This window comes from Drosophila subpulchrella, unplaced genomic scaffold (assembly GCF_014743375.2).
Source record: "Drosophila subpulchrella strain 33 F10 #4 breed RU33 unplaced genomic scaffold, RU_Dsub_v1.1 Primary Assembly Seq365, whole genome shotgun sequence".
Classification (NCBI taxonomy): Eukaryota; Metazoa; Arthropoda; class Insecta; order Diptera; family Drosophilidae; genus Drosophila; species Drosophila subpulchrella.
The window spans coordinates 242,498-386,676 of NW_023665585.1; positions in this window are offsets into that span (position 1 = coordinate 242,498).

Consider the following 144,179-nt stretch of genomic DNA (forward strand, 5'->3'; position numbering starts at 1 on the left):
ACCAGCTACTTGGCAGCTGGTGATGGAGCGGAGATAGAGGATGCGCCGGCTTCTATAGGGAGGAGGAAATAAGGTCGCCCGCTAAGGGACAACTGGAGGAGCTATCACCAGCCATTATTGGCCAGCTCGGAGTTGGACTACAGATGGCGCGGGAAAGATGGCGGAGCATCCGTGGGACGAGAAGGAAGCCTTTAACTTCTAATTTACATACATAAAAACATTTAATTTAATAATTTAATTTATTTTTATTTTAATTTATTTATGCACCAGCAGACTCTTCTTTTTTAAATTGCTCCAATTGATTTGTTTTCCGTTCGACAACAAGCCCAGCTGCTTGATAGTAAGACCATGCCACATGCATGGCGGGTGAACTTTGAAAACTTCGGTCACACTACAAAGAATAAGATTTTTTGACTAGTGAAACTCTTAGCCGATCTGAGTACTAGGCTTATATGTTAAAAAACACCAAAGCCATAATTTGTTTCATATTATTTTCCCACCAATTTTCCGATCGTTCCATGGCAGCTATATGATATAGTCGTCCGATTTTGATAAAATTAAATTAAATTAAATTGATGCTAATAAAAGAATAAAATTGATTGATATAAGAAATTCTTTGCTTGAAAAAAGTTTTCTGATAAATGGACCCAGATATCCAAGATATAACAAAACTAAACAACAACAAGAACAACAATGACGTCAAAAAGGAAAAACAAATTATAATCAAAAGAAAAGTTTCGATGAAATCACCGTTTTTGCACAATATTAAGCTTTTAAAAAGCCAAAAACAATTGGACATGTTGTATGATCTGAATATAAAAGAAAATGGCGAATGGTATTTTGCAAATAGTACATTGAAATATAATAATAATTCAATTATTATTGATAAGGAAAAATGGAAATTGACGCCTGGTATATTTCAACTGCTATTTCACACGAGGCCCACGCATTATTCAAATGTGGACTTGAAAAATTATCGAGAATTTTTACTAAGAACGAACGCTCATAAACGAAAATATCTGAATAGTTCTCAAGTTAAGGGGTCTAAGTCCTTTAAATATCAACATATTTAAAAAAATGTATTCAAACCGAAAACACATCTTATCGGCAAAGGTTTGCTTACAACAAAATCTTGCTCAAAGGAGGATAGAGGATACAAGTATTGGGATGATCCGAATGAATTAATCGAGATATTTCGTTTACGATTAGCATCTGAAAGTGCTGGAAATAGCAATCATAAAAACGAAATTGTATCCATTTAGAAGAGCTTAGAGAAACATATATAATAAAATGGTTCAGATTAATAAATTTGGTGAAAGCTCTTCGCGCTCGAATTCCGGATCCGGAATCGTTGCAAGTCTGAAATATATATCTTAAGTCGAGAAGAAAAAACGAATATTGACTTAAAAAGCTTGAGACAGAGCATAAATATTATAAATAGCAAAATAATTCAATTGGGAACAAGTCTTAAAACAGATGTCGCTGACATGGCAAATTTTATAAAATTAACCTTTGGGGAATACTCTCAAATTATTTATACTAAGTATATAGAGGCATTGCAATCAAATATTCAACGTCTTGAGGAGGTTCTCTTTGAATTAACCACTTCACATAAAATTACGGAGAAGGATGTACAAAAAATTAAAGTAAAGTTTTCAATTATTAAATATTAAACAAGAAAGGAAGTTAACTTCGGCAAGCAGTAGTTTGTATACCCTTGCATTTATAATTATTAAACTTAATTCCAAATTCTGAAAAATTCAAAAACAGATATTTCCAATAGTATAAGATAGTATGTCAAAAAACACCGAAGCTATAATTTGTTTCATATTATTTTCCCACCAATTTTTCGATCGATCCTATGGCAGCTATATGATATAGCTATATCGAAATTCAGAACTAATTAAAAAAATTTATTTCCAAGCGTAGGAGGTTATATGTTAAAAAACATCAAAGATATAATTTATTAAAATGTTGTTTTCCGAATATTCCTATGGGAGCTCTTAGATATAGTTGTCCGATCCGGCTGGTTCCGACTTATATACTACCTGCAAAAAAAAGAAGACTTTTGTTGGGGTCGGAAACGTCTCCTTCACTGCGTCGCAAACTTCTGACTGAAATCATTATACCCTCTGCAAGGGTATAAAAATAACAAATGAGCGACAACATCAACAACTTGAATGAGGATATAAGACAACTCACCGAAGAACTGCATAGACAGGGACGAAAAAATTTTCTCAGACGGCGTGTGATAATGAAAGGGATAGATGATTTATGGCAAGCCGATTTAGTTGAAATGATAAACTATTAATCATATAATGAGGGCTATATATATATTGTAACTGTTATTGACACGTTTTCGTAGCAAGCATGGGCTGTTGCTATTAAAAACAAAACAGGAGACAGCGTTACAAAAAGTATGAAAAGCGTTTTCGATGACACACAAAGAAAGCCGAAAAACTTGCAAACAGATGATGGCAAAGAATTTTATAACAAGACATTTTCAAATCTGATTAAATTAAATCATATTAATCATTATTCAATGTATAGCTATTTAAAAGCTTGTATCGTTGAACGATGTAATAGGACCATCAAAACTATGATGTGGAAAGAGTTCAGCTATCAAGGTACCTACAAATGGATTAATATTTACAAGGCATTGATTGCTAAATATAATAACACATACCATAAAACAATACGTATGGCACCAAAGGATGTAAATTTCATAAATGAAACATTACTCCTCGATCCCGTTTACAATCATTTGAAAATCACACATAAACCAAAATTCAAAGTTGATGACTATGTGCGAATAAGTAAATATAAACATGTATTTGAAAAAGGCTATACTTCAAACTGGACAACCGAGATATTCAAAATCAAACTGATAAAAAATACACCCAAAAAAAAGTCGTCATCAATATGCCATTATTTAGGTGTCAATGTGATACTATTGAGTGTCAAAAAATCTCTGATACGAAGCACATCTAATTGACACTATTTTGGTGTCATTTTGATATTTTCGAAAATATCAATTTTACACTTTTTGGTGTCAAAAGGACACTACGCATTGGCATTTCTTTGTAAGAATATGTGGTCACATTGACAATACTTTGCAGTAATTTGATACTCATTCGGGGTAAAAAAGGGTCATTTTTAGGGTCAACTTGATACGATTTTAGTATCAATATTAAACGAATAAATTGTTGATTTCAAACCCAAAAAAAAGACCAATAATTTATTTATCATTTTTTTTAATACAAATTTGGCTTTTTTATTGAAGGTATATGTATATTTTTAATTTTATAAATTTGCTGCCGTCGACCAGGTGTACATACGTGGATAGGCGGGCCATCTGCATAGAAACGTTGTCCTCCGTAGTGAACTTAAATGAGAAAAAAAAATATTGCATTCAAAAATTGCAAGCGATGTCACCGTCAGTGCTTACTTGCTTAAATATATATATATGTGCAGTGTGTATCTATGAATTCGAAGATCGGTGTAACGAATAGATACACATTCCTGCGTAAATATGTATGTATGTAACCGCAAAGTACATTACATATTACATATTATATTATTAGCACCTTGCACTGAAATATTTGTCTCTTTTACGCAATGTCGAGCTCACAATGATTTATCGATAACTGCGCTTGCTTGCACGATAGGCGCAGTTCGAATTTCGAAAATAAAAATACAATTATTGGTATCGACGAGACCCTGGATTTGGTCAAAATGACACTAATTAGGATCAAAAAGATTTTTCATACAATGTAGTATACTTTTGACACTCACTTAGGATCAAATTGATCCCAAAAATTTGATCCTAGGTGTAGTGTCATTTTCACCCACACTTATCAAATTGACACTCGAAGATTTTTTTTTGGGTGTACCAATCCTATTACGAATATACTGAAAGATTACCAAGGAAATGATATTAAAGGAGGATTTTTTGAATATGAGTTCATAAAAACTAAATTTCCAGACACATATCTAGTGGAGAAGGTTATTAGACGCCGAAATGGTAGAGCATTCGTTAAATGGTTAGGATTCTCATCAGAGCATAATTCCTGGATTGATTTGTAAACATATATATGTAAGACGGTCGAGCAGAATGTACACACAAAATAAAATCGTCATCAATATGCCATTATTTAGGTGTCAATGTAATACTATTGAGTGTCAAAAAATCTCTGATACGAAGAACATCTAATTGACACTATTTTGGTGTCATTTTGATATTTTCGAAAATATCAATTTAACACTTTTTGGTGTCAAAAGGACACTACGCTTTGGCATTTTTTAGTAAGAATATGTGGTCACATTGACACTATTTCGCAGTATTTTGATACTCATTCGAGGTATAAAAAGACCAACTTGATACGATTTTATTATGAATATGACCCGAATAAATTGTTGATTTCACACCCAAAAAAAGACCAATAATTTCTTTTTCATTTTTTTTAATACAAATTTTGTATTTTTAATCTTAAAAATTTGCTGCCGTCGACCAGGTGTAAATACGTGAACAGGCGGGCCATTTGCATAGAAACGTTGTCCTCCTTAGTGAACTTAAATGAAAAAAAAAATATTACATTCAAAAATTGCAAGCGATGTCACCGTCAGTGCTTACATGCTTACATACATATATATGTGCAGTGTGTATCTATGAATTGAATATCGCATTAACGAAGAGATACACATTCCTGCGTAAATAAGTATGTATGTAACCGCAAACTACATTACATTACCTGATTCAAAAAACACTAGCACCTTGCACTGAAGTATTTGTCGTCTTTTACGCAATGACGAGCTCACAATGATTTATCGATAACAACGCTTGCTTGCACGATAGGCGCAGTTCGAATTTCGAAAATAGAAATACAATTATTGGTATCGACGAGACCCTGGATTTGGTCAAAATGACACTAATTAGGATCAAAAAAGATTTTTCATACAATGTAGTATACTTTTGACAATCACACTTATCAAATTGACACTCGAAGATTTTTTTTGGGTGTAGAACAGAAGGAGAAAACGTAGTTAACCAGCAGAATTAAAGCAGAGATCAGCAGTAGAAGCGACAAGAGAGAAGAGAGGCAGAGCAACAGCAAAAAAAAAGTCAGAGGAGCTCAAGAGCATTCGGGAAGTGACAGTCAGCCAAGAGAGAAGATTTTCAGCAGCAGAGTGACAAGAAAACCGAACGATACATTAAGAAAAGCCGAAACGCGGAAAATATCCAGCAATTATCATTGTTAACCATAATACTTAATATATATTATAATAATAAACGTCAAGTGAGAGTATTTCTCATCTTACAGTTGGGGGCTCGTCCTAACGCAAAAATTGCAAGTGACGCCGTTCCGAGAAGTCTCATCGCCTTCCCGGAAAGTCGCAAAAGAGGAATGAGTGTAAGCGAAAAGGAATTAAAGAAATAACCTTCGAGGATATCAATTTCAAAAGGAAAACAGCCGTATTACACAAGATCAATGGCTGCAGCAGACAAAATGAATAACATGAGTGCGCCGGCAGGTGGAAGTCCAAAAGAAATTAAAGGAGTGAAAGAACCTTCCGAAATCAGCGGAGAGGAAAGTGGCGCAGCCGGTTTAATTGAAAGCAGCTCGATCGACGAAAATACAAGAACGCTGAAAGACCTGGTTCAGCTGCTTGCTATTAAAATTGGAGCGGATGAGCGAAACAACGGTTGCTAGATTACGGCAGAAAGTTTTGCGAAGATCATTCCAGAGTTTGACGGAGAGTCTATACCGGTAAAAAATTGGTTTGATAATCTTGAGCTGAATGCTGCGGCCTACGGTCTAAACATAAAACAGATGTATGTGCTGGCTCGTGCCAAAGTGACGAACACAGCAAAGTTGTTTTTGGATTCTACATACGTACACGAATACCCAGAGATGCGTATGCTGCTGGAGACTGAGTTCAGCCGACCATATGTGTGCATCGCGGATGTGCAAGTTAACTGTGGTCAGCAAGACCAGAGTCGTTGACCATAGTTACGTAAACATTGTCGCGCCGCTCAAACTGCCGACCAAGCAATGGGCCGGACGCTCGTGCACAGACGGCAAACACTGCATATTTGCGAGGCCGCTGTGAGCCTTTGTTAGCCATAAGAATAATCCATTGTGTCAGTCTAATTTGAAGTCTTGAATAAAGAGCACAAGCTCTGACAATATTAAACTCCGGCTACCGCCGTTAAGAACTTATTATTTTCACACTGTCTGAGTCTCTAGGCCAGCAGGTAAAGAAGGGCAGTCACCCTTCCAACGTAAACTTCCTAATCTTCAGTGGATAGGAATAGCCAGCCGGCTCATCAAGAATCCGGCTTAACCCGGATAATACCCCAACATCCAGTACTCGCGATCCCCCTGGATCCAGCACCCGTGGCCCATAGGAATTGGGACTGTTGACTTTTGGATACTAGTGACTGCTGGGTGGGACCTGCCCGCCAGCTGACCCGAACTAAATAATTAATTGGCGCTCAACTAGTGGTATTTATTTACCCTACCGGAACACACAACAATTCACATAAAATGTAAGTGGGCCCTTCGGCCGAACCTTTTACGTCTTTAAAACAAAAAATTATTTCGAATTAGTGCAAAAGGAAAAAAAGCATAGGCATTAAATTTTGCCCTTATAACGATAAAGGTGACCAAAATTAGAAATACAAATAAACAAGTGTGAAGTGAATTTTCGAAAGATCTCAACATTTACATTGATGGCCACCAACCAGAAATACACGATACCATACAATGCAACGAGCCTTTAGATGCCGTTTAATGTCTGCCAGAATTTGCGGGGACGCACGAGTCTTACGTGTCTTGGCTACAAGCAGCTGCACCCGCCTACCACATTTTCAGGCGATTTGATGGCAGCTCCCGACATTATCAAGCGGTCATAATCATTAGGAGTAAGGTTAGGGGTCCCGCTGATGCCGTGCTATCTTCGTTTGGGACTGTGCTGAGTTTCGACGCGATTATAAGTCGCTTGGACTTCACATACAGTGACAAGCGACCGATGCATGTCATCGAGCAAGAGTTGGGCACCCTAAGACAGGGCGGCCTAACCTTGTTACAATATTATGATGAGGTCGAGAAGAAACTCACCTTATTAACAAACAAGGTCAACATGTCTTACGAAGCAGCTATGGCCAAAGTATTGTGCGACAAATTCCGCGAAGATGATTTGCGAGTGTTCATCTCCGGGCTCAAACGCAGCCTTACAGATGTGCTCGGTTTCGACCTGTTAAAACAGGCCGGAGCTTCGCTTTGCTTAGAAACCGGGATTCTTAAATGGGGCACGGAGGTCGAAAAACTTTCCTCCCACACCTGCGCTGATGTCAACTTTACTAACATAGATTGCTCTAGTGCACCCCCTTTCATTAGAGACGCCTTCATGAAAATGCTAAACAGCAGAAAAAGGCTTTTGCGGACCCTAACGAGGCTCTGCCATATAACACGTCAGTAGTGGCCACCATAAGAACAGAGAATGAAGAAAAAGTCTTTACGAAGCTAACATGAGGGTGTCAGTACAAAAATCGCGCTTCTTTAAAAAAAGCGTAAGTTTTCTGGGATTCATAGTCACCAGTAGCGGTGCAACAACCGACCCAGAGAAGGTCAAAGCCATTCAAGACTTCCCGGAACCAAAATCCGTATTTGAAGTCAGATCATTCCTCGGCTTGGCAAGCTACTATAGATGTTTCATAAAGGACTTCGCAGCAATAGCAAGACCCATTTCTGACATCTTAAAAGGCGAAAACGGAAGTGTTAGTAGGCATAGGTCACGAAACATTCCGGTAAAATTCTCTGAAACGCAGCAACAAGCCTTTCAGAAATTACGAAACATCTTGGCATCTGAAGACGTGATGCTGAGATACCCAGATTACAAAAAGGCGTTCGATCTAACGACGGACGCCTCGGCCTATGGCATTGGTGCAGTCCTATCTCAAGAAGGACGCCCCATAACAATGATTTCGAGAACATTAAAAGACAGAGAGATCAATAATGCCACCAATGAGAGGGAATTATTGGCCATTGTATGGGCTTTGGCCAAGTTACGGCACTACTTATATGCCGTAAAAGATATAAATATCTTTACCGACCACCAGCCATTAACCTTTGCAGTATCGGAATCCAATCCGAATGCAAAAGTCAAAAGGTGGAAAGCTCGCATTGACGAGTCTGGTGCGCGTATTCATTACAAACCCGGTAAAGAAAATCTTGTTGCCGATGCACTTTCTCGACAGCAACTAAATGTGATAAGGGAACAAGAGGCTGAATCGTGCGCTGCCACTATACACAGTGAACTCTCCCTGACCCATACAAAAGAAACAACGGATAAGCCCTTGAACTGTTTTCAGAATCAAATAACTCTAGAAGAGGCACGCTTTCCGTTAAAATGCAGCTTCGTACTCTTTGGAAACAAGAGGCGACACGCGGTCAACTTTTCCTGCAAAGAGTCATTACTGGATGAGCTCGCGGATATTATCTGCACACGCTAGCGATGATACAGGATGATTTGGTTCGGCAATTCCCAGCTACCAAATTCTGGCACTGCAAAAACCGTGTAACGGATATTTTCGCTGCCACGGAGAGATGCGAAATCATGACTGCCGAGCATAATAGGGAGGGCCAAATATGACAGGCATCCAAAGAAACAGGAAATCGGCGAGTCACCGATCCCTTCCTGTGCAGGGGAGATGTTACACATTGATATCTTCTCAACGGACAGGAAATGCTTCCTAACATGCATCGATAAGTTCTCAAAGATCGCAGTCGTGCAGCCTATCCCCTCTAGAACGATTGAGGACCTCAAACCTGCACTGTTACAGTTAATGAACTATTTCCCAAGGGCCAAGACGATCTATTGTGACAATGAACCGTCAATGAATTCACTTACAATTTCAGCCATGTTGACTAACCACTTTGGGGTTAATATCGCAAATGCACCACCCTTACACAGTGTATCGAACGGCCTGGTGGAACGCTTTCACAGCACTCTGGCAGAACTCGCCAGATGCCTTAAAATCGACAAAGGCATCAGCGACACTGTTGAGCTTATTTTACTGGCCACTGCCAGGTACAATAGGTCTATCCATTCGGTCATCGACAAGAGGCCGGCTGATGTGCTTCAGACGCAATCAGACAATCCGCAGTATGAGGTACAAGATAGAATAAAAAACGCACAAGAAAAGCTCAGAAATAGGGAAAATGCGTCTCGGCAGAGTAGGGTCTTCGACGTTGGTGAAAAAGTATTGGTACAATCCAACAGAAGGCTAGGGAATAAACTCACACCCTTATATGAAGAAAGAGCTGTAGAAGCGGACCTGGGGATCACGGTCCTCATTAAGGGGAGGATGGTCCACAAGGACAATCTTAGATGATACAATCAAAGAATGTCCTTTACTTTTTTAATTCATTTTTTATTACACCTTTAAGCCACTTGGCATAATTCATTACTACCATAAATATAAGGTTCATAGCCATAGGCATAGTCTGTTTTAAGTTTATTTCGGTGGTGGTGGAAACCTCTTCATGAGCAAAAAAATTGCTAAAGTTTAACCCCACAGGTTCGGACCCATACTTTGTCTATTCATATCCTTGGCGTCGGCTCACATTACTGATTATTCGCAGGCCAAGTACATTCCCATCGATAATGGTGAAATGCTAGCATGGGAAGAGTTCGCATTCGTCACACACACAGCGAACCTCTCAGAATACGCGCGCGTGATAGAGGAGACGAGCAGCATGATCGACATGTTTCCGATATCCCACATGAAGAAGCTTCTAAGCGTGGATACCGCTCACCTCCAGGATTTGTTAGAGTCGTTGGGCGTTCATCACAGAGTAGCTAGGAGTCTGGATTTCTTAGGATCAATGCTAAAGGTCGTAGCAGGGACACCGGATGCCGGTGACTTAGAAAAAATCAGATTCACTGAAATGAAGTTAGTTGAGTCGAGCAATAGACAAATTCAAATCAATACTAAAATTCAAAACCAAATTAATCAACTAACCTCTACCGTCAATTTAATTTTGAGATCGGCCAAAAACTCACAGATAGATACTGGACATTTATATGAGACACTACATGCTAGAAACAGAATGTTGATGACAGAATTACAAAATTTAATGCTTGCAATAACCCTTGCCAAAATTAATATTGTTAGTCCGAATATTTTAGATCACGAAGACTTAAAATCAGTTTGGCTAGAGGAACCCACCAACACACCCATTAGGGATCTTTTGTCTGTCTCGTCCGTAAAGATTCTGCAGTCCGCTAACATCTTACGTTTTATTATCAAATTTCCTAGAATTAAACTAGCTTGTAAAAAAATAACAATTTTCCCGGTCGCCCATGGTGAGACGATTCTGAAGATAAAAGATAACGTCATCGCGGAATGCAATGGAGAAATTCACGCTATTGAGAACTGCTCCGTATCACCAGGAGCCACGTTCTGCCGCTTGGCAATAGAGAGTTCATGCGCTAAGGAACTGCATGCAGGTGGGGTGGCGCACTGCCGAATACAAGACAGCGATCTTCAACCAATAACCTATGTGGACGAAGGGATCGTAATTATCAACGACCGAGCAGCCAAAGTCCGAGTGGACAGTGGGACAGAAGTCTGGATACATGGCACACACCTCGTCACCTTTGAAAAACAAGCTACGATAATCATTAATCATGCCAACACCCAGAAGAGAGCTCCAGGGGAAGCCAGCTTCCCTCTGCTGAACATCACCGCCAACCAGGATGTCCTCAGCCTCCCGTACCTTCACTGCTTGAGTGAACGAAATTTGGAGTTCATCAAGGAGTTCAGAGAAGAAATCGACGACCACCAGACGCATCTCGCAGTAATTATTGCAGGAGCAATATGCTGCGCACTTATCTGCATCGGCCTCGCGTATCTCCGGCTTACTGGGGCAAAAAGATCTGCGATCCAAATAGGAGAAGTGATCGCCGAACTACGAACGGCCGAGGGCGGCCTTGACTTAGAGGGGGGAGAAGTTAACTGTGGTTAGCAAGACCAGAGTCGTTGACCATAGTTACGTAAACAAGCAATGGGCCGGACGCTCGTGCACAGACGGCAAACACTGCATATTTGCGTGGCCGCTGTGAGCCTTTGTTAGCCATAAGAATATTCCATTGTGTCAGTCTAATTTGAAGTCCTGAATAAAGAGCACAAGCTCTGACAATATTAAACTCCGGCTACCGCCGTTAAGAACTTATTATTTTCACACTGTCTGAGTCTCTAGGCCAGCAGGTAAAGAAGGGCAGTCACCCTTCCAACGTAAACTTCCTAATCTTCAGTGGATAGGAATAGCCAGCCGGCTCATTAAGAATCCGGCTTAACCCGGATAATACCCCAACATCCAGTACTCGCGATCCCCCTGGATCCAGCACCCGTGGCCCATAGAAATTGGGACTGTTGACTTTTGGATACTAATGACTGCTGCGTGGGACCTGCCCGCCAGCTGACCCGTACTAAATAATTAATTTGCACAAGCAGCTCCGCGAACGCAAGAAACGCAAGCAGGAATCTTTTCACGAATACCTATTGCAGATGAAAAAGATTGCTTCACTTGGAAACATTGATGCACGCTCGGTTATCCGCTATGTTGTGGACGACCTAAACATGAGGAGCGATTTCAGATATTCTCTCTACAATTGCAAGTCCTACAAAGAGCTACAGGAGCAGTATGAGGTGTTCGACCGCGTGGTCGACAAGCCGTACAAGCAGAACGATGGAAAGTGGGCGTCGAACCAGAGGAAGCAGCACGATTTCAACGACAGGAAGAATAACTGCTTCAATTGTGGGGCAGTAGATCATCTCCGCAAGGATTGCAAGTCTGCCGTGAAATACTTCAGTTGCAACAAAGAGGGGCACATGTCAAGAGATTGCCCTGGGTCAGTTGCTGGAGTCCAAGTCGTACGCAGTGCAAGTCGTATGAAAAAGGTTAGCATCAATCACGTGGAAGTGGAGTGTCTTTTAGATACGGGAGCCGATGTATCTATTCTGCGCAAGTACATCTTCAACAAAATACCAAATGTTATTTTGGAGAGATGTGGGTCCAAGCTTCGTTGGCTGGGAAAGAAGATTTCGTGCCCAGTTGGCTACTTTTTGGCTGAGGTTGCAGTAGACCAGGAAATGACGCCACACAAGTTCGTCGTAGTTGAGGATGAGGACATCGAGTATGACGCGCTGCTCGGATTCAATTTCGTCTCGAAGTTTGACTTTTCGCTGTCGGCCGACGGATACAAGTCTTCTTCTCCGCTGGGGGAGAAAGCTTGTCAGGAACCAAACCAGATGAGTATTTATAACATAGATAATACAGATGATGAAATAGATGTTCCTTCGCAGTATGCTAAGGAGGTGTCTCAGCTGATCATGAACTACAAGGCGGCGGATTCGGTAGCAGAAGTCCCAGTCAAGCTGCGAATCGTTCCGGATCGGGAAATCGTCCCATTTCGTCAATCCCCAAGTAGATTTGCGATTGCCGAGGAGAAGGATGTCCAAAAGCAGATCGACGAATGGTTAGCTGCTGGAATCATTCGCCCATCTACATCTAACTTTGCCAGCCGTCTTGTACTGGTGAGCAAAAAGGAAGGCACTCGGCGTATTTGCGTCGATTTTCGCAAGCTGAACTCAATGGTGTTGAGAGACTGCTTTCCTGTTCCTGTTATCGACGACGTTCTGCAAAAGCGAGTTTTTTTTACTGCGATGGACTTGGAGAATGGTTTTTTCCACGTGGCTATTGAGGAGGATAGCAAGAAACTTACAGCATTAATCATATATATATATCATATATACGGATTGTACGAATTCAATAGAACCCCGCTTGGATTTCGGAACTCGCCAGCAGTTTTTATTCGCTACGTAAATTATGTATTCCAAGAGCTGATGAACAGGGATGTACTAGACTTGTACATGGATGAATTCACGCCGAAACTGCAGAGCAATGTTTGGAGAAGATGAAAATGGTATTTAACTGTAAATAAATTTAGACATTACCTGCTGGGATCGCCATTTAAGCTGGTAACGGATTGCTCTGCATTTAAGCAAAAAGTCAGAGGAGTTCAAGAGCATTCACATTTAGATTTTATTAACAAATTTCCTAGAATTAAACTAACTTGTAAAAAAATAACAATTTTCCCGGTCGCCCATGGTGAGACGCTTCTGCAGATAAAAGATAACGTCATCGCGGAATGCAATGGAGAAATTCACGCCATTGAGAACTGCTCCGTATCACCAGGAGCCACGTTCTGCCGCTTGGCAATAGAGAGTTCATGCGCTAAGGAACTGCATGCAGGTGGGGTGGCGCACTGCCGAATACAAGACAGCGATCTTCAACCAATAACCTATGTGGACGAAGGGACGTAATTATCAACGACCGAGCAGCCAAAGTCCGAGTGGACAGTGGGACAGAAGTCTGGATACATGGCACACACCTCGTCACCTTTGAAAAACAAGCTACGATAATCATTAATCATGCCAACACCCAGAAGAGAGCTCCAGGGGAAGCCAGCTTCCCTCTGCTGAACATCACCGCCAACCAGGATGTCCAGCCTCCCGTACCTTCACCGCTTGAGTGAACGAAATTTGGAGTTCATCAAGGAGTTCAGAGAAGAAATCGACGACCACCAGACGCATCTCGCAGTAATTATTGCAGGAGCAATATTCTGCGCACTTATCTGCATCGGCCTCGCGTATCTCCGGCTTACTGGGGCAAAAAGATCTGCGATCCAAATAGGAGAAGTGATCGCCGAACTACGAACGGCCGAGGGCGGCCTTGACTTAGAGGGGGGAGAAGTTAACTGTGGTTAGCAAGACCAGAGTCCTTGACCATAGTTACGTAAACAAGCAATGGGCCGGACGCTCGTGCACAGACGGCAAACACTGCATATTTGCGTGGCCGCTGTGAGCCTTTGTTAGCCATAAGAATATTCCATTGTGTCAGTCTAATTTTAAGTCCTGAATAAAGAGCACAAGCTCTGACAATATTAAACTCCGGCTACCGCCGTTAAGAACTTATTATTTTCACACTGTCTGAGTCTCTAGGCCAGCAGGTAAAGAAGGGCAGTCACCCTTCCAACGTAAACTTCCTAATCTTCAGTGGATAGGAATAGCCAGCCGGCTCATCAAGAATCCGGCTTAACCCGGATAATACCCCAACATCCAGTACTCGCGATCCCCCTGGATCCAGCACCCGTGGCCCATAGGAATTGGGACTGTTGACTTTTGGATACTAGTGACTGCTGCGTGGGACCTGCCCGCCAGCTGACCCGTACTAAATAATTAATTTGCATAAGCAGCTCCGCGAACGCAAGAAACGCAAGCAGGAATCTTTTCACGAATACCTATTGCAGATGAAAAAGATTGCTTCACTTGGAAACATTGATGCACGCTCGGTTATCCGCTATGTTGTGGACGACCTAAACATGAGGAGCGATTTCAGATATTCTCTCTACAATTGCAAGTCCTACAAAGAGCTACAGGAGCAGTATGAGGTGTTCGACCGCGTGGTCGACAAGCCGTACAAGCAGAACGATGGAAAGTGGGCGTCGAACCAGAGGAAGCAGCACGATTTCAACGACAGGAAGAATCACTGCTTCAATTGTGGTGCAGTAGATCATCTCCGCAAGGATTGCAAGTCTGCCGTGAAATACTTCAGTTGCAACAAAGAGGGGCACATGTCAAGAGATTGCCCTGGGTCAGTTGCTGGAGTCCAAGTCGTACGCAGTGCAAGTCGTATGAAAAAGGTTAGCATCAATTACGTGGAAGTGGAGTGTCTTTTAGATACGGGAGCCGATGTATCTATTCTGCGCAAGTACATCTTCAACAAAATACCAAATGTTATTTTGGAGAGATGTGGGTCCAAGCTTCGTTGGCTGGGAAAGAAGATTTCGTGCCCAGTTGGCTACTTTTTGGCTGAGGTTGCAGTAGACCAGGAAATGACGCCACACAAGTTCGTCGTAGTTGAGGATGAGGACATCGAGTATGACGCGCTGCTCGGATTCAATTTCGTCTCGAAGTTTGACTTTTCGCTGTCGGCCGACGGATACAAGTGTTCTTCTCCGCTGGGGGAGAAAGCTTGTCAGGAACCAAACCAGATGACCAGAAACCAGATAGATAATACAGATGATGAAATAGATGTTCCTTCGCAGTATGCTAAGGAGGTGTCTCAGCTGATCATGAACTACAAGGCGGCGGATTCGGTAGCAGAAGTCCCAGTCAAGCTGCGAATCGTTCCGGATCGGGAAATCGTCCCATTTCGTCAATCCCCAAGTAGATTTGCGATTGCCGAGGAGAAGGATGTCCAAAAGCAGATCGACGAATGGTTAGCTGCTGGAATCATTCGCCCATCTACATCTAACTTTGCCAGCCGTCTTGTACTGGTGAGCAAAAAGGAAGGCACTCGGCGTATTTGCGTCGATTTTCGCAAGCTGAACTCAATGGTGTTGAGAGACTGCTTTCCTGTTCCTGCTATCGACGACGTTCTGCAAAAGCGAGTTTTTTTTACTGCGATGGACTTGGAGAATGGTTTCTTCCACGTGGCTATTGAGGAGGATAGCAAGAAACTTACAGCATTAATCATATATATATATCATATATACGGATTGTACGAATTCAATAGAACCCCGCTTGGATTTCGGAACTCGCCAGCAGTTTTTATTCGCTACGTAAATTATGTATTCCAAGAGCTGATGAACAGGGATGTACTAGACTTGTACATGGATGACATAATAATTCACGCCGAAACTGCAGAGCAATGTTTGGAGAAGATGAAAATGGTATTTAACTGTAAATAAATTTAGACATTACCTGCTGGGATCGCCATTTAAGCTGGTAACGGATTGCTCTGCATTTAAGCAAAAAGTCAGAGGAGTTCAAGAGCATTCACATTTACATTTTATTAACAAATTTCCTAGAATTAAACTAGCTTGTATAAAAATAACAATTTTCCCGGTCGCCCATGGTGAGGCGCTTCTGCAGATAAAAGATAACGTCATCGCGGAATGCAATGGAGAAATTCACGCCATTGAGAACTGCTCCGTATCACCAGGAGCCACGTTCTGCCGCTTGGCAATAGAGAGTTCATGCGCTAAGGAACTGCATGCAGGTGGGGTGGCGCACTGCCGAATACAAGACAGCGATCTTCAACCAATAACCTATGTGGACGAAGGGATCGTAATTATCAACGACCGAGCAGCCAAAGTCCGAGTGGACAGTGGGACAGAAGTCTGGATACATGGCACACACCTCGTCACCTTTGAAAAACAAGCTACGATAATCATTAATCATGCCAACACCCAGAAGAGAGCTCCAGGGGCAGCCAGCTTCTCTGCTGAACATCACCGCCAACCAGGATGTCCTCAGCCTCCCGTACCTTCACCGCATGAGTGAACGAAATTTGGAGTTCATCAAGGAGTTCAGAGAAGAAATCGACGACCACCAGACGCATCTCGCAGTAATTATTGCAGGAGCAATATGCTGCACACTTATCTGCATCGGCCTCGCGTATCTCCGGCTTACTGGGGCAAAAAGATCTGCGATCCAAATAGGAGAAGTGATCGCCGAACTACGAACGGCCGAGGGCGGCCTTGACTTAGAGGGGGGAGAAGTTAACTGTGGTCAGCAAGGCCAGAGTCGTTGACCATAGTTACGTAAATAAGCAATGGGCCGGACGCTCGTGCACAGACGGCAAACACTGCATATTTGCGTGGCCGCTGTGAGCCTTTGTTAGCCATAAGAATATTCCATTGTGTCAGTCTAATTTGAAGTCCTGAATAAAGAGCACAAGCTCTGACAATATTAAACTCCGGCTACCGCCGTTAAGAACTTATTATTTTTACACTGTCTGAGTCTCTAGGCCAGCAGGTAAAGAAGGGCAGGGACCTGCCCGCCAGCTGACCCGTACTAAATAATTAATTTGCACAAGCAGCTCCGCGAACGCAAGAAACGCAAGCAGGAATCTTTTCACGAATACCTATTGCAGATGAAAAAGATTGCTTCACTTGGAAACATTGATGCACGCTCGGTTATCCGCTATGTTGTGGACGACCTAAACATGAGGAGCGATTTCAGATATTCTCTCTACAATTGCAAGTCCTACAAAGAGCTACAGGAGCAGTATGAGGTGTTCGACCGCGTGGTCGACAAGCCGTACAAGCAGAACGATGGAAAGTGGGCGTCGAACCAGAGGAAGCAGCACGATTTCAACGACAGGAAGAATAACTGCTTCAATTGTGGGGCAGTAGATCATCTCCGCAAGGATTGCAAGTCTGCCGTGAAATACTTCAGTTGCAACAAAGAGGGGCACATGTCAAGAGATTGCCCTGGGTCAGTTGCTGGAGTCCAAGTCGTACGCAGTGCAAGTCGTATGAAAAAGGTTAGCATCAATCACGTGGAAGTGGAGTGTCTTTTAGATACGGGAGCCGATGTATCTATTCTGCGCAAGTACATCTTCAACAAAATACCAAATGTTATTTTGGAGAGATGTGGGTCCAAGCTTCGTTGGCTGGGAAAGAAGATTTCGTGCCCAGTTGGCTACTTTTTGGCTGAGGTTGCAGTAGACCAGGAAATGACGCCACACAAGTTCGTCGTAGTTGAGGATGAGGACATCGAGTATGACGCGCTGCTCGGATTCAATTTCGTCTCGAAGTTTGACTTTTCGCTGTCGGCCGACGGATACAAGTCTTCTTCTCCGCTGGGGGAGAAAGCTTGTCAGGAACCAAACCAGATGAGTATTTATAACATAGATAATACAGATGATGAAATAGATGTTCCTTCGTAGTATGCTAAGGAGGTGTCTCAGCTGATCATGAACTACAAGGCGGCGGATTCGGTAGCAGAAGTCCCAGTCAAGCTGCGAATCGTTCCGGATCGGGAAATCGTCCCATTTCGTCAATCCCCAAGTAGATTTGCGATTGCCGAGGAGAAGGATGTCCAAAAGCAGATCGACGAATGGTTAGCTGCTGGAATCATTCGCCCATCTACATCTAACTTTGCCAGCCGTCTTGTACTGGTGAGCAAAAAGGAAGGCACTCGGCGTATTTGCGTCGATTTTCGCAAGCTGAACTCAATGGTGTTGAGAGACTGCTTTCCTGTTCCTGTTATCGACGACGTTCTGCAAAAGCGAGTTTTTTTTACTGCGATGGACTTGGAGAATGGTTTCTTCCACGTGGCTATTGAGGAGGATAGCAAGAAACTTACAGCATTAATCATATATATATATCATATATACGGATTGTACGAATTCAATAGAACCCCGCTTGGATTTCGAAACTCGCCAGCAGTTTTTATTCGCTACGTAAATTATGTATTCCAAGAGCTGATGAACAGGGATGTACTAGACTTGTACATGGATGACATAATAATTCACGCCGAAACTGCAGAGCAATGTTTGGAGAAGATGAAAATGGTATTTAACTGTAAAGAAATTTAGACATTACCTGCTGGGATCGCCATTTAATCATTGCTCTGATTGCTCTGCATTTAAGCAAAAAGTCAGAGGACTTCAAGAGCATTAGGGAAGTGACAGTCAGCCGAGAGAGACGGTTTTTTAGCAGCAGAGTGACAAGAAAACTGAACGTTACACTAAGAAAAGCCGAAACGCGGAAAATATCCTGCAATTCTAATTGTTAACCATAATACTTAATACAAGGTGAGTTCCAAAGTAAACAGGACTTTTTGAATCTAGCGCCCTCTAGTGGCGCCATCTATATGTCAACTGGTGCGTTTGAATCTGCTATCGTTTATCGACTTCCAGTAAAATTTTATGACATTTCATCTATTGGAAGTGAGGTTATTGCGTTTTAAGTGTCAGTATGTTTTTGTCATCGGTGCGAAAATGACCAACATTAAATTTTGTTTTAAAATTGGTAAAACTTTTACCGAAACGTTTCAATTGATGAAACAAGTTTATAGCGATGATTGCCTATCCCGTAGCAGAGTGCACGAGTGGTTTCAACGTTTTCAAAGTGGTCGTGAGGACATAAATGACGGACTAGCCGAAACCCAAAAAATCGTTCCTGGAGAAGTCAAAAGTGAAGACAATGCTGATTTGTTTTTATGATTTCAAGGATATTGTCCACAAAGAATTGGTTCCACCCAGCCAAAACGTTAATGCGGTATTCTACCTTGGAGTTTTGAAGCGTTTGGTGCGCCGTATTCGACGAGTTCGGCCCGAATATCGCGAATATGGAAGTTGGCGTTTGTTGCACGATAATGCGCCGTCTCATCGATCGACGCTTGTGTCCGACTATTTGACCAAAAATCACACTTTAACCATCAACCACTCCCCGTATTCACCTGATATGGCACCGTGCGACTTCTACCTCTTCGGAAAAATGCATTTGCCGATGAAAGGAAAGCGTTATGCAGACGTAGACGCCATTCAAAAGGCTTGCACCGGCATACTGGCGGCCATACCGGGCAACGAGCTAAAACACTCGTTCGACATGCTTTTGGACCGTGCAAAACGCTGTATTAAAGCAGAAAGAGACTATTTTGAATAAAATAAATTCATTTTGCCGAAAAAACTATTTGTTCTGTCTTTTTTTTAAAAGTCCTGTTTACTTTGGAACTCACCTTGTATATATTATAATAACAAACGTCAAGTGAGAGTATTTCTCATCTTACATAAATATATGTATATGTGTAAAGTCTATTAACATTTCAATCCCTCCCGAGCCGTTAAGATATCGATAACATTAACACTAACAGGCAATACGTCAGTACTTGTCGCAGATTATTTTCCTCCAATTGGACTTTATCAGAACTATCAGTGCGGCTTAATTAGTCTGGACACTTACAATTCGATTCCAAACGTTGATGTAGAAAATAATCAATTTCAAATTGGTAAACATGAGATAAAAATCCCCGTAGGTTCTTATAAAATCAGTGATATTAGTGAACTTTTGTCGGGAGAATATGCAAATTTTACGCAGCATGAACACGTTGGAAGTCATAAATTTTATCTAGTTCCAAACTACAACTCTTTGGAATCAATATATTTCAATAAGAATCAATCAATCGGATCATTATTGGGCTTCACTTCTAAAATATTAAAACCTAATACAAGACATACTTCCGGTAAGACAATCGATATCACAAAAATCAACAACATTTGTGTGCAATGTAATATTATAAATGGATCGTATATAAACAGTGAAACAGCACACACACTACATCAGTTTGCACTTGTCGTTAGTCATATTTAATGAAATACGATATGAATTGAACGGTATTGAAATTGATCGAAAGCGACATTTGGGAGTAACAAGCGATTTAAAAAAATACTTTTCAATTAAACAAAATCAACAACTTTTGCTAGAAAATTCTGGATGGTCCATCGATGATGCTGATTTAAAAATTGTAAAGGGAAACTTTAATTTTTGTGTGCCGTTGAACCTGTTACTGCCGAAGACTTCAACAAAATATTGCTTACTGGGTGTCCGCGCCAACGAGGTGCTACTGTGAATGTTAGTGGTTAACAGACGAGAGCTCATCTCGCTCTCGGACTGTTAACGGTCTCCACCCCCGCTCTCCTAACATTAGAGTTAAGTAGAAGCTGTTAGTTCTAATTTACCAGTGAAAGAAAGCCCACGCAGTGGCTAATAAAGTGAAGTCCAAAGTGAAACGAAGTCTACGTCTATTTCTGTGCCCTGAAGTATATTTCTTCCAGGAAATTCCCATCAGCTTGAGGAACCCAGGAAATCTGCCACCCTCCAGTTCATGGTCCTTCGAGCCGGATATTTCCAGCAGTTTACGAGTTCCAGCGTTCAGCGGCGGAGTTTTCCGAGTTCTTCAAAAAATCCAAGACAAGTACGAATATTCCATATTTCCATTGCCGACGATACGATCGCCATATTCCGGCTTCTTTTTCGTGTTTGCCTTTTCCATACATATTCGTATTCATATACACATACTTCCATTCGCGTTGCACCCTGCGAACATTTCTACAGCGATATACTACAATACAGTCCACATTATTTCCAATTTTGCAAAATTATTACAAATTACAAATTTAAATTAAAATTTACACACAAATCATACGCCCATACATACACACATATTACCCTGATGCATACTTATCAATGCACGTACATATGCCCGGCCATCTCAACATATGTACATAAGGGAAAAAGTCACGTAGCGTAACGTAAGGCAACGTAAAAACGGTAACCCACGTACCTTCTTTCGCGGTACACCCTACAAACATTTCGAAAGTGACATTTACAATACAGTCCACATTATTTCTAATTTCCAAATATAAAAAGGACACATACAAACACACATATCCATACGTCCATACATACACACATATAATCCTGATGCATGCTTATTAATATACGTACATATGCCTGTCCACTGCAACATATGTTCATAAGGAGAAACGCACATAAGTTCATACGGTACACCCTACATAAATATCAACAACGATATTTATTATATGTATATGTATAATAATATTATCAAAAATCAAAAAACCTGATTCCACCGAACCCATCACCACGATACGCCTTTCCAGAATTTGCATGATATTTATTTCAGCAGCGCTAGTTCGCACGCACCGGCAGCTCACATCCATTAAATAAAACTAAATAAATACATTATTTTTGCAAGCCGTGACGGTGCGAAATATATATTTATTTTCCAATTCCTATCGCCTATTTCCGCAGCACAGCAAACAACTGCAAGTATCTTGCAGAACATTTGTTCCGAATTCTTGTTATTTCTTCGCATATCAAGTAGTTGATGTGCTACTGTTCCGTTTCCACACATTCCAAAAAAAGACCGGAGCTGCAACGCTAATAGCGAACACAAGCGGACCGCTTGCAATAGCCATAACGGGAAAACGGAGTAGCCACTTCGAAATATTAATTGTTTTTGGTTTTTAAAATCAAATTTTTTTAGATCAATTGATAGGTATTGACGAGACCAATACATTTCAGTTAAAATTTTTTATCTAGCATAAAAATTGTGGGCGCCACAGGCTTGGGCGGTTTGTGGGCGTTAGAGTTTACCGACCCAGTTGCTAGTACATCTAGCCAAAATCCGGTATCAGCTTTCACGACCCAGATAACCGAAACGAGTGACAGGGGCTTGGAAAAACTTCTCACTAAGTTTTGGGAGGTGGAGAACATACCAACTAAGAGGTTAAAAGAATCCGATTCCTATTGCGAGAGCCATTTTCTCAAAACCACCACTAGAGACGCAAGCGGTAGATACGTGGTAACTTTACCGTTTCGCCCTTCAGCAAATTGGACAAGCTTAAACGATATTCTTCATGCTGGTCCAGTACTACAATCAGATTTAACCATTCAGATCTTGAAGTGGAAGCTTTTTGACCCAGCCGGATGGCTGTCCCCGTTTATTGTCCGCTCAAAAATCTTTATGCAAGAGATTTGGTTGCAAGAGTTGGGCTAGAATGAAAATATCCCCACAGAAATTAATCAAAGATGGCAAGAATTTTTGCGCAGCTATTCCGAGCTTGAACAGATCCGTATTCCAAGGTGGGTTGGTTTCCAGCCAGAGGTGAAGGTAGAGCATTATGGTTTTTGTGATGCGTCGCAGAAGGCTAATGGGGCCGCAATATACTTTCGGGTTGAAGTAGGCCATAACATTATGACACGTCTGCTTACCGCCAAAACCCGAGTCGCCCCTGTAAAACGGTGTCCCTTCCACGGCTCGAGCTGTGTGGGGCATTGTTGTTGTCAGAAATGATCGCAGCTATCCTTCCGAATATGTCAATTTCCAATTCCGACACTGGACCACGTTTTTAGCCAACAGAGTGACCAAGATTACTCAGGTGACAAGCGCTGAGCATTGGGCGCATGTGCGATCTGAGCACAATTCCGCGGACCTAGCCAGTCGAGGCGTGTCGCTGCGGGAGCTGGTTCATAGCCAACTCTGGTGGGAAGGACCGGATTGGTTACAAAAGCCAAAAGACAAGTGGCCAACACTGGGGCTTGCACCTCCAGTCACAGACTTAGAGCAGCGTGCTGTGAAGGTCAATTTCGCGAAGTTGGACAAGGCTCTGCGGGTCCTTGCGTACCTTTTACGGTTCATTTAACGCTGCCGCAAGATGCCGAGGGGCCCAGCTGATCGGCCTACCAAGGAAGAGGTCATTTAACGCTGCCGCAAGATGCCGAGGGGCCCAGCTGATCGGCCTACCAAGGAAGAGGTCCGAGAAGCTGAAGGAGCCCTTATTCTATATGCTCAGCGGTAGGAATATACCCAAAAGCTTAAATTCCTAAACTATAAGCGTCCAATTCCAGTTTCCAGCCCGATAGCCAACCTGTTTTCATTTCTAGACCAGCGAGGCCTGTTAAGGGCATGTGGTCGCATTACAGCCTCAACGGCCCTTCAGTGTGACGAGCGGCATCCTATTATACTGCCATACAACTGTCGACTAGCTCGTCTGCTCGTCCTTTTCTTACACCAGATTTCCCTGCATGGCGGCAACCAACTAGTGGTACGCCTCATCCGATCGAAGTATTGGATTCCTAAAATTAAGAATCTGGTAAAAGCTGTGCTAAACTCCTGTAAGGTGTGCACTATTTACAAGAAGAGAGTACAGACGCAATTGATGGGCGATCTTCCTACCGATCGAGATTCCTTCTCCAGGCCATTTACATATACTGGCATTGATTATGCAGGCCCGTTTGCGATAAAAAACTATACAGGCAGAGCATGCCTTATTACCAAGGGATATGTTTGCGTGTTTGTGTGTTTCTCCACAAAGGCTATCCATTTAGAGCCTACGTCCGACCTGACAACCGAGAAGTTCCTCGCGGCATTTGCCCGATTAGTAGCGAGAAGAGGTTGTCCTCAGCGGGTCCATTCGGATAATGGCAAAACTTTTGTGGGGGCAGCGACTCTACTTTCTCGGGATTTCATGCAGACGATCAGGAATCTGTGACTGATACCTATAGCCATCAGGGAATTTTGTGGCGGTTTATTCCTCCAGGAGCTCCACATATGGGAGGATTGTGGGAGGCTGGAGTGAAAAGCATCAAGGCACAAGTCGACGTCAAGTCGGAAGTACACGTTTGAAGAGTTCTCAACTCTTCTAGCCAAAGTTGAAGCATGTCTCAATTCCAGGCCGCTGTCTCCCATGTCCGAAAATCCTTCTGAGATGTTGGCATTGACGCCAGGCCACTTTCTGATTGGGGGTACGTTGCTTTCCACAGCTGAACCCGAAATTAAGGGCGAAGCTAAGTCGATTATAAATCGCTGGCAACACTTAGAGGCCCTGCATCAGCAGTTCAGTGCGCGATGGAAAGAGGAGTACTTAAAAGAACTTCACAAGCGCAATAAGTGGCAGAATCATTCCAGAGATATCCAAGTCGATGATATGGTGGTCGTCAAAGAAGACAATATGCCATCAAACGACTGGCGGCTCGGCAGTGTTGTATCTGTCTTTCCAGGGGCCGATAGTAGAGTTCGCGTAGTCGAAATCCTTACCGCTCGAGGGACGCGTCCCATCCACAAGCTAGTACTTCTTCCTATAAAGGCCAAGGCATCCACCTCTCTTCCAAAATAGTGCCTTCTGTCCTCATGCTTCAAAATCCGTTCACAATTGATACTAAATGCGCTTTTCTTTTTTTTTATTAAAGCTCGTCCTCACAGCGCCCAAACTACGGACGACAGACGTTCACGAAGTACTCGATCCTACCGCTGCCGAGTCTGTCGGGGAATCCATCCTCTACGGAAGTGCAACCGTTTCCTGAGGCTCAGCACTGAGAAGCGGCTCCGCGCCGTTATCATAAACAAATATTGTCCGAATTGCCTGGCCCACCAGCATTCGCACCAGTATGTCGCAGCGGAGACACGTGCAAAAAGTGTGGGCAGGACCACCACACGCTGATCCATTTGCGCGAATCTTCCAGTTCGCGCCGCCGATCAATTTCTCCGTTGCGACCCTCGGGGACGTCACCACGACCTTCAGCTTCCGGTTTACGCTCGCCAAATCGAACGCCAAGCTCGCGGAACCATTCCCGGCGTTCGAAGCGCCAACTGCAGTGTGCAAATCATCCCGACGGATATCGTGGTTCTCGACACGGGAACCAACAAGTATGAGACGAGGGCCCTGATCGACCCGTGCACCCAAGTGAGCACCATCGATCGGTCGCTGGCCGCGGCGTTCTGTCTTTCCACTACGAGCGTCGGAGACGAGACGGTCTGTTCGGCGACCATAAGGTCACGGACGGGCACCTTCAAAATCGACGTGGTGTTGAAGGTTAGACCCAACTTCTGCACTCGCACTCCAATCCGTGCCCTAGCCGACGACGTTCGCGCTAGATTCAACGATATCCGCCTCGCTGACAAACAATTTCATCGTCCGGCGACTATATCCCTGGTGTTGGGCTCTGACGTGTATCGTGACGTCATCCACCCCCGCTCTCCTAACATTAGAGTTAAGTAGAAGCTGTTAGTTCTAATTTACCAGTGAAAAAAAGCCCACGCAGTGGCTCCAAAGTGAAACGAAGTCTACGTCTATTTCTGTGCCCTGAAGTATATTTCTTCCAGGAAATTCCCATCAGCTTGAGGAACCCAGGAAAGCCGCCACAATCCAGTTCAATGGGAAATATGAGCTAATTCTATTAAGAGGAAAAGATAACGGTGATGTTTATAACAGCACAAATTACGACTTCTAGCATTATATGGAAAATGCCCCATAAACAATTGTCTGATGCTTATAAATTGTATATGTTTAATGTAGTAAGTAAACAAACCCCATTATTGATCCCATTCAGGAGTTGTGATATCTATTATAATCCAGTAGTTCCACAGAATACTACATTTATATGGAATGTTATATTAGCTGTTGAAACTGAACGCCTTCTATTTATTATTATTGCATTTAAAAGAGACAAGAAGTATGTTCATTGTGATTTAACCGATGTGAAAGTATATCTAAATTCTGAAGTATATCTAAATTCTGAAGTATATCCATATGACGGATTAAATCAAAATTTGAATTTGAATAGATATGCACTATTATACAATATGTATGTCAATTTTCAAAAAATGTATTATGGTTGTGAGTCACAATTATTCGAATTTACACCGCTTTCAAACGAGGTTAGAAAAATATTATATATATATATATATATATATGGTCATATCCGCAAAATGGTCAACCAGGGCTGAAACAATAAAATCTTCATAATCATCGTATTGTTTGCGTATTTTCATAAATAAATGGCCATATTTTCATACTACAGTGACACCATAGCATACTTTATTTGTTTTGTTGAAGAAATTTCCCTGAAAACTGAAAAAATGTACCTTTTTCATTTTTAGCTACTTTTAAAGGCATTTTTATGTTTAATTATTTCGCAAGGAAAACATATGATTTGCTTGCACTTTTTCTACCAAAACTTTTTATTGCAATCTAATAAGAAGATAAAAACCAAAGAGGGTTAAAAAATGTTAAGTTAACTGTTAAAAAAACCACAACGTACGTTCACGACCCGTACGTTCGCGACCGGTACTTAATTCAATAAAAAAAAACAAATGGATATATTTTCTTGGGAACAGACTCGATAGAAAGCTACATGAATCTATTTTAAAAGTAAAGTTATTGCATTAGAATATTCCGTCCCAATTCGGAGATTTTTGCATTTTACTAGATTAAGCCAAAGTCGACTTTCATTTTGCGTACGTTCGCAACCGCATGTTTTTTGCCAATGGTATGAAAATGAGAGAGATATATATAAGCCCCAGCGTTTACACTAAGCAAAGAGCTAACAATATGCTATCAAATAGCAAAAAAAAATTCATAAAATGTTTATTTTCTTTTTATACCCGTTACTCGTAGAGTAAAAGGGTATACTAGATTCGTCGGAAAGTATGTAACAGGCAGAAGGAAGCGTTTCCGACCCCATAAAGTATATATATTCTTGATCAGGATCACTAGCCGAGTCGATCTAGCCATGTCCGTCTGTCCGTCTGTCCGTCTGTCCGTATGAACGCTGAGATCTCGAAAACTATAAGAGCTACAATACTGGGATTTGGTATGCAGATTCCTGAGATTCCTGCGCAGCGCAAGTTTATTTCAAAAGAGTGCCACGCCCACTCTAACGCCCACAAACCGCCCAAAACTGTGGATCCTACAGTTTTGATGCTAGAATAAAAATTTTAACTGAAATGTATTGTTCTCATCAATACCTACCGATTGACCCAAAACAAAGTTTGCCACGCCCACTATAACGCCCACAAACCGCCCACAAACTTCAAAAAATCGTAAATATGAACGCGGATATCTCGGAAAATATCAAAGATAGAGAAACGGGATTTCAGACTTCGATTTCGTAGGCTTAAGCGCAGCGCAAGTTTGTTACGCGAATATGCCACGCCCACTCTAACGCCCACAAACCGCCCAAATCTGTGGCGCCCACAATTTTTATGCTAGATAAAAAATGTTAACTGAAATGTATTGGTCTCGTCAATACCTATCGATTGATCCAAAAAAAGTTTGCCACGCCCACTCTAACGCCCACAAACCGCCCAAGCCTGTGGCGCCCACAATTTTTGTGCTAGATAAAAAATTTAAACTGAAATGTATTGGTCTCGTCAATACCTATCGATTGATTTAAAAAAAAACTTTGCCACGCCCACTCTAACGCCCACAACGCTTAAGTCTGTCTACCGCCGGTAGGTGGCGCATTTGCTGCTTGCATATCTCCATTTTCCTTTGGTCCCTTTAGCTGAGTAAGGGGTATCTGATAGTCGAGGTACTCGACTATAGCGTTCTTCCTTGTTTTTATTTGCACTAAATGCGTACGAACGTTCTTTCGCGACCCCTGGAAATATATATATACAAGGGTGGTCAAAAGTATTTTCACAAAAAAAAAGTTAAATATATTCATAATTTGAACTTACATCTTGTTAACTTTGACATCAATGGAAAGGTAATTTAAATGCCGTTTGAATGATACAATACATTTCTTAACACATTCAGTACTTATTGAAAAGGACGAATTTGTGTGAAAATGTCCTTTTTGAACTTTTTTCCTCGACTTGAAAACTTAAATTTTTTGATGCAAAAAGTTTCTTCAAACAAAAATAATAGTAACTGCAAAAGAATTTTTCAAAAATCATTTTGCTTATATTTTTTATGATTTTTATACCCGTTACTCGTAGAGTAAAAGGGTATACTAGATTCGTCGGAAAGTATGTAACAGGCAGAAGGAAGCGTTTCCGACCCCATAAAGTATATATATTCTTGATCAGGATCACTAGCCGAGTCGATCTAGCCATGTCCGTCTGTCCGTCTGTCCGTCTGTCCGTCTGTCCGTATGAACGCTGAGATCTCGGAAACTATAAGAGCTACAATACTGAGATTAGGCATGCAGATTCCTGAGATTCCTGCGCAGAAGAGTGCCACGCCCACTCTAACGCCCACAAACCGCCCAAAACTGTGGCTCCTACAGTTTTGATGCTAGAACAAAAATTTTAACTGAAATGTATTGTTCTCATCAATACCTACCGATTGACCCAAAAAAAAAGTTTGCCACGCCCACTTTAACGCCCACAAACCGCCCACAAACTTCAAAAAATCGTAAATATGAACGCGGATATCTCGGAAAATATCAAAGATAGAGAAACGGGATTTCAGATTTAGATTCCGTGGGCTTGAGCGCAGCGCAAGTATGTTACGCGAATATGCCACGCCCACTCCAACGCCCACAAACCGCCCAAATCTGTGGCGCCCACAATTTTCATGCTAGATAAAAAATTTTAACTGAAATGTATTGGTCTCGTCAATACCTATCGATTGATTTAAAAAAAACTTTGCCACGCCCACTCTAACGCCCACAACGCTTAAGTCTGTATACCGCCGGTAGGTGGCGCATTTGCTGCTTGCATATCTCCACTTTCCTTTGGTCCCTTAAGCTGAGTAACGGGTATCTGATAGTCGAGGTACTCGACTATAGCGTTCTTCCTTGTTTAAAGGTGACACTGTCGGAAAAAATTTGTATGAAAAAGAGAAAAATATGGCTAAAATGCATGTTTCTAAGCATTTTCAAAAAATCATAAAAAATATAAGCAAAGAATAACCAAAAAATATAAAAAATCTCCTGATTTTTTACTCGCACGAAGAACGACTCATGTAAACATATATATATATATATATATATATATATATATATATATATAAATGAGTGATTCTTTGTGAAACGTATCAAGATTTTCTTTATGGTCTCAAAACGTTATCATATTTTTATCACGATATTATACCATACATATAGGATTTAAAAAAATTTAAAAAAAAATTACCCATTTGACAGAAGCAAAGATATGGCGATGCCTTCTTTTTGTTAAGATTGTGTATAACTTTAAATTACATGGTGTAAAAAAGAAAAAAAATTCTCCTTAATTATTATTTTTGCCAACCTTTCAGATAAAAATAACTCCCTTAACAGTTTCCAAGCAAATTAAAGTCCAAATTAAAAAAAAAAAAATTCAATCGCGGTTTTTTGCAAATCGGTATTTTTAATTTGTATAAAAAATTAGTATAATGTTCTTAACATAATCCTTGTTGAACCCTACGAATTTTGACGTGGGACCTCCATGGGTTTCCCCAGAATTACTTAAAATAGTTTATATTAAATAAAAATCAAAGCAGTCTTTTCTTGTTATTACTATTAAATTATGTTGTAACGAACTGTTTTCGACCGTTTTACGCGCTACTTAAACGACGCGACTAGCCCAGAGTTATTGTACGTTCGTCCCACCAAATTTATGTTGCAAAATGCAAGCTATCCGATTGGGACAAATCGGAAAACTTTATTGTTTGTCTTATATTTGCTATTTAATATAAACTATTTTAAGTAATTCTGGGGAAACCCATGGAGGTCCCACGTCAAAATTTGTAGGGTTCAAAAAGGATTATGTTTAGAACATTATACTAATTTTTTATACAAATAAAAAATTCCGATTTGCAAATAATATACTCTAGAATACTCTAGATTTGATCTCGTTGTAAACGAAACATTGACTATCAGAGTAAATTTAATTTTCGAACTAAATACCGCATTTGAGGAATTGATCCTACAACAACAACACCAAAATCATCATGGAAATAGATTTAAACGAGATGTGGTATTTGAGCGAATGCCATATTCTTTCCCCAAAGTCAATGGTGCAGTTGAAAAATTTCGCCGAGATTTAATTAAAAAAGAACAGGATATTGGTGGAAGTAGTAGAATTATACGGGTCCTGGCTCACTAGGTAATAAATCATGTCAAAAAAGGGGGTGGGGGTGACCCTAATTAGTCACGCATGGTTGCACACAGGTGTTTTAATGACCTAATTAGCATAAATAAGTAATAAATCATGTCAAAAAGTGGGTGGGGGTGACCCTAATTAGTCACGCACGGTTGCACACAGGTGTTATAATGACCTAATTAGCATAATAACGTCACTTAATGAGGTTAGAAAGGGGTGTGAGGAGTGAGGATCACCCCAATGATATGGTGAAAGTGGGGGTGTTATGTCATGTCTTGTCTTGACTTGTCTTTTTCTCACCACAAAGGTGTGTGAGTGTGAGGTGTGTTTTGTCATACGTAAAAATTTGTGGTTGCTTAGAGTGATCTTTACCCGAATAGGGTATGTAGGAGTGTGAGAGAGGGGTGTTTTGTCATGCGTATGAATTTGAAAACGATATTTAGGCGGAGGAGGAGGAGGAGGAGGGGAAAGTTGTTTTATTATGCATGGCCGTTTTGTTGATTCAATTGGGGTTGTAGATGATATCTGTTAATGTAACCTGTCTTCGGTCTTGTGGTCAAAAGCTGTTGGTTTGAGGGATATTAGACCGCATACTTTTGTGGTTTGAAACAAGCGTGAGTTCGAGATCCTCCCCCTCTTTAGCGAGCATTGGTTGGGAAAGTGAGCGTGAATATCTAAAGTATGTGACTTCTAACTTGTATTAAGTTAAGAAGAGGGTAATCTTAAATGTTTCAATTCTATAGTGGAGGTGGAGGTGGTGGTGGTGGTGGTTCCTAACAGAATATACACAAAAACAAATGAGATCGTTTATTTATTGTTAACGTTCTCAACCTAAAGTTTCAACCTAAAACATCTTGCAAACATCGCTTTTATTTAGAGGTTAATGTTAAAATTTATGAAAATGTACTAACCAAATATTACAACTCAGAACATTATAAAACTTTTATTTAACAGAAAAAACATCTTTTTTTATTTAGAGGTTAATGTTAAAATTCAAGAAAATGTACTAACCAAATATTACAATTCCGAACATTATAAAATTTTTATTTAACAGATTAATTACAATATTTTCTTGGAATTACATTCAATTTTCTTACTTTCTTCTATATTTAATTGTATAGTTATATTATAGCTATCTATACCACCTTCTAATCTATACACTTTATTGTCATCATTACTTAAAGGAATTGATTTAATGTATTCATCATTATCTTCATCTATATTAAACGGTATAGTTTGAACTTAGTTATCTATACCAGCCTCAACAACATTAGTTTCATCCTCACTAGATGATCTTGGAATACATGGTTCCGGATAATCATCATCATAAAGGATTACATCGTGGTCATCATCATCATCATCGTCATCATACAAATCAAGAAAATTTGCCAACCTCTTTTTTATTAATGTTTTGGAGTTCTGAAAATATAAATATTATTAGTATATATATAAAAATATTATTTTGTATATATATTAAGCTCACCTTTTTTTAATTTACTCGAACTATTATTTTCATCTTCTTTTTTTATATTCTGCAAAAACAAACATATTTCCCTACTCAATCAGATTATGATATAATATCAATATTAGTTATTTTGAAATCGTTAATATCGTTAATTGGTATTATATCTGTGCTAATCTGACTTTCATTTTTATTTAAATATTCAACCATCACTTGAGCTGCTAAATTTCTCTTTCTTAAATATAACCCATTAATTCTTTCTGCTTCATCGATTTCAATTTCATGGATTTGTGGACCATCACTAAGATAACCTGTTTCTTCTTCTTCTATCTCTTCTCTTTTACTCTCTTGTTTGGAGAGAAGATCAGCATCCTTTGATATTTTTTCATAAACAACCCTATCTTTTCGTCTCTCTGCATTAATTACTGTTTGGGATAAAACTTCTGCAAATTCAAAACAATTTATTCTTAAAATTGCTAAGGGGGTATTAGTATTGCGTTTAGATTTTCGGTGGCGGTGGCGGGTGGATAAATATTTTAAATTTGTACGTTTAGATTTACTCAGACTTCGCCTAGAATGTGATCTTCTATATATATTATTATAATGGCATTTAACTCCTGCCGTAGCACTTTTGTATTGGACGGTGAAGAATCTGTTTAGAGCCCTTCTTCCTAAATCCATATGTCCTCCTATTCTCCTTTCATTCTCAACTAATTTTTCTTTAAAATTCTCTATTATTCCTCTCTTTGTAAATTCGATTTGTGAATTATGCATGTTTTCAGTGCTTTTTAATTTTTGAGTAGTGTATCTTTTTATTGGAACCCGACTTACACTTTCAAACTCTGTATCACTGTCATTGATCCCCAACACTAATTCTTGTGATGTATTACTAATTATAGGTGCTCGACTTACGTTTTCAAATTCTGCCTCACTATCATTTATATCCATATCAACTTTTTCCGATTTTTCATCTCTTATGTTTATATTTTCAATTTGATCAACATCTGTATTTTCGCTATTAAAATCAAAAAGATTGGGTGGGCTTGTAGTTGTTGCAGATGTAGTTATTGAAGATGTTGTTGTTGTTGTTTATTCATCCAGAATTTCTCTTTTTAATGTAGTTGTTGCAGATGTAATTGTTGAAGATGTAGTTGTTTCTTCTTTCTCCTCCAGAATTCCCCTTCTCATTGTAGGTGTACTTGCAGTTGGTGTAGTTGTTGCAGATGTAGTTGTAGTTGAAGTTGTTGTTGTTGTTGCTGTAGTTGTTTATTCTTCAACTGTGCTTGCACTTTTACTTGTTGTTAAGTCTTTTTTATTAATAAACTTTTTAAGTTTATTTTCTAACTTTCATCACTTATCTTGTTTATAAGATCCATAAAAATATGGCTATCCTCTAGGATCTCAAATTTTAAGTCAATTTTAATGATTTTTTTTTAATTTTGGAACATTGACATACAACCCAATCGAATTATTGGAAGTCTATGGGCTTTCAATTAAGGTCATTTCATTGGGGGGTGGTATCATTTTCACCATCGGATTAAAGATGGAAAGTAATAAAAAAAAATATTATAAAAACCGTAAATTTTTTTTCTTGTTTTTTTTTTCACAAGCGAACAAACGAACGAATGAGCAAACGATCCCGAAATTGAGTTGCGTAAACGAATAGAAGAAAAATGAATTCTTTTTGAAATTCTTCCCCCTTCATAGCCTCCAGATTTGTATATATAAATATATATATATACATGAGTTGATTTCTATGCTTCCACTTGTTGTTTTTGTGAATCCCACTATCTTTTGATTTTAAAAAGTCTACGCAGTACACAACTTTACAATCATCTTTTTGTTTTAGAATCTTTTGAGTTCAAGTTCCATCCAAAATTCTTATCTGTACATGCTCTTTTAGTCTAGCCACACGCACAAGATCATAATCAAGTTCTGTTCAAATTCTTATCTGTACATGCTCTTTTAGTATAGCCACACGCACAAGCTTATAGTCAAGTTCCGTTCAAATTCTTATCTGTACATGCTTTTCTTCACACTTCATAAATAGAAATTGTGCGTGTGAAGAAACATAATTTAATTTCACGCATTGACGTCAATGCCTACATTTTAATTGTTCTATGCTTCCACTTGTTCTTAATAGAATTTCGTTTTTATGAATCCAACTATCTTCTGATTTTGAAAAGCCTAGCCAACGCACAAGCACATAATCATCTTTTTGTTTTAGAATCTTTTCAACAAGATAAGTATTAGGGAATTTTGTTTTTTTAATTTCTTGTTCATAGAAACCACCTTGAACTGGATCACCCTTCAAGTCCTCAATTAAATATGTGGTGGGGGATGTATTTTGTACTTTCCGAATTCGAAAAATACCCGTTGTCCAGTTTGGGGTATAGCCCTTTTCAAAGACATGTTTATATTTACTTTTTCGTACATGATCCCCCTCTTTAAAGTCCCCATTTGGAAATATTTTTAGATGATTGTATGATCTCATCAAAATCTGTTTTTCATTTTTAGCATTAACATCAATGGGCTTCACTTTAATCGTTTTATGCTTCCTGTTATTATAATTATTAATCAACTCTTTGTATATTTGAAGCCAAGTATAATTTGCTTTAAAACTATACTCAGGCCACATAAGTTCTTTTAATGTTCTATTAAAACGTTCCACAATAGATGCTTTAAGAGTACTAAATGTAGAGTAATGAATCATTTCATAACTTTTCGTCAATTCAATTTTTTTATTATAGAATTCATTTCTATTATATGTTTGTAAGTTCTTTGGTACTCCACGACCAGATCTTATTATTTTTTCCATTGCTTTTGTAACTACTTCTGCATTTTTTAATTTTATTGCTTCACCCCATCCATATTTAGAAAAGGTATCTATTACTGTTGAAAAATACCTATGGCCTTTATTTGATGATGCATATGCCCCCATTTCAACAAAATCAGCCTGCCATAAATCATTAATACCCTTTACTATAACTCTACGTCTTGAGAAATTCTTGAATGATGGGCGATGTTACTCGTTTACAATATCTCGTTTACTCATAGCTTTATTTTATTTGGTATAAATGGTTTCTTCTCTAAAGATTCAGTTTCACCTTTTAAGACTGAGGTTGGTGCAATTATATAATTGAAAATGTTACTTTCTATTTCATTTATATCCTCCACTATAATATTAATAGTTATCATGAGAAATTCCAATTTTTTAGGAATTTCACTTACTTTTCCCTCAATATTATTGATTCGAGGACTTAATCTAAAGATTTCTTGTTTCTGCGGTTGCTTAGAAATATCATTAGATGTATTCTGTACTAGTTTACTTATTTCATCATCAATATAAAATTTTGTTGCAACATCATTTTCATGAATGGGGGAGGGAATTTTTAAATCGTTTCCTCTGAACATTTAAATGTCCATCATAATCATTAAGTATACTTTAGAATTTTTCTACACCTTTTGTTATATCTCTTGAGTACTCTTTCTCATTTAAAAAACTACCAAACTTATCAACTGACATTTTAATTATAAAATAAATAATGAAAGATTGGTATATTTATGTATGATCCACATTAATTGTTAAAACTTCTTCTTCGTTTTCACGACGTAAAAACGGACTTTTTCGAAGTATTGTTCCATCTTTTTGTATCTGATCAGAACGAATGATTGGTGGAGGGTTTTTAAAATGTTGGTTTATGAATTTGTTAAGATTTTCCAATTTATCAAGAAGCTCTTTTAATGAATTATGTATATACTCCATTTGAGTTATCATTTTTATTATTTTACTTTCCAGCTCTGATATTTTTTTATTTCGTAGTTGAAATGATTAAGTTATGGTTTCCATTTGATGTGATTTCGCTTCATTAATTTTATCATCTACATAAAATTTAATAGCCAAATCATTTCCATTTATTTGTTTTGAAGAGTTTTTAATTCTTTTTTTCTGAACATTTATGTGACCATCAGTGTCTAGATATATACCTGTTAGACTCTCAACTGCCCTTTTGAAAAGCGAGGAAAAATCTCTATCATTTGAAAAGTGACCAAACTTGTCAATAGACATTTTAGTATTAAACAAAATGAGCAAATGTTTTCTATTTTATTAATATATTATTTTTGCTTCCCGCAATTCTTCTATTATTGAAAGAATTTCATTAGTATGGTTATTATTACCAGCAGCTCTTGATGCCATTAAGACCCTTCAGTTCTGCAGTAGGGACGCGGTGACATGGCTCAAGGCAAAAAGCTTTTTTTGATTTTTTTTGTGCCTAAAACGCTGTGCCGCTGCCTGCACTCCGCGCTCGCAGAGACAAATTTCGGCTGATCCGTTTTTTTTTTTGCGTCTCCGTTATGTTCGGCTAGTGACTAATATTTCGGCGAAAAAGTTTTCGTGGAGCAGCGACATGTGAGTGCCCTAATATTTTAGGAGCATTATTGTGTATCGAAAATATACAACTTATATTGTTTTATAAAAGTAAATTATTTGATTGTAGAAAAATTAAGTAATTTGGATTTACTTATAATGTTATGTTTACTTATTATACATTTTTATTACAATATATTTTTTTAGTGTAATTATAGAAAATTAGTCCGTTAAAAATGATTTCAATATTTAAAACATTAGTAGTATTAGTATTAACATTTAAAAAAAATTCATATTGTATGAAAGTGGATAATAAATGTTTTGTGCCAAAAAAAATCCCGCAAAGGGTTTATACACAGCTCTAAAAGGTAAATATACAAATAAACAAATAAAACGGATTTTTTAAAATTTATGTTTTTTCGGGAGCGTTGGCCAAGGATTCAGAGGACCCGGACAAAGGCTTAAGAACGGCGATGACTAACGTTAAAAATAAGCTTACGAAACATAAAAACAGAAACAATAATTGTCCAATTTTTGAAAATTTAAAAAATAACATCTAATTAAAATGAAATTAAATATGTATGTCTTTTAAATTCTATATTTTCATAAATGAAAACTCATAGGAAAAATTCTGATTTTCACAAGTGATTTCACTTGGTACGTGTCACTTGCAAGTGAATTCACAAGTGAAAACTCATGGAAAAATTCTGATTTTCACAAGTGATTCACTTAACTTAATAAGTATAAGGAACAAGTGAAATCCCGTAGGACTTCAAAAAATTTTCATTTGAATTTTCACTTGTGAAAATGCGGGCATCCCATACAATTTTCTATATGGAGCGTCACTTGTTCTTCACTTGTGCAAGAGGACATGCCCACGTCATTCCCAAGGTGATTCACAAGTGAAACTTTTTTTTTGGAACTGAAGGGGAGTTGCAATCTTTCAACAAGTTCATTAACATTATCCCAATACACATAGTTTTGTGGTATTTTTTGTAGTCTCATATACCCAGAACCAGTATATTCTTCATTTACTGAAGATGATATTAATGGTTTAATAATTGAAGAATATTTTTTAGAACGATTTCCTTTTATTTGACCATTTGGTTGATAGTTTCTTTTGTTTCAATTAAAATGTTTTTATATGATTCTAAATCATTCTTAGCATAATCCTTAGGACTATTATGAAAAGTTAAAAAGTATAGACCTGGTGATAGAGTCCATAAATTTCCACTTCCTAATTCCATTACATTTTTTTTAATTTTAAGTGTACTATTACCCATCATTAAAATATTATATTCTTCTCTTGGTCCATAACTATTGATTAAAATCTTTTCTTGCTTTAACTGATTAATGTTGAGATTTTACTTCACCCCGGTTTCTTCATATACACTTTCATTTAAATCATCTGTGTGAGACTGTTGTGAAACATCGGATTCATCTATATGAGAGTTTTGTGAAAAAGCATCAACATAAGCATCACTCTCACTATCACTTTCGATTACTCTCTCGTGTACCCTTTTTTTACTTTTAGGTACTCTTCTTTTCTCGTTCTTGAACTTAATCATAATATCATGTGTATCATTAATATATTCTTTTTTATTAAATTTTTTATTTTCAGTAAGTAATTCATGTATAGGTTCTGTAATAGGTTTAAAAGTTTCCTCCAAATTTGATACGTTCTCATTTTTTATTTGTTTCAATTCATCAAGTTTTCTTTTTAATGAATTTCTACTTTTTGTCAACTGTTCTAAAAGTTTACGCTTCATTGTTGTCGTTTTCTCGATACTCATATTCTACTGGGAAAAATGTAGTATAATGTAAATATTTATAACAAAGGGTTTGAGTTTGAGTTTGATGAAATTTAATATTTGTTTTATTTTTATTTATCAAAATAGATACATTAATAATATTAAAAATGAATACATTTTAAGCTTTATTTATTTTATTTTTAATAATACAAAAAAGATTTTCCTTTATATATTCAATTGTTAAATCTTCTAAAGTTGAGTATCGTTCCGGCAAGTACAGCATATACTCTTCAAGTTCAAGAGTGAGGGCCATTCCAAAGCTGGTTTTCTTACGTTGAGCTCGTCGAATAGGGTAGCGCACGTCCGATTCCATCTTCGTTTTGTTAAAAGATCCTTGAGTACTTTCATCATTTCCGGATTAACCATTTGTAGTTGTTTCTTCTTGTATTTGTTTCTTCTTGTAGTTGCTGTTGTAGTTGTTTCTTCTTGTAGTAGTTGTTGTTGTTGTTGATTTCAGCTGTTTTTAGCAGTTGAAGCTGTTGTTGTTGTTGTTGTGTTCAGCTCTTTTTAGCAGTGGTTGCGGTTTTTGATGTTGCTGTTTTCAGCTGTTTTTTTAACAGTTGTTGCTGTTTTTAGGTTGAGGACGTTTTAGCTTGATACTTTTAGGTTGAGACTGTTTGCAGGTGGTTTTTAAATGTGAGTTAGAACAACTTTTGATCGAGTTTTTATACCTAAATGTAAATTAACCCTCCCTTTTCTATCTTATTCTTGATTTAGAGTCGGATAGCATGTAAATAGGGCGGGTTTCAAGAATCATAGAGAAATTACTTGACTATAAAGAAAAAGTTAGGGTGGGATAGAGAGTAAGAATTGGAGGGACAGGTCCACAGTTTTAATTTAGTTTTTTGGATTTCCTTTAAATGGGTTAAGATATAATTCATAACCTTTTCTATAAGATTTAAGAAACATACCTAACCCCACCTTAAAACTTTCCATTTTTTTATTATGTCGTTTACTCTCTTCTAATTGTTTTTCCCCATATGTGCATTATTGGTAGTTTTAGCAATGGCTGCACTTAGTGCAGTCAAAATGGGTACAATAGGTAAAAAACCACCAATTTCCGGTACGTTAATATAACGAGAAATCTTAATAATTTTTTATTTCTACCAATTGACTTATTGACTGCTTTACGCGCAACCTTAATCGCACTCATAATATCTAGTGGTTTCTGAGCTTTCAATGCGCTCACTTCCCCTCCCGCTTGTCCTCGGACTCTCACTCTCGTTTGCGATAGCGCCCACTCCGCCCTCCCCTCCCACTCCCCCTCCCACTTGATCTCTCACTCTCGTTTAAAAGCTGTGTATATATATATATTATTTTCTTTGGTTTACAAACTCCTGTATTATGTGAATATTAATATAGTACAAACAATTTGTACCCATAGAAAACAATATACTCTTTTTATCTCAATTTACTTTCTCTGATTTTTTTTTTTTTTTTTTTTTTTTAAGCGTTTTATGTATATTATTTTCTATGGAATACAAATCGTCGTATTATGTGAATATTAATATAATACAAAGAGTTTGTGCCCCATAGAAAACAATATACTCTCTTTTTTTATCTCACTTCACATTCTCTGCATTTTGAAGGCTTTAAATATATTTTTAAAGTTATCGTGTTTAAAGATCTGTTAAATATAGTAGATTTTTCCACATGATTTCATCGATTTAGCGTCGCTTGTGAACAGATGTGTTTACTTTTGTGCTCTGAGTTTTTGTCTTTTTCGGTGATTTTTTTTTTTCTTGTGTTTGTTTTTTAACAAAGCTTAGCCTAATAGTTGTGTTAGTGTTTTTGACTTGATCCCCCATTAAACGGGTATGTGCTTATAGATATTTTAACATTTCTATTAGATTTGTTTAATCTCCTAGCTTTGTTAGTGTAATTTTACACTCACTAATCTTGCTAAAACTCTTTTATTCCCACTCTCTCTCCCGCTCTATATTACAACTGTAATTTAAACTCTCTTGGAACCTGCCGATTTTCTGGTAGACTTTTGGAGTGCTTTTCTCTTATTCTCTCTCTCTTGCTTGCTTTACATTGTAACTGTTCGTGCGTAAAGTTGTCAGTGTCCCACAAGCAACGCTCAGTCGATAGAAGATTTATTCTCTCGTGCTCTCTTACATTTAAACTAAAACGCGATCTCGCGCTCTTATTTTTTTTCGTGTTTTGTGCCTTTGTGGTTTTGGAATTTGATCCCAGTGCCAAATTTACTTAAGGTATTTTTCATATTTTATTTTATTTTTATTTCATCTCCTAAAATGGCTCTTGTCTGCTGTAAGAAAAATTGTACTCTTTCGGCTTCGACTAAAGACCCTTTTATTTTCTGCTGGCTCTGCGAATCGATGATGCACGTTAAATGCGCAGGATTTACTGGCAGAGTCAAAGACTTCATTGATCTGAATTCTGGTCTCATGTGGTCATGTGGATCCTGCAAGGAAATGGTAGTTGAGATGAGCGGCTTTATGAAGCAGACTCGAGACAGCCTTTTGAATCTCTCAGGTGCTTTTAAACAGCTCAATGAGGGGTTTAATTCCGTTTGTGCCCAATTTAATAATAAAAAATTACTAACTGAGTCGCCTAAACGCAAAAAAGCCAGCATAGCGGCAGTTAACACGGTCACGGTATCCTCCCCTAATCCGAACTTGGTAGCTGCAGCAGTTTCTGTCGACACTGGGGTAAACGAACCAACTGCGCCTAGGGATACAGCTGATTCAGGTGGAGTCACTGTTTCTCGAAGTCTGGTGGTAAAAAAATCTTCAGTGCCGGCTACGGTGCCGACCGTACCTATAGGTACAGTAGGAACCGATTCTGGCTCTCAGCTTAGTGTGGTTCAATCTGCTGCTGGGGGACGTAAGAAACTGTCAGTTGTTCCTCATAGGAAGCAATTATTTGTTTCTAGATTCACCCCAGATACTACATCTGAGGATGTTTTGGAATTTATACGTGAAAAATTCCCATCCGAGAATATTTCAGTTGAACAATTTCGATTTTCATACGCTCGTAGTATATCCTCTTTTAAAATATTTGCACCGCCTGATGTGTTTAAGGTACTACTTTCTGAAAGCTTTTGGCTTAATGATGATTTAGTAATAAAAGAATTTGTTCCCAATAAACCGAGAACAAATAACAGACCCTCCACAGCGCCAAAAAACTAAAAAGTTTATTTTTGGCTTATCAAAATGTTAGGGGACTAAATATGAAGCTACCCAAGCTTTATGCTGACTTCTCTGCATTTACTGCAGATATTTTGGCTTTTACGGAAACTTGGCTGAAATCAGAGATATCTGACTCTGAAGTTCTGTCAAATAACTTTAATGCCTATAGGACCGATCGCTCCTCACGTAGGGGAGGCGGTGTGCTAATTGCCGTTACCACTAGCCTCACATCTGAAAAAATTTACTTTGATACCCATAACGAAATTGAATTTGTTAGTGTGAAAGTTTCCTTGCAATCCATATCTATTTTTGTAACATGTTCCTATATTCCACCTGGCTCTGATTTAATAATTTATGAGCACCATCTGTCTGCCATAAAATCTGTTCTATCCCTTCTTTCTAACAGAGACCTTTTGATTGTTTTGGGTGACTTTAATCTCCCTGATATCTCTTGGTCTCCTCCTACTGACTCACTTGTCGCTATACCTCTATCCGCCCATGATTTTGTAGATGGTCTTCTAGAATTATCGTTACAGCAAGTAAGCTTTATACGGAATTCATTAAATAGACAACTAGATCTCGTGTTTGTTTCAGACCCGTCTGAAGTCACGGTATTTAGAATTGACGCTCTTGTTGTACCTGAAGACCGATATCATCCAACAATGAAATTGACAATCTGCCTCCCATGCGTCGATACCCTCTCTCCTTTAGTTCCTCAAACTAAAATGAGATGTTTTTTTGATGTCATCGTGGTGCAATATCTATTGAATATATTAGATTTTTCCACACACAATAACATCAAAACAATATACTCTTTCACTTCACTTTCTTTTTTTTGTTTTGTTTTTAACAGTGTATATATACTAGTTCTCACAAACCTCACATAATATTGTTTTTTTTTTTTTTTTGGGGGGATGTAAGCTGAAATGAGAACGTTGCATATTAAGAGATTCTATTTTTTCAGGAGTAAATAAGTTTTTTATTAATTTTGATAATATATATATATATATATGTATATAGGTTATTATTATATATGTGTGTATATAATTAATATCGCTTTTCAATTCTATCAGCCAAATCCTGGTAGCGTTGCATTATAATATAAACTCCTACTTTGAAGCGTTTTCTAATGTTACGCGAAATCTTTATATCGGTGTCTGATATGTGTGCCCCTATCGTCATCAATTTCCTCATATTTCGTAAGGTCCGTAGTTCAAAATCGGGAAGTATATCTTCATACTCAATACAAAATTCGTCTATTTCCTTTTTTAGATCATCCACTTCGTCTGTATTATCGAATGTTTCAAACTCATAACTGCTTAATTCTTTCCTATTTCTATATCCCATACCGAAAACGTCATCATCATCTTCAACAATAATTTTAGAATTTTTTTTTTTTTGATAAGTTTTCACGCATAAAGCGATAGCGTTGCATTAGATTGAAGGCCTCCCACATGAATTGCCCCCTGATTGGGCGTAAGGCTCTGTAGTCCCCAGGCGTAATTACTGTTCCTACAGACACAATTTTTTTTATCGTACGTAAGGTCCTCAGATCGCTGCTAGATATTACATCATCGTATAACGTACGAAATTCTTAAATTTCATCTTTTAACTCTCGAATTTCTCTCTCAGCAACATCAACAGCGTCTTCAATGTTGATAGATCCTCGTTTAGCAACCAAATTTTTGGGTCGAGGATCTTCCTTTTCAACAGCATGAGAAGCAGCAGCACCAGCAACACCAGCAGCATCATCAACAGTAGTACTAGCAGCATCACCATCACCATCAATGATAGATTTAGAAACTTGTGTTTTGGGGTCCTTTATTTTTTTTTTGATTAAAAAAATAAAAAAAAGGGATGAAGAATAAATTGTAATTTTACATTCTTTTTTTTTTTTTTTTTTTTTTTTTTTTTTTGACTAGGCGCAGCAGGTATGGTTATGGTGGAGACCTACGTTATTATCCTCAATGGTGTCCTCAGGAATTTGTGTTAAGATCTTGTAGTCGTGGGCGGCGTAGTCTTCTTCTTCTCCTTCTTCTTCTGAGGATTCGGGGGTGTTGTTACACACGCATTTGCAATTACCGCATCGAAGCGCTTTCGGTGGTCTAACCGATTTGCTTAACCAATTTGAATCGGATGCTTCTTCTGCTCCTACTACCACTTGCTTGAACTTGAACGTTTGTGACTCCATGTTTACTTCTGCTTGCTTAGTTCTGGTTCTAAGTCTGGATGTTGGTGGTGGCGGCGGCGGCGGGTTATATATTGTTCACGTACTTAGTCAATGTAAGACAATTATGAACTGCCTTTGAATTTGACTGTCCCAGCGCTATTTATTGGCAATTTTTCTCTGATTGACTGTGTGTGTATGTGGACGCTATATTTTCTCGCAATCACTTGCAAATACAAAGTAAGTGCTTTTTTGTTTGAAATCCCTTTTGAACACCGGATGCGCGATAACTGCATCCAATGCAAAAAAAATTATTAATTTGTTTATTTCTACCCCCACGCTCAATTTTTTTATTTGAGTAGGTGGCTTGCTGGAATTTTTTTAAAGTTATGTGAAAGATAACGAAGAAAAAAAGGGTTTTAATTTTTCTCTGATTGACTGTGTGTGTGTGTGTGTATGTGGACGCTATATTTTCTCGCAATCACTTGCAAATACAAAGTAAGTGCTTTTTTGTTTGAAATCCCCTTTGAACACCGGATGCGCGATAACTGCATCCAATGCATCCACGATCAATTTTTTTTATTTGAGTAGGTGGCTTGCTGGATTTTTTTTTGTTTTTTTTTTAAAGTTATGTGAAAGATAACGAAGAAAAAAAGGGTTTTAAATTTATTGGCTGAGTGGGTGATTTAAATCCCTAACTGCGCATTTTTGTTTTTTTTTTTTCAAAGTTATGCGAAAGATAACGAAGAAAAAAAAAAAGGGGTCTTAAATTTAGTGGCTGAGTGGGTGATTTAAATTCACAACTGCGCAACAAGTGAGTGATAAAAAAAATCCCGGTCTCGCCCTCCCTCCCGCTCCCGCTCTCCCTCTCGCTCTCCCTCCCGCTCTCCCTCCCGCTCTCCCTCCCGCTCTCCATCCCGCTCTCCCTCCCGCTCTCCCTTTTACTCTCCCTCCCGCTCACCTCAATATTAAATACGATTTTTAATTTCACCACAATATGAAATATTAGTATTTTAATTTATTTTTAGTTTTTTTTGTTTTTTAAATATTTTGAGGACAATAAACATTATTAAGTTCGTGATTATTATTTTGAAGTGCTGATGCTGTATCTTCAGTCATCGCAACTTTGATGCAGTCTATATAACAAGAAAAGATTATTTGAAATATTACAATTGCAAGATTGCAAGTATAATAGTGATGTTAATATGATAGACATATTTTGGTACAAATGGTGTTTTTGAAACGTCATCGTTGTCTGCTGCTGCTGCTGCTGTTGTTGCTGAGGCTGGTGCTTTGGTTCTGGTTGTTGTTTGTGTTGTTGTTGTTGTTGTTGTTGTGTTGTCTGCTGCTACTGCTGCTGCTGCTGATGATGAGTCTGGTTCTATGATGCTGCTGGTTGTTGTTTGTGTTGCTGCTGTTGTGTTGTCTGCTGCTGCTGCTGCTGCTGATGAGGCTGGCTCTTTGGTGCTGGTTGTTGTTTGTGTTGTTGCTGTTGTTGTTGTTCTCGCTGTTTCTGTTGTTGTTGTTGTTGGGGGTTGTGGTGTTGTTATTGTTGTTGTTTGATTTGAAGTGATTTTAGCGACTGCGCATACTAACAGTAATAGGAATACGTGAAAATGCATTTTTTTTTGTTCGAAATGCTGGAGAGAGAGACTCGAGAATAATTTCCAACATACTAAATCTACTGACCAACATACAGTCAATTTTATAGCTGAATCTATATACTATATATCACATTCTATCTTGCCTTAATTTTTCCCATTTTCTTTGTTTCCTTTTTACAATCTCTCGCTCTATAACACACACACAACACAGGAAGCCTCCCACTTATTATTCGGATATACTAGATGATGACGATGATGTCGATCTGAAATATATAAATCAAATAAAATAATTGATATAGTATATATATATATATATATATATTTATTAGTAGTATACCTACAAAATTTGATAGGAGGTCATAATTTGTAATGCGTCATGTTCATCAACCAATTTTTGTTGTATGTATTTGGAATGTTGTTCTTTCTCACAATCTACTACATCATCAGCAGCAGCAGCAGCAGCAGCAGCAGCAGCATAAGTTGTACTCATCTCTTTATTCGCTTCCATTTGATTAAAGGTAATATTTAAATTTTTAATATGTTCTAATCGCATATGTATACTTTGGAGAGTTTCTTTGTCCTCGGGCGACAGAATGTGTAGATAATTTTGAATGAAATCAATAATTTTTTTTGTAAATGTCATTTTTTTTTTTTTGTGATGTTATTATTGAATATTCATATGCAAGATCTGTTGATAATCATTGATGTTATACGTTCCGATGTGACTCTCTAACTGAAGGTGTGTGGGGTTGGCTTCATCGTAATTATCATCTCCCTCATCGATGGTAAAGTCTCGTTCAAAAAAATAATTTTTCTCTAATAGGTTTCGCTCATTGGTATTGCTTACAGCATTATAGTGATGACAAAAAATTCGTAATGTTTTATTTGTGAAATCGCTATAATAATTGCGTCGAATATTGACAATACTTCTCAAGTATCTTAATTTGAAATATTTACAAATTACAGCGGGTGCATCAATTATTCCACCAATATCCTCTTCTTTTCTAATTAACTCTTGACAGAAATTTTCAACTACCTCATCGATCGTGGGGAAAGTATGAGGCATTTGCTCGAATAGTATCAAATCTCGTTTAAATCTATTATCATGTTGATTTTTGTTGTTGTTGTTGTTGCTGGTGCTGCTCTCTCGAATCACTTCCACAAATGCGGTATTAAGTTCAAAAATTAAATTTACTTTGACAGTCAATGTTTCGTTTACAACGAGATCAAAACTAGAGTATTTAATTTCCGTTTGATAGCGAATTTTTTTGATATCAGATTTGCTTTTTACTGGCGCTATTCCTCCGACGACGATTCCAAGTACAAATAATAATATCAAAACCATAATTATTTTCATTTTTTTTTGTATTTTATAAATTTTTAATATGCGATTATATACTTTCCCTGTGGGCGAATGCTTAGAGACTAGTTATACAGAATTGTGATTAAAGTAAAAAATGCATGAATGCATGTATAGTATATAGGTATAAAGAATATAAATTTTTTTTGTCGTCTCTCTCTCGGGCTCTGGCTTTGGCTCTCTACTGATTAATGAGTATTAGATGCATTTGTTAGGGCTGATAGCTTAGCAACACACTAGTAAGTAAATGTATGAATAAAGTATGTGTATATGTGTATAAGTATAAAAAAGATTAAAAAAGTTTTTTTTGACTGCTCTCTTTCTCTCGGACTTCGGCTCTCCACTGCTTATCGTTTATTGACTGCGTCTGTTTGTTTGTATTGTCATCGACTTCTAGCGCGTGCCCCTCTCTCAAGTGATTGTCATCGTCGCAGTTTGTACATAGTTGTTGATGTCTTCGTTGAGGATAATGTTCTTCAGGGTGTTGGGGTTTTTTTCAACAAATGTTTGTTCTACCTCACCGTTTGGTAATAAACGTTCAATTAAGACTGTTTCAATATATTGCTGACATTTTATATTTAGTGTTCTCTTCTCATAATTGCTTTTATACAAACAACGAATTGATATAGCCGACTCTTTATATTGGAGATTAAAGTGCCTATAGAATGGTACTGTTGCATTCAATATTCCTCCAATATTTTTCTCCTTTTCTATTAGGTTTGCTTGAAACAATTCAATTACTTCATCCACCGTAACTTTAATATTATCCTCAGCATTGTCCTCATCGTTAGCCGTTGATGTTGATTCTGCTGGTGGTGGTGCTGGTGGTGGTGTTGACGATTCAGTTATCAATTCCACCCACCCAATGGGTTTTACAGTTGTGGTTGGTGGTGGTGGTGGTGGTGTTGTTAATGATGATTGTCTCAAAAATTGTAATGAGAGGTTTACTTTTAACACCTCGTTGTTCGATAATGTTATATTAAATTCTACACTTTTTGTATTTGCATTGATACTATTGGTGATATTCAGAATAGAAGCAAATTCAGGATTCGGAATAGGATTACAGTTTCCTCCCGAATTGCAACCGAATAGTAAAATAATTGTAATGATTATTATTCGCAACATTTTTATTTATATTTTTTTTTTTGTTCTTATTCTAGTTTTGATTGTAGTTTCTAGCTTGCAGTTCGACTTGCTACTAATGCTTGCTTGCTTGCTTGCTGGCTTGCAATCTCACAGAGAACGAAATAGAAAAAATATTCACATATACGTACATATATATATGTATATTTATAATATTTTTCTAACCTCGTTTGATAGCGGTGTATATTCGAATAATTTATCATGAATTATTAGACAGTATGCAGATGTTTTTGAAGGGATATTACTTTGTGTTTTAATCTTAATTCGTATATCAATGGGTCCACTTTTTACTGCTTCATTTTGATGCGTAACATCTAAGATAATAATGGGAGCCTTATTTTTATAAGTCTCTAGCGATAATAACGGTTGTGACTCACAGCCGTAGTAACTTTTTTGAAAATTTATATACATATCGTATAATAGGGCATATCTATTATAAGAAAAATTTTGATTTAATCCGTCATACGGATATACTTCAGAATTGAGATATACTTTCACATCGACTAAATCACAATGAACACACTTCTTATTGTTTTTAAATGCGATAATAACATAGCGAGGGCGTTCAGTTTCAGCAGCTAATTTAACACTCCAAATAAATGTAGTAGTCTGTGGAACTACTGGGTTATAATATATATCCCAACTCCTGAAGGGAATCAATAATGGCGTTTGTTTGTTTATCACATTAAACATATACAATTTATAAGCATCAGACAATTGTACATGAGGCATTTTCCAAACAATGCTCGAAATCGTCATTTTCAATTGACTCATTGTTAAAGCTACAGCAGTGCTCTTATAAACATCATCGTTATCTTTTCCTCTTAATAGAACTAGCTCGTGTTTCCCATTAAGCAATATTTTATTGTAGTCTTTAGCAAATCCAAGTAACAGATTCAACGGCACGCAAAAATTAAAGTTTCCTCTTTCAAGTTTTAAATTGTCTGTGATGGACCATCCGCAATTTTCGAGCAAGTGTTCTTGATTTCGTTTAATTGATAAATAATTTTTTAAATCGCTTGTTACACCCAAATGTCGTGTTCGATCAATTTCAATACCATTCAATTCATATCGAATTTCACTAAATAGATACGCCATACAATTATTCAATAATGCTATTGTGGTTTCGATTTGATCATCAACTTTTGTAATATGCCCTTGAATGTGAAGAAAACTTTCGCTCGGCAACACATACAAATCTTGATTTTGTATGGCAATCCGAATTTCGTCATTGTTCTCATACGATCGCAAATAGGGTGAATAACTATGATAATCTTTCTTTATTATTGAATTATCAATAGTCGGTTTCTCGAGCACGTTAATTATATGTGACATTTTTTTTTTAATTTGAATCCTAAACTCAATAAAAATTTTTTATTGCACTCCGTTAATGGGATTTGTTTTTGTTGTCGTCGCCGTCGATGTTGTTGTTGTTGTTGAGTAGCTAATCTGGTCAGCGTTGGTGAAGCGAGTGAGGGAGAATTGAGTGATAATGCCTTTTTATAGACGTTGTTGTTGTTGTTGTATATAATCATTTTTTTTTTAAATTGGTTTTAAATGTAATCTTATTGTAATTCTTTCACCGCGAAAATTAATCAGATTACCGTCTTGATCACAGATTTTTAAAGTTATCGAATGTATTTCTTTTGTGTTTACTGGTAGATATATAACATTTTGTGGTACCTCAGTTATTTTATATCCAGGACTAACGACAAGCGCAAACTGATGTAGTGTGCGTGTTGTTTCGTTGTTTATATATGTACCATTTATAATATTGCATTGTACACAAATGTTATTAATTTTTGTGATATCAATTGCCTTATCAGAAGTATGTAATATATTGGGGCTTAATATATTCGAAGTGAATCCCAATAAAGAGCCGATTGACTTTTCCTTATTGAAATATATTTCATCAGTTGCAGAGAAAATTTCTGATTGCAAAGTGTTATAGTTTGGAACTAGATAAAATTTGGGACTTCCGTCGGTCACATTCTGTGTTAACTTTCTATATTTTCGCGTCAATAGGTCGTTAATATCGCTGATTTCGTAGGAACCTACGGGGATTTTTATCAAATGTTTGCCAATATGAAATAAATTATTGTCTACGTCAACGTTTGGAATCGAATTATAAGTGTCCAGGCTGATTAACGCACACTGATAGTTCTGTTCAAGTTCAATTGGAGGAAAATAATCTGCAACAAGTACTGACGTATTGCCTGTTAGTGTTAATGTTATCGACATCTTAACGGTTCGGGAGGGAATGAAATGTTTATAGACTTTAAACATACACATATATAGTATGCTGCGTGTGTGTGTGTGTGTGTGTGTGTGTGTTTACAAATCAATCCAGGAATTATGCTCTGATGAGAATCCCAACCATTTAACGAATGCTCTACCATTTCGACGTCTAATAACCTTCTCCACTAGATATGTATCGGGAAATTTAGTTTTCATCAGCTCATATTCGTAAAATCCCCCCTTAATATCATTTCCCTGATAATCTTTCAATATATACGTGATGGGATTGGTATTTTGTATCCGTTTGATTTGGAATATCTCAGTTGTCCAGTTTGGAGTATAACCTTTTTCGAACACATGTTTATATTTACTTATTCACACATAATCGTCAACTTTGAATTTTGGTTTATGAGTGATTTTCAGATGATTGTAAACGGTTTGGAGGAGTAATTCTTCATTTAGAAAACTTACATCGTTTGGCGCCATCAGAATTGTTTTATGGTATGTATTAATATTATTTAGCAATCAATGCCTTATAGATATTAATCCATTTGTAGCTACCTTGATAGCTGAACTCTTTCCACATCATATTTTTGATGGTTCTATTAAATCGTTCAACGATGCTGGCTTTTAAAATACTTACGTTGAATAATGATTAATATGATTTAATTTCATCAGATTTTGAAATGTCTTATTGAAAAATTCTTTACCATCATCTGTTTGTAAGTTTTTCGGTTTTCTTTGTGCGTCATCGAAAATGCTTTTCATACTCTTTGTGACGCTGTCTCCTGTTTTGTTTTTAATAGCAACAGCCCATGCTTGCTTCGAAAACGTGTCAATAACATATCCCTTATTATATAATTGATAGGGTATCATTTCAACTAAATCGGCTTGCCATAAATCATCTATCCCCTTCATTATCACACGTCGTCTGATAAAATTTTTTCGTCCTTGTCTATGCAACTCTTCGGTGAGTTGTCTTTTATCCGCATTCAAGTTATTGTTGTTGTTGTTGTTGTTGTCACTCATTTTGTTTATTTTCAATACCTTTGATAATAATAGGGAACTGTACTTTAATTCTTTTCACCTCATCCGTAGGTAGCTGTGTAGAGAGTAATTTAAAGAGAACGTCCTCAAGCCGTTGAATATTTTCTTCTAATCGCTCTATATACTTAGTATAAATATCTTGAGAGTAGTCCTCTAGAGCTAATTTTATAAGATTCGCACTTTCAGTGACATCTGATTGAAGGTTTGTTTCCAATGAAATTATTTTGCTTTTTAAAATATTTATGCTCTGTCTCAAGCTGTTTAAATCAATATCCGTTTTCTCTTGTCGATTTAAAATATATTTTTTTAGACTTGCTCCTCCTCCTACTCCTCCCACTCCTCCTCCGGACGACAAGCTTTCACCAAATTTATTAATCTGATTCATTTTATTATATTTGCCTCTCTAAGCTCTTCAATAATGGATATAATTTCGTTTTTGTGATTGGTATTTCCAGCACTCTCGGATGCTAATAGTAATCTTAATCTCTCGATTAATTCATTCGGATCATCCCAATACTTGTATCCTCTATCCTCCGTAGAGTAAGATTTTGTTGTTGTTGCTGCTGCTGCTGCTGCTGCTGTTTGTGTTGTAAGCAAACCTTTACCAATAAGCTGTGTTTTCGGTTTGAATAGATTTTTTATAATATGCTGATACTTAAATGATTTAGACCCCTTAACTTGTGAACTATTCTGATATTTTCGTTTGTGTGCGTTTGTTCTTAACAGAATATCTCGATAATTTTTCAAGTCCAGATTTGAATAATGCGCGGGCTTCGTGTGAAATAGCAATTGAAATAGACCAGGAGTCAATTTCCATTTTTCCTTATCAATAATAATTGTATTATTATTATATTTCAATTTACTATTGGCAAAATACCATTCACCATTTTCTTTTATATTCAGACCATACAACATGTCCAATTGTTTTTGACTTTTTAAGAGCTGAATATTATGCAAAAACGGTGATTTCTTGATCGAAACTTTTCTCTTGATTGCAATTTGTTTTTCCTTTTTGATCACATTGTTGTTGTTACGTTGTAGTTGTTGTTGTTGTTGTTGTGGTTGTTGTTTTGTCTTGTTATATCTTGGATATCTGGGTCCATTTATCAAAAAACTTTTCTCAAGCATAGAATCTCTTTTTTCGATTAATTTTAATCTTTTATTAGAGGAATAAGAAGAAGACTGAGGCAGAGGTAAATTTTCTGTGTGAGCACTTCGTTTTTTTTTGTGTGTGTGTGATCTCGGTGTAAAATTTATAATGTTCTACGACGACGATGTCTGTGCTGTTTTTTTAAATCTATTAAATTTGGGACCATTGACCTTACGACTTTTTTCAAGCATAGAATCTCTTTGTAGCAGATTAAAAGGTAATTTGTATCTCTTGTTATTAGGCTGGAGTGCTGCTGCTAAAGATAAATTCTCAATGTTAGCATTACGTTTGAGATTTTTAAAAAGACTTAATTTTAAATCATAATCATCATCATCAACAGCATCAGCAGCAGCAGCAGCAGCAGGGAGAACTGGGGGGGCAGGGGGAGCAGGAGGGAGAGGGAGAGGGAGAGGGAGAGCAGCAGATGTACTACTACTAACTACTGCATTGTGCTCGTCGTCGTCGTTGCCGTTTTGTGTATATGCAGGACTGTTTTTTTCTAATAAATTAGAGTATTTTGCTCTTTGACTATCCAAAAATGAAGTATAGTCTGATAGGATATCGTTGGAAGTATCTATCAAGTCGGGTGGGTTGTTGTTGTTGTTGTTGTTGTTGTTGATTATTGGAAAACTCGTTATTTGCGGACGATTAAATTCCATATCAAACACATTAGCATCATCATCATCATAATCAGCATTAGCAGCAGCAGCAGCAGCAGCAGCAGCATCCTCATGCTGGATGTTTCTTCGTTGATAAGGTCTTCTTTTCCTTCTGTTTGCATTATAGGATTTAAATTTTCCCACTTTTATTCCCAAATCGTTGTTTGTGTTGTCGGTGTCTAGTCTTCTTCGCATAATCCTCTTTGGAGAGTATCGTCTTTTGTGTTTAAGCATTTCAACATGTTGTTGCTGCTGCTGCTGCTGCTGTTGTTCTCCTTCTCGATGCCCCCGATGCTGATGATCATCATATTTCATCAGTTCACGCTTATTATTGTTGTTGTTGTTGTTGTTCGGGTTAGTCGGATTCTCAACGTTGTATTTATTTGCCTTCTTGTTCTTTTTTAGAAAATTTTCCGCAATCACATTCAAAGGTTTTGTGATTGGTTTAAAAGTATTTTCCAGCATATTAATTCGATCCATTTCATTCGACTTCATGCTCTTCAATTTCTGTGTCAACAACAATCTGGTTTGAACCAGATCATCCAACACTTTAGACTTATTTTTTGATTTCACCATTGCTGTTGCTGTTGTTGTTGTTGTTTGTTTAAAAACCAATTATTTACTAGTTAAATATATGATATTATATATATATATATATATATAACTGATCCAAAGCTGATCCAAAGCTGATCCAGAGCTGATCCAGAGCTGATGCCGAGCTGATCCAAAGCTGATGCCGAGCTGATCCAGAGCTGATCGAGAGATGATGATGATGATGATTATAGATGTATAAAACTATCGAATCCTTTTCTATATCGTCCTTTATCAATATCATTATCTTTACTTATGAGAACAAATTCATATTTTTGCTTCCAGCATTCCTCACAAATTTTTATAAATTGCTTAAAAGTCATATCGCCTATAACATGATCATTGTAAATATGTTTAATATTCATTTCATCTTGTTTAAAAATTATAATCAAATTAGCGTTGTCACGTATTAAGTGTTTTGGTATTTTTGTATAAGTTTGGCATAGATAGAAGGAGTCTATGTGTTTGTGGCGACCCATACAGAAATAATCTCTTATTGCTGTTTGCTTATCACAGATTACGTCATCAAATATCATTATTGAGTGTGGTCTAGCCCTTTCTGGACTGACGACTTTTTCCTTGTCTGAAAACGTGAACATGTGTATCCCCTTTATTGGTTTAATCAATTTCATTAAATATTGATACTTTGGCTGATACAACGATTTTGAATAAATGTATATATTTTGAAATTTAAGTCCATTGGGACTTTCGATCAAACTTATCATTACGTTTGTCTTTCCACAATTAGATGGTCCTACAATTAGAGCGCGTATCGAATTCGGTAACAATGGGCTATGTGTAATTTTTCCGCTCCTCTCCCCCTCACCACAAATTTGATCGACATTTCGAACTTTAATTTGTCTGGTTTGTTTTATAAATCTCATGTTGTTGTTGTTGCTATTGTTGTTGTTGTTGTTGTTGTTGTTGTTGTGGTTGTTTTATTGAACAAATTTTTACAACTACTAATGAAAGTACTATAAATATTTGAGTATATATTTCGTTTTTGTTTAATATACGATTGTCATTGAAACATAATAGTCATAAACAAAAAACAGAAATGCAATAATGCGTATAAATCACAAACATAAATTAAATTCATATCAGTATCGAATTGGTAGTGGACTCGTTAACAACTTGATTAACACACTACCAATTGAACTTCATTTGCCAGGATATCAATTTTGTGGACCAGGCACAAAACTTGCAGAGCGTTTGAAACGTGGAGACAAAGGGATTAATCCGCTAGATGCAGCGTGTCGAGAGCACGATATTGCATATTCACAATTCAAAGACCTGAAAAATCGTCATCAGGCCGATGATATATTAGCTAATAGAGCGTGGGAACGTTTTAAAGCAAAAGATAGCGGTCTAAAAGAACGTTCTGCTGCTTGGTTTGTGACTAACGCCATGAAAACAAAAGTTAAATTCGGTCTAGGTATGCCTAAAAACAAATCTCGTCGACGTCAACGTAAGAGGAAACCAGCTAGTAATAAAAAAAAAAAACAACGTCGACGTCATCGTCAAACAAAAAAAAAATCATTCGCAAGCATTGTGAGTCAAACGAAGCGAATTTTGAAACGAAGAAATCCTACGAGTATCGATGAAGCAATTCATATATCTCAACAATCAATCCCACCAAGTTTTCATCGAGGTCAACGAGGACGAGGACGAGGTCGACGAGGTCGACTAGGTCTAGTGAATAATATCTCCAATATTCCGAGGGTGATACCATTACCAAAAATTGGGGGATTCCTACCGTTGATACCAATATTGACTGCACTTGGCGCAGTTGGTGGTCTTGCCAGTGGTGGATCTGCTGTTGCTAAAGCAATAAACGCTGTCAAAAATGGTAAAGAACAATTAGCCGAAGCGACACGTCATAACCGCTATATGGAATCAATTGCGATGGGAAAAGGTCTTTTCCTGAAACCGTATAAGAAAGGATATGGACTATTTTATAAACCATATTCATCAAAAAACTAATAAATATGCTACCCAAACAAGCACTTACCGATATTGATTTAATTGATTTTGGTAAACAGCATTTTAGACACTTTCGTGGTGTTTTTATGCGTGATCGTCTCCCCAAGAAACCATGGACCAACGAATGTGGGATAATTAATTTAGATAACGAAAGCGGTAGTGGCACGCATTGGTTAGCATATTTCAAGAATAGAAATTATAAAGAATACTATGATAGTTTTGGTGATTTGCAACCGCCCATTGAAATTGTGAAATATTTAAAACCACCCATTGAATATAACTATAGAAATGAACAAAAATTCAATACATATAACTGTGGTCATTTATGTTTAAAATTTTTATTTCGAAAAAATAAAATGTAATATATTTGTATAAAAAAGACAATATTTTTTATTTTTAGCTTAACTTCGTAGGCTATATATCTTTGTGTCCCCATGCAAGTGTGTCTATATTATTCTCTTTTATATAGCGCTTATCATCTAAATAGTTTAGGGTGACTTTTGTATACTCTTGTGTATAAATTTGATGTAATTTCGATTTAAATAAGTACATTGTTCCAACTTGCTTTTTATACCCGTTACTCGTAGAGTAAAAGGGTATACTAGATTCGTCGGAAAGTATGTAACAGGCAGAAGGAAGCGTTTCCGACCCCATAAAGTATATATATTCTTGATCAGGATCACTAGCCGAGTCGATCTAGCCATGTCCGTCTGTCCGTCTGTCCGTCTGTCCGTCTGTCCGTCTGTCCGTATGAACGCTGAGATCTTGGAAACTATAAGAGCTACAATACTGGGATTAGGCATGCAGATTCCTGAGATTCCTGCGCAGCGCAAGTTTGTTTCAAAAGAGTGCCACGCCCACTCTAACGCCCACAAACCGCCCAAAACTGTGGCTCCTACAGTTTTGATGCTAGAACAAAAATTTTAACTGAAATGTATTGTTCTCATCAATACCTACCGACTGACCTAAAAAAAGTTTGCCACGCCCACTTTAACGCCCACAAACCGCCCACAAACTTCAAAAAATCGTAAATATGAACGCGGATATCTCGGAAAATATCAAAGATAGAGAAACGAGATTTCAGATTTAGATTCCGTAGGCTTGAGCGCAGCGCAAGTTTATTACGCGAATATGCCACGCCCACTCCAACGCCGACAAACCGCCCAAGTCTGTGGCGCCCACAATTTTCATGGTAGATAAAAAATTTAAACTGAAATGTATTGGTCTCGTCAATACCTATCGATTGATTTCAAAAAAACTTTGCCACGCCCACTCTAACGCCCACAACGCTTAAATCTGTCTACCGCCGGTAGGTGGCGCATTTGCTGCTTGCATATCTCCATTTTCCTTTGGTGCCTTTAGCTGAGTAACGGGTATCTGATAGTCGAGGTACTCGACTATAGCGTTCTTCCTTGTTTTTTTTATACAAACAATCTCAAAAATCGTTAATAGTTAATTTTGAGGTCACACTCGCCTTTACTCCTTTAATTTTTTTGATCTCCGTTATTTCAGCATTATTTATATTAGAGACTTGTATTGAATACATTTTAACTCTGAGTCCAATAAATTCTTTTATTATATCCCCCCTGCACTCATCTTTCATCATACCTAATTTTTTTTTGTTTATCAATGGTAATTTAAAAACATTATCCTTATCATATTCTGAAGTATCGAAATGCTCATCAATTTTAAAACGAATGTCATCATAAAAATCTATAGTCTTAATATCATATATAAAAGAATCAGTATCCATATACATTAAATTGATATTTTCTTGATATTTCGGCTTCATATAGTCATAGTGAAAATTGTACATTTTAAATTTTGATAATTCTAGAACGGTGAAGCCAATGTAGACAGGCTTATAATAGACAACATGCACTTTTTTCATTTGAATTGCAAAGAAATCATCGGCTAATTGCAATACATTCTTAAAATTAAATTTTGAGATAAGTGCTCTAGCTCCCAATTTTTAACCATCACTCTCCCACCTGGACACTAATTTAATTGATTTTCTCTTGTCGACATTCTCCATTGTCTTGCCATAGACTGCGTTGTTTAGCAGTTTGAAAAAATTATTTTCAAAATCATTAACAGCCAATGTTCTGTGATGATTGTTGCAATCAATATATTTTTTAAGCCAATCAGATTGATCAAATTGTAATATTCGATGATTTTTCTTTAAAATCAGTCCATGTCGAAGACATTGCTGCAAATTTCTATAGTGAATTATATAATTATATTTGTTTGTCAAGTCTGCAATCAATTTTGATTGTTGCTTATTTTCATTTTTTTTGTTTTGCGGACAAAATGGTAAGTCATTGTGCTGGCTGTGTAAGTTTTCAGTGTATTCCAAATCTACCTCTAAAATATAACCAATTGATTGATCACTACGCACGTGTTTAAATCAAAATTTTCAAAATTTCCCTCTTCTGTTTCTTCTAGCCATTTAAAATTTTTATACGGAATAGCTTGTGACATAGCACACCCATATAAATTATTAACATCTAAGTATACAATATAAAATGATTCTTTCTCACAGTCGTAATCGTTATTTAGATATTTGTTATTTGCAATAGAATGACGTTTACTACATTGAACAAGACCACCTCTAATACCTTTCATTATAAAATTATACATATCAATATCTGTGAGTAGTTCTAATTCAATTTTAGTTGTCTTCAACATAGCATCCCATGATAGACCAGGAGTTGTATAATATTGACAAGGATCTAAATTATAGATTTTTTTACATACTTTTCTAAAATTCTCAAAAACATAGCAAAGCAACAGCACATCTACCTTCAAATATAACAATAAATAATCTAATAAATTTGTGCACTCGAAGGCATTCCAAACGTTTTGAGCGTGCTGATAACTCTCTTCAGAACAGTGTCTATCAGTTAATTGATTATAAAAATTTTCGCGCAACGGTAATTGTGTATCTGACAAGCGTTCAACTGAATTTAAATAGCTATACGGAAATATGCCTTTACGTTTAACCATTTGAAATTGGTTCGGGTCCGTGAAAAATGACTTTATTGTGATTAGATTTTCTTCTTTTAAATAACTGGCTAAGCTGTCTAAACTGGAAGGCATAAATCTAAATGAATCTAAAAATCGAAGTTCTAACGTTTCATTGGGATTTATATAAATTTTCTTTGACATCGAAATATAAAACTCTTTGTTTAGCGGAATTATAGAAATATCACCAGGAATTTTAATTAATTCTTTCACAAATAAATGAGCATCGTATGCCGAGAGATTATGGAAAAATATTGGGAAAAATTTTGCTATTTTATAGTTTAAATTGCAATCATTATGAGCTACACCTCTATATTTGCCTGTTTAGTGACAATGGTCTAGAACTCTTTTAGTTTGATCAATGATTAAATTACCGCATATACTACAATTTTGTTCTAAGTCAATTATTTTTTGTTGCTCCATTGATAGCGGATACAAGGGAATCACTTAAGTGATTTTGATATAACACTAAACAATCATTATATATGCTCTCAACAAAATGTGCTGCACAATCTTCACCATAATATATTCGATATATATCCAAACTATTGTCAAATGAACACCTTATATAATAACTATATGCATACGGTATGTGCTTTTGAATTAAATTTATGTTATCCGAAGTTTTCAGATTCATCCCTTCTAAAATACACTCAAAATCAGCATATGCCACAAAAGGAACATCTAATTGATTTTTTAAATTTTTAAATCTTAAAATCGCTGTTTCATTTGAGGGCATCTCAGTTATAATTCTATTACACTCCATACTATGTCGTTCCAGTTTGTCGCTATCATCGAAATGTAGAAAACAGCCATTTCATAGATGAATCTTCCTCGTACTTTTAGTTATTTGTTTGCGAAGTAATCTAATGGAGAAGCAAAGAAATAAATATATATTTTTTTAAAATTTTTTAATTTAATACTTACTTGGAAATATTTTTAATCCAAGCATAGTGATATTTGTCATCCTTCTCGAGAAGTAATAGATATATAGTGTGTAAGACGTTGCTAGTTTTATTATTAGTTAAATAATATGGGCCGATAATTGTCTTTTCATCGCTGTCTACACCCAACACAGTTATACTAATTTCAGGATTATTTTCTTCAAATATGTTTATGCTGTCGACCGGTGTGGGGAATTTTAACCCACTAAAATTTAACGATTTATTACTTATATTTATTAAATCCGACCTAATGTTGTAAATGCCTTTACGTTTATATTGACTGGGTCGATTCTTATGATGAGGACATTTCACAAAAGCCGATATTAATGGCCATTTAAAACAATATTCGTCTCTATTTTGCACGTTGATGCAGGCTTTTCTGCTTACTATTTCTCTGGGCAAATTAATGATATTCGAGCCCTTTATGAGTTGGTATTTATTTATATTAACCTCTAAATCTACTATTTCAATTAGGGACCAACCACTGTCTCGTTCTTGAAACTCGCTCATCTCACTTTTTATATAGTCATTTAAATTATTGATTATTTCATTTAGACTTTCAGTCTGACTCGTTGTTGGATTTAAGACTTGCATTTTTGTTTGAAATGACTTTAGATTTATTTCACAATGATTTTCACTCTCTTTAATCAAAACATAATTACAGAATTGCTCAAAATTAAATTTGATATTGATGTGTTTTTTTTGAGCTTCTTGGAGTAGAGAGATCACTTGTTCTTTGATTGATTGTTGAAATAATTTGATATCCAAGCACTCCTTATTGTGATTTGTGATTATATAAGTTTCAATACGATTCCGAAATGCACTTCTTATACACCGCAAGTTATCACTTATTTGCGCGCCAGATAATTGTTTATGCAAGTTGGTGCGTAAGTGATGCGACCAACTAATTTTAGCAACATTTAGATTACAGACATCACAATATCGTATTTCACTAGCGACAGGATTTGTGTTACTAGACCCAGGATTGTTATTGTTATGTAAAGCATCAGCCATTTTTGTTTTTGTTTTGTTTTAAATGTTAATTAGAAAAGTTTATTTTATTTATTTTTCTTATTCGTTACAAAAATTTAAAATATAATTATCCCCATCCGATCTAAGTTTGACTAGCTTGTAGCCCCCCGTCGCCATGTGCTCCACAGCGTTCGCTGACAGCGTACTAAACCGTTCTGGCAAGAACACCACAAAATCTTCAAATGTAAGCATTATTTTATCGCCGTAGCGTGTCCGCTTCACTTCAGCGTTCTGTATCACAATCGGTGTGTTAAACGGGAGAGCCTTAACACTTTTAATTGGGGGTAGAGAGACGGCCCCAAGGTCGTTAAACTGTTCTCCAAAGTCAGACATGTTGCTGTTGCTGCTGCTGCTGCTGCTGATGTTAATGCTGATGAGGAAAGATTCTTCAAATAGTGCGAGTGACTTCTTGCTCTGAATTTGACTTCTGCTTTCTGAATTACTCCAGTACTCTACATCTCATATTTATACCAGTTTGCTAGACGAACAAATCTGAAAAGAAAGAGAGATAAGTACTTATGTATATTTAAATAAAATAAATACTTGGGGTAAGTGAGATAACAACAATATATATAAATATACACACAACAATGTTTCACGATAACAATATATATATATACATACATAGCTTTTAAACGAGAGTGAGAGATCAAGTGGGAGGGGGAGTGGGAGGGGAGGGCGGAGTGGGCGCTATCGCAAACGAGAGTGAGAGTCCGAAGACAAGCGGGAGGGGAAGTGAGCGCAACCCCCCAGAGGGTCAAGCCTCAGGACAAGCGGGAGGGGAAGTGGGAGGGGAAGTGAGCGCAACCCCCCAGAGAGTCAAGCCCCAGGACAAGCGGGAGGGGAAGGGGGAGGGGGAGTGAGCGCGGCCCCAGAAACTTCCACAACAACAACTTCCGCTCGCGATAAGCGCCCCCGCACCAGCGATAAGAAAAGTGGTCCAGAACATACAAACCCCACAGCGGTCCAGAACATACAAATCCACCCTACTCACCTACAGAGCTTACAACTAAAGCTCCTATTATCGTAATAGACTTATCATATCAAAATGAAATGGTTAAATCGGGACCCATTGATGTTAGAACTTCAATTGAACTAGCAAAGCCCACTATCGAAAATGTTCAAGTATATTGCGTGCTCATACATGATCTTTTAGTTGAATATTACCCGTTGAATGGTCTACTTCAGCGGATTGTCTAACAATCAATCAATCAATCATGAGGGAAGACATTGTTGCAATTGATGTTCAAGGATTTCTTGGGAATAATAATAAATTTATTCTAAAAGAAATTGGAGTCATATTCAAAAACGAAACAATCTTGAATTCTAATTATACCCGTTTCTCGTAAAGTAAAAGGGTATACTAGATTCGTCGGAAAGTATGTAACAGGCAGATGAAGCGTTTCCGACCCCATAAAGTATATATATTCTTGATCAGGATCACTAGCCGAGTCGATCTAGCCATGTCCGTCTGTCCGTCTGACCGTCTGTCCGTCTGTCCGTATGAACGCTGAGATTTCGGAAACTATAAGAGCTAAAATACTGGGATTAGGCATGCAGATTCCTGAGGTTCCTACGCAGGGCAAGTTTGTTTCAGCAGAGTGCCACGCCCACTCTAATGCCCACAAACTGCCCAAAACTGTGGCTCCTACAGTTTTGATGTTAGAATAAAAATTTTAACTGAAATGTATTGCTCTCTTCAATACCTATCGATTGACCCAAAAAAAAGTTTGCAACGCCCACTTTAACGCCCACAAACCGCCCACAAGCTTCAAAAAATCGTAAATATGAACGTGGATATCTCGGAAACTATCAAAGCTAGAGAATTGGGATCTCAGATTTAGATTCCGTTGCCTTGTACGCAGCGCAAGTTTGTTACGCAAATATGCCACGCCCACTCTAGCGCCCACAAACCGCTCAAGCCTGTGGCGCCCACTCTTTTTATGCTAGATAAAAAATTTTAACTGAAATGTATTGGTCCCGTCAATACCTATCGATTGATCCAAAAAAAATTTTCCACGCCCACTCTGTCTACCGCCGGTAGGTGGCGCATTTAAATCTAGCTTTGCTGCTTGCATATCTCCATTTCCCTTTGGTCCCTTTAACCGAGTAACGGGTATCTGATAGTCGTGGTACTCGACTATAGCGTTCTTCCTTGTTGTATCATACACTCTCCACATGGTTTTATTGAATTGAATAAAAAATGTAGAAAAACAGCTACTTGGCTAACAAAAAAAAACATCATAAAATTTATTGGAATGAACTAGTACTATTAATATCAAAAAATTTTAATGATGTACTTAAGCAAGATAAATTTGAGAATGCACAATTAGTCGGAACATATCATCTCATTATGACTAATATTAAATGGAAAATTCCTCATATAACACCCAACGATTCAACGAAAATTAAAATGTATGATATTATAAAAAGTGGAACCAATCTACCGATTGCATTCCGTAGTTGGGATACATCATTAATCCTAAACTAAGTAATGGAACAGATCATGGTCGGAATGTTAAATTAGCTGCTAACCGAGAACGTCCACGATTTGCTTTAAATGGATCTAAAGATAACCACCATCTGATTACAAACAATTTAAGAAATCTACTTAAACTCTGAAACATATCCCTACGATGACTAAAACTTGGACTTTGAAAAATATCGATTTGGTCACCTATATGAAATGTATTGCAAGTTTCAAACTAGCTACTATAACCGAAGTGATCACCTACAGAGTTTAAAACTAAAGCTCTGTTATCGTAATAGACTTATCATATCAAAATGAAATGGTTAAATCGGGACCCATTGATGTTAGGATTTCAAGTACATTGCGTGCTCATACATGATCGTTTAGTTGAATACAACCCGTTGAATGGTCTACTTCAGCGGATTGTCTTACAATCAATCAATCAATCATGAGTGAAGACATTGTTGCAATTGATGTTCAAGGATTTCTTGGGAATAATAATAAATTTATTCTAAAAGAAATTGGAGTCGTATTCAAAAACGAAACAATCTTGAATTCTAATTTTTTCATACACTCTCCACATGATTTTATTGAATTGAATAAAAAATGTAGAAAAACAGCTACTTGGCTAACAAAAAAAACATCATACAATTTATTGGAATGATGGAGTATACTTTTTCAAAGAAACACAAATGTATTTAAGAGAAATAATTAGAAAAAAGGAAATAATTTGTAAGAGATATCAAAAAAGGTTTTTCCTACAAAAATTTTTAAAAACTGATGATGTAATTAATATTGATGAAATTGGTTGTCCCTCTCTAAAAATAATGGATGGAAATCACTTTCCATATTGTTCATTACATGATCGGGATGGTGTCTGCTCTCTCAACAATGCTCATAAAATCTTAAACTTTTACACCAATGAAAACTCCTAAGCACCTTTTCACCATTTATTCACATTTTGAGAGTCGAGAAAAGAAGTTTACGAATGACTGATTCTAATAACAATCTTAATATACCGACGTATTCTTCTTTAATAAATAAAGTTAATTTATTTATTAATACATTTGGAAATATGATTTCAAAAGAGGACTTGAAATTACTACTGGAGTCAAGGAACATGTTCATGGATATTGACGTAAAGGAGTCTATAAAAACAACATTTGGAGAACAATTAAACTTATGTAAATTTTTTAATGATAATATAGAAGCTTGTGCTTGTTTTCATTTTGTAATTCAACAATATAGAGTAAGAAAATTAATTTCATCATATGTTCTAAAATAAAGAGAAAACCAAAAAAAAAAATTTTTTTTTTGTTTTGAATTAGCTTTCGAGGGTGGGTCCATCATCAGCTGTTGTATTTTTTAACATCTGTTTTCTAAGTATAATACAATGATTTTTCTCTACCAAACTTTAGTTTAAGATAAGCATTCAAACTATTACGTTGAAAGAAAATATTGATTTCCTCAAAAATTGAAGAGTTTTTAAAAGAGCATTGAACTAAGATCTTCAAGGAACATGTTACGATATTGAAATCATTTCATACGTTTTTTGAAGATGTAGAAGCCACCCCAGTAATTCATTCCAAGTATGGAGAACACCTATCCTGTGCATGGGCATATGATGATTGTAAAGTTGGGCCTGACACTTGCAGGTGTATGCATGTTGAATTTATTTAAAAAACTCAATGGAAACTAATTTAACACGAATATGATTAAATAAAAACGTATTTGACTAAATAAACGATCTCATTTGTTTTTGTGTATATTCTGTTAGGAACCACCACCATCACCACCTCCACCTCCACTATAGAATTGAAACATTTAAGATTACCCTCCCCTTAACTTAATACAAGTTAGAAGCAACATACTTTAGATACTTACGCTCACTTTCCCATCGAATGCTCGCTAAAGAGGGGGAGAATCTCGAACTCACGCTTGTTTCACACCACAAAAGTATGCGGTCTAATATCCCTCAAACCAACACCTTTTGACCACAAGACCGAAGACAGGTTACACTAACATATATCATCTACAACCTTAATTGAATCAACAAAACGGCCACGCATAATAAAACAACTTCCCCCTCCTCCTCCTCCTTAGGTTTTGGTGCGTTACCATTAAAATCCTTGAGTACTTTCATCATTTCCGGATTGACCATTTGTAGTTGTTGCTATTGTAGTTTCTTCTTGTAGTTATTTCTTCTTGTAGTTGCTCTTGTAGTTGTTTCTTCTGGTAGTTGTTGTTGTTGTTGTTTTCAGCTGTTTTTAGCAGTTGTAGCTCTTTTTGATGTTGTTGTTTTACTGTTTTAACTGTGTTTGAAGTTGTTGTTTTTGATGTTTGCAAGATGTTTTAGGTTGAGAACGTTTACAATAAATAAATAAACGATCTCATTTGCTTTTGTGTATATTCTGTTAGGAACCACCACCACCACCACCTCCACCTCCACTATAGAATTGAAACATATAAGATTACCCTCCCCTTAATTTAATACAAGTTAGAAGCAGCATACTTTAGATATTCACGCTCACTTTCCCATCTAATGCTCGCTAAAGAGGGGGAGGATCTCGAACTTACGCTTGTTTTACACCACAAACGTATGCGGTCTAATATCCCTCAAACCAACAGCTTTTGACCACAAATACCGAAACCAGGTTACACTACAACCCTAATTGAATCAACAAAATGACCACGCATAATAAAACAACTTGCCCCTCCTCCTCCTCGTTTTACAAATTCCTACGCATGACAAAACACCCCTCTCACACTCCTACACACCCTATTCGGGTAAAGATCACACTAAACAACCACAAATTCCTACGCACGACAAAACACCCCTCTCTCACACTCCTACACACCCTATTCGGGTAAAGATCACTCTAAACAACCACACATTTTTACCCATGACAAAACACCCCTCACACACATACCTTTGGGGTGAGAAAAAGACAAGACAAGACATGACAAATCACCCCACCCCCACTTTCACCATTTCTTTGGGGTGATCCTCACATCCACCCCCTTTTTCTCACACTTTTATTACTTAATTATGCTAATTAGGTCATTAAAACACCTGTGTGCAACCATGCATGACTAATTAGGGTCACCCCCACCCCCTTTTTTGACATGATTTATTACCTAGTCAGTCAGGACCCGTATTGTTCTACTGCTGGTGGAATAATAGATGCGCCCACTGTGTAGATATATATTTCCAATTACAACACTCGAAAAGTGTTGTCAATATTCGATGCAGTTATCATAACGATTTCAAAAATAAGACGTTGCGAATTTTTTGTCATCACTATAATGCTCCAAGCAATGTCAATCAGCGAAACCTGTTAGAAAAAAGTTATTTGCTTGAACGGGACTTTAACAACTATGATGAAACCAACCCCACCACCACCCAAAACTTTCAGTCACAGAGAAACATCGGAACGTATAACATCAATGATTATGAACAGGTTTTACATATTAATATTCTATAGATACGCAACAAAATGTGACGTTTGCAAAAAATATCTTCACATTCTGTCGCATGAGGATAAGAGAAACTTCAAAGTGTACAAGATATCTAACCCGTGAAACCGGGCCTCATATGGAATTAATAAACATTTTTCAAAATTCAATCTAAGCGATCTTTGCCTATGCCTTTGCATTTGCCTTTGTCTTTGCCCTTGCCTTTGGCTTTGGGGTCCGCTCTTGGTGGCCCAGCCAAGCTAAATAATCCAAACTTAAAATAAACATCAGCTTCCGCTCGAAGCCCAATCAATTGCGTTGCAAGTTCAAACTATTGCCTTCCAAGCCCAAACAAATTGCATCGGTCAGCATATTCAAATTTCACAATAGGATGCCATGATTTCCTCCCAAGCTTTTATTCTAAACAAAAGAAAAGTTCTTGAAGCTCAAAGAAGAGTTTCTGGCCGAGGTTCGTTGGATAAGGTTTTAGAATTAAGCCGGGAGTCATATTTTGTCCGAGACCGCGATCGGCTTGAAAGTTAGAAATAATTATCTTGTATTAGTGATAAGAAATAAAAGGCTTAACACCAAGTTTGATTAAATAATAAAATATATTTTTTTATATTACCAGTGACTATTTTAATTGGCGCCCAACGTGGGGCGGTGTCATAAAAAAGTTATTAAAAAATATTAATTATAACAAGTTAATTTAAAAAACGGAACTCGCGCCAAATTTTTAGTGGAAAAATCAAAACATCCCCCACAAATCGACGACACCTAACATTGTGACAAGTGATCGTGATTTAAAAATTTAAATGGAAATCAATTAATGTAATAATCCATTTAAAAGCTGGTAAAGTATAATAAAGTTGGACCGAATAAATTTATTCACATTGAAACCCCACACAACAAAAACAAAATAATAAATTCAGTGAAAACCAAAAATAATAATTAAGGCATAATAAAAAAAAAAATAAAAAAAAACAACAATTTAAGACAGAAACTTAAACAAAAACAATAATTAAAAAAAAAAACATATCAACAGGGAAAACCAAAGATAATTAAACGAAAATATTTCAATAAATCAAAGAAGGAAGGAAGGAAGGGCTGAAGGGCAATCCCTCGCCAAAATTCAACACGACTACAACCAAAATAACAATCCACCAATTTTCCGATCGTTCCTATGGCAGCCATATGATATAGACGTCCGATTTCGATAAAATTTAATTCAAAATTCAAAACTAATTAAAAAATGTTATTTCCAAGCTAAGGAGGTTATATGCCAAAAAACACCAAAGATATAATTTTTTAACATTTTTTTTCCGATGATTCCTATGGGAGCTATAAGATATAGTTGTCCGATCCGGCTGGTTCCGACTTATATACTACCTGAAAAAGATATAAGACTTTTGGGAAAGTTTCAGCCCGATAGCTCTAAAACTGAGAGACTAGTTTGCGTAGAAACGGACGGACAGACGGACTTACTGACAGACGGACAGACGGACATGGCTAGATCGACTCGTCTAGTCATGCTGATCAAGAATATATACACTTTATGGGGTCGGAAACGTCTCCTTCACTGCGTTGCAAACTTCTGACTGAAATCAATATACCCTCTGCAAGGGTATACCAATAAAAACAATGAAAATTAAAAATAAAACAATAATTAAAAAAAAAAAAAAATAAAAATGAACACTTAACAACTGGGAAAACCAAAGAGAAAAGAACGGAAATATAATAACACACAAGGAAGGAAGGAAGGGCTGAAGGGCAATCCCTCTCCAAAATTCAACACGACTACAACCAAAATAACAAAGAAGGAAGGAAGGAAGGGCTGAAGGGCAATCCCTCGCTAAAATTCAACACGACTACAGCTAAAACATCAAAGAAGACAAAGCATAAAAATTTAAAGATCGTAAGAAATAAGAACAATTATATTTTAAGAACAAATTTAATTTTATCGAAATCGGATGACTATATCATATAGCTGCCATAGGAACGATCGTAAAATCGGTGGGAAAACAATATGAAACAAATTATAGCTTCGGTGTTTTTAAACGTATAACCTCCTACGCTTGGAAATAACATATTTTAATTCATTCTGAATTTCGAATTTAATTTTATCAAAATCGGACGACTATATCATATAGCTGCGATAGGACGATTATACCCTTGCAGAGGGTATATTGATTTCAGTCAGAAGTTTGCAACGCAGTGAAGGAGACGTTTCCGACCCCATAAAGTATATATATTTTTGATCAGCATCACTAGACGAGTCGATCTAGCCATGTCCGTCTGTCCGTCTGTCCGTCCGTTTCTACGCAAACTTATCTCTCAGTTTTAAAGCTATCGGGCTGAAAATTTCCCAAAAGTCTTATATCTTTTTCAGGTAGTATATAAGTCAGAACCAGCCGGATCGGACAACTATTTCTTATAGCTCCCATAGGAATAATCGAAAAAAAAAATTTTATCTTTGGTGTTTTTTAGCATATAACCTCCTAAGCTTGGAAATAACATTTTTTAATTAGTTTTGAGTTTTGAATTAAATTTTATCGAAAGCGGACGACTATATCATATAGCTGCCATAGGAACGATCGGAAAATTGGTAGAAAAATAATAGGAAACAAATTATAGCTTCGGTGTTTTTCAACATATAACCTCCAACGCTTGGAAATAACATTTTTTAATTAGTTCTGAATTTCGAATTACATTTTATCAAGATCGGACGACTATATCATATAGCTGCCATAGGAACGATCGGAAAATTGGTAGGAAAATAATATGAAACAAATTATAGCTTCGGTGTTTGTGACATATTATCTTATACTATTGGGAATATCATTTTTTGTGTTTTTAAATTTAATAATTATAGCTGCAAGGGTATATAAGCTTCGGCTTGCCGAAGCTAACTTCCTTTCTTGTTTTTTATTCACATTGTAAAATTAGAATTTATTATCCATATCTTTAAATTGCTGATGGGGAGGGTGACGAACTAAAAAAAAGAAATAGACGAATTTTGCAAGGAGCTTGAAGATATACTTTCTGACACAGACTTAAAGGTCTTACGCATCATCAGAAAACTGTTCATGGTGGGAGCTTTTAATATTTTATATAATGCAACGTTATCGCTATTTGAGAGGGAGAATGACAAAACCTCTCAACAAAATGTAAATATATGTATATCAATAAAAACTTATTTGTGTCTGGAACAATCTTCATTGGTCGTCATCATTTCAGCTTACAGTTTGCGATAACTGCATGCTCGGAAAATAAATATTGTGATAGCTACACACTGTCAAAAAAATTTGTTTCTTTCAGTGTACATTGGAAGATTTTAGTATTCACATAATATTCCATTGTACACTGAACAAAAAAAAACTATAGCCTTCAACGATCGTGTGCATGCGGCTTGTGATAACTACACACTGACAAAAACATATTGTTTCTTTTCAGTATACATTGGAATATTTTAATATTCACATAATATTCCAAAGCCTTCAAAGATCGTGTGCATGCGGTTATTGATAACTACACACTGACAAAAAAATATATTGTTTCTTTTCAGTGTACATTGGAATATTTTAATATTCACATAATATTCCATTGTACACTGAACAAAAAAAAATCTAAAGCCTTCAACGATCGTGTGCATGGGGAAGGGGAAGTGGGAGGGGAAGTGGGAGGCGAAGTGGATGGGGAAGTGAAACGATAAAGGAGGAATGATTGAATAATAAAATGGGGAAATGAGGATGGTAAATGAGGATCCAGAATATTCTAGAAAATTCTAGAATGTTCTACAGAATTCTAGAAAATTCTAGAAAATTCTTGCTATAAAAAGAATGTATACAAATGCGTGCCAAAACCGATATAAAAATGCGTGTCAGAACCGATATAAAAATGAATGCCAGAATCGACATCCGGTACAAAATATAGTGCCAGAATCGACAATAGTACGACTCAGAACCGGTATATCCTACCTACTCGTGTCCTCGCAAAGAAAGTAAGATCTAGCCAAAAAAAATTTGGTTGCGCTGTACCAATAGAAGTATCTTTTTAGCAGAGCCACCAGTAATATGATCTCCGATGACCTCTCCATTTGGACTCCGTACACCACCACCACCAGATTGGCAGCTTAAGCGGAGCTGGAGGACCCGCTGGCTTCTATAGGGAAGAGGAAAGTAGGGCGCCCGCTAAGGAACAGTTGGAGAAGCCATAGCCAGCCATACCCAGGATGCTGGGCGACTTCCTACAGCATCAGCGCTTCTTTGCAATGCTTCCCTATTAAATATAGGTAATCTAGATGTGTCTGACTCTGACTGTCATATTGCTGCCGCTAGTCTGAATGACTCGAAAAAAAAATCCGGTGGCCTTTTGCCCTTTATTTTTAAATTTAAAGATGTTCTGAGTGGTCCCCTCAGATTAATATTTAACAAGTCCCTCTCCAGTGGCACATTCATTCATACATGGAAACTAGCTACAGTTACTCCCATTGTCAAATCAGGTGGAAAAAGTGCACTTTCAAATTAAGGCTCAGTGATATTTCTAAAAGGTTTAAAAGAATGATGGCTAGGCAGCTAACTTATCTGGTGGGTTGCACCATCACCCCCAACCAGCACGGTTTTGTGCCAGGCCGATCGACTACCACAATTCTAGCAATAAACTCATTTGATAAACACCACCAAGTGTATGTAGTCTATAATGACTTTGCAAAAGCAAGTGACAAAGTCTGTTATATTGCTTTAATTGCAAGACTGGAAAAGAAGGTTCCTACTCGTAATTTATAATTATAATTAATTAGGATCTATCTAACTGACAGGGTATATGGAGTCGAAAACAAGGAAGTTCGCTAGATCCTTTTCTATTCATTTTATTCATAAATTATATAAGCAAGTGCATATACGTCTCTTAGTTTTCGTTATTTTGCAAATGACTTCAAATTGTTCAAGTCCATCAACTCAGCTTCGGATTGCGCACTCCTCCAAAATGATTTAAATAGATTAGGCAATCTGTGCTCCCGGAACAAGAATGAAAGCTTCCGACGCCGGTCGGCGCAACAATTTTGTTCACCAGGGGATATACATGAAACCAAGCTTGAGACTAAATCTGAAGAACATTTGTATCCACATATCTGGAGGAAGCTAGGAAAAACTACTACACATACCAACTAAAAAGCAGCAAGGGCTTGCAAGTGGTATTAAAAGGAAGTCATCGATGCTCTCAAACAAAACGGGGTTTCTGCAAGGAACGTCAGTAACATCATCAACAGCAAAAAAGAGCCGCAACCACTCTTCAAGGTCGAGCTGGAGCCAGATATAAAAGGAACGGCCCAGTGCAATGCACAAATTGTCAGGAGTATGGACATACCAGGGCATACTGTTCACTTCGAGCAGTCTGTGTAGTTTGTGGAGACTTCCACAATTCGGCAAACTGCCCTGTCAACAAGAAAGACCCCAAAAAGAAGAAATGCGTACATTGCCAAGAAAACCACACGGCCAACACAGGGTCGGTCCGCTCTACAAGGAGATGAAGGGCCGCATGCGACGAGTGACAGCAACGCGCCATCAGAATATCAAAAATGCGTATACTTACTCACGTACGGCGTTGGAAGTATATTTCGACAGGGCTGCAAGATCTTCGTTTGGTCAATTAAATACCCAGAAGGGCTTCTCATACGCCGATTCCCTTCGATCAGAGACGGAAAACCCACTCCAGTCTTATTTAGGAAACGTTCAGCAGATCCAAGTTCAGTCACAAAGCACTCTGGAAGCTATGATGGTCACACATGCAGCAAGGTATGATGGAACTCATGTCATTCATGAAAACAACCATACGCCGTTGCCCTTCGATCAGGGACGGAAAACCCACTCCAGTATAATCTAGGAAACGTTCAGCAGATTCAAGTACAGTCACAAAGAACTCTGGAAGCTACGATGGTCACCATGCAACAAAGTATGATGAAATTAAGGTCATTCATGAAAACGACCATGCAAACACTGGTTCAAAACCAGAACTTGGTGTTACAGCTGCTTGCAGCTAAGCAGTCCACATAATCGATGGCAAATCTACGAATAACAATGTGGAACGCCAATGGCGTTTCACGGCACAAATTATAATTAACACAGTTCCTGAAAAAATTATATCGACATTATGCTACTGGTAGAGTCGCACCCCTCAAGCAAGCACAACTTCCAAATAAAAGGCTAACCTTTCTACCGCACAGATCATCCAGATGGTAAAGCCCACAGCATAAACGGCATCTTAATCAGGAAAGGGATCAAGCACCACTTTCACCAAAGGTGCAAGCAACGACTCTCAAAGTGCAGTCATGTATCGGAAACCTCACAATCCGTAGTAGGATTACCCTCTTTGATGAGAACAGGCAAAAAAATCAAAAAGAATTAAAAGTTTTAGTTGACACAGGAGCAACATCCTGTTACATAAAAAAGGGAGTTTATCAAAATAAACAAGGAAGATCGCTATATTAAAATTTTTTATCTAGCATAATAAGAGTGGGCGCCACAGGCTTGGGCGGCTTGTGGGCGTTAGAGTGCGCGTGGCATTTTCGCGTAACAAACTTGCGCTGCGTACAAGGCTACGGAATCTAAATCTGAGATCCCAATTCTCTAGCTTTGGTAGTTTCCGAGATATCCACGTTCATAACTTACGATTTCTTGAAGTTTGTGGGCGGTTTGTGGGCGTTAGAGTGGGCGTGGCACTCTGCTGAAACAAACTTGCTCTGCGCAGGAATCTCAGGAATCAGCATGCCTAATCCCAGTATTTTAGCTCTTATAATTTCCGAGATCTCAGCGTGCATACGGACAGACGGACAGACGGAAATGGCTAGATCGACTCGTTGGGGGTCGGAAACGCTTCCTTCTGAATTTCGAATTTAATTTTATCAAAATCGGACGACTATATCATATAGCTGCCATAGGAACGATAGTAAAATTGGTGGGAAAATAATGTGAAACAAATTATAGCTTCGGTGTTCCTTAACATATAACCTCCTACGCTTCGAAATAACATTTTTTAATTAGTTCTGAATTTCGAATTAAATTTTATCGAAATCGGATGACTATATCATATAGCTGCCATAGGAACGATCGTAAAATCGGTGGGAAAACAATATGAAACAAATTATAGCTTCGGTGTTTTTTAACGTATAACCTCCTACGCTTGGAAATAACATATTTTAATTCATTCTGAATTTCGAATTTAATTTCATATAGCTGCGATAGGACGATTATACCCTTGCAGAGGGTATATTGATTTCAGTCAGAAGTTTGCAACGCAGTGAAGGAGACGTTTCCGACCCCAGAAAGTATATATTCTTGATCAGCAAGACTAGACGAGTCGATCTAGCCATGTCCGTCTGTCCGTCTGTCCGTCTGTCCGTCCGTTTCTACGCAAACTTATCTCTCAGTTTTAAAGCTATCGGGCTGAAAATTTCCCAGAAGTCTTATATCTTTTTCAGGTAGTATATAAGTCAGAACCAGCCGGATCGGACAACTATTTCTTATAGCTCCCATAGGAATAATCGAAAAAAAAAATTTTATCTTTAGTGTTTTTTAGCATATAACCTCCTAAGCTTGGAAATAACATTTTTTAATTAGTTTTGAGTTTTGAATTAAATTTTATCGAAAGCGGACGACTATATCATATAGCTGCCATAGGAACGATCGGAAAATTGGTAGAAAAATAATAGGAAACAAATTATAGCTTCGGTGTTTTTCAACATATAACCTCCAACGCTTGGAAATAACATTTTTTAATTAGTTCTGAATTTCGAATTAAATTTTATCAAGATCGGACGACTATATCATATAGCTGCCATAGGAACGATCGGAAAATTGGTAGGAAAATAATATGAAACAAATTATAGCTTCGGTGTTTGTGACATATTATCTTATACTATTGGGAATATCATTTTTTGTGTTTTTAAATTTAATAATTATAGCTGCAAGGGTATATAAGCTTCGGCTTGCCGAAGCTAACTTCCTTTCTTGTTTTTTATTCACATTGTAAAATTAGAATTTATTATCCATATCTTTAAATTGCTGATGGGGAGGGTGACGAACTAAAAAAAAGAAATAGACGAATTTTGCAAGGAGCTTGAAGATATACTTTCTGACACAGACTTAAAGGTCTTACGCATCATCAGAAAACTGTTCATGGTGGGAGCTTTTAATATTTTATATAATGCAACGTTATCGCTATTTGAGAGGGAGAATGACAAAACCTCTCAACAAAATGTAAATATATGTATATCAATAAAAACTTATTTGTGTCTGGAACAATCTTCATTGGTCGTCATCATTTCAGCTTACAGTTTGCGATAACTGCATGCTCGGAAAATAAATATTGTGATAGCTACACACTGTCAAAAAAATTTGTTTCTTTCAGTGTACATTGGAAGATTTTAGTATTCACATAATATTCCATTGTACACTGAACAAAAAAAAACTATAGCCTTCAACGATCGTGTGCATGCGGCTTGTGATAACTACACACTGACAAAAACATATTGTTTCTTTTCAGTATACATTGGAATATTTTAATATTCACATAATATTCCAAAGCCTTCAAAGATCGTGTGCATGCGGTTATTGATAACTACACACTGACAAAAAAATATATTGTTTCTTTTCAGTGTACATTGGAATATTTTAATATTCACATAATATTCCATTGTACACTGAACAAAAAAAAATCTAAAGCCTTCAACGATCGTGTGCATGGGGAAGGGGAAGTGGGAGGGGAAGTGGGAGGCGAAGTGGATGGGGAAGTGAAACGATAAAGGAGGAATGATTGAATAATAAAATGGGGAAATGAGGATGGTAAATGAGGATGCTCTCAAACAAAACGGGGTTTCTGCAAGGAACGTCAGTAACATCATCAACAGCAAAAAAGAGCCGCAACCACTCTTCAAGGTCGAGCTGGAGCCAGATATAAAAGGAACGGCCCAGTGCAATGCACAAATTGTCAGGAGTATGGACATACCAGGGCATACTGTTCACTTCGAGCAGTCTGTGTAGTTTGTGGAGACTTCCACAATTCGGCAAACTGCCCTGTCAACAAGAAAGACCCCAAAAAGAAGAAATGCGTACATTGCCAAGAAAACCACACGGCCAACACAGGGTCGGTCCGCTCTACAAGGAGATGAAGGGCCGCATGCGACGAGTGACAGCAACGCGCCATCAGAATATCAAAAATGCGTATACTTACTCACGTACGGCGTTGGAAGTATATTTCGACAGGGCTGCAAGATCTTCGTTTGGTCAATTAAATACCCAGAAGGGCTTCTCATACGCCGATTCCCTTCGATCAGAGACGGAAAACCCACTCCAGTCTTATTTAGGAAACGTTCAGCAGATCCAAGTTCAGTCACAAAGCACTCTGGAAGCTATGATGGTCACACATGCAGCAAGGTATGATGGAACTCATGTCATTCATGAAAACAACCATACGCCGTTGCCCTTCGATCAGGGACGGAAAACCCACTCCAGTATAATCTAGGAAACGTTCAGCAGATTCAAGTACAGTCACAAAGAACTCTGGAAGCTACGATGGTCACCATGCAACAAAGTATGATGAAATTAAGGTCATTCATGAAAACGACCATGCAAACACTGGTTCAAAACCAGAACTTGGTGTTACAGCTGCTTGCAGCTAAGCAGTCCACATAATCGATGGCAAATCTACGAATAACAATGTGGAACGCCAATGGCGTTTCACGGCACAAATTATAATTAACACAGTTCCTGAAAAAATTATATCGACATTATGCTACTGGTAGAGTCGCACCCCTCAAGCAAGCACAACTTCCAAATAAAAGGCTAACCTTTCTACCGCACAGATCATCCAGATGGTAAAGCCCACAGCATAAACGGCATCTTAATCAGGAAAGGGATCAAGCACCACTTTCACCAAAGGTGCAAGCAACGACTCTCAAAGTGCAGTCATGTATCGGAAACCTCACAATCCGTAGTAGGATTACCCTCTTTGATGAGAACAGGCAAAAAAATCAAAAAGAATTAAAAGTTTTAGTTGACACAGGAGCAACATCCTGTTACATAAAAAAGGGAGTTTATCAAAATAAACAAGGAAGATCGCTATATTAAAATTTTTTATCTAGCATAATAAGAGTGGGCGCCACAGGCTTGGGCGGCTTGTGGGCGTTAGAGTGCGCGTGGCATTTTCGCGTAACAAACTTGCGCTGCGTACAAGGCTACGGAATCTAAATCTGAGATCCCAATTCTCTAGCTTTGGTAGTTTCCGAGATATCCACGTTCATAACTTACGATTTCTTGAAGTTTGTGGGCGGTTTGTGGGCGTTAGAGTGGGCGTGGCACTCTGCTGAAACAAACTTGCTCTGCGCAGGAATCTCAGGAATCAGCATGCCTAATCCCAGTATTTTAGCTCTTATAATTTCCGAGATCTCAGCGTGCATACGGACAGACGGACAGACGGAAATGGCTAGATCGACTCGTTGGGGGTCGGAAACGCTTCCTTCTGCCTGTTATATACTTTCCGACGAATCTAGTATACCCTTTTACTCTACGAGTAAGTGGTCTAAAAATGTATATCTAAAATTACATTTTATTATTCATATCTTTATACCCTTGCAGAGGGTATAATGATTTCAGTCAGAAGTTTGCAACGCAGTGAAGGAGACGTTTCCGAGCCCATAAAGAATATATATTCCTGATCAGAATCAAAAAATGTTAAAAAATTATATCTTTGGTTTTTTTTAACTTATTACCTCCTTTCCTTGGAAATAACATTTTTTAATTAGTTTTGAATTGCGAATTAAATTTTATCAAAATCGGAAGACTATATCATATAGCTGCCATAGGAACGATCGTAAAATTGGTGGGAAAATAATATGAAACAAATTATAGCTTCGGTGTTCCTTAACATATAACCTCCTACGCTTGGAAATAACATTTTTTAATTAGTTCTGAATTTCGAATTTAATTTTATCAAAATCGGACGACTATATCATATAGCTGCCATAGGAACGATAGTAAAATTGGTGGGAAAATAATGTGAAACAAATTATAGCTTCGGTGTTCCTTAACATATAACCTCCTACGCTTCGAAATAACATTTTTTAATTAGTTCTGAATTTCGAATTAAATTTTATCGAAATCGGATGACTATATCATATAGCTGCCATAGGAACGATCGTAAAATCGGTGGGAAAACAATATGAAACAAATTATAGCTTCGGTGTTTTTTAACGTATAACCTCCTACGCTTGGAAATAACATATTTTAATTCATTCTGAATTTCGAATTTAATTTTATCAAAATCGGACGACTATATCATATAGCTGCGATAGGACGATTATACCCTTGCAGAGGGTATATTGATTTCAGTCAGAAGTTTGCAACGCAGTGAAGGAGACGTTTCCGACCCCAGAAAGTATATATTCTTGATCAGCATGACTAGACGAGTCGATCTAGCCATGTCCGTCTGTCCGTCTGTCCGTCCGTTTCTACGCAAACTTATCTCTCAGTTTTAAAGCTATCGGGCTGAAAATTTCCCAGAAGTCTTATATCTTTTTCAGGTAGTATATAAGTCAGAACCAGCCGGATCGGACAACTATTTCTTATAGCTCCCATAGGAATAATCGAAAAAAAAAATTTTATCTTTAGTGTTTTTTAGCATATAACCTCCTAAGCTTGGAAATAACATTTTTTAATTAGTTTTGAGTTTTGAATTAAATTTTATCGAAAGCGGACGACTATATCATATAGCTGCCATAGGAACGATCGGAAAATTGGTAGAAAAATAATAGGAAACAAATTATAGCTTCGGTGTTTTTCAACATATAACCTCCAACGCTTGGAATTAACATTTTTTAATTAGTTCTGAATTTCGAATTAAATTTTATCAAGATCGGACGACTATATCATATAGCTGCCATAGGAACGATCGGAAAATTGGTAGGAAAATAATATGAAACAAATTATAGCTTCGGTGTTTGTGACATATTATCTTATACTATTGGGAATATCATTTTTTGTGTTTTTAAATTTAATAATTATAGCTGCAAGGGTATATAAGCTTCGGCTTGCCGAAGCTAACTTCCTTTCTTGTTTTTTATTCACATTGTAAAATTAGAATTTATTATCCATATCTTTAAATTGCTGATGGGGAGGGTGACGAACTAAAAAAAAGAAATAGACGAATTTTGCAAGGAGCTTGAAGATATACTTTCTGACACAGACTTAAAGGTCTTACGCATCATCAGAAAACTGTTCATGGTGGGAGCTTTTAATATTTTATATAATGCAACGTTATCGCTATTTGAGAGGGAGAATGACAAAACCTCTCAACAAAATGTAAATATATGTATATCAATAAAAACTTATTTGTGTCTGGAACAATCTTCATTGGTCGTCATCATTTCAGCTTACAGTTTGCGATAACTGCATGCTCGGAAAATAAATATTGTGATAGCTACACACTGTCAAAAAAATTTGTTTCTTTCAGTGTACATTGGAAGATTTTAGTATTCACATAATATTCCATTGTACACTGAACAAAAAAAAACTATAGCCTTCAACGATCGTGTGCATGCGGCTTGTGATAACTACACACTGACAAAAACATATTGTTTCTTTTCAGTATACATTGGAATATTTTAATATTCACATAATATTCCAAAGCCTTCAAAGATCGTGTGCATGCGGTTATTGATAACTACACACTGACAAAAAAATATATTGTTTCTTTTCAGTGTACATTGGAATATTTTAATATTCACATAATATTCCATTGTACACTGAACAAAAAAAAATCTAAAGCCTTCAACGATCGTGTGCATGGGGAAGGGGAAGTGGGAGGGGAAGTGGGAGGCGAAGTGGATGGGGAAGTGAAACGATAAAGGAGGAATGATTGAATAATAAAATGGGGAAATGAGGATGGTAAATGAGGATCCAGAATATTCTAGAAAATTCTAGAATGTTCTACAGAATTCTAGAAAATTCTAGAAAATTCTTGCTATAAAAAGAATGTATACAAATGCGTGCCAAAACCGATATAAAAATGCGTGTCAGAACCGATATAAAAATGAATGCCAGAATCGACATCCGGTACAAAATATAGTGCCAGAATCGACAATAGTGCGACTCAGAACCGGTATATCCTACCTACTCGTGTCCTCGCAAAGAAAGTAAGATCTAGCCAAAAAAAATTTGGTTGCGCTGTACCAATAGAAGTATCTTTTTAGCAGAGCCACCAGTAATATGATCTCCGATGACCTCTCCATTTGGACTCCGTACACCACCACCACCAGATTGGCAGCTTAAGCGGAGCTGGAGGACCCGCTGGCTTCTATAGGGAAGAGGAAAGTAGGGCGCCCGCTAAGGAACAGTTGGAGAAGCCATAGCCAGCCATACCCAGGATGCTGGGCGACTTCCTACAGCATCAGCGCTTCTTTGCAATGCTTCCCTATTAAATATAGGTAATCTAGATGTGTCTGACTCTGACTGTCATATTGCTGCCGCTAGTCTGAATGACTCGAAAAAAAAATCCGGTGGCCTTTTGCCCTTTATTTTTAAATTTAAAGATGTTCTGAGTGGTCCCCTCAGATTAATATTTAACAAGTCCCTCTCCAGTGGCACATTCATTCATACATGGAAACTAGCTACAGTTACTCCCATTGTCAAATCAGGTGGAAAAAGTGCACTTTCAAATTAAGGCTCAATGATATTTCTAAAAGGTTTAAAAGAATGATGGCTAGGCAGCTAACTTATCTGGTGGGTTGCACCATCACCCCCAACCAGCACGGTTTTGTGCCAGGCCGATCGACTACCACAATTCTAGCAATAAACTCATTTGATAAACACCACCAAGTGTATGTAGTCTATAATGACTTTGCAAAAGCAAGTGACAAAGTCTGTTATATTGCTTTAATTGCAAGACTGGAAAAGAAGGTTCCTACTCGTAATTTATAATTATAATTAATTAGGATCTATCTAACTGACAGGGTATATGGAGTCGAAAACAAGGAAGTTCGCTAGATCCTTTTCTATTCATTTTATTCATAAATTATATAAGCAAGTGCATATACTTCTCTTAGTTTTCGTTATTTTGCAAATGACTTCAAATTGTTCAAGTCCATCAACTCAGCTTCGGATTGCGCACTCCTCCAAAATGATTTAAATAGATTAGGCAATCTGTGCTCCCGGAACAAGAATGAAAGCTTCCGACGCCGGTCGGCGCAACAATTTTGTTCACCAGGGGATATACATGAAACCAAGCTTGAGACTAAATCTGAAGAACATTTGTATCCACATATCTGGAGGAAGCTAGGAAAAACTACTACACATACCAACTAAAAAGCAGCAAGGGCTTGCAAGTGGTATTAAAAGGAAGTCATCGATGCTCTCAAACAAAACGGGGTTTCTGCAAGGAACGTCAGTAACATCATCAACAGCAAAAAAGAGCCGCAACCACTCTTCAAGGTCGAGCTGGAGCCAGATATAAAAGGAACGGCCCAGTGCAATGCACAAATTGTCAGGAGTATGGACATACCAGGGCATACTGTTCACTTCGAGCAGTCTGTGTAGTTTGTGGAGACTTCCACAATTCGGCAAACTGCCCTGTCAACAAGAAAGACCCCAAAAAGAAGAAATGCGTACATTGCCAAGAAAACCACACGGCCAACACAGGGTCGGTCCGCTCTACAAGGAGATGAAGGGCCGCATGCGACGAGTGACAGCAACGCGCCATCAGAATATCAAAAATGCGTATACTTACTCACGTACGGCGTTGGAAGTATATTTCGACAGGGCTGCAAGATCTTCGTTTGGTCAATTAAATACCCAGAAGGGCTTCTCATACGCCGATTCCCTTCGATCAGAGACGGAAAACCCACTCCAGTCTTATTTAGGAAACGTTCAGCAGATCCAAGTTCAGTCACAAAGCACTCTGGAAGCTATGATGGTCACACATGCAGCAAGGTATGATGGAACTCATGTCATTCATGAAAACAACCATACGCCGTTGCCCTTCGATCAGGGACGGAAAACCCACTCCAGTATAATCTAGGAAACGTTCAGCAGATTCAAGTACAGTCACAAAGAACTCTGGAAGCTACGATGGTCACCATGCAACAAAGTATGATGAAATTAAGGTCATTCATGAAAACGACCATGCAAACACTGGTTCAAAACCAGAACTTGGTGTTACAGCTGCTTGCAGCTAAGCAGTCCACATAATCGATGGCAAATCTACGAATAACAATGTGGAACGCCAATGGCGTTTCACGGCACAAATTATAATTAACACAGTTCCTGAAAAAATTATATCGACATTATGCTACTGGTAGAGTCGCACCCCTCAAGCAAGCACAACTTCCAAATAAAAGGCTAACCTTTCTACCGCACAGATCATCCAGATGGTAAAGCCCACAGCATAAACGGCATCTTAATCAGGAAAGGGATCAAGCACCACTTTCACAAAAGGTGAAAGGTGAAATACTGCCCGCTTCGCTTTACAATTTTCGAAGGACAATTCATGGACTTTTACACCTTACTTGAAGATCGCTTTATAGCTACAGGGGACTATAATGCCAAACACAAGCACTGGGGATCACGCCTCGTGACTCCCAATGGAAGGCAATTATATAATGCAATCATAAACCCGAGCAACAAATCAGACTATGTTTTCCCTGGCAGCCCCACATACTGGCCAACAGACTCCAGGAAAGTTCCAGACTTAGTAGTCCACGCAAAATAATAAGAGTCAGCGCTTTCGGCCATCTCATCAGACCTCGGACATCTCTTCAAAGTCCAAAAACTATATATCACCCCCACAGGATGAAGTCGCACAGAACCGACTGATTAAAATATAAAAAGTATTTATGTTCACTAGGGCGGTCCAAAAAATGAAATATTGGTTTCACCCCCTCACGTGGTTTGCAAAGAATGTATTCAAATATTCAAATTTTTTTTTTGAGTCTTAGACCTTGCGAAACGGGTTCAAAGTTTTTATAAAAATTACTCATACCACTTGTATATCGATTTGCCCTCCCTAACTTTGTCAACTCTTGTATATCAGTCAATAAGAATACAAAATTGACGACAAATACCGAAATGTTTTTGGAAGGAAAACTAAAGTCAGAACTAGACACAACAGACTTTCCATTCAAGTCAGGGCCACCTATATGAAAAGAATATATTTGATCAACCTTAGCAGTGCGTATGAGTTATATACTTTGAAGCCAATTCGCAGACCCTATAAAGCGTTGTTTTCAAAAATTTCGTTTGGTAAACTTTAAATTCCTCAATGCCCATTTTATAGGCAGATAAGAGTAGGACCTTAAAAATTTGTTTACCAATGTGGACCGCCCTAATTTTCACACAACAAATTAACCCCTCAGTTCAACATCGAAGCGGACATCGACTGCTCTACCGATGCTCTTAAAGATGTACTCGTGCAGGCAGCTACTATCCCAACACCACAAGGAAGGGACGTGCAAGCCAACCACTTTAAAACTAATCTGCAAATTGAACGGCTTGTCCGAAGAAAGCGGCGCCTGCGACGTGCCTGGCAAACCAACAGATCGCCGTCATCTAAACAACGTCTTAAGGAAGCCACTCGCACACTAAACCGAGCTCTAAAGCAAGAAGCAGAAAATACACAACTGCGGTACATTGAAAACATTTCGCCAACCAGTACAAAACATCTTCTGTGGAGGGCTCACCCAAATCTGAGCTCTCCAATCGAAACAGTCACTCCGATAAGAAATTCATCAGAAGCGTCTTCCAGCCGAACCCTGCCACTGGTTCATTTGTCCTATTACAAATCCAATCTGAAACTATTTCCCTACCAACATTGTTTTAGCCAAAGGAGATCACGAAAGTCATCGGTGAACTGAAACCGAAAAAAACTAATAACACCAAAAATGATAATTGAACTTCCAAGCTCTGCTTTTGAGGTTATTTGTAAGCTCTTCAATGGAATCGTAAGTCTTGGCTTCTATCCGAGAAAATGGAAGAAATCTATTGTCATAATGATACCGATGCCCGGAAAAGACCACAAAATTCCGTCATCTTACAGACCAATAAGTTTATTATCGTTTCTGTCTAAGCTGTTCGAAATTCGCCTTTTAACTCGCATAATACCACAATGTTATCCCTGCAAATCAATTTGGCTTCCGTCAAAACCATGGAACAATTGAACAAGTTAACAGAATAACATCAGAAATACGCACAGCCTCAGTATTCCTCGATGTATATCAAGCCTTCGATCGAGTATGGCTTGATGGCCTTATGCACAAAATTAAAACACACCTGTCTGATTACACTCACAAGCTACTTAAGTCATATCTCTACAACAGAGTCTTCGCAGTAAGGTGCGACAGAACAACATCTGACTACATTATCGAAGCTGGAGTCCCGCAAGGAAGCGCACTAGGGCCTACTCTGTTCCTCCTATACACAGCGGATATCCCTACGAACGAGCAGCTAACAACATCTACGTTTGCTGACGACACTGCAATCCTAAGTCGCTCGAGGTGCCCAGGTCGAGCAAGCTAGCCAATTACCTCCTCATAATAGAGAGGTGGCTATCTGACTGGCGTATTAAAATAAATGAACAAAAATGTAAGCACACAACGTTTACTCTTAACAGGCAATCATGCTCTCCACTATCATTAAATAGTACGCAGATTCCCCAAGTCAACGAAGTAACGTATCTCGGCGTCCATCTTGACAGACGACTAATCTGGAGAAGACACATTGATCGCAAGAAAGTAAATCTAAAACTAAAAGCCATCCGCTTCCAGTGGATCCTAAACGCTCGTTCGCCCCTGCGTCTGGACTACAAGGTCCTGCTCTACAACTAAACTCTCAAGCCCATCTGGTCAGCCCAGCTATGGTGGAACGCGAGCAGCAGCAACATAGACTTTATACAGTGCGCTGAATCGAAAATCCTGAGAACTATCACTGGGGCACCATGGTATATTCGCAACCAAAACATCCACAGGGACCTCGGCATCCTTGCCGTTAAAGATAAAATAGACAAGAAAAAAGCGTCCTACAATGAAACACTTTCTGTGCACCCCAATCGTCTCGCGAAAATCTTGAGTTGGGTTTCCAGCAGATCCCGCCTACTACGCAACGACCTCCCAACCCAGCAATAACTTTTGGGGCTCCTTACCTCAATACTCTTATTGTTTGTATCCAAATGACGGCCGCCATCACAACGCCCCAACGCCTTCAAATCCTTCTCCGAGACCCATTTCAAGACCAAATACATCTGTTGCCACCGCTACCGGGTCCACGGATTCCACAGTCCAAAATTACTTTGCGACGGTATATAGATCCGTCTTGCTGTGTACCGCCATAATTGACATCTGACACCTGGGATCGAATTTCAAAGCTCGTGGATTCAGGATCTGATGCAACTTTTATTTCAGAGCCGCTTTTTAAATTAATCAAGTTGCCTCACCAAGTATTCAAAGCCCAAGTACCAGGCTTAAACCAAACAGTATCCGCTTAATCCAAAAAGCTCTGTCAGTTTACCATTCGTTCCCCAAACAGGCCTATTTTGCAAATAAACCTCCCAGTTTGTCCGGTTCCGCAACATTTTCTACCGGATCTTCCCGAACTGCTACTAGGTAGGTAGGTAGGTAGGTAGGTAGCAGTGGTTGGAGATTATATACTAATCCCCTAGTGATACCACATGATCTCTGAACGGATCCGTTTACCTAGCTCATGGGTTATCTGCTTTCGCGAAGTATTCTGTTCTTCTTAAGAAACATAAGAGTTTTTGGATGCTTATGCCCTGAATGGCCGCAATGTTCGGAAGTGTTTAGCTACCTAGGGTTTGAAAGCGCTTTAGGTTATGCGCTGGGCAGAAGCATAGGAGGTGTTCGATGCTCTCCTCTTCGTCTATCTGTTTGCAGCTGCGGCAGATGTCGTGGTTACTGAGTCCCAGCCTGAGCGCATGAGTCCCTATAAAACAGTGGCCCGTGAGGGCATTTAGGAGAGTGGAGATGTTCTCCCTGATACATTGTAGGAGAGTTTTTGTTCTTTTCGAGTTGTAGTTTGGCCATGTGAGTCTAGAATTGTGGCATGTTGAGATTGAGTTCCAACGGTTGTTGGAAAGTGTGTACAGTCTCTGCCTGAGATGGAGCTTGCAGGTAGCCATGGGCATACCCACCGTTTCCTTATCAAGAAGGATGTCGGCGGTTATCCCCTGTCTTGCTAGCTCGTCTGCTATGCAGTTGCCCTCAATATTGCGGTGTCCAGGCACCCAGATGAGGTTGATTCTCAGATGAGTGGCCATCTCGTTAAGAGATTTGCGGCATTCAGAGATTGTTTTTGAGTTCGTTGTGTAGGAGTCGAGAGCCCTGAGGGCTGCTTGACTATCCAAGATGAAGATATCTATGTCATGATGTACTGACGTGTCCAGGTGGGTCATGGCTTCCTGTGTTGCCATGACTTCCGCTTGGAAAACACTACAGTGGTCTGGTAGGCGGACTGAGACTTTTATGTCTAGTTCGGGGGAAAAGACTCCCCCACCTGTTTGGGAGTTAAACTTGGAGCCGTCTGTGTATATGTTGATGGCGTTTTCGAATTGGTGTGGGAGGTTGTCCCAGTCTGTACGGGTGGGTATAAAGATCTTGTATCTTCTTTCGAAGTTGACTATGGGTGGAACGTAGTCTGTACTACGTGGTAAGGGTGTATGTTTTGATAGGATATTGGAGTGACCCGTAGAGCCTGTTGTCCATGCCGCTGCTTCGCGGAGCCTCAGCGCTGTTGCAGATGCCCAGCTTTTGGCAAGTAGGTCCAGGAGTTGGAGGTCGAGAATTGTGTTTAGTGCTTCAGTGGCGGTAGTGCGAAGCGCCCCACTGATGCAGAGCTCTGCGCTTCTTTGGATCTGTGAAGGATCCGGAGGTTGCAATTCTTTTCTAGGGAAGGCCACCAAACGATGTTTCCGTAGAGGAGAATGGGCCTCACTATTGCAGTGTATAGCCAGTGAACTATCATGGGGGAGAAACCCCACTTCCTCCCTATGGCGTTTTTACAAGCGAAGAGGGCTATGGCCGCTTTGCGTGTGCGATTTAGGATGTTATCTGTCCAGAGGAGCTTTTTGTCAAGGATGACACCTAGATTCTTTGCTTGGTTGCTAAAGGTTAGGCGCGTTTGGTGTAGTTTTGGGGGAATCAGAATTGGTACCTTATACTTCCTTGTAAAGAGAACTAGTTCGGTCTTTTCTGGGTTAACTCCCAGTCCACAGCCAGCCGTCCACCGGGAGAGGGTGGATAAGGCTGTGTCCATTAGGTTGCAAAAAGTTTGCGGGAATTTGCCCTGCAGTAGGATAACCACGTCGTCCGCGTAGGCTACCACTTTTGTGCCTGCCTCTTCTAGAAGTGATAGCAGTTTGTTGACCACTAAAACCCATAGAAGAGGTGTGAGTACGCCCCCTTATGGGGTTCCTTTGCTGACATTCCTGGTCGAGTGGGCCGATCCCATAGTGGAGTACACTACTCTGCTGGTTAGCACGGTGTGTATGAGTCCCACTATGGGCCGCTCAATGCCCAGTTCAGTCAGAGCACCAGTAATCGCCGTTGGGGCGACGTTGTTAAAGGCGCCTTCTATGTCTAGAAACGCTGCAAGAGAGTATTCCTTATTGCGGAAACCTCTCTCTATACTGTACACTAGAGAGTCTAGATCTACCCTTTCGGTACGCATGCTGTGCGTCAGAGAGTAGGCTATGGTCGATGGTTAGTCTGATATGGGTGTCAATTAGCCTTTCCAGGGTCTTCAACAAGAAGGAAGAGAGACTAAGCGGACGGAAGTCCTTTGGGTTGGTGTGGGAGGGTTTGCCGGCTTTCGGTATAAAAATTACCTTAACGTCCAGCCACCTTGTTGGAATATGGTTAAGAGCAAGGCAGCCGTGGAAGATGGCTGTCAGCCAGGTTTTTAGATAGCCAATGGTTGCTGGAGATTTTGCTAAAATTCTTCTGAGTCTGGATGCCTCCGCAGTAGATTCTATGCTACTGCAGAAATTAGCCCAAGCTCTTCGTTTTGATATTCTAATTTCCTTTTTGTATAGGCTTAGTTTTGTATGGTATAAATTCCAGGAAGATTCGCTATTGTTGTATTTAGCTCTATTAAAGTAAGTTCTACACTCTCTTTTAAGGTTTTCCAGGGTTGCGTTCCACCAAGGGGGTTTGTGTTTTGCTTTAACTGTTCTGCTTGGGCAAGCCCTTTTTAAGGCCTCTCCGCAGATATTAGTTATAGTGTAAACTAGGTTATCTAATTCTTGGCCGTTGCGTATGTGCGTCGATGGAGCGTGTAGGTTCCTGTTGAGGAGATTTTTGTAATATCCCCAGTTGGTTAATCCTAGATTAGTAATGTTCTCGGCGGGAGGGCAGTCTATAGTTATTGTAAATTCTATGTATCGGTGGTCTGAGAATGAGTGCTTGATCCCCACCTTCCAAGCTTCTAGCTGGTTAAGTAGGGGATCAGATGTTAGTGTAATGTCTAGTACTTCCCTCCTATTGGGTCATTACCTTTGTTGCATATGAATAGATTTGATTGAAGGAGATAGTCGTAGAGTAACTCACCCCTTTCTTTTGTGTTTGTACTTTCCCATTGCGTGTGGTGTGAGTTAGCGTCCCCACCCAGGATGAGTTCCTTAGATGAGTGAGTATGTATGAGTTGTTGTGTAGTGTTGTGTGGTAGTGGCCCTTCGTAGTCGTGAGCCAGATAGAATGATGCTATCGTGTGATGAGTGTGTTCGTTTAGCTCCAGTCTGACCGTGGTGAGGTCGCCTTCGCTAAACTATAAAATAAGAAATGTGTTAAAGTGTGTCTTTGTAAGATTGCAGGTTCTGGTTTTACCCTTATCCTTGGTGTAAAATAGCTTGTATAGGGGGGTTGATAAGCCACAGATGTTGTTACCAACAATCCATGGCTCTTGAATGAGGACTACGTCTATGTTGCCTGTTGCCAGGCGGGTGAGGAGGGCAGCGGCTGCTGCCTTGCTGTGGGGCAGGTTAATCTGCAGAAACTGCACCATCTTTGGGACCGAGGTCGGGCTGGGTACCCTCCGCTTCCTCCGCTATGTCCTGGAGAACAGTGCGCCCTGGTCGGGTTACGTCTTGAGTGCACAGCTGCTTCAGGCTATCTATCAGCTCCGAGTCGGTTGACACGTAGCCGGTGAGGGTGGCCTCCTCATGTTCCAATTCGTCGTCGATCGGGGGTTCGTACGACGCACAGGCAGCCAGTGTCATAGATGCGTAGCTGCACCTTATCGAACCCGTAGTTCACCCGGTTTTGTTAAGCTGCGAGGGGTTCCAAGGTGACGCGCTAGGTTTTCTCCACCTTGACCACCTTCCAACCGTCTGTTGGAAGCTTCGGGTTGAACCTGGTCAGCAGGCTGAGTATAGCCTCTGGTTCCGATGGTTCCGACGGCAGCCACACCCCCGCTCTCGGTCGAGACGGGATGTCTGCGGCCTCGCAAACTGCCAGCTTGGCCCCGGGGTAGGCCTCGCCGACCTTGTTAATGGCAGCCTTGTAAAGTGCTGCCGATCTCTCGTCTTCGCAGGCGATCAACTTAACATTGCCCTGGTCCAGCACTTTCAAGGCCACTGACGCAAGGGCCCGTCTAACCAGACCCCATTGGTTCCTTGGGATCCTATCGCCTTCATCGCTCTGGTCGATGACTCCAATGATCTTCCGATCCCTTACCACTTCAGCAAAGGATCTCGACCATGAGCCGCGGTTGGTTACTCTGGCCTTCTTGCTCGCTGGTTGAGCTGTCTCCATCGATCTCTCTCGCTTGTTGCTGTTGCTGGTAGTCATTGCGATGTCGAAGTCTGGGATTACCGCCTTTGCCGAGGCTATGTCCTCTTGGATTTTTAGGTAATCCAATTTTGACGTCTGATCCTCACGTATCGGGTTGGTGGCCAGCCGTTTGAGGATCCGAAAAGCTTTCTTTCGTTCAAGAGGTCCTGCCTGGTTAAGTGGTATCCTCTTGTACTCCTTTGCCCTGGTACTCACGACGAGACCGGCTTTTGCGCTCCCCTCAGGTTGGAGTAGCTGGTTAGCCACACCTACGCTGGTGGGAGGTTTGGGCTTGTCGCTATGGCGAGTTGGGCTTAGCCGGCTGCGTTGTTCGCTGGCCTTGGCAGGGATAAATGCACATCGACTAGGGTAATCGGAGCCGTGATCTTGCTCTTCTTATCGTCGTTGGTTACGAGTTCCGACTTTTTGAGAGTGTCGGGCTCTTTTTTGGTGCTGTCTTTTTTGTTGTTAGTAATTAAATTCTCAATGTTAAATCCCACGAGCTGCGGAGAAGGGACAGGTCCACCCGGGCAGAGATCCACTGTACCCGGGTAAGGCTGACTTAGAACAGGCGTTCGCCACTTGCCTGAGCTCACCGTTTGAGACTGAGTTTTTTGATGACTCGGGCTCCCAGCCAGATTGACTCTCGGCACAGTACGAGTGACACCTTAGTCCAGCCCGGGGTGAGATGAGTTGTGTGGGTAGGGAAGAGGTAGGTTGAGAGAGTGTGGGAAGGGGGTTATGTGTGAGCTATTTGTCGGAGGCGGCAGCACAAGCGCGACGTCGGTACTGCTACGGCGCAGATACCCGCTGACTGTCCGGGGCTACTTATTTACGCTTCGTGTTGGGGGCTTAGCAGTAGCCGGGCCGTGTCCAACTTCCACGCTTATTCGTAGCTACCCTGGAGAACCAGGGCGCTCGCTATCCGCAACCTGCGACCCGTTCGGTAGTCTTCAGCTCGGCGCCCTCCGAGCCATCCAACTAGCTCTTTGGCCGAAGAACTGCTGAACTTAACTGGACCAGTGCCTGCTCCAAAGCAAAATCAGATTTCCGCCTTTTCCACGCAAGTTTGCTTACAACATTTTGGGAGGTTGAGGAACTGCCAATAAAAGTGGCAGAATCATCCGAAATGACTTGTGGAGAGGATTTCTCCGGACTACCACGAGAGACGATAGCAGCAGGATATTGGTAGATATTCCTTAAGTGATCCTGAAAACTTGAAATCCGCCATAGGTCACTCCAGATCTTCCGTGTTGTTGCAATTCCTAAGAACCGAGACAGTCAGCTGAAATTCGAATATGACTCCTTGGTCCAAGAGTATCTCGATCTCAACGACATGAGGGAATCCTTCCTACCCATAACTCTGCCAGTTTTTACCTTCCGCATCATGCCGTGCTCAAGCCGGAAAGTACGACCACCAAGGTGCGTGTTGTATTCAATGCCTTCAGCCCTTCAGAGAATGAAGTCAGCTTAAATAATATCCTTCATGCTGGCCCAGTTTTACAGTCCGATCTAACTATACAGATCCTGAATAACCGATATCGTGAAAATAAATCGACAGATCTGGGTAGATTCGACGCATATCCCGTTCCATCGCATTTTATTTCGCAACAGCGAGGGGCACATTCTAGATTTTGAATTACAAACGGTAGCTTTTGGAGTAAATTGTGCGCCATTCCTGGCGATTCGAGTCCTGCAACGGCTGGCGACTGACGTGCAGCTTAGCCAGAGCGAGCAACGTTATTCGCAATCCTTTCGAGAGCTGACTCCGCACAGGACGCTCAGCTCATTGTGCGCGAGCTACAAAGTGCTCCAGATTACGCGGGCTTTCCATTGAGAAAATGGGCCTCCAACCACAAAGAAATCTTAGCTCATATTCAAAGCGATCTCCTTCTGACCACTGACTATATGACATAATGTATGACATAGCTCGACGTCTCACAAACTCACCGTTCGACTCGACGGCACTGTCCACACCAAGCGGTCAACACAATCTCGTCAATCTGTCCACCGAGTCAACTACGCAAACTGTAATCAAAATTCACATATACTACACTATCTCAACTAGCAGCTAACCTACTTAAGCACAACCTCAGCGCAGTTCCCACAGACGATGTAACCGTCATTACCATTGACGCGACGCGAACGTCCTCAAAGCGTCCTAGTGCTTGCGACAAGCGTTCACTACCCCTTGTCCCGCGGCGTGACCAAGAAGAGTTAACTTCGGTTAGACAAAAACATTGGTGACCCCGACGTGATCCTTTATTAACAAAGGTTCACACTCAAGCAACCTCTATCCAACCCAAAGCTGAACCTCGAACTGGTGAGATGTACCGATAAGTTCACACCATATCCACCCGCCCTGGGAATCATAACTTATCCAGCTTTACAGGATACACAGCATCATACAGCTTCACAGGATCCATAGCTTAATCCATCTTCACAGGATACACAGCATTATCCATCTTCACAGGATCGATTACCCAAGCTGGAAATAATAGCTCATCCAGCTTCACATGATACACAGCTTCATCCAGCTTCAAAGGATACAAAGATTATAAAGTTTAGAGGATCGATCACAAAAGTTGGAGACCAGAGCTTATCCAGCTTCACAGGATACGGAGCATCATCCAGCTTTACAGGACGCACAGTTTCAACCGGCATCACAGGATTCTTCGTCTTCCAAACACGAGTTTTAACGTTAATGTTTGACTTCATTTATAAAGGAAACAAGTCAACCAAAAATCGACTTAAACAATCGACTACTAGACAGCCAAAAAAGATACAATTACCAGTCCAACGCTCATAAAAAATTATGCCAAGGATTCTGTCGAACGACACCACCGAGACGGCTATTATTCTGGTAAGTTAACGCAGTGGCAACAGTTTTGTGACCTTGATGAAGAAGTCTAGCAAGCGGCATTACCCACTGGAAATGAGAATGCCCCAAGACTAATAGGATTAAAGGAGCTGGTAGGGAAATATCAGCAAGTATTTAAAGACAACATGGCATCCGCAAGCGGCGCTCAAAAGGTACCTCGGCGAATCCAGAACAAGCCAAAGGACCCGTTAATCAAGCAAATCAAGAATGACTCATCGATCAACACGGTTATTCGTAAACTACAGAGACGATGCAACGAATTAGAATCATCTCTATTTCTGGCTTCAAATGCGCCAAATATCACCCCAGCACTATAACGACACATGGAGGTCCAATGGGAACTATTGAGACATATTGATACCAGGGGTGTTACTGGGGCAGAGGCCGTTGCCGAAGAAGAAGTAAGTCGATCTCTGACCTTATAAGAAAAACATAACATGACCTTGCTTCGAGAAAACAACGTTGCAATGAGCCTATATCTATCTCTCCCGTAAGTATTCCTGAGTTTAATGGCAAATGCCTAGACTGGCCCCGAATTCATGCTCATGGAGCAGCTTCATCGCTCCCTCATATGAAGGATTGAATCCTGGAATTGCTTCCGCCAGCATCTATGGCATGGCTTCCTCATATGGAGGATTGCATCCTGGAATTGCTACTTCAACCAGCAGTTCGTCGCATTCAGGTGTCGCACAGGGAGGCATCTATGGACTGGCTTCCTCATATAGAGGATTACATTATGTTATTGCTACTTCAACCAGCAGATTATCGCTTTCGGGTGTCGCACAGGGCGGCATATATGGCATGGCTTCTTCATAAGGAGGATTTCATCCTGGAAATGCTACATCAACCAGCTGTTCATCGCATTCGGGTGTCGCAAAGGAGGTCATCTATGGCCTTGCTCCCTCATATGGAGGATTGCATCCTGGTTTCCTCATATAGAGGATTTCAGTCCAGCGTGGCTTCATACAATAGCAGCGCACTGACTTCTGGAGCTGTACAGGGCGGTATTTATGGCCTCGTCTCCTCACACGGAAGACTGCGTCCCGATGCTGCTACTCCTAGCAGCTATACTTCTCACCTTCTGGTGACGCGCAGGGCGGGATACATGACCTGAATTATTCACAAGGAGGATTTCGTACCACCGCTAAGTCTGACATCACAAATGGTGGTTAACAACTCAATTTTCAAAATTACGCTATAAAAAGTGAATAGATAAAATTGCAATGGATATATCACAAGCTTCTCCTACAATTCCATCAAGTAAGCCAAATTCCAGACATTTGAAATAATCAGATAACAAAGGGACCGTATACAGATACAGGGAAAATTAATTGCTTTGAATGCAAGGGCCAATACATTTTTGAGGACTGCAAAAACTTTAAAAGAAGTGACGTAAATAACACGTGGTTAATGGTCAAGACACTCAAAGTGTGCTTTGGATGTCTTCGATAACCCAAACGTGTCAAAAAAGAAACGTATTTGTAAGGTAAGGTTTATTGTATTTGTTTATTTAGTTGGTCAAGAATTATTATACTCTATTATAGTATACTATTATTATACTATAGCCATGTCCGTCTGTCCGTCTGTCCCTATGAACGCTGAGATCTCGGAAACTATAAGAGCTAGGCCATTGAGATTTGGCATGCAGATTCCTGGGCAACCGAGCGGGTCGCAGGTTGCTGATAGCGGACGACCTCTCTCGAGGCCAACTGTGAATAAGCTGGTGGAAGAAGTCACACACGGAATCGTGGACGGAAGCCCCAGTAAATAAACAGTCCCGGACAGCCAGCGGGTATATTGCAACGAAGCAATACCGACGATGCGAGCTGTTCAGCCGCATCTAAATAGTTGCTTTACACAAACCCACTCCCAATACAGCAACTATCCATCTCCCCTCCCAAACAACATCTCACTCCGGGCCGAACTACGGTGTAATACGGACCGTGCCAAGAGTCAGCCTGGCTGGGGGCCCAGATCAAAAACTAGCCCAGTCTCAAACGGTGTGCTCAGGGACAATAATAGCTCATCCAGCTTCACATGATACACAGCTTCATCCAGCTTCAAAGGATACAAAGATTATAAAGTTCAGAGGATCGATCACAAAAGTTGGAGACCAGAGCTTATCCAGCTTCACAGGATACGGAGCATCATCCAGCTTTACAGGACGCACAGTTTCAACCGGCATCACAGGATTCTTCGTCTTCAAAACACGAGTTTTAACGTTAATGTTTGACTTCATTTATAAAGGAAACAAGTCAACCAAAAATCGACTTACACAATCGACTACTAGACAGCCAAAAAAGATACAATTACCAGTCCAACGCTCATAAAAAATTATGCCAAGGATTCTGTCGAACGACACCACCGAGACGGCTATTATTCTGGTAAGTTAACGCAGTGGCAACAGTTTTGTGACCTTGATGAAGAAGTCTAGCAAGCGGCATTACCCACTGGAAATGAGAATGCCCCAAGACTAATAGGATTAAAGGAGCTGGTAGGGAAATATCAGCAAGTATTTAAAGACAACATGGCATCCGCAAGCGGCGCTCAAAAGGTACCTCGGCGAATCCAGAACAAGCCAAAGGACCCGTTAATCAAGCAAATCAAGAATGACTCATCGATCAACACGGTTATTCGTAAACTACAGAGACGATGCAACGAATTAGAATCATCTCTATTTCTGGCTTCAAATGCGCCAAATATCACCCCAGCACTATAACGACACATGGAGGTCCAATGGGAACTATTGAGACATATTGATACCAGGGGTGTTACTGGGGCAGAGGCCGTTGCCGAAGAAGAAGTAAGTCGATCTCTGACCTTATAAGAAAAACATAACATGACCTTGCTTCGAGAAAACAACGTTGCAATGAGCCTATATCTATCTCTCCCGTAAGTATTCCTGAGTTTAATGGCAAATGCCTAGACTGGCCCAGAATTCATGCTCATGGAGCAGCTTCATCGCTCCCTCATATGAAGGATTGAATCCTGGAATTGCTTCCGCCAGCATCTATGGCATGGCTTCCTCATATGGAGGATTGCATCCTGGAATTGCTACTTCAACCAGCAGTTCGTCGCATTCAGGTGTCGCACAGGGAGGCATCTATGGACTGGCTTCCTCATATAGAGGATTACATTATGTTATTGCTACTTCAACCAGCAGATTATCGCTTTCGGGTGTCGCACAGGGCGGCATATATGGCATGGCTTCTTCATAAGGAGGATTTCATCCTGGAAATGCTACAGCAACCAGCTGTTCATCGCATTCGGGTGTCGCAAAGGAGGTCATCTATGGCCTTGCTCCCTCATATGGAGGATTGCATCCTGGTTTCCTCATATAGAGGATTTCAGTCCAGCGTGGCTTCATACAATAGCAGCGCACTGACTTCTGGAGCTGTACAGGGCGGTATTTATGGCCTCGTCTCCTCACACGGAAGACTGCGTCCCGATGCTGCTACTCCTAGCAGCTATACCTCTCACCTTCTGGTGACGCGCAGGGCGGGATACATGACCTGAATTATTCACAAGGAGGATTTCATACCACCGCTAAGTCTGACATCACAAATGGTGGTTAACAACTCAATTTTCAAAATTACGCTATAAAAAGTGAATCTGTTTTTGGATATGCAGGTCCTCGGGGTTGTGACACATTCGAGATTGGTGATAGTCAGTCCTGCTTGTCCAAGCGCCTACAGTTAAAGTATGGACAATCAGGACTTCTTATTAAGAGTCAGTAAGAAAAGGTATCTGAAATACAGTGGATCTCATAAAACAAACTGGACAAAATTATATAATTTGCAGCAAAGGTATCAAACCTGATATATTTATCTTACCTATCAAAGATATTTATCTTTGCTAGCGCTTTGCAGCATCTGCAAAGCCCTGCCCTATTAAGTGACCTTATAAGTACACTACCCATGCGAGCTCATATAGAATGGACAGCATATGCATCAGTAATTCAACCCTATGCTGATCTAGGACATTTTGGTTTGTGAATAGATAAAATTGCAATGGATATATCACAAGCTTCTCCTACAATTCCATCAAGTAAGCCAAATTTCAGACATTTGAAATAATCAGATAACAAAGGGACCGTATAAAGATACAGGGAAAATTAATTGCTTTGAATGCAAGGGCCAATACATTTTTGAGGACTGCAAAAACTTTAAAAGAAGTGACGTAAATAACACATGGTTAATGGTCAAGACACTCAAAGTGTGCTTTGGATGTCTTCGATAACCCAAACGTGTCAAAAAAGAAACGTATTTGTAAGGTAAGGTTTATTGTATTTGTTTATTTAGTTGGTCAAGAATTATTATACTCTATTATAGTATACTATTATTATACTATAGCCATGTCCGTCTGTCCCTATGAACGCTGAGATCTCGGAAACTATAAGAGCTAGGCCATTGAGATTTGGCATGCAGATTCCTGGGCAACCGAGCGGGTCGCAGGTTGCTGATAGCGGACGACCTCTCTCGAGGCCAACTGTGAATAAGCTGGTGGAAGAAGTCACACACGGAATCGTGGACGGAAGCCCCAGTAAATAAACAGTCCCGGACAGCCAGCGGGTATATTGCAACGAAGCAATACCGACGATGCGAGCTGTTCAGCCGCATCTAAATAGTTGCTTTACACAAACCCACTCCCAATACAGCAACTATCCATCTCCCCTCCCAAACAACATCTCACTCCGGGCCGAACTACGGTGTAATACGGACCGTGCCAAGAGTCAGCCTGGCTGGGGGCCCAGATCAAAAACTAGCCCAGTCTCAAACGGTGTGCTCAGGGACATGGCGACCCCCTGTTCTAACTATCGCCTTACCCGGGCATCACGGGTTTCCCCTTCTCCGCAACTCGTGGGACCAATTATGGAACAAACAAAGTCAATAAACAAAACAACACAAAGCGCAGAGACGCGAACTCTCAAAAAAACCTCGGATAAGCTGAACATTGGTTCCACCATCCGCACCAGCACGGTCCCGAAAGGGCCGCATCCCAAACTGGGGATGACGGGTGGCAGAAATCCAGCCGCAAACGCCTCCGCCCCGGGTGCATCTGCGCCTAAAGCAGCGGTAGGCACTGCCAAGGCGCTCGGGCCACCCGCTGGAGCAAACAAATACACATACGCAGAAAGGCGGACTGCCACCCAGACTCTACGCTCACATACTAGGAAAACCGTTGCCACACCTTCGCCTGACTGGCTAAAAAAGGTAGAGTGGGCAAGGAAGGTGCTTCCTAACTACGGGCAGGATAAGCCCACTCAAGAAGGGACTCAGGCGAAAAGACAGCGATCCCTCGAACTACCCAGACCATCGGCGAAGAGATCTAAGATCCAGCCATAGGTCTCGTTCGCCGAAATCACGAAGAACCGTGTCCTACTCGGCCTCATTGACAGGGGAAATCTTGAGGGCAGGATCCCCAGGAATAAGTGGAAGGCAGTGGAGACCCACCTTTTCCTCATTTGCCTGCGCATGGTACGGGAGAAGACAGGCACCTCGACCTGCTGCATGGATGCGGGCTGGTACCAGGGCAGCGCCAAGGTGGTGGCCTGCGACAGTCAGCGGTCGGCCGAATTGTACAAACAGGCGACGAGCAATCTCGGTGAGGTCTACGAAGGGGCGAACATGGTCGCGCTAGACTGGTGTGATGTCCCCAGTAGGCCCCGAGCCAGGATTTGGCTTCCAGCAGCGATCAAGGCGCTGGAGGACCCGCACCTCCCCACGAAGGACTGGAAAGTCGTCAAGGTGGAGGAGCATGAAGGGGACGTCAACCAGGCGGTGTTGGTCCTGAACAAGGAGTCACTTGCTTCGATCGAGACTGCTCCAGGAGTGCTGACCTTCGGGTTCAGTGCGATCTACATCAAGGTGTACAAGGGCGTGTCCAACGCCGCTGGCAGCTCTGCCGGCAACCCAGCCGAGCAGGTGCTTGCTGAGGAGGACGGCTACTCTACCGATTCGTCGCTAAGCAGAGAGATGCGATCGCTCGGACCGGCTATCGAGGACGTAGACCTCAGGGAAACTGAGGAGGCCGACGTCACTGTGATGGATGTTGCTGCCAGGGCAGAAAATGCAAATAGATCATGGTCAGACTCCAGTAAAGAGTCCTTGGATCTGCTCATAGACGCTCACTTCCCGGGGAGCCAACAAACAGGTCATCCTCCTGAAAGGGGAGCAGAAGAGGGAAACGAATTAGATCTCCTTCTATCAGACCGCAACATGAAATGGTCCATTCATAATTTCAAACCATACAAATCGCCGGGACCGGACGGGATAACAACGGCTCACATCCAACAAGCAGGACAAATAGCCATAAACTGATTGAAGAAAATCTTCCAATCCATCCTGGCGGTAGGAGATCTACAAGCAGCATGGTAAAAAACAAAGGTGGTTTTCATTCCCAAGGCATGGAAGGCCACTCACACCACAGCAAAGTGTTTTAGGCCAATAAGCCTAACATCATTCCTGCTTAAGAGCTTTGAAAGAATGATAAGCCTACACATAAGGGCCACCGTAGACCCGACACAAATATCAGAAGCACAGCACGCTTACACCAAAGGTAAGTCAACCGAATCGGCGCTACACTTGGTGGCAAGCAGCATCGAGAAATCACTCAGCATCAAGGAATACACACTGATCGCCTTCCTGGATATAGAGGGAGCCTTCAATAACGTGCTCTCCACTACTATAACAGAATATCTCACAGAACTAGCGGTTGAGCCGCCAATGGTGGCTAATCCATAAATTGCTGATAAGCAGAATGGTCACAGCCACACTAGGGACCTCAACCCAGACTAGACTAGTGAACAGAGGCACCCCGCAAGGAGGTGTAATATCACACCTCCTGTGGAATATCGCAGTAAGTAAACTACTGCGGATTATGGAAGGAGGAGGTTGTAAGGTCGTGGCATACGCAGACGACGTCGCCATCATCTTTAATGGAAAATATCCAAAAACACTTTGCGATCCTATGACCGCTTAACTTAAAATACTATCGGAATGAACGATAGCGAACGGACTCGGGGTAAAACGGAACTTGTCCTATATACAAATAGATAAAAAATTCCACAACTCAACCCACCCGTTCTAAGCAATTGTAATCTCTCTTTTAGCGATCACGCCAGGTACTTGGGGTTAGTATTAGATAAGCGCTTCAAATGGGGCTTAAACAACCAAGAGAGAACCAAGAAAGCGACCATTGCCCTTTACTCCTGTAAAAAAGCAATTGGGCTAAGACAAAGTACAGCCAATGGCGGCTTTGTGTATTAGTGGAGCCCTACGAACCACCCCGATTGAAGCGCTGAATGCGATCTTGAACCTCCCTAGCCTGGACTTAGCAGGCATGGAAAGGGAGAAATCGGGAGCAATTCGACTGAGGGACACAGGGCAGTGGAAAGCCCAATTTTATGGCCATGCTAAAATTCTCCAGCATTATAAATCGATTCCGAAGATCACGGATCTATGCAAATCCATTGAATATAGTCACACACCCTTTGAGGACCTGATTTCAGATAGAGAGGAATGGAAGCAGGGCCGACCGGGCACGACGGACGCAATCTGTATCTGTACAGATGGCTCCAAATTAGAAGAACACGTTGGCGGAGGGGTATACTCCGAACACTGTAGCGTCTTTCAGGCGGAGGTCCACGCTATAAAAGAAGCACTAACCTGTTTAGGGAACTTTATCCCCCAAAGAGGACACCTAAACATATATAGTGATAGCCAAGCGGCTTTTAAATCGATCTACTCGAAAAACACCAACTCCCGTACAATAGCAGACTGTCACAGATCTCTCCACGAGATGGCAAATCAGTTTTCTATCAGCCTTATATGGGTTCCGGGTCACCGGGACATCGTAGGCAACTGCATAGCGGACGAGTTAGCCAGGCAGGGCACCACCAAGCCTCTCCTCCCAGGAGAGGAGAATGTCGGTATGCCCATGGGAACTTGCAAGCTAAATATAAAAAACTACTTTAACACACTAGCCAACACCCATTGGCAAAACGCACCACAGTGTCGTATCTCTCACCAGACATGGCCTGTGATAAACAACAAAAAAACCTCGGAATTACTCAAACTCAGCCGCACAGAGTGTAACATGTTGATTCGAGCTCTTACGGGCCACTGGCTTGTTGGCGCACATGCCGGCAGGCTAAAAGCCCCGCAAAATGATTTCTGCAGAAGCTGCAGGGATGAGGAAGAAGTGTAAACGGTAGAACACCATCTCTGCTTCTGCCCAGCCCTATGCAGACTCAGACTGAAACACTTAAGAAGTCCCTTTATCGACGATCTCACCGAAATGTCGGAGATTAATCTCGAAAACATAAATGCCTTTATTAAATCTTCCGGGTGGAAGACATGCTGATCAGTTTAACACAGGTTGAAACTACTAGAAACGGGACCCTAGAGAAGGAAAAACGAGATCATGCGGTATCATAATGGACCAATAGAGGTCTAAGTGTGTCGGACCATAGTCCGACAGCCGCCCTAACCTAACCTAACCTAACCTATCGGTTGACCCAAAAAAGAAGTTTGCCACGCCCACTTTAACACCCAGAAGCCGCCAACAAACTTCAAAAAATCGTAAGTATTAACGGATATCTCGGAAACTATCAAAGATAGAGAATGGGGATTTCAGATTTAGATTCCGTAGCCTTGAGCGCAGTGCAAGTTTATTACGCGAACATGCCACAATTTTAATGGTAGATAAAAAGATTTAACTGAAATATATTAGTCTTGTCAATACCTATCGATTGATCCAAAAAAAAGTTTGCCACGCCCACTCTAACGCCCATAACGCTTAAATCTGTCTACCGTCCACTTAACCATATATTGACAATAGTGGTAAGGGGCGCATTTCAGTCACGCTTTGCTGCTTGCATATCTCCATTTCCCTTTTGTCCCTTTAGCTGAGTAACGGGTATCTGATAGTCGAGGTACTCGGATATAGCGTTCTTCCTTGTTTTTAATTTAGTTGGTTAACAATTATCTGCTTAACTATGGGTAAAATAGGGTACAATAAGTAAGTATAATTACGAGTCTAATGATTCAAGATGTGTAAATATATCGTCGCCACCGAAACTCAGCGCCGTCGCCCTCCGTAGTCAACGCCAGCAAAGTTAACCCCCGCAGCCCCCCCGAACAAATATTGTTGTATGGAGCTATACAAATTTGAGTTCTCCCCTTTGATACATTGCTCGAACACATATAAAGCAATTGTATTATTTACAATTAGATGAGTTATAGTTAGGTCAATTGTTAAGGACAATTTTTTTTTTGGAAAAATGCATTACAATTTTAAAGATAATAAAAAATCCTAGTATGAAATGGAACGAATTATGCGCGTCCATAAATTAAATATAGCATGAATTCGATAAGTCGTATAAGTCGGTGGCACAAAACAGGCAAACATGGGATAAATTTAGTACAGTGCTTTAACGAAATAAGATTATCGTATACGAAAATATAGAAAACACTAAATAAGAAGTCATTGAACATTGGGTTATGAACAGGCTTCGAACGAGCTTGCTATCAGTTGTTTAAACAGCCAAAGGTGAGATTTGCCCTTGTGCAAATGTCAGTGGTTGTTGTTATTGCACCGCCTCTGCCCCTGTGCAGAGTGCGGACCTCGATCCAAAAATTAAAACAAAGGAGTCAATGATATTTCCTTCACGAAGTTATGTGTTAGACTATATTCTGCTTTTGGTTATACATTTGGTTGGGCTATTCATATCAAGAAAGCTTATGATTTACCGTTTTCATTGTGGATCATAATGCTTTACAATAGACGGTAAAATTTTAGCGTACAATTTCAACTAAAATAAAGAGGCAAGCATGAATATCGACGACTCGGATTCTTCCGTCCGCTCCAGAGCAAGTATTGGTAATGCGTCCCAAAAGCCATTGGTGAGGTGATGGGTTGTCTTCATGGATCATTGATCCATGGATCATGGATCATGGATCTTCACCCCGGGACTATGTTCGCCTATGCAGGCTGCGGGCCTGCATGGTGTGCAGGTAATCTCGTCGCCAAAGCACCCAGAATTTTTGCTTGATGTGGGTGACCCGTTGCCAACGTGTCAAGTGCGATAGGTATAGGCATACCTCTAAACTTGGCTCTGGAAGTGCCTTTAAAGACGTTCCGACCAAAAAGCGCGATGTTATGAGGGCTTTTCCATCGTTTGGATCTTATGAAAGAGGCACGAGGGGTCGTGAGTTGACAACCACTTCAGCATCAACTGCGACAGTTTGGAGTTTCTTGTATGTCAGATGTGAGTGACCAGTGTTTTTTACCAATAAAAGCTTCATAGACTTTACCGCCGCCTCCCACAAGCCGCCAAAATGTGGTGCGCGAGGTGGAATGAAGCTAAGTTCTACGCCATTGGATGAGGTGAACATTTGTAAGCCCTTCAACGCTTGCTGGCTGGAGAGTTGCATTTTAAATCCCTCTAATTGAGTGCTGGTTCCAACAAAGTTGGGTGCGTTGTCGCAGAATATCCGATTTGGCAAACTTCTCCGCCTGATGAAGCGCTTTAAACAGAGAATAAAGGTATTAGTTGAAAGATCAGATATAGTTCTACATGTACTGCTTTGGTGGCAAAGCAAACGACGACGGCCATACATGTTTTGTATGGAGCCTTTCCGCGAGTACGATAGGACGTCAGAAATGGACCACACAGGTCGACTCCAGATACAGCAAAGGGTTTTGTGAGTGACAACTCTACCCTTCTTTAAACAATCTATGTTGAGCGCAGCGGAAAATCACTCCAACTAAAGAGAGAGTCAGAATCAATCATTTCTAAGCGGCTCCTCTTATCTCTCTAATTATTGGAGAACACAGTCTGAGCCCGCCTCTCAACACCTAAGGTCCGTCGCCAGCGCATACGTTTGCTGTCGTAGCAAACGTAGCCCTTGTATATAAACGTTAATAAACTTAAGTATTGAATTAATCTCGCCTTGTGATTTGTTTTTTGAATAGCTAACAAAAGAGCTTGTTAGCTCAACGTTTGGAGGCCCCGGCGAGATCTTTTAATTTCATTTTGTGAAAATTCGTTTGTGTGAAGAAACAGTGCACAAAGACAAAAAGAAATTCCGCGTAAGCAACTGTTACACTAGGCTGGTTCCGCTTTAAGCTGGTCTAAATAAATTATTGTATTGTTATTGTATTGTATTGAATGCATAAAAATCGGCATATTTTGCAAGGGCTTATATACATAAAGTGCGGTGTTTATGTTGTTTGATATCATAATTCGTTAACTCACTGTGCCTCGCCAACCGGTCACTGTACTTGCTTGCCGTTAAAATAACAAGAGGCTTCCGACAATTGTAACGGTAAACTCGCGTGTTGTGCAGTGCGTTTTGGGTTGCTTTATACCAATACATACACGCAGATGAATTCCGACCAAGGCAACACAGTTGCAGCCGATAATATTATGACGACTGAAAATAGAGTGCGGTTTTTTAAGTGCAAGGCCGAATCGGTGTACAATAGCTTAAAGTGCCTGGATATTTCGCTAGCTAAAGACAAGATTTGCCTGTTTGGGTCCGCGGTGTTGACAGTTCGGCTGGAACCTTTTGAGCATACTCAAGCCTCCTTCAGGCTTACCCACAATGCGTTGGAGAAGCTAGATTATTTGGAAATCGGCAGTGAGCTTAGTGACAATTTTGAAATGCTCATGATATCGGTCAAGTCACGGCTGAGGCTGCAACTTAACAACTGCCAGCTTCGAATGCCAACATCTTCCACCATGCACCTGCCCGAAGTAAAGCTGCCTACATTCTCCACTGGATACACCGAATACTCTGACTTCCTCTCTATGTTTACCTCGATGATAAATAAGGACCCCTACTTGACTGACATAGAAAGGCTTCAACATTTGCGGTCAGGCTTAGCTGGAGCTGTGTTGGAGTCAGTTCGCTCAGTAGAAATATCTTTTGTCCACTATCGTGGCACTGGACATCCTAAATAAGTGCTTTAATAATAAACGTCTTGTTTTCCAGGCACACATCAAGGAAATTCTTTGGCTCAAGAGGCTCGAGTCTGCGCCTGCTGTGGCATTGCGGGAGTTTTCGGACAAAATTATTGGGCATATGCGAGCGCTTAAGGCCTTGGGAGATTTAAAACAAATCTCAGGCTGCATGGTTGTATACACGATTGTGTAAAAATTGAATGCAGCAACTCAAGGTAACTGGGAGGAAAGCTTGTCAATAGATAGGAAAAAACGAGAAGGATTTGCTCTCGTACCTTAAAGGGCGATGCCAGAAACTGGAGAGCGTTCAGCATGCCTTGGCGTCTAACATGGCCCATGACCATGCAGCTTCAATGCCTGCCAGAAGGACGTAACTTAATGCCCAGGTCAGCCAGAGTCGCTGCGTTTTTTGTGATACTCCTGGTCATGGAATATACTCCTGTGGCTCCTTCGCCGGTCTGTCTCCTAGTCTACGGCAAAGGGAAGTAAAAAGACTTTCCCGGTGCTTCTATTGACTAAAGAAGGGGCATCACACTCGAACTTGCAACTCCGGACATTGCCGCACATGCGGTGGAAAACACCACACGCTGCTCCATCTACGCCCTGATGATTCACCGTTGCAAGTTCCTGTTCATCAAATAAGTGCTTCATGTGTCCCCGCACATCCGTCCCAGCCATCTGCCTCCCTGGCGGCCCAAGGATTTCATTCTTGTAAGGAACAGAGCCGCTTCCCTGGTTCCTTGCCGAGTCCTACTGGATTCTGAATCTCAACTACACCTAATTACATCTCGCTTCGGCCAGGAGTTGCAGTTAAGGAAATATCGGTCAGCAGCAACTGTAAATGGCCTTGGTGATACAGCTGTGTCTTCGGAAGGATCTACAGTCAACATCTGCCTCCAATCGCGTTCTTCTGCATACTCTGCGGCTCTAACAGCGCTTTTTGTGCCAACGATTACGGACAGTCATCCTAGTTATATCACTGATATCGCTGATTGGAATATGCCGTCTAACATACAGTTAGCTGACCCTGCATCAACTGTCCCTAGCGCGTTGACCTGCTCCTTGGTGCTAGCCTATTTTATGATCTGTTATGCCAAGGCTGTTAAATATTTTGATAAAATTTAGTACTTATCAGGTGGCCCTTACTGGAGACAATTGCAAGATTTATCGGTGCGTAAGGGTGAGTGAACCCGATAACTACTTGCAATGCATTTTTTGGCGGGACGAACCGGACAAAGAGCTCCAAGTTTACAAACTGGATACAGTGACCTACGGAACCAATCCTGCCTCATTCCTATCTGTTCGAGCAATGCACCAGCTGGCCATTGATGAGAGGGATTCCTTCCCTGCTGGCTCAGATGCACTGCAGCAAGTTTTTTATGTCGATGATTTCATCTCTGTTGGTGAGGCTATTGAGAAAATGCAACAGTCCACTGAGATACTTGCTCGAGGTGACTTGAAGTTATGAAAGTGGTGCTCCAGCCACTCCGGGGTTTTAAAGGATGTCTCAGATGATAACAAGGAGAAGTATTTTAAGTTCGGCGATGGCAGCGATATAACCAAAACTCGGTCTTGCATGGGATCCAGCAGAAGACGAGCTGCTGTTCTCTTTATCGTCTCTAGATCCCGGCTCCAAGGCCTGCCGACCATCGGTTCTGGCCACCATTGCTCGTTTCTATGATCCGCTAGGCCTTCTTGGCCCAGTAATCACAAAGGCCAAGGTGTTTCTTCAACAACTCTGCAAGGATAAATTGGATTGGGATGAAAGTTTGCCCTTGGCCCGTAACACCTGCTGGATTGAAATGTGCATCAGTTTTCAGAGCGTTCAACGCATATCATTCCCAAGATTTTTGCTTCTTTCAGAAACTGGTGTTGAAATTCATTGATTCTGCGATGCTAGCGAGGAAGCTTACGGAACTTGCATATATTTGTTGTCTAGAGGCACTTATCCCAGCAGCCATCTCTTATGTTCCAAGTCCTGAGAGGCGCCTCCTAAAACGATATCTGTACCTAAGCTGGAGTTATGCGGCGCCGTGCTATTAGCCAAGCTGATGAATAAAGTCATTAAAATTGGAATGTTAAATGGTCATTTTCATTGCTGGTTTGATTCCTCTGAGGCTCTATCCTGGATCAGTAATATGCCTTTCAAATTCAACGTCTCCGTGGCAAACTATGGAATAGCATCATGTTCCGACTACACTGAATCCTGCCGACGTTTTGTCCAGGGGCACTACTCCGGATCATTTGGCGCTTTCTGAGATCTGGTTTCATGGCACACCATTCTTACTTGGTAGTCGCAAGGATTGGCCTACGAGTCTGCATTATGCCGATCCGAGCCTTGAAGTTCGTAAACAGGTGCTGATGGTCAAGTCCCCTCCAGTTGCTGTTACCCTTAGATCCAAATATGGCAACTCGTTCCCTTCCATGCAGCGAGTGTTCGCGTACATTTAAAAATTTTCTTACCGCTTAAGGCATCGTGGTCTCGAGGTTTCTGATGTGCAACGTGGTACATACATGCTCTGGCGAGGCGTCCAACTAGGTCCAAATGGCATTGTTAAGAAATCAAGTTCAATTGCTTCGCTCTTGCCCTTCATAGATGCATTTGGCCTCCTTCGATTTGGTGGACGCCTCGAAAATTCAACACTTCCGGATGAGGCTCGCCATCCACGTCGCCACCAACTCACCTTAGCGCTCATCATGGACTTCCATAAGATGAACCTGCATGCAGGACCGCGCGCTCTGTTGGCAGGCATCCTACTACAATACTGGCCTATTGGAGGACTGCGAACGGTCTCAAATGTAGTGAAAGGCTGTGTGGAGTGCATTCGGGCCTGGCCCAAATTTCTGGAACCAATCATGGCTAATCTTCCGAAGGAGCGTTTGGAGTGCGTACGAGCCTTTTCTGTTTTTGGCGTTGACTATTGTGGGCCCATCTTCTACAAATCAGAAGTCCGCACCAGGTCTCCCATCAAGTGCTACGTATGCGTGTTCATCTGCTTTACAAGCAAGGCTGTGCACTTAGAGCTTGTCAAGGATCTAACAACTGCATCGTTTTTAAGTGCTTTGAAAAGATTCATGAATACACGTGAAAGGCCTAGTCATAGTTGGTCGGACAATGCTAGCAACTTTGTAGGAGCAAAAAATGAGTTGGCGGACTTTAAGTGGCTGCTGCTTATCGATTCCCATATGCAGTCTGTTCATCAAGCTTGCAATTTTTCCCCCTCGCTCACCACACTTTGGCGGATTGTGGGAGGCAGTAGTCGAGACGGCAAAACACCATTTCTACCGCTCTGTTGGCCGCCAACCGCTTAGTTTTGGTTTTTTGGTTTGTCAGATTGCATCAATCATTAATTCTCGCCCCTTGCTACCAATTTCAGAGAATCCAGATGATCTCGATGCTTTGACACCTGCCCACCTACTTTTTGGTGGCCCTCCTACTACTATCATTGACCCCGATCTAACCAAGCTCAATTATAACTAGTTGAATGGCTGGCAGCGTGTAACATACCTGCAGCAACTATTCTGGTCCCGATGGCAGAAGTAGTACCACCCTTCTGCAACAACGCACCAAATAGCGGTCTCCTGAACGAAGGCTAAAGGTCAACGACGTAGTTCTGATAAAGGATGAAAATCTACCTCCCATGCGTTGGCCCTTAGCTAGGGTGAGCGCACTTATCCCTGGACGAGATGGCCTTTGCCGAGTTGCTGATCTGAAGACGTTCTCGGGTGACATCAGGAGAGCTGTCAACAAGTTGTGCCTGCTGCCCATCAATGATGAAGTTGAAAGACAGGCTTCCAACGGGGGGAGTATGTTGAGCGCAGCGGCAAACCACTCCAACTAAAGAGAGAGTCAGAATCACTCATTTCTAAGCGGCTCCTCTTATCTCTCTATTAATTGGAGTACTCAGTCTGAGCCCGCCTCTCAACGCCTACGGTCGGTCGCCAGTGCATACGTTTGCTTGTGTTGTTGTAACTTGCAAGCTGCGGTGTTCGCAAAGCCCGTAGCCCTTGTATATAAACGTTAATAAGCTGAATTATTGAATTTATCTCGCCTTAAAATTTGTTTTTTAAATAGCTAACAAAAGAGCTTGTTAGCTCTACAATCTATTTCCTTCCAATACGTTTGATACTGAATAAGTCCTACAATAAACAGGAACGAGTGCTGCAACTCAGTTGCTGGCATTTCAACCAATTGCGATACGCAGAGGTTTTTGCTTGCAGGGATCTTGTTAAACGCCCGCAAAACGTAAGCTGTGACTCGAACAACGCGATGATACGAAGAGATTCGACTCAGAATTTGATCAAGGGTGTTTTCTTTAGATTCGGTGCATTTGAATGATGAAATTTTTCTTATTTCCAAATCCGCGTCTATGTTTCGATTTTGTCCAACGACTGCGGCCAAAGATGTTCTTCCAGCTTAAGAAAGGTTGGCCCCGTAAACCAACTTTTATTTTGAAGTTCGCTGACCTTGCATCCACGAGATATGACAGCTGGGTTTTCTTTTCCTGGCACATGACGCCAAGAAATGGTCGATGATTGAGTTTGAATTCCTGAGATCCTATTGGCTACAAAGCAATTTATTTGGGAAGAGTGCATAGTGAGCCAGTGTAATACGATTTTGGAGTCTGTCCAGAAAACAACCTTTTGTATGTTGCTGAATTTATATTTTATTTTGTTCCACGTATCACAAAGAATTGATGCAGCACAGAGCTCTAATCGTGGAAGAGAAAGGTCTTTAATTGGGGCAACCTTTGACTTTGCTATGAGTAAATGCGCGCTGTGAAGCATCTGCGAATCCATGTATTTCGCAGTCATGTTTCGGGGAAAGTCTTACATATCGGGGTATGGCGATTTGGTTTAAATTGTGCAGGTCAGGATAAATAGATTGCCAACGATCTATTAATTGTTGAGGAGGTATTTCGTCCCAATCCACTCAATCCAATGACTCATCCACAGCTCTTGCACGAAAATTTTGCATCATGACCACTGGTCCTAACAAGCCAAGTATGTCATACAAGCGTGCAATAATTTAGAGAATGTTCCTTTTCGTCATAGCGTTAGTTTTTGGCAAATCGAACCGAAAGCAAAATTCATCCAATTAGGGCATTCTCGACATTCCTAAGTTTTTTGTGATATCTTTGCTGTCTAACTTGAATCGATGTTCTTTGATATTATCATCCAACTTGCTAAAATTCCATTTGGCTAACTCCAAACCGGCACAAGACAAAACTCCAGTAACTTGATCAATCTTCAATTTTAAGTCCTCAATGCAGTCAGCTCCTTTAAGGAGGTCGTCGACATACATCTCTTAAGATATAATTTCAGATCCTATAGAAAATTCTTTCCTGTATTTCTCTGCTATGAAATACAAACTTCTGATGGCGAGAAACGGTGCACAAGCAAGCCCATATGTTACAGTATTCAACTGAAATAATTTCAACTGGTCAGAAATATTAGGCCTCCACCAAATCAACTGAAACTGGCGGTCTTGGGGATCTAAAATGAATTGCCGATACATTTGATATATCAGCTGTTAGAGCATGTCTATGCAACCTAAATGTTGAGCTGTCTGGACGGAGTACAGCGTGATGCGGGATTACATAGTGAGGTTGACTTGAGTCAAAACTATCTACAGGTTGCATGAGCTCCAGATCAATATATTCTTGCATGGTGATAACATTCTTCCTCTTCAGTTGTGTATTGGTTTTGAGATGGTTCTGGAAATGATTCGATTTCCCAAACCTTTTTAGATTTTCATTCAGCTGTTGGGACTGCGAGATTTTGCACATAAGAATATTAGCCTTCGCCCTAGATTGCGGATTGTCAAAAACTTGTCCATCAATAATCCACGATTACGATTGTGATCTGTAGAATCGCATTTTATACAACTACCTCTAGCCGTTAGGAATGCCTTTTTGTGGGGGTGACTTAGCATTTCTGGAAGCATTACTGCTTGAACTACTATTGCCTACCTAATATGTAGATCATAAGCATGTTTTGAATCTGAATCGACCTTTTGCAAAACGAGCTGAATTAAAATGGCTCCAAAGGCATTTTGTTCGGTGCCAAGGGAGAGAAGCGAACCACGCAACGCTGTCACTGTATCTTAAATTTCTCGAAGGGATGAAGAATCAGATTTTCTCATTTGAAAAATGGCGAAAAGGCTAGATACATGTTTGAGTTAGATCAACACTTTTTTATCATTTCTTTCCTTAAGGCGCTCCAATGCCTTTTTGTAATTTTCTTCCGATACTTGAAATGATGCCACTACACTCAATGCAGAACAAGAAAGACATCCGAGTAGATTCGTAAACTTGTCAATATCAGAGAGTAAGACATCATCATGAACCATATGATTGAAGGCTGTAATAAAACGATTGTACTCGCTATATTTTCCGTCAAATTTTGGGAGTTTTAGAGAAGGTAATCGATTATGGGAACTGGGCCCTAAGCAGGTGGAATTTATCAAGACGAAGTCCTCAGCGTAGATTTTGTTGCTATAAATTCTGCCTCAAACTGATCGCGAGATTCTTCATCCAAGTCTATTTCTTCAATTTGCTGTTGAACTTGACACAATTGCCTAAAGTGCGATTCCAAAAAGGCCAAGTGTCACTCTGTCGATGCGGCGTCCATTGCTGTGTCTGCAACCGCTCGATTCGGAGTTCGTTGCATGTTTCGTTGCAGCAGAGGTCTTTTACGCCTAAGTGCAGCTAGCTGTTCTTCTGCAGATGGTTTGATCATGTTTGGAGATGAAAGATCAGCCAAACTGTAAGGAAAATGAGAGGCTTTAACAAGTTTTGAAACCTCTACAACAGTTTTATAGTAACTGCGAAACTCTTTGATATAAAACTGGGCTACAGCAAGCACGCGTGTTTTAACAAGCTTTTTCGACGTAGGCTCTCACCTATATAACTACATTTAACCAGACCAGTTATTGCACCGCCTCTGCCCCTGTGCAGATGGCGGAGCTCGATCCAAAAATTAAAACAACGGAGTCAATGACATTTCCTTCACGAAGTTATGTATTAGACTATATTTTGCTTTTGGTTATACATTTGGTTGGGCTATGCATAACAAGAAAGCTTATGATTTACCGTTTTCATTGTGGATTATAATGCTTTACAATAAAGGGTAATATTCTAGCATAAAATGTCAACAAAATATAGAGGCAAGCGTGAACATACTCCGCCCGTTGGAAGGACGGTCGTTCTTTAAAGATACAGGTGAAATAGGCAGGGGCGCAACTTTAAGAATTGGACGACGAATGACTCCTTTTGCCGTCTTAATATCGACGACTCGGACTCTTTCGTCCGGTCCAGAGCAAGTATTGGTAAAGCGTCCCAAGGGCCATTGCTGAGGTGAAGCTGATTTTTGAACCGCTGCCTAATGGAAGGCAGACAAAGGTGAGGTTTGCCCTTGTGAACATGCCAGTGGTTGTTGTTATTGCACCGCCTCTGCCCCTAAGCAGAAACAAAAAAAGAAACAATTTCTCCTAGAAATATTGGGAAGTGTAGGGTAAGGTTACTGTTCGTACCTAAGGATGCTCAACATTACCAGCAGCCAACAATTCAAGCAAAAGTCAAGTTGGTTTCAAAACCAGCCTCCCAGTTGTACTGACTGCAGATGAAAATGGCGGATCAGCATAGTATATGACATAGCTTGACGTCTCACAAACTCACCGTTCGGTCAAGCGGTCAAACAATCTGCAGTGTCAGCCGAGTCAAATACGCAAACTGTTAGCATAATCAAAATTCACTGACCTACTCTAGAATACAACTTATTTCGCTATTCATTACACTAAACTCCCGTGTTATCCAAGTATTGTATAAGCATGTTTCCATTTAAATCAGTTATCAACGCAACTTAAAACTCCGTGTTTATACTTTCTACCTCCGGGAATAGGGCTCGTAATACTACACTATCTCAACTAGCAGCTAACCTACTTAAGCTCAACCTCAGCGCAGTTCCCACAGGCGATGCTGTGGTCCAGCATAGCAGTAACCATCATTACCATTGTCGCGAAGCGAACGTCCTGCCATCAAAGCTTCCTAGTGCTTGCGACAGGCGTTCACTACTCCCTTGTCTCGCTGCGTGACCCAAAAGTGTCAACTTCGGTTAGACAAAAACATTGGTGACCCCGACGTGATCCTTTACCAAGAAAGGATCACACTCAAGCAACCTCTATCGAACCCAAAGCTGAACTTTGGGCTGGTGAGATGTACCGATAAGTTCACACCATATCTACCCGCCCAGGGAATCAAAAATCCAGCTTTACAGGATACACAGCTTCATTCAGCTTCACAGGATCCACAGCTTCATCCATCTTCACAGTATCGATTACCAAAGTTGGGAATAAAAGCTCATCTAGCTTCACAGGATACACAGATTTATCCAGCTTCACAGGATACACAGCTTCGTCCAGCTTCACAGGATACAAAGATTATCCAGTTCAGAGGATCGATTACCAAAGTTGGGAACCAGAGCTTATCCGGCTTCACAGGATACGCAGCATCATCCAGCTTTACAGGACTCAGAGTTTTAGCCGGCATCACAGGATTCTTCGTCTTCCAAACACGATTTTTAAAGTCAAACATTATGTCAACTTCATTTATAAAGGAAACAAGTCACACAAAAGTCGATTTACACAATCGACAACTAGACAGTAAAAAAAGATACAGCTCATAAAAAATTATGTTAAGGATTCTGTCGAACGACACCACCGAGACGGCTATTATTCTGGTAAGTTAACGCAGTGGCAACAGTTTTGTGACCTTGATGAAGAAGTCTAGCAAGCGGCATTACCCACTGGAAATGAGAATGCCCCAAGACTAATAGGATTAAAGGAGCTGGTAGGGAAATATCAGCAAGTATTTAAAGATAACATGGCATCCGCAAGCGGCGCTCAAAAGGTACCTCGGCGAATTCAGAACAAACCAAAGGACCCGTTAGTCAAGCAAATCAAGAGTGACTCATCGATCAACACGGTTATTCGTCAACTACAGTGACGATGCAACGAATTAGAATTATGTTTAATTCTGGCTTCAAATGCGCCAAATATCACCCCACCACTATAAAACCACATGGAGGTCCAATGGGAACTATTGAGACATAATGATACCAGGGGTGTTACTGGGGCAGAGGGCGCTGCCGAAGAAGAAGTAAGTCGATTTAAGACCTTATATGAAGAACATAGCACGACCTTGCTTCGAGAAAACAACGTTGCAATGAGCATATATCTATCTTTCCCGCCAGTACTCCTGAGTTTAATGGCTAATGCCTAGATTGGCCCCGGTTTCGCGACCTATTTGTGGAATTAGTACATAATAAACCATAGTAATATACGCTTATGGAGCAGCTTCATCGCGTTCGAGTGTCGCGCAGGGTGGCATTTATGGCCTGGCTCCCTCATATGGAGGACTGCATTTTGGAATTGATACTTCCGCCAGCAGTTTATCGCATTCGGGTGTCGCTCAGGGTGGCATCTATGGCATGGCTTCCTCACATGGAGGATTGCATCCTGTGAGGGTGAAAATAGTTCATCTTCATATTTAGTATTTGAACAAAAACGCAGTTATGAGCCAAAAGCTTATCTAGTATATATTCATTTGTATCTATCGATGCTTATCTGCTGAACCAATGCACATGTAAAGCCGAGCTTACATTTTACAACCCTGTTTCGGTTCTAGTCCAGCTCTCATTCTCTCAATACTGGTGCCAAATATAAGTTCATATTAAAGTATTCCCGTGGCGATCAATATAAAAAAACACATGTGAAATTGGAATTAAATTCTTTAAGTTGATTCGGTTGTCTGCGGAGAGAATACTTTACAAATCTAAACGAAACAAAGAAGAACGCTATAGTCGAGTACCTCGACTATCAGATACCCGTTACTCAGCTAAAGGGACAAAAGGGAAATGGAGATATGCAAGCAGCAAAGCGAGACTGAAATGCGCCCCCTACCCCTGATTTCAATATATGGTTATGTGGGCGGTAGACAGAATTAATCGTTATGGGCGTAAGAGTGGCATTTTTTGGTCAATCGATAGGTATTGATGAGAACAATACATTTCAGTAAAACTTTTTATTCTAGCATTAAAACTTTAGGAGCCACAGTTTTGGGCGGCTTGTGGGCGCTAGAGCGGGCATGGCACGCTGCTGAAACAAACTTAAGAAGCTCAGGAATCTGCATGCCAAATCTCAATAGCTTAGGTTAGACAGCCTAGATAGACGGACATGGCTAGATCGACTCGGCTAGTGATCCTTATCAAGAATATATATACTTTATGGGGTCGGAAACGCTTCCTTCTGAATTTTACATACCTTTCGACGAATCTAGTATACCCTTTTACTCTACGAGTAACGGGTATAAAAACCTATTGTCAGCACACAAAGTAAACCTCTTTAAGCCCCTATAACTCGCGATCTATAATGTGTTAATAAGCGCTGAAAAACGACATTTATGTGATCAAACTGACGTTGTTAGTTTTTGTCGGCAGACGTTGGGTCGTTTTTTTCATTCCACGAAACACAGGGGAAGAAGAATTACACAACAACCAAAGACTAAAACTACACATAAATGTTATTATACATTGTGAATACAGTGAATACTACACACCTTGATCTTCAATTTTCATTATCAACTTAAGTTTGTTCGGACAGATCATTTTTATTATCGCGCACAAACGAAAAAAAAATGTGTCGCCAATTTCTTACTCCTAAGCAGCTGATCGATTGCGTTCTTTTGAAAGCTCATAAAAGCTTCAGTTTGAAGCTTTATTATTTAAGTTTTTATATGTATGATTTATTAACTTTAAGAATTTAAAATCAAAAATACAAAACATAAACATAAAAATTTTGACTTTATGCCAAAAAATCGGCCTCTTGGACCATAGTGCATTGTATAAAAATTGTTGAATTATAACCTGAATGAAATCATGAGTTGCTAACTTCTTTATTTTGGCACCTTAAGTAAATATCACCTCAGTGGTATTTCTGCACCGTATTATTATGAGAATAATTCCACCTAAACCCTCCGGATGATCTTGCCTGGTTCCGCATTTATTTTCATACTTTTTATCATTCCCTATTGCACTTGCTACACTCTGTCTATAAATTTATTCAAATGACGTCTGCACACCTATGGTAGACAGAGAGTGCCTCGCAGGATGTAATCACACGACACGTTACAATCCTGGAATTGTTACTTCAACCATCCGTTCATCGCATTCAGGTGTCGCACAGGGTGGCATCTATGGCCTGGCTTCCTCATATGGAGGATTGCATTCTGGAATTGCTATTTCAACCAGCTGTTCATCGCATTCGGGTGTCGCAACGGGGGTCATCTATGGCCTTGCTCCCTCATATGGAGGATTGCATCCTTGCTTCCTCATATAGAGGATTACAGTAAAACGTTGCTTCATACAATAGCAGCGCTCTGACTTCTGGAGCTGTACAGGGCGGTATTTATGGCCTCGTCTCCTCACACGGAAGACTGCGTTCCGATGCTGCTACTCCTAGCGGCTATACCTCTCACCTTCTGGTGACGCGCAGGGCGGGATACATGACCTGAATTATTCACAAGGAGGATTTCATACCACCGCTAAGTCTGACATCACAAATGGTGGTTAACAACTCAATTTTCAAAATTACGCTATAAAAAGTGAATAGATAAAATTGCAATGGATATATCACAAGCTTCTCCTACAATTCCATCAAGTAAGCCAAATTCCAGACATTTGAAATAATCAGATAACAAAGGGACCGTATACAGATACAGGGAAAATTAATTGCTTTGAATGCAAGGGCCAATACATTTTTGAGGACTGCAAAAACAGGCATTTGAGCCATATTTTTGTCTTTTTCATACAAATTTTTTCCGACATTGTCACCTTCAAAAAATCATAAAAAATATAAGCAAAATGATATTTGAAAAATTCTTTTTGCAGTTACTATTATTTTTGTTTAAAGAAACTTTTTGCATCAAAAAATTTAAGTTTTCAAGACGAGGAAAAAAGTTTTTAAAAAAAATTTAAAAGTTGACTTACACAAATTCGTCCTTTTCAATAAGTACTGAATGGGTAAAGAAATGTATTGTATCATTCAAACGGCATTGAAATTACCTTTCCATTGATGCCTATAGTTTACAAGAAGTAAATTCAAGTTATGAGTATACTTAACTTTTATTTTGTCAAAATACATATGCCGACCAGTGTATATTCTTGATCAGGATCACTAGCCGAGTCGATCTAGCCATGTCCGTCTGTCCGTATGAACGCTGAGATCTCTGAAACTAAAAGAGCTACAGTACTGGGATTAGGCATGCAGATTCCTGAGATTCCTGCGCAGCGCAAGTTTACTTCAGCAGAGTGCCACGCTCACTCAAAGGCCCACAAGCTGCCCAAAACTGTGGCTCCTACAGTTTTGATGCTAGAATAAAAATTTTAACTGAAATGTATTGCTCTCTTCAATACCTATCAATTGACCCAAAAAAGTTTGCTACGTCCACTTTAACGCCCACAAACCGCCCACAAACTTTAAAAAATCGTGAGTATTGTAGGGGTATTATATTCCCCCAAAGTTAAGCACCAACACTCATATATATGTACTTCTAGTCTTTATTTTATAATTTCGTCTGTTCAGGATCACGGTCGGCGTTCAACTGCTTTCGCTCTCAGCTCACGATCCGCATCAACCCCCGACTCATTGGGAGAGTGTGAGATTCTTTATCTTTTTTTAACAATCCTTATAGAGGTTTAGCGATAATCGAAAAATCTTTAATGAACCTTCTAAAATACGAACACAAACCCAGAAAGCTTCTAACACCATGTACTTTATCTGGAACGGGAAAATCTCGAACAGCTTCTATTCCTTTGTCATTAGCCTGTATTCCTTTGTTAGTTACCAAAAATCCTAAGTATTGTACACTTGCTTGTAGAAACTCACACTTGTCCATTCTCAATTCTAGTATGTTTCTTGCTAATCGATCAAAAACTTCCCTAAGAACATATAAATGCTCTTGCATTTCCCTACTCGCAATCATGATATCGTCCATGTATATAACTACCTTACCATCCCTTATCATGTCTGCAAAAGTCTTATTGATAAAGCGTTGAAACACCGCTGTTGCATTCTTCAGCCCCATTGGCATCCGCATAAACTCAAATTGTCCTAATGGCGTCATAAATGAGGTATATTTTATTGATTCACTATCCACAAACACATGAAAATAGCCATGCTTTAAATCTAACTTCGAAAATATTGTTTTATTTACCAACGTATCTAATAAATCGTCAATCAAAGGTAACGGATAATTATCTTTAACCATTGTCTTATTAAGCTTTCGATAATCTACGCCTAGTTGTAAGTCGCCTGACTTCTTTTTAACTAACACTATTGAGTATGCATACTCGGATTCACTTGGCCTTATAATTCCTTCACTTAAGTATTCATCTAATATCGCCTGTAATTTGTCTTTTTCTGTGTAAGCTAAACGTCTGGGCGAACAACTAAATGGCTTTGAATCCTCTAATCTTAATTTAATCTAACCTCTGGTTCTTTTGCCCTTTCTTTATTTACATAACAACTTTCTACCATCTTAACAAATTGACACCTAACAATATAATTCACATGATCACCAACTATATATTCTACCCTTTCATCCGTTAAATTTATATTAAATAATTCTTTTTCCACTAGATTTATTTCCGGCTCAATATGATTTCTTTCCGTAACTTTTACTTTGTCTCTGATTTTACTAAACATTTGCTTAATTGTTTCCCTGCTGTCGCTAATTTCATCACTAACATCGCTAAAAATTTTATTTTTATCTTTAACATTACTAACAACCTCGCTACCTATTTGCTTTTCATCACTAACATTACTAACATCATCACTAACTATCTGATTTTCATCACTAATATCTTCACTAACTGTCTGCTTTTCATCATTAACATCATCATGAACTGTCTGCTTTTCATCACTAACATTGCTAGCATCAGAAGGTTTTTCAGTATTCTCAACCGTAACCATTTTCAAGGTGTCAAGGCTAAAATTTAAATTACAACCATCCATAAAATCTCGACCCAGGATTACATCATGACTCATAGATTCGTTTGCCACAATAACTAAATTAAAATGTATTTTATCTAAATTTTTCATATCATAACATAATACTTTTCCATACGTTTTTAGGAATCTTTTGCTTAAACCGTAATATGAACTTAAAACTGGTAATTTTGAAATGTCATTGGGTACTTTGGATATTTTGATAAATGACATCGGACTTCCTGTATCTATGAGGCATTCTGCAATTAACCTGGTATTGGATTCGTCTACAAAATTAATTTCAACATATCTTACATAAGTATTTTCGCCCTCGTTCATGTTTTTATTCTTCAAGCATTTCGCAACAAAATGTCCCCTCTTACCGCACGCATAGCACGATCCTTTCTCCCGCTTCGACTTCCTACACTCTTCTTGCTGTCCTTGGGAACCGTTGATGTCGTCGGCCTGCCAACTCCATATGATTTTGTCAAGCTTACATCCGCAAACGCTCTCTTAGTGTGCCCAATATCCACAAAGCATTGAATATGCGCCTGATTACGTAGCCCTTGATTGGGAATTCCTTCGATGATGCAGCTCAACATTTCATCAGCATCAATATTAATGCCCTGAGCAAGCATTATCTTGTCGTCGACATAACTCCCAAAAGTTTCGCTTTGTTTCCATTTGCGACCTTCGAATTTGGGTCTTATCTCCAACTTTGATGATTTTCCGCCAAACGTTGAAATCAGCTCTGCAGTCAAGCCATCCAACGGTAGCAACACGCGGTCTGAATTTGCGTGCAGCCACTCATAAGCTTTTCCTTTAATTTTGCTCACCATTAGCATTTTCTCGAATTTTCCACCTATTCCATAAATCTTCGCGATATTATGCATTTGAGTAGTCCATTTGCAGGCACACGACTCGCCAGTATACTCTCTCAACACCTGTGTTGCCATACTCAACGAGACGCCGATGCTCTCGTTAAAGTTTTCCACCACCGCAACGTTGCCGTTTTTCACTTTACGTTCGCTGCTTTTTGCGTTCCTAGAATTCTCTCCAGCCTGGTTGTGCATGTCGTCTTCTGTATAGTTTTCGTTCCGTTTGCCTCTAATTCTGAGAATGCTGCCAGCGACTTTGTCATTCCTTTCACCATCTTCGCCGTTAATTTCGCCGTCTTCTTCGTCGTAATTCTTTGCCGTTACTTTTGTCGCCGTCTTCTTCGTCGTAACTCTTGATGCCGCCTTCTTTGCCGTTACTTTTGTCTCCGTCTTTGCTGTTACTTTTGTCGCCGCCTTTTTTCTGAATAGTTTCGCCGCCGTCTTCGAAATTCTCGTCGCCGCTGTCTTCGCCTTCACTTTTGTCGCCGTCTTTGTTTCCTTTTTGTCTCGCCATTTCGTCAAACTTTTCCCGAATTTCCTTCGGTATATTATTTAATCGCAAGATCAATTGTCTCTTTGTTCTGGTTGTTGATAACTTCAATACACTCAACCACCTTTTTAATTGTTCAATCGACTCGTTGTTTAAATCCATTTTGATTTTCTTTGTACTAACGACTTAATTAGATGGCTCGTGATCGGCCCACTTCTGATTTTGTAGGGGTATGATGTATTCCCCCAAAGTTAAACACCAACACACATATATAGTTACTTCTAGTCTTTATTTTATAATTTCGTCTGTTCAGGATCACGGTCGGCGTTCAACTGCTCTCGCTCTCAGCTCACGATCCGCATCAACCCCCGACTCATTGGGAGAGTGTGAGAGCGATGAGAGAGACAGAGAACAGTGAGCGGCATCGTACAACAACAACAACTTATTCTTAGAACTTACACGAATGATCTAGAAGGAATACAATAACATACACATACATACATACTACGACGTAGCAATCCTGCTACAGTATGAACGTGGATGTCTTGGAAACTATCAAAGATAGAGACTTGGGATCTCAGATTTATATTGCGTAGCCTTTGTTAGCAAGTTTGATACGTGAACATTCCACGCTTACTCTAACGCCTACAAGCCCCCCAAACCTGTTGCGCCCACAATTTTCATGCTAGATAAAAAATTTTAAATGAAATGTATTAGTCTCGTCAATACCTATCGATTGATCCAAAAAAATGCCAATCTGTCTACCGCCGGTAGGTGGAGAATTTTATTTATAATATTTATAATTACAAGTCCAATGATTCAAGATGTCTTAATATATTAATTAGAAGAGTGGTAATAGGTATTTCAAATGACTAAATAATATATAGGCCTTTGTAGTGGCTACTTAGTTCACAAAAAGGTTAATGTTGGGAATAATTAGACCTGCACAAAGGCAAGCGCGGAGGTCGGAATAAGGATGTGATCTTGATAAAACGTTTGAATCTATATATGAAATAAGTGTTACAGAGTCGACGAGACCCAAAAGAAGCCTATGAACAAACATTATGGCATTGCAAGTTCTACGGTGCTGTAATGACGGCAAGTCGATTAAGTTAAATCTGTAACGATAATATGGTAGAAGTCTACCGGAACCCCAGCCAAGATGACGCAGTGCAAGTATCAGAAATTGCTTTTTTATAGATTCGATAATGGTTTGAGGCTTTTTATACTGTGGACTCTACACACAGGAACAATATTCCAGTATCGGACGTACTCAAGCTACATACAGTGTTTTGGTAGTGTACGGGTCGTCAAATTCTTTGGACCATCGCTTTATAAAAGCTAAGACACCCTTGGCGTTGTTTTCCGTTGCAGTAATTTGGCTATTCAAGCATAGTTTATGATTAAAAAGGACGTCAAGGTCATTTAAAGTGGTGATGCGGTCTAGGTTGTGATTACCAAAGCTATAGGTGACATGATGAGGAGGAATGGTAGAAAGTCAGTTTGCATTTTGCATGGTTTAGGAAATTGAGATTACTGTCGCACCACAACCTTTCAAATTCGATGAGGTCAAATTTAAGTTGTGAATGAAGGTACCAATCGGACTAACAGAAACACATTTTTTATCATTCTCGTACATACATATATAAGAGTAAGATATAACTTAAGGTAGACCGTTTATAAAAAGTATGAAAAGTAAAGGCCAAGGGTGCTTCCTTGAGGAACACCAGAAGGAACATCAACAATATGAGATAGCTCATTCATAAATAGAACTCGTTGGGGGCGGTTTGATAGATATGACTATATCCACTTTAAAAGGTTATTTGGGAGTCCCAAATAAGAAAGTTTAAATAAAAACAGTGAATGGTTTACCGAATCGAAAGCCTTGCTAAGATCTGTGAATTTACCGTCGGTTTGTGAATGGTACTGCAGCCCTCAATTAATATAGTATGAGAATTCAAGAAGATTGGTCGTCGTTGATATATGACTGATAAGCCCATGCCGAGAATTGGACATTAGGGAACTGCAGAGATGTTGCAGTTTACGTGTGGTAAAATGTTCCAGACGTTTAGGAATAGCTGATAGTTTGGCAATGCCTCGGTAATATTCAAGGTCCACTCGAGAACCTTTTTTATGAAGATTAATTATGTAGGACTCATTCCAGATCCTAGGCAGGAAAGGCAAAGGATTTGATTACCGAGTTGACTCGGTGATCGCTGACTCCTTCCAGGATCTCGGGACGCTCATGGTGTCCCTCGACTATGCTCGCTCGCCAACGCGTTGACTCGAGTCCACTTGTCGCGCCTTAGACCCGCAGAAAGATCGACCTTGCGGGCTTAGTGAAGCGTAACCATTCCCAGACTAGGGTGAACAGGTGCCTCGCTCTCCAGGGCAAAGCCTTTCGAGACAATGACCGCCTGTCCCTTTCTCTATTCCGGACGGTCCCACTATGGTCTTGCTCAGTTCGCATTGACAGTCAAGGCTTACGCTAGGAAGCAGCCTAGCAGTTCACTTCGCCTCACGCCTAGCGCAGACGATCGTTCCACCCAAGCCTCGCCCTCTTTCTTCACGTCCTTGACGTTCCTGCGGAGTTCGCCGCGGCGATAGTGATGTGGCTGTCGGTGATGTTTACTGACGTCACTGCCGATGTCCTCTGCTCTGCTCTGATTTATCGTGGTCTCTGCCCCTTGAGGTCTTGGACGATTGCCGTTCCGGGACTTGCTGAACCGTTGTGCCTCTCCAGAACCACGCCTCTTAAATGCTTCAACGGGTCGACTGCTCGCCCTCTCTGGCTGGTTGTGGTTCTCCGGCACTCAGGGTTTTGATCGGTTGCTGTTCCGGGACTTCGCCGGTAATCGCTGGGCTCCCCAGGACAACGCCTCTTGAAACCACAAATCTACCAACCGATCGTCCTTCGCGCCAGGTCTTGCTCAGTAGGGCAAGGCGCACTGGGTCTGGACAACTTTCCTCTCGAGCTCACGGTTCCTCGTCGCAGGACTCTATTGCTCGTCTCTGACGGACCCTCCGGGCGGAGTGCGTTGTGGCCGTGAAAATATTTGAAACAAACCGCCTTGACTTAGCCGTGTAATGCCCTCTAGACCTCAGCTACCTGTGTCCCAAATCAGAGATTCCTGATGTCCCAATCGCGAACGTCTTGACGTAGCGATCTCGCTTCTTGTAGGCTTCCCATGACGCTGCATTCGACGACTTGACTTGTTGCTGTTGACTTGTTGTTCACGTGCTGCTGGTTGACTTGGTTCTTTGACTTTGATATCTGACTGATCTTGTTGGATTGACTCCTCTTGATCGACTGATTCCCTTTTGGACACGGCCCGCTGGTACTCTCCACTCCAGGTCCAAAGTGCACGGATCCTGTTTGGCCTATTTGCCCTAGACCCAGGGCTATCACATGCAGTCCTATGTCTGCGATATTCTGCTGATCCTCTTGTGGCATGTGGCACGCAGACTCTTATCTTTGCCGTTACTACGGGCTCATTCGCCGCGTGTCTGGTAGCCAGCAGGCCACCATCTATAATTGTCGCTGCAATGTGTGGGGAGTTATTGAACTCCGTTTTTATTGACAGTCTTCACGCTGCGCTGACTTCTCTGCTGAAGTCGACAGCGGCACAGCGTTTTTGCGACAAAAACCACCCTTCAGTTTTGGAGTAGGCTCCGTGTGACATGTCAGAAGGCAAAAACCGTTTTTTTTTTTTTGGTGCTAAAATCACTGTGCCGCTGTCGACGTCAGCAGATAAGTCGGCGCAGCGTAGAAGACTGCCGACGAAAACGGACGTGCAACAAAGAGAGGCAGTTACTCGGAGATTCCCTCTCTTTCTTTGTCTTATAATCTGCCTGCACTCGCCGCTCGCAGAGACAAATTTCGACCGGTCCGTTATTATACCCGTTACTCGTAGAGTAAAAGGGTTTACTAGACTCGTCGGAAAGTATGCAACAGGCAGAAGGAAGCGTTTCCGACCCCATAAAGTATATATATTCTGGATCAGGATCACCAGCCGAGTCGATCTAGCCATGTTCGTCTGTCCGTCTGTCCGTATGAACGCTGAGATCTCGGAAACTTTAAGAGCTACAATACTGGGATTAGACATGCAGATTCCTGAGATTCCTGCGCAGCGCAAGTTTGTTTCAGCAGAGTGCCACGCCCACAAACCGCCCAAAACTGTGGCTCCTACAGTTTTGATGCTAGAATAAAAATTTTAACTGAAATGCATTGTTCTGACCTATCGATTGACCCAAAAAAAGTTCGCCACGCCCACTTTAACGCCCCAAAACTGCCCACAAACTTCAAAAAATTGTAAGTATGAACGTGGATATCTCGGAAACTATCAAATATAGAGAATCGGGATCTTCGATTTAGACTCCGTAGCTTTGTACTCAGCGCAATTTTGTTACGCGAATATGCCACGCCCACTATAACGCCCACAAGCCGCCCAAACCTGTGGCGCCCACAATTTTTATGCTAGATACAAAATTTTAACTGAAATGTATTGGCCTCGTCAATACCTATCGATTGATCCAAAAAAATATTTGACACGCCCACTCTAACGCCCATAACGCTTAAATATGTCTACCGCCGGTAGGTGCCGCATTTAAATCTCGCTTTGCTTGCATACCTCCATTTCTCTTTGGTGCCTTAAGCTGAGTAACGGGTATCTGATAGTCGAGGTATTCGACTATAGCGTTCCCCCTTGTTTTTGTTTGCCTCTCTCCGGCTAGCGACACAAATTTAGACGGAAAAATGTTTGTGGCGCAGCGACATGTGAATTCCCTAATATTTTAGGAGCATTATTGTATTTTGATAAAAACATCGAATATTAATTTAGAAAAGTAAATTATTTGATCTTAGTAAAAGTAAGAAAATTTAATATATAAGAGACGAAATGATGCACGCAGGCAGAACAAGAACTTGCAGAAGAAAAAGAACGCACCGCTACTATGGTGCAAAACACAAAGAGAAATAAGATATATAGTGATATATGTCACTTGCAATCGCTAGCGTTGCAAAAAGAGACGGAAGCCCGGCCAGTCGCCTACGCCTTAAGCTTGCGTACAGGCGCCTGAGAGGATCCACCCGAACACCGTCTTCTGGGCTACTGGCAATCCCTCGTCGACCATGTGGAAGCCCGGCTGTATCACCTTCGGGCAGACGTCCGCGCTCAGGATCAGGGAAATGGTGGCTGGCCAATGGAACCGCTCATCCGCGAGCGGTAGCTCCATAAACATCTTAACTACGCACTCACTGAGCGCACGGATGGGGGTGCGGGTGCGCACGCTCGGTTTGTTCTTGAGAACCACCTCCAGCTTGATCGCCTCGTCGACTTTCGACCGAATTGTCGCCGTGCAGATGCTCTCATCACCCCCTTTATTGTCGGCAAACGAAACGCGGCGGCCATGGATGCATCGATGTAGCTTGTCGGGGTGCACGGATCGCTTAGTGCGTCCATGTCGAACGTCTTCTCCCCGGTCTCGACGATCACCAAAGCAGTCGAGAGGACGTTGACGCTATGACGTTGGAGAAGTGCCGTGAACGACGGAGCTGGTGTCGAGGATGCTGAGCGCGGTGGAGGGGCAAGCGTTTGGCGAGTTGGCGGATCTTGCCGGCGCGAATGCTGCGGTGAAGCGGGCTGTTGCTGGGAGCCGAACTTTTTCCGGGAAACGTGTTCGAGCATGTGGAGCAGCGTGTGATGGTTCCGGTCGCGCGTTCTGCACCGGTCACCGCTACGACAGCTCCCAGTGTAGTGCTCGTTTGCAAGACAGTTTGCGCAGTACTTGTTTATGAGAACTGCCCGCATCCTCTGACACTTCCGAAGAGGATGGATTCCGCGCCAGACTCGGCATAAGTAAGATTGAATACCTCTCGTATGTCTGCTATCCAATGCCTGAGCGCTACGTAGACGGGGAGCCATTTTCCTGGTTATAGTGTGGATAAGGAAAAAACCAACTGATTTGATTAACAATGACGTGGATAATGGTTACGGACTAAGATCTATGGGAAACGCGGCTCGTTACTAGGTAGTTTTTGACGGCTCTCTTGGAAGAAGAACCATATTGGCTACTGGACGTTTGCCAATGCCGCGTGCACTCTCTAACGCCCGTAACTCTTAAATCTGTCTACCGCCGGTAGGTGGCGCATTTTATTTATAATATTTATAATTACGAGTCCAATGATTCAAGATGTCTTAATATATTAATTGGAAGAGTGGTAATAGGTATTTCAAATGACTAAATAATATATAGGCCTTTGTAGTGGCTACTTAGTTCACAAAAAGGTTAATGTTGGGAATAATTAGACCTGCACAAAGGCAAGCGCGGAGGTCGGAATAAGGGTGTGTCTTGATAAAACGTTTGAATCTATATATGAAATAAGTGTTACAGAGTCGACGAGACCCAAAAGAAGTCTATGAACAAACATTATGGCATTGCAAGTTCTACGGTGCTGTAATGACGGCAAATCGATTAAGTTAAATCTGTAACGATAATATGGTAGAAGTCTACCGGAACCCCAGCCAAGATGACGCAGTGCAAGTATCAGAAATTGCTTTTTTATAGATTCGATAATGGTTTGAGGCTTTTTATACTGTGGACTCTACACACAGGAACAATATTCCAGTATCGGACGTACTCAAGCTACATACAGTGTTTTGGTAGTGTACGGGTCGTCAAATTCTTTGGACCATCGCTTTATAAAAGCTAAGACACCCTTGGCGTTGTTTTCCGTTGCAGTAATTTGGCTATTCAAGCATAGTTTATGATTAAAAAGGACGTCAAGGTCATTTAAAGTGGTAATGCGGTCTAGGTTGTGATTACCAAAGCTATAGGTGACATGATGAGGAGGAATGGTAGAAAGTCAGTTTGCATTTTGCATGGTTTAGGAAATTGAGATTACTGTCGCACCACAACCTTTCAAATTCGATGAGGTCAAATTTAAGTTGTGAATGAAGGTACCAATCGGACTAACAGAAACACATTTTTTATCATTCTCGTACATACATATATAAGAGTAAGATATAACTTAAGGTAGACCGTTTATAAAAAGTATGAAAAGTAAAGGCCAAGGGTGCTTCCTTGAGGAACACCAGAAGGAACATCAACAATATGAGATAGCTCATTCATAAATAGAACTCGTTGGGGGCGGTTTAATAGATATGACTATATCCACTTTAAAAGGTTATTTGGGAGTCCCAAATAAGAAAGTTTAAATAAAAACAGTGAATGGTTTACCGAATCGAAAGCCTTGCTAAGATCTGTGAATTTACCGTCGGTTTGTGGATGGTACTGCAGCCCTCAATTAATATAGTATGAGAATTCAAGAAGATTGGTCGTCGTTGATATATGACTGATAAGCCCATGCCGAGAATTGGACATTAGGGAACTGCAGAGATGTTGCAGTTTACGTGTGGTAAAATGTTCCAGACGTTTAGGAATAGCTGATAGTTTGGCAATGCCTCGGTAATATTCAAGGTCCACTCGAGAACCTTTTTTAAGAAGATTAATTATGTAGGACTCATTCCAGATCCTAGGCAGGAAAGGCAAAGGATTTGATTACCGAGTTGACTCGGTGATCGCTGACTCCTTCCAGGATCTCGGGACGCTCATGGTGTCCCTCGACTATGCTCGCTCGCCAACGCGTTGACTCGAGTCCACTTGTCGCGCCTTAGACCCGCAGAAAGATCGACCTTGCGGGCTTAGTGAAGCGTAACCATTCCCAGACTAGGGTGAACAGGTGCCTCGCTCTCCAGGGCAAAGCCTTTCGAGACAATGACCGCCTGTCCCTTTCTCTATTCCGGACGGTCCCACTATGGTCTTGCTCAGTTCGCATTGACAGTCAAGGCTTACGCTAGGAAGCAGCCTAGCAGTTCACTTCGCCTCACGCCTAGCGCAGACGATCGTTCCACCCAAGCCTCGCCCTCTTTCTACACGTCCTTGACGTTCCTGCGGAGTTCGCCGCGGCGATAGTGATGTTTACTGACGTCACTGCCGATGTCCTCTGCTCTGCTCTGATTTATCGTGGTCTCTGCCCCTTGAGGTCTTGGACGATTGCCGTTCCGGGACTTGCTGAACCGTTGTGCCTCTCCAGAACCACGCCTCTTAAATGCTTCAACGGGTCGACTGCTCGCCCTCTCTGGCTGGTTGTGGTTCTCCGGCACTCAGGGTTTTGATCGGTTGCTGTTCCGGGACTTCGCCGGTAATCGCTGGGCTCCCCAGAACAACGCCTCTTGTAACCACAAATCTACCAACCGATCGTCCTTCGCGCCAGGTCTTGCTCAGTAGGGCAAGGCGCACTGGGTCTGGACAACTTTCCTCTCGAGCTCACGGTTCCTCGTCGCAGGACTCTATTGCTCGTCTCTGACGGACCCTCCGGGCGGTGTGCGTTGTGGCCGTGAAAATATTTGAAACAAACCGCCTTGACTTAGCCGTGTAATGCCCTCTAGACCTCAGCTACCTGTGTCCCAAATCAGAGATTCCTGATGTCCCAATCGCGAACGTCTTGACGTAGCGATCTTGCTCCTTGTAGGCTTCCCATGACGCTGCATTCGACGACTTGACTTGTTGCTGTTGACTTGTTGTTCACGTGCTGCTGGTTGACTTGGTTCTTTGACTTTGATATCTGACTGATCTTGTTGGATTGACTCCTCGTGATCGACTGATTCCCTTTTGGACACGGCCCGCTGGTACTCTCCACTCCAGGTCCAAAGTGCACGGATCCTGTTTGGCCTATTTGCCCTAGACCCAGGGCTACCACATGCAGTCCTATGTCTGCGATATTCTGCTGATCCTCTTGTGGCATGTGGCACGCAGACTCTTATCTTTGCCGTTACTACGGGCTCATTCGCCGCGTGTCTGGTAGCCAGCAGGCCACCATCTATAATTGTCGCTGCAATTTGTGGGGAGTTATTGAACTCCGTTTTTATTGACAGTCTTCACGCTGCGCTGACTTCTCTGCTGAAGTCGACAGCGGCACAGCGTTTTTGCGACAAAAACCACCCTTCAGTTCTGGAGTAGGCTCCGTGTGACATGTCAGAAGGCAAAAACCGTTTTTTTTTTTTTGGTGCTAAAATCACTGTGCCGCTGTCGACGTCAGCAGATAAGTCGGCGCAGCGTAGAAGACTGCCGACGAAAACGGACGTGCAACAAAGAGAGGCAGTTACTCGGAGATTCCCTCTCTTTCTTTGTCTTATAATCTGCCTGCACTCGCCGCTCGCAGAGACAAATTTCGACCGGTCCGTTATTATACCCGTTACTCGTAGAGTAAAAGGGTATACTAGACTCGTCGGAAAGTATGCAACAGGCAGAAGGAAGCGTTTCCGATCCCATAAAGTATATATATTCTGGATCAGGATCACCAGCCGAGTCGATCTAGCCATGTCCGTCTGTCCGTCTGTCCGTATGAACGCTGAGATCTCGGAAACTTTAAGAGCTACAATACTGGGATTAGACATGCAGATTCCTGATATTCCTGCGCAGCGCAAGTTTGTTTCAGCAGAGTGCCACGCCCACAAACCGCCCAAAACTGTGGCTCCTACAGTTTTGATGCTAGAATAAAAATTTTAACTGAAATGCATTGTTCTGACCTATCGATTGACCCAAAAAAAGTTCGCCACGCCCACTTTTACGCCCCAAAACTGCCCACAAACTTCAAAAAATCGTAAGTATGAACGTGAATATCTCGGAAACTATCAAATATAGAGAATCGGGATCTTCGATTTAGACTCCGTAGCTTTGTACGCAGCGCAATTTTGTTACGCGAATATGCCACGCCCACTAAACCGCCCACAAGCCGCCCAAACCTGTGGCGCCCACAATTTTTATGCTAGATACAAAATTTTAACTGAAATGTATTGGCCTTTTCAATACCTATCGATTGATCCAAAAAAATATTTGACACGCCCACTCTAACGCCCATAACGCTTAAATATGTCTACCGCCGGTAGGTGCCGCATTTAAATCTCGCTTTGCTTGTATACCTCCATTTCTCTTTGGTGCCTTAAGCTGAGTAACGGGTATCTGATAGTCGAGGTATTCGACTATAGCGTTCCCCCTTGTTTTTGTTTGCCTCTCTCCGGCTAGCGACACAAATTTAGACGGAAAAATGTTTGTGGCGCAGCGACATGTGAATTCCCTAATATTTTAGGAGCATTATTGTATTTTGATAAAAACATCGAATATTAATTTAGAAAAGTAAATTATTTGATCTTAGTAAAAGTAAGAAAATTTAATATATAAGAGACGAAATGATGCACGCAGGCAGAACAAGAACTTGCAGAAGAAAAAGAACGCACCGCTACTATGGTGCAAAACACAAAGAGAAATAAGATATATAGTGATATATGTCACTTGCAATCGCTAGCGTTGCAAAAAGAGACGGAAGCCCGGCCAGTCGCCTACGCCTTAAGCTTGCGTACAGGCGCCTGAGAGGATCCACCCGAACACCGTCTTCTGGGCTACTGGCAGTCCCTCGTCGAAGCTCGGCTTCGGCTGTATCACCTTCGGGCAGACGTCCGCGCTCAGGATCAGGGAAATGGTGGCTGGCCAATGGAACCGCTCATCCGCGAGCGGTAGCTCCATAAACATCTTAACTACGCACTCACTGAGCGCACGGATGGGGGTGCGGGTGCGCACGCTCGGTTTGTTCTTGAGAACCACCTCCAGCTTGATCGCCTCGTCGACTTTCGACCGAATTGTCGCCGTGCAGATGCTCTCATCACCCACGTTTATTGTCGGCAAACGAAACGCGGCGGCCATGGATGCATCGATGTAGCTTGTCGGGGTGCACGGACCGCTTAGTGCGTCCGTGTCGAACGTCTTCTCCCCGGTCTCGACGATCACCAAAGCAGTCGAGAGGACGTTGACGCTATGACGTTGGAGAAGTGCCGTGAACGGCGGAGCTGGTGTCGAGGATGCTGAGCGCGGTGGAGGGGCAAGCGTTTGGCGAGTTGGCGGATCTTGCCGGCGCGAATGCTGCGGTGAAGCGGGCTGTTGCTGGGAGCCGAACTTTTTCCGGGAAACGTGTTCGTGCATGTGGAGCAGCGTGTGATGGTTCCGGTGGCACGTTCTGCACCGGTCACCGCTACGACAGCTCCCAGTGTAGTGCTCGTTTGCAAGACAGTTTGCGCAGTACTTGTTTATGAGAACTGCCCGCATCCTCCGACACTTCCGAAGAGGATGGATTCCGCGGCAGACTCGGCATAAGTAAGATTGAATACCTCTCGTATGTCTGCTATCCAATGCCTGAGCGCTACGTAGACGGGGAGCCATTTTCCTGGTTATAGTGTGGATAAGGAAAAAACCAACTGATTTGATTAACAATGACGTGGATAATGGTTACGGACTAAGATCTATGGGAAACGCGGCTCGTTACTAGGTAGTTTTTGACGGCTCTCTTGGAAGAAGAACCATATTGGCTACTGGACGTTTGACAATGCCGCGTGCAGTACGAATGTCGACTACGCGGACATTACCATCGGTTCCCGGAAAAACGGAGTCATCCTTAATGACGACCATGTCGCCGACGCGCAGATTTTCTGGGGGAACTTGCCACTTGTTGCGCTTGTGGAGCTCCTTAAGGTACTAATCCTTCCATCGAGTGCGGAATTGTTGATAGAGAAACCTTAAGTGCTGCTACCGGTTCAGAATGGACTTGGACTCGACCTTAACTTGAGTTTCCACTATGGATAGAAGAGGTCCACCGACAAGAAAGTGCCCTGGTGTCAACGCTAAGAGATGAGTTGGATCCTCGGACATGGGAGATAGTGGCCTGAAATTCAGACAAGCTTCGATTCTCGCTAGGAGGGTGGAAAGCTCTTCAAAGGTGTAGTTCCATGTAGGGGTGGACTTGTAAACAAGGTCCTGAAGCTCTTGACACCAGCTTCTCATAGGACACCGTCTTCTAGATACGAAACGAGCGAAGGAGGCAAGAAACTTTTCAGTCGTTAAGTCGGATGTAGGCTCTAGATGGATGGCCTTTGTAGAAAAACAAACGAAAACCAACACATACCCGTTCGTAATGAGACAAGCTCTTCCGGTATAATCTTTAATATCAAACGGGCCGGCGTAGTCCATCCCTGTGTACGTGAACGGACGGGAAAAAGACACTCGCTCTTTCGGAAAACTTCCCATCATCTGGACTTGCAATCTCTTTTTGTGGATAACGCAGACGATGCAGGAGTTAACCACTGCCTTTACCAAGTTCTTTATTCTCGGAACCCTAACTGATTACCACCATGTAATGAAATGAGAGGCGTAAATTTTACCAGAAGCCGCGAGAGTGCACATTCGTACGGTAGGATTATAGGATGTCGGTTATCATACCGCGAACTGTCGGAGGCCGTTACGCAGCCGCATGTCCTGATAAGCCCTTTCTGTTCTAGAAAGGGGTTCAGGGAAAGAATCGAACTGGCCGCGGGCACAGGACGCTTATGACTTAAGCAGCGGTATTCTTCAGAAAAATACCTGCGCTGAGTACAAATTGTCATGAGCCGTTCCGCGCGGGCATCGTCCTGGGCCTCTAGACGGACCCCGGAAAGCGGTGATTGTTTTCGACATCGCTGGACAAATTTATGGACGTACGCTCGGGCCCGCAATGCTCTATCTAACTTGGAAAAACGATCCAGGAAATCTTCTGTCGGCATAGACGCCACTTGGGCTTTGACGGCACGCTTTACGATATCGGTCACCGGCAGGTCCGTTACCTGGCTAGGCAAATGATCGCGTGGCCGTTGCAGCCAAGTGGGTCCATGCCTCCAAAGCGGGTTATCTACAAGCTCTTGAAGGGGAACTCCTCGACTAGCCAAATCAGCTGAATTGTGTTCGGATTGAACGTGTGACCAATTGGCTGCCTCTGTGGACTCGGTGATCTTCGTCACCCTGTTGGCAATGACACGCTGGTTTGGCTAACCATGCTAGCACAATCGTGGAATCGGTCCAACAATGGAGTTTTGAGGTCAGCCTCGGCATATTAGGAAGAATGGCTTCGGCCATCTCGGACAAAAGGAGAGCCACACATAACTCCAGCCCTCGAAGGGACACCGTTTTGACTGGCGTCGCACGCGTCTTGGCCGTGAGCAAGTGCACCATCTACGCGCACATAGATCGCTGCTCCGTATGCCTTTTGCGAGGCGTCACAGAATCCGTGATGCTCTTCGTGGATCTCTGGACGGAAGGAAACCCATCTAGGTATTTTGACCTGGTCTAGGACCGAATAGCTCTGGAGAAAGCTGTTCCACCTTTGGCACAGCTCAGTTGGAAGTTTGTCATCCCAATTTAGATCCTGAAGCCAAATCTCTTGCATAAAGATTTTGGCACACACAACAAATGGAGCGAGCCAGCCTGCTGGATTAAACAGCTTGGCAATTTGGGAAAGGACTTGGCGTTTTGTGGGGGAGATTTCCGTTGCTAAATCTGGTGGGACGAAAAAGAACTCATCGGACGTCGCCTTCCATCTTACGCCGAAAGTTTTGGCTGTGCTCTCAGTGTTGATCTATAGGAAGTCTGTTTCAGAAGATGATCGCTTTGGATATGAGCCAATATTTCTTTGTAGTTGGAGGTCCATTTTCTCAATGGAAAGCCCGCGGAATCTACAGAACTTTGTAGCTCTCGTACAATGAGCTTAGCGTCCTCGTCGGAGTCAGCTCCCGAAAGGACATCGTATACATACATATGATTTCTAATGACGTGGCTCGCTCTTGGATGGCGGAGCTGCACGTCGGTTGCCAGTTGTTGCAGGACTCGAATGGCCAGGAATGACGCGCAATTGTCCAAAAGTTACCGTCTGTAATTCGAAATATCGAATGTGCCCCTCACTGTTGCGGAATAAGATGCGCTGAATGTGGGAATGCTTCGGATCTACCCATATCTGTCGATACATTTTCTCGATATCGGCACTGTAGACGTATCGGAAATATCGCCACTTCAGGATCTGGATAGTAAGATCGGACTGTAATACAGGGCCAGCATGAAGGATATCATTTAAGCTGACCCCATTCTCTGAAGGGCTGGATACATTGAAAACCAAACGCAGCTTAGTGGTTGTACTTTCCGGCTTGAGCACGGCATGATGCGGAAGGTAATAACTGGCAGAATTATGGGTAGGACGGACTTCTCTCATGTGATGAAGGTCGAGATACTCTTGAATCACGGAGTCGTATTTGGTTTTCAGCTGACTGTCAGGCGTTGCTCGGTTCCTAGGAACTGCGACAACGCGAAGGATCTGGAATGACCGAGGGCGGATTTACCTGCCGTTATCGTCTCTCGTAGTCGTCCGGAGCAAATTTTCCTCAAAGGTCAAATTGGAAAATTTTGTCACTTTTACTGGAACATCCTCCACCTCCCAAAATTTGGTGAGACGGACGTGGCAACCGTGTGGGAGATTCGCGTGGAAAAAACGGAAATCTGATTTTCCCATGGAGCAGGAACGGGTCCTGTTAGGATCCACCGGAAAATTGCTTCTTGACTGAGGAGAGAGCCACAAATGTTTGGCCGGGTGCCACTTAGGAAAATGGATGGATGTACGTCGGCCCGACCAGAATATCTATCTGTGCGCTCTCGAAGAACTTTGGATCCGCTAGTTGCAGTTCGGGAAGATCCCGTAGAAACTGAGTCGGAATCGGACAAGATGGGAGGTTTCCAGCTAATTGAGGAAGAACATAGGCCGTCGTGTTTATTTGCAAGCCAGGCCTGGTCGGAGAACGGATGGTAAGCTGACAGAGCTTTTTGGATTCAGTGGATACTGTCTGGTTTAAGCCTGATACCTGGGCTCGGATTACTTGGTGAGGCAATTAAATTAATTTGAACAGCCGCTCACAAATAAAGGTTGCCTCTGATCCTGAATCTATCAAGGTACGAGCCTTAAGATTCGACCCCAGCATATGCATGTTTGACCGCTCATAAAACGTAATCCAATGAACCAAATGAAACAAACTTTTTTTACCCGGAATACTTATTTTATTTGTAACAAATAGATATAAATAATACAATAATAAAAAAAAAATACTATAATAATAATAATACATAATAAAAACTACAGTTTTGGACCTTTTAAGGAAAATTCTAAAGAAATACCAAATTAATATTCGGTCCAAAGATTCTTATTGTCTATTAAATTTTTTAAGCGCTTTGGCATATTCTCAACTAAGTTCTGTATAGGTTAGGTTAGGTTAGAGCGGCTGCCAAATCATTGACACACTTAGTCCTTAAAAGGACCATTGTGGTACCGCGTGGATCTGTATCCCCTTTCTTAGGTGTTCCAGGTGTTCCACCGTTTCCTCTTCCTCCTCGTCCCTGCAGCTTCTGCAGAAATCGTTTCGGGGCGCGCCCAATCTGCTTGCGTGTGTGCCAACCAACCAGTGGCCTGTTAACACTCGTATTACCATTCCGCACTCGGTACGGTTTAGTCTTAATAGTTCCGAAGTTCTCTTCGCGTCAATGATTGGCCATGTCTGGCGAGAGATGCGACAGTGCTTAACATGTGTCCATGCTAGGCTCGCATGTTAGGCTTTTAATGTTAAGCTTGCAGGTGGCTATCGGCATACCAATGTTCTCCTTGTCCGGAAGGAGAGGAACGGTAGTGCCATGCCTGGCCAGCTCATCTGCAATACAATTGCCTGTAATGTTCTGTATAATTTCTTTCGAAATTTTCCATTAAATCTCCACGCCTCTCCAGAGACCGTCAAGGTTGCATGGGGCCGATTGATACTGCCCGAGACGTCGCTTCTAAATTGACCATAAGTTTTCAATTAGATTGAGGTCGGGACTTTGAGCTGGCCACTCCATGACCTTAAAATTTTGATTTGCCAACCATTCTTTCGCAATTTTCGCTGTGTGCTTTGGATCCCCATCCTGTTGGAAAGTGTATTCTCCTTCAGGATAGGCACTCTTATCGAGAAAGTTTTGAAGACGGGTTTTTAAAATATTTAAATAGTCGTCTTTTCGCATTATCCCATCAATTTTGTGCAACGGCCCAACGTGCCGATTCGGCCGACCAGATAACACGTTTCCAGTCGTCTATAGTCCAGTTTTTGTGTGTCTTTGCAAATTGTATCCGAGCTCTAACATTTTTCTGGGATGGACCTTCTTTTTTTTATATTTTTTTTTAACAGAGACGACATATCCAATTCTACCCAGTGCTCTTCTAGCTGTCCATTGACTTACGGTATTATTTAACTCCTTAGAAGCCTCTTTTGCGTTAACAGCTTATCATTCCTCATGTTGGACATCATAAGTCGAGCGTCAGAGTCCGTAAGAAGGCGGCGGCGACCATTCAACACGCTTTCGAAACAAACATTATGTCTTTTTTTCACCTTAACCTCCACTGACTGACTAATTTTCAGCTTCTCAGCAATTGTGCGTGTCGAACAACCACTTTTAGTCATGAAACAATACTATTTTCGGCATCTGGCGATAGCTTCTTCATTTTAAAGGTATAAGTTGGAGACCAATTTCTTAATTCATTAAATCTACTTTAAACAATAAGAATTGTGCGACTTTCTGAATTATGACAACGAATAATGAATGTATTTTCCTGATAAAAAAACAGGGAGAGCAAAAACAAGAAGAAGAGTTTGTTTCATTTGGTTCATTGTTTTACGTTTAATGAGCTGTTGAACATGCATATGCTGAACATGGAATCACTTTTGCTCTCCACTGTATGTCAATTATGGCGGTGCCCAGCAAGACGGATCTATAACCCATCACGAAGTAATTTTGGACTGTAGAGTCCGTGGACCCGGTAGCGGTGGCAACTGGAGTATTTGGTCTTGATGTGGGTCTCGGGGAAGGATTCGAAGGCGATGGGGACGAGTTGCCTCTGTGTAACGTAAAGCAACTATGAGTGCTTTCACAATCACGCAGCTGATGCCCTCGTGCGAAGCAGTTTGGACACAGCTGCTTTCTCTTTATATATGCCGACCGCTCGTCGACCGTCATCTGGAGAAATCGTGCACATGTGCGGACAGGATGGTTTTCCTTCTTACGAAGGTCACATTCTTTGGGCTTGGGTGCTACCCTTGTCTGGTAAGAATTTATTCTTCGTGGCGCTGCACTGAATGGGTGTTTTTGGCAGAGATCTATGGCTTCTAAGGTCCGGTGACGCTCCATAAGGAATGCGTTCAGCTCCTGCCACGTCGGAATCTCGGCCTTGTTGTGCATAGACTGTTCCCACAAGTATAGCGTGAGCTTAGGAAGTTTGGAGGAGCACATGTACACTTAGAGGCAATCACAATTTTCGGCTTGAGTTCCGGACATTTCTAAAGCCGTGATGGTGCGTCGAAGTTCACGGATAGCTGACCCTGATATCTGATTAACGGACTGCACATTGAAAAGTATTTTTATTTGGCTGTTTACTAAAAACCGCTTGTTTTCGAAACGCTCAGTTAGGTTAGCCCAAGCTGAGCGAAAGCGAACGTTAGTAAGGCCACTTGTTTTGGCCACATTTTTTTGGATCAATCGATAGGCATTGACGAGACCAATACATTTCAGTTATATTTCAGTTTTGTATCTAGCATGAAAATTGTGGGCGCCACTGGCTTGGGCGGTTTGTGGGCGTTAGAGTGGGCGTGGCATATTCGCGTAACAAACATGCGCTGCGCTCAAGTCTACGGAATCTAAATCTGAAATTCCATTTCTCTATCTTTGATATTTTCCGAGATATCCGCGTTCATATTTACGTTTTTTTGAAATATGTGGTCGTTTTGTGGGCGTTTAAGTGGGCGTGGCAAACTTTTTTGGTTCAATCGATAGGTATTGATGAGAACAATACATTTCAGCTAAAATTTTTATTCTAGCATCAAATCTGTAGGAGCCACAGTCTTGGGCGGTTTGTGGGCGTTAGAATGGGCGTGGCACTCTACTGAAGCAAACGGTTTGTCGGCGTTGGAGTGAATTGGCTATTTTTTTGACAATCAAAGGCATTGACTAAACATACAAGCAACATAAATAAACATACATATCTTTTAAAAAACAACAGAAATATTTGCAGCGCTGTAAAGTTTTAGCCCGCCAATTTAAAGTGCACGGATTTCGGTCCTTTTCCCCCAAATATACTTCTCTTTTGGCGCATAAAAATGCACTAAGAAGGAAAAAAATGCAAAGAGAAAAAGGCCCTCCCTCCCGCGCCCATTCTGTTGCTTTTCAGCAATTTAAATCTAACAATAATCAGAATTAGGTAATTGAAATTAATAGACCAATGAATTGGTGTAAGGGTAGAGAACAGGAGTAAATTGTTAATTATTCAATAGAATAAGTTAGCCGCGCACTTTATTCTCTCTCCCTTGCTCTCATTTTTCGGATCTGCTTTTGTTTCAGCAAGCGCCAAGAATGAGAAAGCAACACATAAAATAGACAAAAAACATTTATATTTATGTATGCTTGCTAAACATACACAATTTTAAGGCACATTCTGTATTTCAAAATATTTGGTTGAAAAGCTTTGTTTGAAAGAATTCTATTTGCCGCGGGTATTAGTTTGCAATTTCCCTGCAGTTCCACAATTGAGTTAAGCGCCCAATCATCACGAAGCCGACTGCAACGTCGGCAGAGCAGCCAGCGTCGCCGGCAGAGCTGAGCGCAACGGTGGCAAAGAGACGCCCCCTCAGTCGGGGTCCGCAAAGAGAACGCACAAAAAGTACTTTTGGGCTCTCCCTCTCTCGCCATGTCTCAGCTGGAGAAATGCGTGTGAGGGCAAGGAGGCCCATCAATTAAAATAGCTAGACTTTTGTGCACCCTTGCCTTTTGAATAATGCGAAATTTTTTAGTAAATGTTAAAACAACCAATTAAAATATTATGTTTGGGTTTTAAATTATTTTTATTTCTTAAAAAAATTTATATGTTTATTAATATTATTTATTAATATGTGAAGTTTCAAAAATATATTTTTTGTAACGATTTGCATAGTCGGATACGTCTATAAATACCCTGCTTCTAAGTACAAGATACATAGACCAAACGGGACATGCCAAAAAAACAGAACAACAACGGATTAGCGGAACCGTTGTTGTTGTTGCTTGTTGTTTTTCTGGAAGGCACGCGCCTTTTTTCGCGTTTACTTAAGTGAAGTAGAAGTACAAGCAAAAGTACAAGCAATGAACTCTGTTATATTAAATATACAAGTGGCTTAAAAGTGAAAGAGAAACTATTCCCAGGTAAGTCTGTAGCAGAACAATACTTTTGTAAGCAGTGAGAGTAAAAAACAAGATAATCTATATTAAAAATAAGGGAAATACAAGATTCGCAAAAAAAACACGTGGCGGAAAAAAAATAGCTGTTAAAAATATTAATTTTTGACGTGAAAAGCAACAAATGGTGCATCTAAATCAGTGGTCGGCAGCGGCCTATCTAGTGAGCATAGGATAGTGTTCTGCCCATCCTCTGCTCGCTCACGTATAACGTAGATGTTCGTATGACTTCGGCATGAGTCTTCGGGTCTTTTTTTTCTCAGCTTCGGCGTGTTTTTTTGCTTCTGCGGCAGAGAATTTCAGTGCAAAACAGAGAAACGTCAGGCGTCAGAGCGCTGCGCGCCAACTTCGTGTTTTTTACACTTACACTAATGCAAGGCAAACTGTGATGGTATGTGTGTGCCGACCACTGATCTAAATAAACAAATGAATAAATCTGTGAAACAATTTAAAAATCTTATTGAGTGCATAGTTCCAGGGACAAAAAATTAGAGATGTTTGTTTTTAAAACTTATGTTTGTGGTTAAAATTCGTTAAAAATTAATATTAATAATATTAAACCACAATTCTTAACCAAACATGGCTATTTAAATATAAATCTCAAACATCTCTAATTTTCAGTCCCTGGAAAAGTGTTATTTTTTTTCCGCATCTGCAAAACAAATAAATGTTTTAATAAATATTAAAAAAATACATAAATAGTGTGTGGTATATTTTTCTTAATAATTTTTTACAACAAAATAAAATAAAAACAAAACAAGAAGAAGCTCAAAGTCTACCCAAATTTCGTCCGCGCCTTATTAAGTAAGTTTTTATTGAGGCTGAAAGTAACTATTGTTTGTAAGTTTAATTTTTAAAAGACTTCTGGGATTTTTACATTGAATGCCAAAGATCACATTTCTTTTATTATAAACAAAACTTACAAATAACGATTACTTTCGGTCACTCGTTTTACTTCTCGTCTTGTTTTTTTAAACTAATTTTTCTTCTAATACTAGATACAATAGCTCTGGTGGAGCCCTCGGAGCCTCCCGAAAAGGCACTGCAAAAAGCAATGAAGTGCGTTTAAAACTTAAGTTGCACAAAAAAAAAGTCAACGCCGGCCCCAGATGCTGAAGAGCCAACGACCCCGCTAACACCGGGAACCCCCGAGCTGAAATTTTAAAACAAATAAATAAAAATAAATAAAAATAAATAATTACAACTAATATATTTATATATTAGTTCAATTTCGACAGTCGATACGAACGGTTGTGCATTTCTTGTGATAGATCAACTAAAAACCTTCAAGTACCCGAAGTGAACCCACTCGTAAATCTATTAATAGATCGCTTATCTTATCGAAAGACAATCCGACATACGCTCGTCAATCAAAAAGTGCAGCTTAAGTCGCCAAAAAACTAAAAATGCTCGACCCCCCCTGGAAGAGGCCCCCCGCACCCGACGGGAAGTACCTCGTTATCACCAGATCGGACAGCGAAACATTTAGCAACACCTCACCGTTTTTGATCAAGAAGACTATTGACTCTGCCGTAGGTGGAGAAGTCGCAGAATGCAAGAAAACTAGAGACGGAAACCTTCTGATCAAAACGAAGAACAATCTACAAGCGGAAAAACTCATTAAACTTACCACAATGCCTGGCAACATCCCAATTCAAGTGTCAGAACACAGATCACTTAATTCCTGCAAAGGAGTTATATACTGCAACGACTTGAGAGGCATCGAAGAGGCTGAAATATTAGAGAACTTAAAGTCCCAAAAAGTAATTGAAGTCCACAAAATTACAAAAAGGGCCAGCTTTGGTGTAACCAGCGAAACGGGCCTCATAATACTTACATACTCACTGCTCACCCTACCAGAAACCATCAACATCGGCTATGAGAAAATAAACGTTCGACCATACATCCCTCAGCCAATGCGTTGCATGAACTGTATGCGTATTGGACACATTGCAAAGTTCTGCAAAAGAGAAGGATCATGCCTTAAGTGCAGCCGCAAAATCCATACCGACGCTATGACAGGAGAAGAATGCCAAGAAACCCCATGCTGTATAAATTGCCTAGAGAATAAATACCCTAACACCAATCACATTCCAAGGGACAGGAAATGTCCAGTCTTTATAACTCATCAGGAAGTACAAGCGATAAAAACGTTACAAAAAGTTGACAACCGAAAAGCATGGTCCATCTACAAGCAGAGACATCAGCACGACGGCTCTTTGTATTCAACAGTTGCCAAATCTACACAAATCCAAGCAAATCAAGAACAAAAAGTACAACAAAATTAAACCGAACCTTGACCATCAACAACCCTGGAGCAACCATCAACAAGCAACCAACGGAAAATTATCACATACGACGACGACGACGAAATGTCCACCAGCTCTATCAGCTCGGAAAAAAATCCCAATGATAAGTTGAATCCTAATTGCCTAGTTTACCCAAAAAACCTAACCAAAAGAGAAAAAAGAATACTAAAAAACGACGGCTCAAAAAGCCCAATACAAACCCGATCTAAAGTTAAGAAAATCTAAGTTAAGATTACAACTAACCTAGCCTCTTAAATTCTATTTATCACTTTACAATGGCCTTTAACATACTACAATAGAATATGAACGGATACACTAACAACTATAACGAACTCTTAATCTTAATAAAACAATACAACCCGAAAATTATCTCTATACAAGAAACCCATATAACACCTTACCAAAACATCCCTACCCCAGTAAACTTTGAAATTTACCACACATTATCCATTGTAGCCAAAGGCGGAGTCGCCTTACTAATCCACAAATCACTGCAACACACACAAATCCCTACAGGGCATATATTCAATGCCATTGCTCTTGAAGTTCATTCAGCCAAAAAATTTATTATATTCGCTGCGTACATTCCCCCAAATCAAAAATTCACTCAAACTGACTTGGACACAATGTTTCCAACCAATAACACACCATCCTTAATCACAGGCGACTTCAACAGTTGGAATAGCTTGTGGGGATCGCCCAAGAATAATAAAAAAGGAAACACGCTAGGAAAATTCATACTCAACAGCAACTATATAATCCTAAACAATGGCAAACCTACACATTTCTCCACACATAGCTCATACACGCACGTTGACTTAACTCTTTGCTCTACGGATCTTAAAATCCACTCTACCTTCAAAATTAGCGATACACTCCAAGGAAGTGATCACTTCCCCATTGTTATACAAATGTTTCCCTTACAGAATAAAAAAACAAATAGGTACCTACCCAGATTCATTATGAACCTAGCAGATTGGGATAAATACGAAACACTCACGAACAACTTAAACACTAGTTTACCAATAGCATCCAACACCAACAAAGAAGCTAGTAACATAAATAAAATAATTTTACAGAGTGCATACAAAAGCATCCCCCAAACCAAGGCCCCTAAACAACAATACAACGTACCATGGTGGAACAGAAAATTAGAGTCCTTAAAAAACAAAAAAAACACAGCTTGGAGAACATTTAACTGAAATATGAGTTCTCAAAATCTTATAAACTTTAAACAAATTAACGCGCTGTACAGAAAGGAAATTAGAACTTGTAAAAAAGAAAGCATACAAATTTTAACATCTAGCATCAGCCCAGACACTAAATGTGAAACTATCTGGAATAAAATACGCACTTTCTGTGGCTTACATAAGGCAACCTCAATTCATTGTATCAAGGACTACAACGCAAATCACACCTTTACAGATCAGGGGGATATAGCCAACGCATTTTCCAAGCATTGGTCTTTCCGTTCAGATGACAGCAATTTCTCGACTCTTTTTCTACAAGCTAAAAACGATATATTTAACAACTGGACCCATGACATACCGCACAAAAACGCAGAATTCATGGAACAAAACATAAATTTCATTGAATTTTCTGCAGCCTTAAATAGTCTTAAGGGAAACACACCAGGATACGACAAAATCAATTACTCAATGATTAGGCACGCCTCAAAACCTTTAAAAAATAGAATAATAGTCTTATTCAACAGCATTTTAAGATCAAACATTCCGCAAACATACAAAGTCAGCACAATAATACCAATCCACAAGCCAGGAAAAGACAAAACATTAATCGAATCCTACCGCCCTATATCGCTCAATCCCTGCATATCTAAAATATTAGATAAAATTATCTCCAAAAGACTATGGTGGTTTGTTACAACAAACAAATTACTTAATAGTCACCAACTTGGCTTTAGGAAAGGGAAATCGGTTACAGACTGTCTACTGTTTGTATACGCTTTGGTCAGCCGAGCCCTATCCGAAAAACGACACGCATCCATAATTTCATTAGATTTTGAAAAGGCATTCGAAAAAATAGGATTGCACACTATAATAGGTCAATTGAAGGCTTGGGGTTGCGGTCAAACGACCCTAAACTATGTAAGGAATTTTATGACGAACAGGAAAATCCGAGTACGCACGAACCAGACACACTCATCGATACAAAATCTTCACAACGGCATTCCCCAAGGATCCCCACTATCTGTAATTTTATTCCTTATAGCTTTCAACAGCCTGGCAGACATAATAGAAAAACACAGAGATCTAAAATTTACTGCCTATGCAGATGACTTTAACATTCTAATTGACCTAAAAAAAGCAAATCTGTAAGACCCAACTTAGACGCCCTGTTTTCTGAAATAAGCAACTGGTGCTCAATCTCTGGAGCATCATTATCCCTAAATAAATGCAACCACTTACATATATGTAGGAAAACAAACTGCCGATGCGAAATAGAAACAAGCTTATGTCCGATAAAAACATCTAAAGAAACAACTATTTTAGGACTAACCTTAAACTCAAAGTACAGATGGAACTCTCACATTAACAGATTAAAAAAATCACTGGCCAAGCCGTTAAACATTATTAAATGTCTATCAAGCTACAAATACAACAGTCACCCACAAACACTAGTCCAAATAGCAAAAAGTCTTTTGATATCAAAAATTGAATTCGCTTTACCAATATACGGAAACGCCCCAAAATCTACGTTAAGGCCAATTAAAACATACATTAACTCAGCTCTCCGCTCAGCGTTAGGAGCATTCCCTTCCACTCCAACCCACAACCTCTATCTTGAAGCGAATGTATGCCCCTTAGAAACCAAACTCCTGTTCATGAAAGCCAAACTTTGGAATACAATAGTACACTCCCAGGACACCCCCCTTTATCCCATAGTAAACAAAATTATAAACAAACAGAATAAAAAATACAAAAACTCAGTACTCCAAGAATGTATCGACATCTGCACCAATCTAGGACTGACAATTACCCCAGTTAAAAAACTACCTAAGTCCAACCCCCCATGGCACATAAAACCTGAGTCATTAGACACACACCTTAACAAAAAAAGAAAAGCAAATACCCCAAAAGAAATATTTTTAAAAGAATTTTTAGAAACTAAACACAAATTAAACAAGAAAGAACGCTATAGTCGAGTACCTCGGCTATCAGATACCCGTTACTCAGCTAAAGGGACCAAAGGGAAATGGAGATATGCAAGCAGCAAAGCGAGATTTAAGTGCGCCACCTACCGGCGGAAGACAGATTTAAGCATTGTGGGCGTTAGGGTAGGCGTGGCAAATTTTTTTTGGATCAATCGATAGGCATTGACGAGACCAATACATTTCAGTTAAAATTTTTAATCTAGCATAAAAATTGTGGGCGCCACAGGCTTGGGCGGTTTGTGGGCGTTAGAGTGGGCGTGGCATATTCGCATAACAAACTTGCGCTGCGTACAAGGCTACGAAATCTAAATCTGAAATCCCAATACTCTATCTTTGATAGTTTCCGAGATATCCGCGTTCATATTTACGATTTTTTGAAGTTTGTAGGCGGTTTGTGGGCGTTAAAGTGGGCGTGGCAAACTTTTTTTTGGGTCAATCGATAGGTATTGATGAGAACAATTCATTTCAGTTTAAATTTTTACTCTAGCATCAAAACTGTAGAAGCCACAGTT